This window comes from Ranitomeya imitator, chromosome 1 (genome assembly GCF_032444005.1).
Source record: "Ranitomeya imitator isolate aRanImi1 chromosome 1, aRanImi1.pri, whole genome shotgun sequence".
Lineage (NCBI taxonomy): Eukaryota > Metazoa > Chordata > Amphibia > Anura > Dendrobatidae > Ranitomeya > Ranitomeya imitator.
This window is the reverse complement of record NC_091282.1, coordinates 184,445,798-184,589,976: the sequence shown is the minus strand read 5'-3', so window position 1 is coordinate 184,589,976 and position 144,179 is coordinate 184,445,798. Positions and strand designations below refer to the sequence as shown.

Genomic DNA, 144,179 nt, shown 5'->3' with positions numbered 1-144,179 from the left:
CAGTCTATCACCCATTATGTGTCACATTAGACGGATGTTACATTATTTATAAAAAAAAATATTTTTTTTCGTCGTCTCTCCTTTGTAAAACATTTTTTGTATCGTTTTTGTGTATCATTTCTGTGTGTATATTTTGCTCTTTTTGGATGTATATTTTGCTCTTTGGACTTAGTTTGTAATATTATATGGTCATTATTTTCTTTATTTGTTTCATCTTATTTTATGTACTCCAGTCTGACGAAGGTCAAGGTTTTGACCGAAACGTTACAGCGACATTCTGGATTTCGCATGTCCAATAAAATAATTTCTTTTCAAGCATATACATTTTGAGTGCCGTTACATTTTTTATAGTATAGATATTGATGTTATGTGCATTACATATTCTTTTGAATTGTGTTGGCACCTATTGGCCCTAAATTTTGTCCCTCTGGTGTTGGTTATATTTGTTCTGTTTATACGCGTTAAATAAAGCCACTTTTTCATTGGATTACCCGTATGGACTTCTAAGGCTGCTGCCACACTAGCAGCATTTGGTCAGCATTTGACATCAGTATTTGTAGCCAAAACCAGGAGTGGAACAATTAGAGGAAAAGTATAATAGAAACATATGCACCACTTCTGTATTTATCACCCACTCCTGGTTTTGGCTACAAATACTGATGTAAAATACTGACCAAATACTGATAGTGTGACGGCAGCCTCATTCTTCAAGTGGCGCAGAGAAGAATCTACCCTTATGTCCCATTTTTTTTTACAATGGAAATATACGGGGATTCCACGTTACTGGTAGTACAAAGGCTCAGGAAAAGTGCTATGGCAGCTCCCCCACCCAAAGAAATCCAGTGAATTTTGCACTCCAAAATTTAAATGCCCCCTCCCTTCTGAGCCCCAGTGTGCCTAAACCACATTTAGCATTCACATGTTTGGCATTTTTGTAGTGATGAGAAACCATCTATTTTACGGATGCGTGACTCCAGAAGCACAAGCTGGGCATAATGTACTGAGCACTAGAACATACTGGTCACTACAATGTACTTGGCACTAAAGTAGCAGATTAGCAATTCTCACTCAGCAACATCCACTGCTGCTTGTTTCTGGAAAACACCCATGGAGTCAAAATCGTGACTACATCTGTAGATAAATTCCCAAAGGGGTCCAAAATGTGGTCACTTGGGGGGGATTCTGCTTTCCTAGCACTTAGGGCTCTGTAAATGGTATCCGCAAACTATTCTGGGAAAATCTTCACTCCAGGAGGCAAATAGCGCTCTGTCCCACCAGAATCTCGTCATATGGCTAAGCAGTACTGTAGATCCACATATGGCGTATTTCTATATTCAGCAGAAATTGTGAGACAAATGTTGGTGCCATTTTTACCCATTTCCCAGTACGAAAATGTAAAATCTGGAGCTAACACACAATCTTGGTGGTAAAACTATAATTCTTTTTTCTTCACTGCCCAATGCTATAAAATTATGTGACACATCTGTGGTGTCAATAAGATAACTGCACCCCTAGATGAATTCATTGAGAGATGTAGTTTTCAAAATGATGTCACTCAGGGGTGGGCTTCTGCTGTTCTGGCACCTCGGGGGCACTACCAATGTGACATGGCACCGTCAAACCAGTGCAGCAAAATCTGAACTGTAATATGACACTTCTTCCCTTCTAAGCTTTGCACTGTGCCTCCAAAGTAGCTTTCGACCACACATGGGGTATCAGTGTACTCAGCAGAAATTGCACAACAAATTGTATAGTGCAATGTCGCCTGTTACCCTTGTGAAAATGCAAAATGTTGGCTAAAAATAATTTTTGTGGGGAAAAATGTGATTTTTCAATATTCACAGCTCAACCCTGGGGGTCCAAGGTGCTCAATACAACTAGATAAGATCCCTGAGGGAGTCTACTTTCTAAAATAGTGTCACTTGTGGGAAATTTCCACTGTTTAGGCACATCAGAGGATCTCCAAACTGGAGTGGTTTTCCCCCCATATACTGTATGTCCATTTTCTCATTTTACCCTTGTGAAAGTAAAAAAATAAGTGTCTAAAGGAAAATTCTTGTGGAAAAAAGTTCTTTATTTTTTCTTCCACATTCCATTAATTCCTAGGACGCACCTGAAGGGTTAATAAACTTCTTGAATGTGGTTTTGAGCACCTTGGGGGTGCAGTTTTTAGAATGGTGTCACTTTTGGGTATTTTCTGTCATATAGGCCCCCACAGTCACTTCAAATGTGATGTGGTCCCTAAAAATAAATGGTGCTGTAAATTTTGTTGTAAAAATGAGAAATCGCTGGTCAACTTTAAACCCTTCTAACTTCGTAACAAAAAAAAATTATGCTTCAAAAATTGTGCTGACGTAACATAGACATGTGGGAAATGTTATTTATTAACTATTTTGTGTGACATGACTCTCTGATTTAAGCAAAAATCAAATATTAAGATTTTATTATTGATCCACTGTAGACAAAAAAATCGTTGACGTTTCGGCCAATACCTAGGCCTTCATCAGAACTATTTATCTTCAGTGTAAATGGACCGCAAAATCAAATTTTAGAGCAAGTTGTGTTGCATAGTGGTGCGCTTAAGAGAATGGCACTAACGTGCAGGAGAAGGTGGCGACACCTGCATGTGATGAAGGACTAGGTATTGGCAGAAACGGCAACGATTTTTTGTCTACAGTAGATCAATAATAAAATCTTAATCTTTGATTTTTGCATGATATTTGGGAGTGCCAAATTTTTCTTTAAATATTTGGAGTGGTATCCTATTCGTGCACCCCACTTTTTTGGAGTGCCATGCAATTTTTCTGTCTGATTTAAGGACATAAAAGTTTGAAAATTGTTCAGCACTTTGTAGTTCCCACTGTGGCTGGATGTACACAATGCACAGAGCTGCAATGATTCAGCTCCATACAGGGTGTAGTGCATGTTCTCTGATACTGCAACTCTTCCTTACGGTCATAAGTTTACAGCTGCAGTACCCAAGAACAGCCACTAGACGGAGCATGGAGCCACGTTGTTCTGGTCTTTTAGGCTATGTTTGTACATTATGGAAAATTTCCACTATGGAAGACTGCAATAAAAATCTGCATAAAGAGCGTGCTTCAGATTTGAAATCCAGACCATGCTTTCATATGTTTGGGGATTTTATTACGCAATGTGTGACTTGGATTTTGAAAGACCCATTTACTTGTATTGTAACATAGTAACATAGTAACATAGTTAGTAAGGCCGAAAAAAGACATTTGTCCATCCAGTTCAGCCTATATTCCATCATAATAAATATCCAGATCTACGTCCTTTTACAGAACCTAATAATTGTATGATACAATATTGTTCTGCTCCAGGAAGACATCCAGGCCTCTCTTGAACCCCTCGACTGAGTTCGCCATCACCACCTCCTCAGGCAAGCAATTCCAGATTCTCACTGCCCTAACAGTAAAGAATCCTCTTCTATGTTGGTGGAAAAACCTTCTCTCCTCCAGACGCAAAGAATGCCCCCTTGTGCCCGTCACCTTCCTTGGTATAAACAGATCCTCAGCGAGATATTTGTATTGTCCCCTTATATACTTATACATGGTTATTAGATCGCCCCTCATTCGTCTTTTTTCTAGACTAAATAATCCTAATTTCACTAATCTATCTGGGTATTGTAGTTCTCCCATCCCCTTTATTAATTTTGTTGCCCTCCTTTGTACTCTCTCTAGTTCCATTATATCCTTCCTGAGCACCGGTGCCCAAAACTGGACACAGTACTCCATGTGCGGTCTAACTAGGGATTTGTACAGAGGCAGTATAATGCTCTCATCATGTGTATCCAGACCTCTTTTAATGCACCCCATGATCCTGTTTGCCTTGGCAGCTGCTGCCTGGCACTGGCTGCTCCAGGTAAGTTTATCATTAACTAGGATCCCCAAGTCCTTCTCCCTGTCAGATTTACCCAGTGGTTTCCCGTTCAGTGTGTAATGGTGATATTGATTCCCTCTTCCCATGTGTATAACCTTACATTTATCATTGTTAAACCTCATCTGCCACCTTTCAGCCCAAGTTTCCAACTTATCCAGATCCATCTGTAGCAGAATACTATCTTCTCTTGTATTAACTGCTTTACATAGTTTTGTATCATCTGCAAATATCGATATTTTACTGTGTAAACCTTCTACCAGATCATTAATGAATATGTTGAAGAGAACAGGTCCCAATACTGACCCCTGCGGTACCCCACTGGTCACAGCGACCCAGTTAGAGACTATACCATTTATAACCACCCTCTGCTTTCTATCACTAAGCCAGTTACTAACCCATTTACACACAATTTCCCCCAGACCAAGCATTCTCATTTTGTGTACCAACCTCTTGTGCGGCACGGTATCAAACGCTTTGGAAAAATCGAGATATACCACGTCCAATGACTCACCGTGGTCCAGTCTATAGCTTACCTCTTCATAAAAACTGATTAGATTGGTTTGACAGGAGCGATTTCTCATAAACCCATGCTGATATGGAGTTAAACAGTTATTCTCATTGAGATAATCCAGAATAACATCCCTCAGAAACCCTTCAAATATTTTACCAACAATAGAGGTTAGACTTACTGGCCTATAATTTCCAGGTTCACTTTTAGAGCCCTTTTTGAATATTGGCACCACATTTGCTATGCGCCAATCCTGCGGAACAGACCCTGTCGCTATAGAGTCCCTAAAAATAAGAAATAATGGTTTATCTATTACATTACTTAGTTCTCTTAGTACTCGTGGGTGTATGCCATCCGGACCCGGAGATTTATCTATTTTAATCTTATATAGCCGGTTTCGCACCTCTTCTTGGGTTAGATTGGTGACCCTTAATATAGGGTTTTCATTGTTTCTTGGGATTTCACCTAGCATTTCATTTTCCACCGTGAATACCGTGGAGAAGAAGGTGTTTAATATGTTAGCTTTTTCCTCGTCATCTACAACCATTCTTTCCTCACTATTTTTTAAGGGGCCTACATTTTCAGTTTTTATTCTTTTACTATTGATATAGTTGAAGAACAGTTTGGGATTAGTTTTACTCTCCTTAGCAATGTGCTTCTCTGTTTCCTTTTTGGCAGCTTTAATTAGTTTTTTAGATAAAGTATTTTTCTCCCTATAGTTTTTTAGAGCTTCAATGGTGCCATCCTGCTTTAGTAGTGCAAATGCTTTCTTTTTACTGTTAATTGCCTGTCTTACTTCTTTGTTTAGCCACATTGGGTTTTTCCTATTTCTAGTCCTTTTATTCCCACAAGGTATAAACCGCTTACACTGCCTATTTAGGATGTTCTTAAACATTTCCCATTTATTATCTGTATTCTTATTTCTGAGGATATTGTCCCAGTCTACCAGATTAAGGGCATCTCTAAGCTGGTCAAACTTTGCCTTCCTAAAGTTCAGTGTTTTTGTGACTCCCTGACAAGTCCCCCTAGTGAAAGACAGGTGAAACTGCACAATATTGTGGTCGCTATTTCCTAGATGCCCGACCACCTGCAGATTTGTTATTCTGTCAGGTCTATTAGATAGTATTAGGTCTAAAAGTGCTGCTCCTCTGGTTGGATTCTGCACCAATTGTGAAAGATAATTTTTCTTGGTTATTAGCAGAAACCTGTTGCCTTTATGGGTTTCACAGGTTTCTGTTTCCCAGTTAATATCCGGGTAGTTAAAGTCCCCCATAACCAAGACCTCATTATGGGTTGCAGCTTCATCTATCTGCTTTAGAAGTAGACTTTCCATGCTTTCTGTTATATTTGGGGGTTTGTAACAGACCCCAATGAGAATTTTGTTACCATTTTTCCCTCCATGAATTTCAACCCATATGGACTCGACATCCTCATTTCCTTCGCTAATATCCTCCCTTAAAGTGGACTTTAGACAAGACTTTACATAGAGACAAACCCCTCCTCCTCTCCGATTTTTACGATCCTTTCTAAACAGACTGTAACCCTGTAAGTTAACTGCCCAGTCATAGCTTTCATCTAACCATGTCTCGGTTATTCCCACTATGTCAAAGTTACCTGTAGATATTTCTGCTTCTAGTTCTTCCATCTTGTTTGTCAGGCTTCTGGCGTTTGCGAGCATGCAGTTTAGAGGATTTTGTTTTGTTCCAATCTCCTCACTGTGGATTATTTTAGAAATGTTCTTACCTCCCTTCTGAGTATGTTTTCCTGGGTCGTCTTTGTTCGAGTCTAATGTTTTTCTTCCCGTCCCCTCTTCTTCTAGTTTAACGCCCTCCTGATGAGTGTAGCGAGTCTTCTGGCGAATGTGTGTTTCCCAGGTTTGTTGAGGTGTAGTCCGTCTCTGGCGAGGAGTCCATCATACCAATAATTCACACCGTGGTCCAGGAATCCAAATCCTTGTTGTCTGCACCATCGTCTTAGCCAGTTGTTTGCATCAAGGATCCTGTTCCATCTCCTGGTGCCATGCCCGTCTACTGGAAGGATAGAAGAAAAAACTACCTGTGCATCCAGTTCCTTTACTTTCTTCCCCAACTCTTCAAAGTCTTTGCAGATTGTCGGTAGGTCCTTCCTTGCCGTGTCATTGGTGCCAACATGTATCAGAAGAAATGGGTGGACGTCCTTGGAGTTGAAGAGCTTTGGTATCCTATCGGTCACATCCTTGATCATCGCACCTGGAAGGCAGCATACTTCTCTTGCAGTTATGTCCGGTCTGCAGATGGCTGCTTCTGTGCCTCTCAGTAGTGAGTCTCCCACCACCACCACTCTTCGTTGCTTCTTGGCTGTACTTTTTGCTGTCACTTGTTGCTGTGTGCCCTTTTCTTTTTTGCTTGCTGGTATTGCTTCATTCTTAGGTGTGCCATCTTCATCCTCTACAAAGATTTGATATTGGTTCTTCAGTTGTGTGGTTGGTGATTTCTCCATGGTCTTCTTGCTTCTTTTGGTCACATGCTTCCACTCATCTGCTTTTGGAGGTTCTCTGACACTTTTTGCACCTTCTGTGACCAGTAGAGATGCTTCTGTTCTGTCTAGAAAGTCTTCATTCTCTTTGATGAGTTTCAAAGTTGCTATTCTTTCTTCCAGACCCCGCACCTTTTCTTCTAAAAGGGCCACTAGTCTACACTTCTGACAGGTGAAATTGGATTCTTCTTCTGGTCGATCTGTGAACATGTAGCACATGCTGCAGCTCACCATGTAGGTTGTCACATCTGCCATGTTGCTCCTAGATCCTGCTGACTTGCTGTGTGTTTTCCTTCTTGTGTAATCTACTCAGCCAAGCTCTCTTGCAATAATGTCCTACAAGCAAAAATTCGCGCGCCGTAAGGCGCGCGGTTTGGTGATGCTTTTGAAGCAGCTGGTCCCGGCTGTACCCAACGATCTTCTAGCTTAGGGAGACTTCGCTTCTCCCAGAAGGCACCTGGAATATGCAAATTAGCCTCCTGAAGCTTGAATCCCTGGTTTGGTGATGCTTTCGAAGCAGCTGGTCCCGGCTGTAGCCAACGATCTTCTAGCTTAGGGAGACTTCGCTTCTCCCAGAAGGCACCTGGAATATGCAAATTAGCCTCCTGAAGCTTGAATCCCTGGTTTGGTGATGCTTTTGAAGCAGCTGGTCCCGGCTGTACCCAACGATCTTCTAGCTTAGGGAGACTTCGCTTCTCCCAGAAGGCACCTGGAATATGCAAATTAGCCTCCTGAAGCTTGAATCCCTGGTTTGGTGATGCTTTCGAAGCAGCTGGTCCCGGCTGTAGCCAACGATCTTCTAGCTTAGGGAGACTTCGCTTCTCCCAGAAGGCACCTGGAATATGCAAATTAGCCTCCTGAAGCTTGAATCCCTGGTTTGGTGATGCTTTTGAAGCAGCTGGTCCCGGCTGTACCCAACGATCTTCTAGCTTAGGGAGACTTCGCTTCTCCCAGAAGGCACCTGGAATATGCAAATTAGCCTCCTGAAGCTTGAATCCCTGGTTTGGTGATGCTTTCGAAGCAGCTGGTCCCGGCTGTAGCCAACGATCTTCTAGCTTAGGGAGACTTCGCTTCTCCCAGAAGGCACCTGGAATATGCAAATTAGCCTCCTGAAGCTTGAATCCCTGGTTTGGTGATGCTTTTGAAGCAGCTGGTCCCGGCTGTACCCAACGATCTTCTAGCTTAGGGAGACTTCGCTTCTCCCAGAAGGCACCTGGAATATGCAAATTAGCCTCCTGAAGCTTGAATCCCTGGTTTGGTGATGCTTTCGAAGCAGCTGGTCCCGGCTGTAGCCAACGATCTTCTAGCTTAGGGAGACTTCGCTTCTCCCAGAAGGCACCTGGAATATGCAAATTAGCCTCCTGAAGCTTGAATCCCTGGTTTGGTGATGCTTTCGAAGCAGCTGGTCCCGGCTGTAGCCAACGATCTTCTAGCTTAGGGAGACTTCGCTTCTCCCAGAAGGCACCTGGAATATGCAAATTAGCCTCCTGAAGCTTGAATCCCTGGTTTGGTGATGCTTTCGAAGCAGCTGGTCCCGGCTGTAGCCAACGATCTTCTAGCTTAGGGAGACTTCGCTTCTCCCAGAAGGCACCTGGAATATGCAAATTAGCCTCCTGAAGCTTGAATCCCTGGTTTGGTGATGCTTTCGAAGCAGCTGGTCCCGGCTGTACCCAACGATCTTCTAGCTTAGGGAGACTTCGCTTCTCCCAGAAGGCACCTGGAATATGCAAATTAGCCTCCTGAAGCTTGAATCCCTGGTTTGGTGATGCTTTCGAAGCAGCTGGTCCCGGCTGTAGCCAACGATCTTCTAGCTTAGGGAGACTTCGCTTCTCCCAGAAGGCACCTGGAATATGCAAATTAGCCTCCTGAAGCTTGAATCCCTGGTTTGGTGATGCTTTCGAAGCAGCTGGTCCCGGCTGTAGCCAACGATCTTCTAGCTTAGGGAGACTTCGCTTCTCCCAGAAGGCACCTGGAATATGCAAATTAGCCTCCTGAAGCTTGAATCCCTGGTTTGGTGATGCTTTCGAAGCAGCTGGTCCCGGCTGTAGCCAACGATCTTCTAGCTTAGGGAGACTTCGCTTCTCCCAGAAGGCACCTGGAATATGCAAATTAGCCTCCTGAAGCTTGAATCCCTGGTTTGGTGATGCTTTCGAAGCAGCTGGTCCCGGCTGTAGCCAACGATCTTCTAGCTTAGGGAGACTTCGCTTCTCCCAGAAGGCACCTGGAATATGCAAATTAGCCTCCTGAAGCTTGAATCCCTGGTTTGGTGATGCTTTTGAAGCAGCTGGTCCCGGCTGTACCCAACGATCTTCTAGCTTAGGGAGACTTCGCTTCTCCCAGAAGGCACCTGGAATATGCAAATTAGCCTCCTGAAGCTTGAATCCCTGGTTTGGTGATGCTTTCGAAGCAGCTGGTCCCGGCTGTAGCCAACGATCTTCTAGCTTAGGGAGACTTCGCTTCTCCCAGAAGGCACCTGGAATATGCAAATTAGCCTCCTGAAGCTTGAATCCCTGGTTTGGTGATGCTTTCGAAGCAGCTGGTCCCGGCTGTAGCCAACGATCTTCTAGCTTAGGGAGACTTCGCTTCTCCCAGAAGGCACCTGGAATATGCAAATTAGCCTCCTGAAGCTTGAATCCCTGGTTTGGTGATGCTTTCGAAGCAGCTGGTCCCGGCTGTAGCCAACGATCTTCTAGCTTAGGGAGACTTCGCTTCTCCCAGAAGGCACCTGGAATATGCAAATTAGCCTCCTGAAGCTTGAATCCCTGGTTTGGTGATGCTTTCGAAGCAGCTGGTCCCGGCTGTACCCAACGATCTTCTAGCTTAGGGAGACTTCGCTTCTCCCAGAAGGCACCTGGAATATGCAAATTAGCCTCCTGAAGCTTGAATCCCTGGTTTGGTGATGCTTTCGAAGCAGCTGGTCCCGGCTGTAGCCAACGATCTTCTAGCTTAGGGAGACTTCGCTTCTCCCAGAAGGCACCTGGAATATGCAAATTAGCCTCCTGAAGCTTGAATCCCTGGTTTGGTGATGCTTTCGAAGCAGCTGGTCCCGGCTGTAGCCAACGATCTTCTAGCTTAGGGAGACTTCGCTTCTCCCAGAAGGCACCTGGAATATGCAAATTAGCCTCCTGAAGCTTGAATCCCTGGTTTGGTGATGCTTTCGAAGCAGCTGGTCCCGGCTGTAGCCAACGATCTTCTAGCTTAGGGAGACTTCGCTTCTCCCAGAAGGCACCTGGAATATGCAAATTAGCCTCCTGAAGCTTGAATCCCTGGTTTGGTGATGCTTTCGAAGCAGCTGGTCCCGGCTGTACCCAACGATCTTCTAGCTTAGGGAGACTTCGCTTCTCCCAGAAGGCACCTGGAATATGCAAATTAGCCTCCTGAAGCTTGAATCCCTGGTTTGGTGATGCTTTCGAAGCAGCTGGTCCCGGCTGTAGCCAACGATCTTCTAGCTTAGGGAGACTTCGCTTCTCCCAGAAGGCACCTGGAATATGCAAATTAGCCTCCTGAAGCTTGAATCCCTGGTTTGGTGATGCTTTCGAAGCAGCTGGTCCCGGCTGTAGCCAACGATCTTCTAGCTTAGGGAGACTTCGCTTCTCCCAGAAGGCACCTGGAATATGCAAATTAGCCTCCTGAAGCTTGAATCCCTGGTTTGGTGATGCTTTCGAAGCAGCTGGTCCCGGCTGTACCCAACGATCTTCTAGCTTAGGGAGACTTCGCTTCTCCCAGAAGGCACCTGGAATATGCAAATTAGCCTCCTGAAGCTTGAATCCCTGGTTTGGTGATGCTTTCGAACCAGCTGGTCCCGGCTGTAGCCAACGATCTTCTAGCTTAGGGAGACTTCGCTTCTCCCAGAAGGCACCTGGAATATGCAAATTAGCCTCCTGAAGCTTGAATCCCTGGTTTGGTGATGCTTTCGAAGCAGCTGGTCCCGGCTGTAGCCAACGATCTTCTAGCTTAGGGAGACTTCGCTTCTCCCAGAAGGCACCTGGAATATGCAAATTAGCCTCCTGAAGCTTGAATCCCTGGTTTGGTGATGCTTTCGAAGCAGCTGGTCCCGGCTGTAGCCAACGATCTTCTAGCTTAGGGAGACTTCGCTTCTCCCAGAAGGCACCTGGAATATGCAAATTAGCCTCCTGAAGCTTGAATCCCTGGTTTGGTGATGCTTTCGAAGCAGCTGGTCCCGGCTGTACCCAACGATCTTCTAGCTTAGGGAGACTTCGCTTCTCCCAGAAGGCACCTGGAATATGCAAATTAGCCTCCTGAAGCTTGAATCCCTGGTTTGGTGATGCTTTCGAAGCAGCTGGTCCCGGCTGTAGCCAACGATCTTCTAGCTTAGGGAGACTTCGCTTCTCCCAGAAGGCACCTGGAATATGCAAATTAGCCTCCTGAAGCTTGAATCCCTGGTTTGGTGATGCTTTCGAAGCAGCTGGTCCCGGCTGTAGCCAACGATCTTCTAGCTTAGGGAGACTTCGCTTCTCCCAGAAGGCACCTGGAATATGCAAATTAGCCTCCTGAAGCTTGAATCCCTGGTTTGGTGATGCTTTCGAAGCAGCTGGTCCCGGCTGTACCCAACGATCTTCTAGCTTAGGGAGACTTCGCTTCTCCCAGAAGGCACCTGGAATATGCAAATTAGCCTCCTGAAGCTTGAATCCCTGGTTTGGTGATGCTTTCGAAGCCAGCTGGTCCCGGCTGTAGCCAACGATCTTCTAGCTTAGGGAGACTTCGCTTCTCCCAGAAGGCACCTGGAATATGCAAATTAGCCTCCTGAAGCTTGAATCCCTGGTTTGGTGATGCTTTCGAAGCAGCTGGTCCCGGCTGTACCCAACGATCTTCTAGCTTAGGGAGACTTCGCTTCTCCCAGAAGGCACCTGGAATATGCAAATTAGCCTCCTGAAGCTTGAATCCCTGGTTTGGTGATGCTTTCGAAGCAGCTGGTCCCGGCTGTAGCCAACGATCTTCTAGCTTAGGGAGACTTCGCTTCTCCCAGAAGGCACCTGGAATATGCAAATTAGCCTCCTGAAGCTTGAATCCCTGGTTTGGTGATGCTTTCGAAGCAGCTGGTCCCGGCTGTACCCAACGATCTTCTAGCTTAGGGAGACTTCGCTTCTCCCAGAAGGCACCTGGAATATGCAAATTAGCCTCCTGAAGCTTGAATCCCTGGTTTGGTGATGCTTTCGAAGCAGCTGGTCCCGGCTGTAGCCAACGATCTTCTAGCTTAGGGAGACTTCGCTTCTCCCAGAAGGCACCTGGAATATGCAAATTAGCCTCCTGAAGCTTGAATCCCTGGTTTGGTGATGCTTTCGAAGCAGCTGGTCCCGGCTGTAGCCAACGATCTTCTAGCTTAGGGAGACTTCGCTTCTCCCAGAAGGCACCTGGAATATGCAAATTAGCCTCCTGAAGCTTGAATCCCTGGTTTGGTGATGCTTTCGAAGCAGCTGGTCCCGGCTGTAGCCAACGATCTTCTAGCTTAGGGAGACTTCGCTTCTCCCAGAAGGCACCTGGAATATGCAAATTAGCCTCCTGAAGCTTGAATCCCTGGTTTGGTGATGCTTTCGAAGCAGCTGGTCCCGGCTGTACCCAACGATCTTCTAGCTTAGGGAGACTTCGCTTTCTCCCAGAAGGCACCTGGAATATGCAAATTAGCCTCCTGAAGCTTGAATCCCTGGTTTGGTGATGCTTTCGAAGCAGCTGGTCCCGGCTGTACCCAACGATCTTCTAGCTTAGGGAGACTTCGCTTCTCCCAGAAGGCACCTGGAATATGCAAATTAGCCTCCTGAAGCTTGAATCCCTGGTTTGGTGATGCTTTCGAAGCAGCTGGTCCCGGCTGTACCCAACGATCTTCTAGCTTAGGGAGACTTCGCTTCTCCCAGAAGGCACCTGGAATATGCAAATTAGCCTCCTGAAGCTTGAATCCCTGGTTTGGTGATGCTTTCGAAGCAGCTGGTCCCGGCTGTACCCAACGATCTTCTAGCTTAGGGAGACTTCGCTTCTCCCAGAAGGCACCTGGAATATGCAAATTAGCCTCCTGAAGCTTGAATCCCTGGTTTGGTGATGCTTTCGAAGCAGCTGGTCCCGGCTGTACCCAACGATCTTCTAGCTTAGGGAGACTTCGCTTCTCCCAGAAGGCACCTGGAATATGCAAATTAGCCTCCTGAAGCTTGAATCCCTGGTTTGGTGATGCTTTCGAAGCAGCTGGTCCCGGCTGTACCCAACGATCTTCTAGCTTAGGGAGACTTCGCTTCTCCCAGAAGGCACCTGGAATATGCAAATTAGCCTCCTGAAGCTTGAATCCCTGGTTTGGTGATGCTTTCGAAGCAGCTGGTCCCGGCTGTACCCAACGATCTTCTAGCTTAGGGAGACTTCGCTTCTCCCAGAAGGCACCTGGAATATGCAAATTAGCCTCCTGAAGCTTGAATCCCTGGTTTGGTGATGCTTTCGAAGCAGCTGGTCCCGGCTGTACCCAACGATCTTCTAGCTTAGGGAGACTTCGCTTCTCCCAGAAGGCACCTGGAATATGCAAATTAGCCTCCTGAAGCTTGAATCCCTGGTTTGGTGATGCTTTCGAAGCAGCTGGTCCCGGCTGTACCCAACGATCTTCTAGCTTAGGGAGACTTCGCTTCTCCCAGAAGGCACCTGGAATATGCAAATTAGCCTCCTGAAGCTTGAATCCCTGGTTTGGTGATGCTTTCGAAGCAGCTGGTCCCGGCTGTACCCAACGATCTTCTAGCTTAGGGAGACTTCGCTTCTCCCAGAAGGCACCTGGAATATGCAAATTAGCCTCCTGAAGCTTGAATCCCTGGTTTGGTGATGCTTTCGAAGCAGCTGGTCCCGGCTGTACCCAACGATCTTCTAGCTTAGGGAGACTTCGCTTCTCCCAGAAGGCACCTGGAATATGCAAATTAGCCTCCTGAAGCTTGAATCCCTGGTTTGGTGATGCTTTCGAAGCAGCTGGTCCCGGCTGTACCCAACGATCTTCTAGCTTAGGGAGACTTCGCTTCTCCCAGAAGGCACCTGGAATATGCAAATTAGCCTCCTGAAGCTTGAATCCCTGGTTTGGTGATGCTTTCGAAGCAGCTGGTCCCGGCTGTACCCAACGATCTTCTAGCTTAGGGAGACTTCGCTTCTCCCAGAAGGCACCTGGAATATGCAAATTAGCCTCCTGAAGCTTGAATCCCTGGTTTGGTGATGCTTTCGAAGCAGCTGGTCCCGGCTGTACCCAACGATCTTCTAGCTTAGGGAGACTTCGCTTCTCCCAGAAGGCACCTGGAATATGCAAATTAGCCTCCTGAAGCTTGAATCCCTGGTTTGGTGATGCTTTCGAAGCAGCTGGTCCCGGCTGTACCCAACGATCTTCTAGCTTAGGGAGACTTCGCTTCTCCCAGAAGGCACCTGGAATATGCAAATTAGCCTCCTGAAGCTTGAATCCCTGGTTTGGTGATGCTTTCGAAGCAGCTGGTCCCGGCTGTACCCAACGATCTTCTAGCTTAGGGAGACTTCGCTTCTCCCAGAAGGCACCTGGAATATGCAAATTAGCCTCCTGAAGCTTGAATCCCTGGTTTGGTGATGCTTTCGAAGCAGCTGGTCCCGGCTGTACCCAACGATCTTCTAGCTTAGGGAGACTTCGCTTCTCCCAGAAGGCACCTGGAATATGCAAATTAGCCTCCTGAAGCTTGAATCCCTGGTTTGGTGATGCTTTCGAAGCAGCTGGTCCCGGCTGTACCCAACGATCTTCTAGCTTAGGGAGACTTCGCTTCTCCCAGAAGGCACCTGGAATATGCAAATTAGCCTCCTGAAGCTTGAATCCCTGGTTTGGTGATGCTTTCGAAGCAGCTGGTCCCGGCTGTACCCAACGATCTTCTAGCTTAGGGAGACTTCGCTTCTCCCAGAAGGCACCTGGAATATGCAAATTAGCCTCCTGAAGCTTGAATCCCTGGTTTGGTGATGCTTTCGAAGCAGCTGGTCCCGGCTGTACCCAACGATCTTCTAGCTTAGGGAGACTTCGCTTCTCCCAGAAGGCACCTGGAATATGCAAATTAGCCTCCTGAAGCTTGAATCCCTGGTTTGGTGATGCTTTCGAAGCAGCTGGTCCCGGCTGTACCCAACGATCTTCTAGCTTAGGGAGACTTCGCTTCTCCCAGAAGGCACCTGGAATATGCAAATTAGCCTCCTGAAGCTTGAATCCCTGGTTTGGTGATGCTTTCGAAGCAGCTGGTCCCGGCTGTACCCAACGATCTTCTAGCTTAGGGAGACTTCGCTTCTCCCAGAAGGCACCTGGAATATGCAAATTAGCCTCCTGAAGCTTGAATCCCTGGTTTGGTGATGCTTTCGAAGCAGCTGGTCCCGGCTGTACCCAACGATCTTCTAGCTTAGGGAGACTTCGCTTCTCCCAGAAGGCACCTGGAATATGCAAATTAGCCTCCTGAAGCTTGAATCCCTGGTTTGGTGATGCTTTCGAAGCAGCTGGTCCCGGCTGTACCCAACGATCTTCTAGCTTAGGGAGACTTCGCTTCTCCCAGAAGGCACCTGGAATATGCAAATTAGCCTCCTGAAGCTTGAATCCCTGGTTTGGTGATGCTTTCGAAGCAGCTGGTCCCGGCTGTACCCAACGATCTTCTAGCTTAGGGAGACTTCGCTTCTCCCAGAAGGCACCTGGAATATGCAAATTAGCCTCCTGAAGCTTGAATCCCTGGTTTGGTGATGCTTTCGAAGCAGCTGGTCCCGGCTGTACCCAACGATCTTCTAGCTTAGGGAGACTTCGCTTCTCCCAGAAGGCACCTGGAATATGCAAATTAGCCTCCTGAAGCTTGAATCCCTGGTTTGGTGATGCTTTCGAAGCAGCTGGTCCCGGCTGTACCCAACGATCTTCTAGCTTAGGGAGACTTCGCTTCTCCCAGAAGGCACCTGGAATATGCAAATTAGCCTCCTGAAGCTTGAATCCCTGGTTTGGTGATGCTTTCGAAGCAGCTGGTCCCGGCTGTACCCAACGATCTTCTAGCTTAGGGAGACTTCGCTTCTCCCAGAAGGCACCTGGAATATGCAAATTAGCCTCCTGAAGCTTGAATCCCTGGTTTGGTGATGCTTTCGAAGCAGCTGGTCCCGGCTGTACCCAACGATCTTCTAGCTTAGGGAGACTTCGCTTCTCCCAGAAGGCACCTGGAATATGCAAATTAGCCTCCTGAAGCTTGAATCCCTGGTTTGGTGATGCTTTCGAAGCAGCTGGTCCCGGCTGTACCCAACGATCTTCTAGCTTAGGGAGACTTCGCTTCTCCCAGAAGGCACCTGGAATATGCAAATTAGCCTCCTGAAGCTTGAATCCCTGGTTTGGTGATGCTTTCGAAGCAGCTGGTCCCGGCTGTACCCAACGATCTTCTAGCTTAGGGAGACTTCGCTTCTCCCAGAAGGCACCTGGAATATGCAAATTAGCCTCCTGAAGCTTGAATCCCTGGTTTGGTGATGCTTTCGAAGCAGCTGGTCCCGGCTGTACCCAACGATCTTCTAGCTTAGGGAGACTTCGCTTCTCCCAGAAGGCACCTGGAATATGCAAATTAGCCTCCTGAAGCTTGAATCCCTGGTTTGGTGATGCTTTCGAAGCAGCTGGTCCCGGCTGTACCCAACGATCTTCTAGCTTAGGGAGACTTCGCTTCTCCCAGAAGGCACCTGGAATATGCAAATTAGCCTCCTGAAGCTTGAATCCCTGGTTTGGTGATGCTTTCGAAGCAGCTGGTCCCGGCTGTACCCAACGATCTTCTAGCTTAGGGAGACTTCGCTTCTCCCAGAAGGCACCTGGAATATGCAAATTAGCCTCCTGAAGCTTGAATCCCTGGTTTGGTGATGCTTTCGAAGCAGCTGGTCCCGGCTGTACCCAACGATCTTCTAGCTTAGGGAGACTTCGCTTCTCCCAGAAGGCACCTGGAATATGCAAATTAGCCTCCTGAAGCTTGAATCCCTGGTTTGGTGATGCTTTCGAAGCAGCTGGTCCCGGCTGTACCCAACGATCTTCTAGCTTAGGGAGACTTCGCTTCTCCCAGAAGGCACCTGGAATATGCAAATTAGCCTCCTGAAGCTTGAATCCCTGGTTTGGTGATGCTTTCGAAGCAGCTGGTCCCGGCTGTACCCAACGATCTTCTAGCTTAGGGAGACTTCGCTTCTCCCAGAAGGCACCTGGAATATGCAAATTAGCCTCCTGAAGCTTGAATCCCTGGTTTGGTGATGCTTTCGAAGCAGCTGGTCCCGGCTGTACCCAACGATCTTCTAGCTTAGGGAGACTTCGCTTCTCCCAGAAGGCACCTGGAATATGCAAATTAGCCTCCTGAAGCTTGAATCCCTGGTTTGGTGATGCTTTCGAAGCAGCTGGTCCCGGCTGTACCCAACGATCTTCTAGCTTAGGGAGACTTCGCTTCTCCCAGAAGGCACCTGGAATATGCAAATTAGCCTCCTGAAGCTTGAATCCCTGGTTTGGTGATGCTTTCGAAGCAGCTGGTCCCGGCTGTACCCAACGATCTTCTAGCTTAGGGAGACTTCGCTTCTCCCAGAAGGCACCTGGAATATGCAAATTAGCCTCCTGAAGCTTGAATCCCTGGTTTGGTGATGCTTTCGAAGCAGCTGGTCCCGGCTGTACCCAACGATCTTCTAGCTTAGGGAGACTTCGCTTCTCCCAGAAGGCACCTGGAATATGCAAATTAGCCTCCTGAAGCTTGAATCCCTGGTTTGGTGATGCTTTCGAAGCAGCTGGTCCCGGCTGTACCCAACGATCTTCTAGCTTAGGGAGACTTCGCTTCTCCCAGAAGGCACCTGGAATATGCAAATTAGCCTCCTGAAGCTTGAATCCCTGGTTTGGTGATGCTTTCGAAGCAGCTGGTCCCGGCTGTACCCAACGATCTTCTAGCTTAGGGAGACTTCGCTTCTCCCAGAAGGCACCTGGAATATGCAAATTAGCCTCCTGAAGCTTGAATCCCTGGTTTGGTGATGCTTTCGAAGCAGCTGGTCCCGGCTGTACCCAACGATCTTCTAGCTTAGGGAGACTTCGCTTCTCCCAGAAGGCACCTGGAATATGCAAATTAGCCTCCTGAAGCTTGAATCCCTGGTTTGGTGATGCTTTCGAAGCAGCTGGTCCCGGCTGTACCCAACGATCTTCTAGCTTAGGGAGACTTCGCTTCTCCCAGAAGGCACCTGGAATATGCAAATTAGCCTCCTGAAGCTTGAATCCCTGGTTTGGTGATGCTTTCGAAGCAGCTGGTCCCGGCTGTACCCAACGATCTTCTAGCTTAGGGAGACTTCGCTTCTCCCAGAAGGCACCTGGAATATGCAAATTAGCCTCCTGAAGCTTGAATCCCTGGTTTGGTGATGCTTTCGAAGCAGCTGGTCCCGGCTGTACCCAACGATCTTCTAGCTTAGGGAGACTTCGCTTCTCCCAGAAGGCACCTGGAATATGCAAATTAGCCTCCTGAAGCTTGAATCCCTGGTTTGGTGATGCTTTCGAAGCAGCTGGTCCCGGCTGTACCCAACGATCTTCTAGCTTAGGGAGACTTCGCTTCTCCCAGAAGGCACCTGGAATATGCAAATTAGCCTCCTGAAGCTTGAATCCCTGGTTTGGTGATGCTTTCGAAGCAGCTGGTCCCGGCTGTACCCAACGATCTTCTAGCTTAGGGAGACTTCGCTTCTCCCAGAAGGCACCTGGAATATGCAAATTAGCCTCCTGAAGCTTGAATCCCTGGTTTGGTGATGCTTTCGAAGCAGCTGGTCCCGGCTGTACCCAACGATCTTCTAGCTTAGGGAGACTTCGCTTCTCCCAGAAGGCACCTGGAATATGCAAATTAGCCTCCTGAAGCTTGAATCCCTGGTTTGGTGATGCTTTCGAAGCAGCTGGTCCCGGCTGTACCCAACGATCTTCTAGCTTAGGGAGACTTCGCTTCTCCCAGAAGGCACCTGGAATATGCAAATTAGCCTCCTGAAGCTTGAATCCCTGGTTTGGTGATGCTTTCGAAGCAGCTGGTCCCGGCTGTACCCAACGATCTTCTAGCTTAGGGAGACTTCGCTTCTCCCAGAAGGCACCTGGAATATGCAAATTAGCCTCCTGAAGCTTGAATCCCTGGTTTGGTGATGCTTTCGAAGCAGCTGGTCCCGGCTGTACCCAACGATCTTCTAGCTTAGGGAGACTTCGCTTCTCCCAGAAGGCACCTGGAATATGCAAATTAGCCTCCTGAAGCTTGAATCCCTGGTTTGGTGATGCTTTCGAAGCAGCTGGTCCCGGCTGTACCCAACGATCTTCTAGCTTAGGGAGACTTCGCTTCTCCCAGAAGGCACCTGGAATATGCAAATTAGCCTCCTGAAGCTTGAATCCCTGGTTTGGTGATGCTTTCGAAGCAGCTGGTCCCGGCTGTACCCAACGATCTTCTAGCTTAGGGAGACTTCGCTTCTCCCAGAAGGCACCTGGAATATGCAAATTAGCCTCCTGAAGCTTGAATCCCTGGTTTGGTGATGCTTTCGAAGCAGCTGGTCCCGGCTGTACCCAACGATCTTCTAGCTTAGGGAGACTTCGCTTCTCCCAGAAGGCACCTGGAATATGCAAATTAGCCTCCTGAAGCTTGAATCCCTGGTTTGGTGATGCTTTCGAAGCAGCTGGTCCCGGCTGTACCCAACGATCTTCTAGCTTAGGGAGACTTCGCTTCTCCCAGAAGGCACCTGGAATATGCAAATTAGCCTCCTGAAGCTTGAATCCCTGGTTTGGTGATGCTTTCGAAGCAGCTGGTCCCGGCTGTACCCAACGATCTTCTAGCTTAGGGAGACTTCGCTTCTCCCAGAAGGCACCTGGAATATGCAAATTAGCCTCCTGAAGCTTGAATCCCTGGTTTGGTGATGCTTTCGAAGCAGCTGGTCCCGGCTGTACCCAACGATCTTCTAGCTTAGGGAGACTTCGCTTCTCCCAGAAGGCACCTGGAATATGCAAATTAGCCTCCTGAAGCTTGAATCCCTGGTTTGGTGATGCTTTCGAAGCAGCTGGTCCCGGCTGTACCCAACGATCTTCTAGCTTAGGGAGACTTCGCTTCTCCCAGAAGGCACCTGGAATATGCAAATTAGCCTCCTGAAGCTTGAATCCCTGGTTTGGTGATGCTTTCGAAGCAGCTGGTCCCGGCTGTACCCAACGATCTTCTAGCTTAGGGAGACTTCGCTTCTCCCAGAAGGCACCTGGAATATGCAAATTAGCCTCCTGAAGCTTGAATCCCTGGTTTGGTGATGCTTTCGAAGCAGCTGGTCCCGGCTGTACCCAACGATCTTCTAGCTTAGGGAGACTTCGCTTCTCCCAGAAGGCACCTGGAATATGCAAATTAGCCTCCTGAAGCTTGAATCCCTGGTTTGGTGATGCTTTCGAAGCAGCTGGTCCCGGCTGTACCCAACGATCTTCTAGCTTAGGGAGACTTCGCTTCTCCCAGAAGGCACCTGGAATATGCAAATTAGCCTCCTGAAGCTTGAATCCCTGGTTTGGTGATGCTTTCGAAGCAGCTGGTCCCGGCTGTACCCAACGATCTTCTAGCTTAGGGAGACTTCGCTTCTCCCAGAAGGCACCTGGAATATGCAAATTAGCCTCCTGAAGCTTGAATCCCTGGTTTGGTGATGCTTTCGAAGCAGCTGGTCCCGGCTGTACCCAACGATCTTCTAGCTTAGGGAGACTTCGCTTCTCCCAGAAGGCACCTGGAATATGCAAATTAGCCTCCTGAAGCTTGAATCCCTGGTTTGGTGATGCTTTCGAAGCAGCTGGTCCCGGCTGTACCCAACGATCTTCTAGCTTAGGGAGACTTCGCTTCTCCCAGAAGGCACCTGGAATATGCAAATTAGCCTCCTGAAGCTTGAATCCCTGGTTTGGTGATGCTTTCGAAGCAGCTGGTCCCGGCTGTACCCAACGATCTTCTAGCTTAGGGAGACTTCGCTTCTCCCAGAAGGCACCTGGAATATGCAAATTAGCCTCCTGAAGCTTGAATCCCTGGTTTGGTGATGCTTTCGAAGCAGCTGGTCCCGGCTGTACCCAACGATCTTCTAGCTTAGGGAGACTTCGCTTCTCCCAGAAGGCACCTGGAATATGCAAATTAGCCTCCTGAAGCTTGAATCCCTGGTTTGGTGATGCTTTCGAAGCAGCTGGTCCCGGCTGTACCCAACGATCTTCTAGCTTAGGGAGACTTCGCTTCTCCCAGAAGGCACCTGGAATATGCAAATTAGCCTCCTGAAGCTTGAATCCCTGGTTTGGTGATGCTTTCGAAGCAGCTGGTCCCGGCTGTACCCAACGATCTTCTAGCTTAGGGAGACTTCGCTTCTCCCAGAAGGCACCTGGAATATGCAAATTAGCCTCCTGAAGCTTGAATCCCTGGTTTGGTGATGCTTTCGAAGCAGCTGGTCCCGGCTGTACCCAACGATCTTCTAGCTTAGGGAGACTTCGCTTCTCCCAGAAGGCACCTGGAATATGCAAATTAGCCTCCTGAAGCTTGAATCCCTGGTTTGGTGATGCTTTCGAAGCAGCTGGTCCCGGCTGTACCCAACGATCTTCTAGCTTAGGGAGACTTCGCTTCTCCCAGAAGGCACCTGGAATATGCAAATTAGCCTCCTGAAGCTTGAATCCCTGGTTTGGTGATGCTTTCGAAGCAGCTGGTCCCGGCTGTACCCAACGATCTTCTAGCTTAGGGAGACTTCGCTTCTCCCAGAAGGCACCTGGAATATGCAAATTAGCCTCCTGAAGCTTGAATCCCTGGTTTGGTGATGCTTTCGAAGCAGCTGGTCCCGGCTGTACCCAACGATCTTCTAGCTTAGGGAGACTTCGCTTCTCCCAGAAGGCACCTGGAATATGCAAATTAGCCTCCTGAAGCTTGAATCCCTGGTTTGGTGATGCTTTCGAAGCAGCTGGTCCCGGCTGTACCCAACGATCTTCTAGCTTAGGGAGACTTCGCTTCTCCCAGAAGGCACCTGGAATATGCAAATTAGCCTCCTGAAGCTTGAATCCCTGGTTTGGTGATGCTTTCGAAGCAGCTGGTCCCGGCTGTACCCAACGATCTTCTAGCTTAGGGAGACTTCGCTTCTCCCAGAAGGCACCTGGAATATGCAAATTAGCCTCCTGAAGCTTGAATCCCTGGTTTGGTGATGCTTTCGAAGCAGCTGGTCCCGGCTGTACCCAACGATCTTCTAGCTTAGGGAGACTTCGCTTCTCCCAGAAGGCACCTGGAATATGCAAATTAGCCTCCTGAAGCTTGAATCCCTGGTTTGGTGATGCTTTCGAAGCAGCTGGTCCCGGCTGTACCCAACGATCTTCTAGCTTAGGGAGACTTCGCTTCTCCCAGAAGGCACCTGGAATATGCAAATTAGCCTCCTGAAGCTTGAATCCCTGGTTTGGTGATGCTTTCGAAGCAGCTGGTCCCGGCTGTACCCAACGATCTTCTAGCTTAGGGAGACTTCGCTTCTCCCAGAAGGCACCTGGAATATGCAAATTAGCCTCCTGAAGCTTGAATCCCTGGTTTGGTGATGCTTTCGAAGCAGCTGGTCCCGGCTGTACCCAACGATCTTCTAGCTTAGGGAGACTTCGCTTCTCCCAGAAGGCACCTGGAATATGCAAATTAGCCTCCTGAAGCTTGAATCCCTGGTGTAGTAGTATACAGCACAGCCCGGGTCGTAGTATATACAGCACAACACGCGTAGTAGTATACACAGCACAGCCCACACAGTGGTATATACACAGCACAGCCCACACAGTGGTATATACACAGCACAGCCCACACAGTGGTATATACACAGCACAGCCCACACAGTGGTACATACACAGCACAGCCCACACAGTGGTATATACAGCACAACCCACATCTCATCCCCCCGATAATGGCTCCACACTCTCCTCACCTTTCATCTTGCCTGCGTTGCTCCTGTCTCGGCGGCGGCAGTCTGTCCGGGACACAGCAGGTGTGCGATATGACGTCATCGCGCACCCGCAGTGTCAGAGGCAGAGCGGGGAATGATGGGAGAGGGAGCGTCAGCGGACGCTCTCTCCTCCATCATTGCATTGAACTATACCGGCGTCATAGACGCCGGTATAGTTGAATGCGGCAGCGGCACTGGCGGGAATAGGGGGGAAAGAGTGCAGCGGCCCACTACTGGCACCGGCCCTTCTGGCATTTGCCAGAAGTGTCCGATGGCCAGTCCGGCCCTGGTCACCGCCCACACACTTCCCTCCTCCTGAACTGCAGCGATTCTCGGGCCCACATCCGCAGCAAAACTGCAGATATATTTTACATCTCAATGAAAGTCTTTGGCCGGAGTCACACTACAGCGAGATACGGCCGAGTCTCGCAGGTTAAATACAAGCTCTGGCACTGGCACTCTGGAGCGGAGCGTGCGGCTCCATGTATTGCTGTGCGGCCGCACGCTCCGCTCCAGAGTGTCGGTGCCAGAGCTTGGTTTTAACCTGCGAGACTCGGCCGTATCTCGCTGTGTGCGATCCCGGCGTAAGGGTGCAGAAACGCTGCAGTTCGGCACAAAAGAAGTGACATGCTGCGGAGAAAAAAAAAGCTGCATTTCGGTGCGGCCTTTTCTGCAGCATGTGCACAACAAGTCTGCGGCTCCCATAGACTTGCATTGGTTGTGCACAACACTGTGGATTTAATACAATTCCGTACTGCAAAAAACGCTGCGGATCTGCAATCAAATCCGCAACGTGTGCACACAGTCTTAGCATTTAGTGAACCTAGCAAAAAGGCAAGCAAAAAACAAGTGCGGGATTGCACTTTTTTTGCAATTTCATCATACTTTGAATTTTGTTCACATTTTCTACTACACGATATGGTAAAACCAATGGTGTCGTTCAAAAGTAGAACTTGTCCCGCAAAAGATAAGCCCTCACATGGCCATATTGATGGAAACATTATGGCTCTGGAAAGAGTGGGAGTGATAAACGAAAAAAGCTCCATGGATATGGACATATCTATGGAAATAGATACAGTGGGGCAAAAAAGTATTTAGTCAGTCAGCAATAGTGCAAGTTCCACCACTTAAAAAGATGAGAGGCGTCTGTAATTTACATCATAGGTAGACCTCAACTATGGGAGACAAACAGAGAAAAATAAATCCAGAAAATCACATTGTCTGTTTTTTTAACAATTTATTTGCATATTATGGTGGAAAATAAGTATTTGGTCAGAAACAAAATTTCATCTCAATACTTTGTAATATATCCTTTGTTGGCAATGACAGAGGTCAAACGTTTTCTGTAAGTCTTCACAAGGTTGCCACACACTGTTGTTGGTATGTTGGCCCATTCCTCCATGCAGATCTCCTCTAGAGCAGTGATGTTTTTGGCTTTTCGCTTGGCAACACGGACTTTCAACTCCCTCCAAACGTTTTCTATAGGGTTGAGATCTGGAGACTGGCTAGGCCACTCCAGGACCTTGAAATGCTTCTTATGAAGCCACTCCTTCGTTGCCCTGGCGGTGTGCTTTGGATCATTGTCATGTTGAAAGACCCAGCCACGTTTCATCTTCAATGCCCTTGCTGATGGAAGGAGGTTTGCACTCAAAATCTCACGATACATGGCCCCATTCATTCTTTCATGTACCCGGATCAGTCGTCCTGGCCCCTTTGCAGAGAAACAGCCCCAAAGCATGATGTTTCCACCACCATGCTTTACAGTAGGTATAGTGTTTGATGGATGCAACTCAGTATTCTTTTTCCTCCAAACACGATAAGTTGTGTTTCTACCAAACAGTTCCAGTTTGGTTTCATCAGACCATAGGACATTCTCCCAAAACTCCTCTGGATCATCCAAATGCTCTCTAGCAAACTTCAGATGGGCCCGGACATGTACTGGCTTAAGCAGTGGGACACGTCTGGCACTGCAGGATCTGAGTCCATGGTGGCATAGTGTGTTACTTATGGTAGGCCTTGTTACATTGGTCCCAGCTCTCTGCAGTTCATTCACTAGGTCCACCCACGTGGTTCTGGGATTTTTGCTCACCGTTCTTGTGATCATTCTGACCCCACGGGGTGGGATTTTGCGTGGAGCCCCAGATCGAGGGAGATAATCAGTGGTCTTGTATGTCTTCCATTTTCTAATTATTGCTCCCACTGTTGATTTCTTCACTCCAAGCTGGTTGGCTATTGCAGATTCAGTCTTCCCAGCCTGGTGCAGGGCTACAATTTTGTTTCTGGTGTCCTTTGACAGCTCTTTGGTCTTCACCATAGTGGAGTTTGGAGTCAGACTGTTTGAGGGTGTGCACAGGTGTCTTTTTATACTGATAACAAGTTTAAACAGGTGCCATTACTACAGGTAATGAGTGGAGGAAAGAGGAGACTCTTAAAGAAGAAGTTACAGGTCTGTGAGAGCCAGAAATCTTGATTGTTTGTTTCTGACCAAATACTTATTTTCCACCATAATATGCAAATAAATTGTTAAAAAAACAGACAATGTGATTTTCTGGATTTTTTTTCTCAGTTTGTCTCCCATAGTTGAGGTCTACCTATGATGTAAATAACAGACGCCTCTCATCTTTTTAAGTGGTGGAACTTGCACTATTGCTGACTGACTAAATACTTTTTTGCCCCACTGTATATAGATATATCTGTATGTATCTATCCCATATCTATCTAATTCTATCTATCTGTCTATCTATCTATCTATCTATCTATCTATCTCTCCCATATCTATCTATCTATCTATCTATCTATCTATCTATCTATCTCTCCCATATCTATCTATCTATCTATCTATCTATCTATCTATCTATCTATCTATCTATCTAATATCTATCTACCTATCTATCTGTGTGTAATGGAGTGTGGGTTGGACAAATGTAAAAGAGGAGTTGGACAGAAATGACACCACAAATCTTTTTGAAGAGAGAGGAGGGAGAGGAGAGAGAGGAGGGAGGGGTTTGGGTGTGTTTTTGGAGTGGGTGTGCTAGGTTCGGGCTTAGTGACAGTGCAAAGCATCATGGAGCTTGTAGTATTAGGGCACAATAAGGAAGTTGTCGATTAACCTCATGAGAGCTGAATCCAGCACTGAAGATGTGCTGCTACAGCATGATAACAGGTAATATTGCTAAAATAAACACAGTAGATGTTTTCAGTGGCACATAATAGCAAGATTTATGAAAAAAAACAAAAAACTTTATAGTAGTGGACAACTTCTTTAATACAAAATTTCACCCATAGATCGTGGGGCACAGTACCCCCTCAACTCCAAAATGTCTGCTCCAGTAGCGTACGTTCCAAATGTTGCCGATGAAACGCTTATAGTATGATCTTGAATTGAGCTGGCGGTCCGCAGTGAGGCTTGCTACCAGCAGTCCACTTAAAAATTTCACTCAGAGAGCATGTTTCCACATTTCCCCCACAGAAGCTGATAACAAATTTCACACCCAGACAATGGCCCACAGTACCCGCACAGGCAGGGTTGCAGAGTACACACAGGTTTAAAGGCACATTACTCCCACAGATATGGGTTAAAGAATACACAAAGCGGCTTTTGGCAAAGTACAACCACAGATTTGGGTTAAAGAACACATGAAAGAAGGAACATAAACCAGCTCACCCGCGATGCAAGAACCAAACCTCGGGAGCACGGACCCGCTGTGTCCAGGCGTACAAAGTCCAAAGAAAAGGAAGGAATGTCCAGCTTCACCGAGTCCGTAAAAAAGAGTTTTCTTTATTTACAAACTTTAAACATGGAGGATACAGACTTCAGCACAACCATATGGGTAAGAATCTCAACGCGTTTCTGGAGACTAAGCTCCCTTAATCATGACCGGTCATGATTAAGGGAGCTTAGTCTCCAGAAACGCGTTGAGATTCTTACCCATATGGTTGTGCTGAAGTCTGTATCCTCCATGTTTAAAGTTTGTAAATAAAGAAAACTCTTTTTTACGGACTCGGTGAAGCTGGACATTCCTTCCTTTATTTAAAGAACACACACAGAGGCTTTTGGCACAATACTATCACAAACATGGTTGACTAAGAGTCGAAAACTAGGTTTACACACACATTACTCTCACAGGCTCAGTTGAAGATGACAAAATCCTTTGGTTACACATAGTACTATCACAGACACGGGTGCAGAGTACACATAGAGAAGGTTTTGAAAAATTGCGCATACGCAAGACCTAGTACTTTCCCTCACTACAGCTGCATACTGCGGGACAGCTACTGACGTCAGTTTTTTTTAACTCTATCTCTACTAGCTGGAATGGCAGCATTTTAAAGGCCAGTAATTTGGAAATGCTGTCATTCAGGACCATGTCTCGTGGGTGCAAGGCTGGTATCTCATCTGTCTCTCGAGGGTTTGGGGGATCGAAAGCTGAACACATTCTTGGGATAGTGTGGAGATGCTCGGTGACACTGGCGGTGGTGGTGATGTCACATCCTCTCTTTGCAGGGAGGCAGGTGGCCCTGTTGTTTGTGAGCATGAGGAAGAAGCTGAGACTGCAGCAGAAGAGGGAGTAGGAGAAGGCTAAGATCTGTCATGCTTTTTGATGTGTGTATTCCACTGCACCCCGTGCTTGGAATTCAGATGCCTCATCATTCAGGTGGTGTTCAGGTTCAGAACATTTATACCTCACTTCAGGGTTTAGCAGCACAGAATGCAAACCAGATGTTGGTTGTCGGAAGCACATTCTTTGAAGAAATGCCACGCCACTGAGCTCTTTTGAGCTGTTTCTGGTGTGCTTTTATCAGCAGTGCAGTGTGAAGTAGTAGTCAATGTACTGGCTAAGGGGTGCCTGCTGTACCTTTGCACCCTCCTCCCTCTTTTGCTGAGCTCTTGTGGCAAAGTGACCCCCTCCCCTTCCTACAAACTGCGCACGTCACAAGAATGGCCTCTGCTCCATGTGAAATCTAGGACCTCATAATCCCCCGCATCATCTTCTACCGACTTTTGAACCCTGCTCTCCTTGCCAGTCTGCACACTGCATAAAGACGCTGTAGTTGGCAACTGAGTTTGGTCATCATCTAACGTGCTGTGGTGGTACACTGACTGTGTGCCCTAGCCCTCTCATGTACTGATTATTCAATATAACAAGTGGTTGGGCATCAGTACACCCAGTCTCTTCCACTCCTGGAGCATGGGCAGGTGGATGGGCCACAAAACCCCAGTGAGTAGTGTCATCTAAATGCAGAAGAGACTGCTGCATGACTTGGGGCTCAGACTGCTTGGCTGATTTGCAGGGGGGTAAGGTGAAAGCCGAATGACCATTGTCCTTGGGTGCCAACTGTGCACTTTCTGCACTGGACCAGGTGGAAGATAATGCGAAGCAAATGGAGCCACTCTCAGCCATCGAATCTATCATCTTTTCAAAATCTTGTGGTCTCACCATTTCTGCAGTATTGTTCGGGCGTACGAAAAGATGCATAACGTCCTGTCGCCTGCATACACCAGAGGAAGGTGTTGCATTTGGGCACGTATCATGGTACAGAACGACCACATCCTCTTCCTGCATCAGTTACTCCACCACCATCAGTGGCTACACCAGCACCACCATGTGCATGTCCCTTATTTGATGCTCTCCTCATTTTTGGTAGTTTATTTTCTAAACACTACTTGCAAAGAGATAGCAGAAGAGTAGATTTAGTTATTTGGAACAGTACTGAAAAATTAATTCTTGGACAGCAAGGTGGCTCAGTGGTTAGCACTGCAGCCTTGCAGCGCTGGAGTCCTGGTTTCAAATCCCACCAAGGACAACATCTGCAAGGAGTTTGTATGTTCTCCCCGTGTTTGTGTGGGTTTCCTCCGGGATCTCCGGTTTCCTCCCACATTCCAAAGACATACTAATATGGAATGTACTGTAGTTTGTGAGCCCTATCGGGGACAGCTAGGATAATGTGTGCAAAAAATGTAAAGCGCTGCGGAATATGTTGGCGCTATATAAATAAAGAGATTATTATTATTTGGCCTAGAAATGGCAAATGGCTGTCTGATGCCATTTATTTATTTCCCAGACTAATAAACATACACATCAGTCAAGAGAAATTATTTTTTGTGACCTAGAAATGGCAAATAAATGGCTGATTCCAATTATTTATTCCACAGACTAATAAAAAGCACACACCAGTCCAGAAAAATTATTTTTGGGGCCTAGAAATGGCAACGAGACGGCAGATGCTATATATTGATTTGCAAAACTACTAGAAAACACACAGTGGTCCTGAAATTTCTTTAGCCCACTAATGGTAATGAGATAGCTGATGCCAATTATTTACTTCTCGGACTACTATAAAACACACAGCGGCTTAAAGCAACACTGCTCCCACAGGCAGGGGGTTGCAGAGTACACACAGAAGCTTATAGGACAAAACACCCACAGATATGGGTTGCAGAATACATACAGCGGCTTTTAGCACAGTGCTATCATAGACATGGGTTGCATGGTACCCACAGCGGCTTAAAGGATATTATTCTCACAGGCAGGGGGGAGCAGAGTACACACAGAGGCTTAAAGGACAGTACTACCAAAGGCAGGGGTGTGCAGAGTACACACAGCAGCTTAAAGGACAGTACTCTCACAGGCAAGGGGTGTAGAGTACACACAGTGGCTTAAAGGACAGTACTCCCACATATATTGGTGCAGAGTACACACAGCGGCTTAAAGGACAGTACTCCCACAAACATGGGTGTGCAAAGCACACATAGCGGCTTTGAAGACAGTACTCCCACAGGCATGCAGAGTACACACAGCAGCTTAAAAGACAGTACTTCCACAGGCAATCCCCACATGTGTTGCGACTGTATGACAGCTGCAAAACATGCAGTTGCATGTACTCAAACATATTATTTGTGCATGTCCAAGATTCTAGGGTAACACCCAAATATGTTTGGATAATATGTTATCCGAGCATGTTCGCTCATCACTAATTAAAATATAAAACAAAATAAGACTGTAGCATATGTAAAAAAAACACAGAATTAAGACAGACTATAAAAACGAGGCAAAACCCAGGATTTCATTCAGCCCTTCAAGACGAACCGTGTGAACTCTCCAAATCCATCGAGCTCCCAATTGAGTGAAGGATTTGTTTGAGGTGTCCGTATCTTCGATTGAGTACCACTCGATCAATTCCAATCATTTTAAGATGTTTGGTATTACAATTGTGGGCTGTTTTAAAATGTCTGAATATAGGTTTTATTTTAATTCCATGATGTTTCCGCATTCAAGTATTTGAACTCTTAACTTCCTGGATGTTAATCCTATTTAAATAAGATTGTATGGGCAAGTGGCATAGAAGACTACACCTTCTGTATTGCATGTGATGTATTGAGTGACCTTGAATTATTTCAGTCCATTACTAGATTTGAACATTAAAGCCTTTTAATATGTTGGGGCATGGTAAGCAACTGCCACAGGGGAAAACCTCAATTTAGGTCGTAGTTCTTAAGTAGTTTCTACATACCAAATTATCCATCAAATTTTGGGCTCCTCTGTATGTGATGCTTGGTTTGCTAGTGACATGTTTCTGTAAATCAGATGTTAACATAAGACAGTATTTCCACAGACCTTCTCTCATTTGGTACCAGATGTCAATTAACGGTGAGATAAATCTCACTGGCTGTTCAGGTACTGTTTCTTTGCACATCTTAGAAGGTCATCCCTTTTCATACTGTAGGCTCTTTAAAATACCTTCCTTATTGATCTACTATATCCCCTCAAGTGGAATCTATTCAAGAGTTCTCGGCCTTGTTGTATAAAAACAGAGTCCTCTGAGAAATTTTTCCTGAGTCTTGAATTGCCCAGATGTATTTTATCCTTCAAGGGTTGTGGATGTCCCGAGATGGTATGGAGCACAAAGTTCACAGACGTTTCCTGGAAACTTTGGTCTGAAGAAAGTCTTGTTCATCCTCATAGATAAGATGATCAAGGAATTTCATTTACTTTTGGCTGTATTTACTGGTTAATTTGATGTTGTTATTGCAGAGCTGAGAAATTAATTGCAGAAGGTCACTTTCTATTCCCTGCCACATGAAAAATATATTGTCCATAAATCTAGACCACATCAATTGACCTTATCCACATGTGTGATGGGGTTAGTAAAAAAAAATCTCTTTCTAATACAGCCCCAAAAAGAGGTTTGCACAACAGGGTGCAAATGCTGCCCCCATGGCGGTGCCTTAGAGCTGCAGGTAGAACGTTTCTTTAAAAAGAAAAAAATATGAGTGAGAGAGTAATTCAAGATTTTTGTGAGGAACACAGTGTGTCTCAATTCGAGTCCACTGTTAGATAGAAAATATTCAGTGGCACGAAATCCATCCTCATATCTGATGGAGGTATATAATGTCTCAGCGTTCCGAGTTACTCACCACATGTTATTCTCAAGACAAAAGGGTTCTCAATTTTTTCCAAAGAAACAGTAAATTCCTTAAGGAAGGAGGGTAACAATTCAATCAGGGGTTTGAGATTAGAGATGAGCAAACTTGTTCGGAAAAAGTTTGCCAATCTCACATTTGGCACGAATGTTGCACATTCGGATTTGTGGTTGGATTGTTGAACATTTTCCTCAAAATCGGCAAAATTTGGACAAAGTTTGGTAAATGATTGAGTTTCCACTAATACTTTTGTTAGGACTTTTGCTAGGATAGTGGTGCTGTATGATGAGTTGGGGGATGTTTTTGATGAGGGGCGGGGGTGGGGAGAGGTCAGAGGAGTGGCGGACTGATATTTTTTTTCCACAATGGCTTGTGTCATTGGCTGCTGAAGTAACATTACCCTCTCTATATAGAGGTATAGAGGTGCTTCTCACAAAATTAGAATATCATCAAAAAGTTAATTTATTTCAGTTCTTCAATATAAAAAGTGAAACTCATATTTTATATAGAGTCATTACAGAGTGATCTATTTCAAGTGTTTATTTCTGTTAATGTTAATAATTATGGCTTACAGCCAATGAAATCCCAAAAGTCATTATCTCAGTAAATTAGAATACTTTATAACACCAGCTTGAAAAATTATTTTAAAATCAGAAATGTTGGCCCTCTGAAATGTATGTTCAGTAAATGCACTCAATACTTGGTCAGGGGCTCCTGTTGCATCAATTACTTCATAAATCTGGTGTCACATGGAGGCGATCAGCCTGTTGCACTGCTGTGGTGATATGGAAGCCCAGGTTGCTTTGATAGCAGCCTTCAGCTCATCTGCATTGTTGGGACTGGTGTCTCTCATCTTCCTCTTGACAATACCCCATAGATTCTCTATGGGGTTAAGATCAGGCATGTTTTCTGGCCAATCAAGCAGTGATACTGTTGTTTTTAAACCAGGTATTGGTACTTTTGGCAGTGTTGGCGGGTGCCAAGTCCTGTTGGAGAATTAAATTTCTATCTCCAAAAAGCTTGTTGGCAGAAGGAAGCATGAAGTGCTCTAACATTTTCTCCACTGACTTTGGTCTTGATAAAACACAGTGGACCTACACCAGCAGAGGACATGGCTCCCCAAACCATCACTGATTGTGGAAACTTCACACTAGACCTCCAGCAGCTTTGATTGTGTGCCTCTCCACTCAACCTCCAGACTCTGGGACATTTGATTTCCAAATGAAATGCAAAATTTACTTTAATCTGAAAACAACATGCTTCTGGCATTGTCTATTGGTCATGAATGGCTTGACACAAGGAATGCGACACTTGTAGCCCATGTCCTGGATACCTCTGTGTGTGGTGGCTCTTGAAGTAATGACTACAGCAGCAGTCCAACTCCTTGTGAATCTCCCTCAAATTTTTGAGTGGCCTACTATATTGAGTACTATGGGGAATGCATTATACTATATGGAGGCCTATGAGGGATGCTTTATACTTCATGGAGGCCTATGGAGTGTATTATACTATATTGAGGGCTATCTGGTGCTTTAAACTACAGTATTTGGATGCTATTTATGGGGCCATCATACAGTGTGGGGATTACAGTGAGGGAGCCATCATACAGCGCAGGAGATAATATGGGGTCTTTGTACAGTGTGGGGCCATCATACAGTGCTGGGGCCATAAAACAGTTTGAGGGCTACTAAGGGGTCATTATACTGTGTGGGGTGTACTATACAGTGAGGGGGCATTATAATATCTATAAGAGAGCATCATACTGTCGATAGGGGAGCTGTACAACAGAGAGACTGGGAACATTATTAAATGTAAAGTGGACACTTATTGTTATAGGGGAACTCAGGTCCCTGTGACTGTCAAGGGGGCACAAAGGGCATTATTACTTTCTAGTAACAAAATCTGGGCACTGTTTTCTGGGGCACTTGCACCCGGCATTACTATATTCTAGATGGTTGTTTTACCATTTAGAAGGCACACAATACCACACAGTAGGTTCAGTAATAGGGACACATACGGCAGCGGCGGCTCAGTATTGGGGTATCAGGTGCAGTAATAGGGACACATACGGCAGCAGCGGCTCAGTATTGGGGTATCAGGGGCAGTAATAGGGACACATACGGCAGCAGCGGCTCAGTATTGGGGTATCAGCAGGATGAGGAGTTTGTGCAGGTTGGGAATCGCCCCAATGGGGACGGGGCTAAAAATATGAGACGTGAAATGTGTCTTTGTTGTAATCTCTGCAGCAGAGTCCTGGCTGGAAGAAGTTGTCATGTGAGTCTGGGCCAGATGGAAAAGACGGGATAAAGTGAACGATTCCATCAGAATGCACGTCCTCTGTAAGTCACCATCTGTAACTGTGCTGTAATCTCTTATATGTTTTGTAGGACTGGTATCTACCACTGACCATATGGCGGTAATATCCATGTTGGTCTTTGTATAGAGATTATTTTCAGTAACAGCGCTGTCATCTGCTGAGGTTCTCCTACATCCATTATCAGGGTGTGTCACCCAGTTGTAATCAAGGTTACCTGGCTAGGAGTCCACTCAGAAGTCTCGCCCCACCTGAACCAAAACCCTAGCTACGCCTCTATCCCTTGTGACCCTCAAGCAAAATCTCATACAACATTCTGCAAATCCATTCTCATTTGAGGCTGTCCCTCCACATCCCCCTTCTATTCCCCCTACAGCCATGCTCCTGCAAAGCTTTTATTGGCCACTTCACACCATGTGATGGCAGCTCACTCAGCAGAGATCCTGATAGTAGTGAGCCTACATTGTACTATACAATTAAAGGGACATCACCCATGTGCACACTAATATGGGAGGTCACTGGCATCTATGCATTTCCTCTTACATAGACACAGACCATGGGAGTTAGAGGCGGTACTAGTGTATTATAACCCCCATCAGTACTACTACACTAATACATAACACACATTTATTTTCAAGGACCACATGTTTGTTATCCCTGCACATTCCTATTAATTACACAGAGGATTATAAGTTTTTTTAACCGTGTGTTTTTCTGTAAATAGTACAGTTTACTTTAACAAAAATAAAAAACAAGATTTTTTTTCCACACCCTCTGTGGGTCCAGCAGCGAGTCTCCCCCGCGGCTCCGGCTCTCTCATTGTCTGCAGCGCTGTTACTTCAATATTGCACAGCGACAAGAGTCTTGTGTCATCAATTCAGGCAGAGTTGCTGAGCAGTGAGTAGTTGCAGCAGTGCTATCAATGAGTCGTTAGTGCTGCAGACAATACCAAACATCGGGTGCAGCAGCAAGTCTCACCACTGGACCTGGGGAGGATGAGTTTAACTCATCTTAAAAAAAAAAGTACTCCAGGGGAGAGGGATTTTCTATAAGTGGAAAATCCCTTTAGGGAGAATGTGTACTGAAGGAAGCAGGGCCAATGTGAAAAGCGCCGTGTATAGTAAATGTAGACTAAGCTCCTAGCTGCCCTGGGGTGGATGCTGACAACACGACCGGCTCTCCCTAAGCTTCAGTCAGGGGAAGACACTCACCCCTGACTGCTGCTTGTCTGGAGGACTGGTGATAGGTTTATCGGGGCCCTTTTCCTGTAGGGGTTGCACTCGTGTGCTTTTTTTGTTGCACTGTTCAATATTTTTTTAAGCACAGACAGGCGCAGAGTAGGATGTATGGGAAATGTACGCGGCATATAATTATCACCTGGGGGAGCAAACACCACAATGGCTGCTCACCATTTACTGCCACTGCAATCTGCCCATAAGCAGCCACTGTAAACTACAGGATGGCTTTGGTGTTCCTCTGTGGGGTCACTGACTGCCTCTTCCTTCCCTCCCTCCTTTCTGGAACATGCACTGTCCTCCATGACTATATATTACAGGGATCTGGTCACTGACTGCACTGTCCTCCATAACTATATATTACAATGTATGCAGGAGACAGGGATCTGGTCACTGACTGCACTGTCTTCCATGACTATATACTGTATGCAGGAGACAGGGATCTGGTCACTGACTGCATTGTCTTCCATGACTATATACTGGATGCAGGAGACAGGGATCTGGTCACTGACTGCACTGTCTTCCATGACTATATATGACTAGCTATTGAACCCGTTCTACGCCCGAGTGGCGAGCATTTATATTGGTATATGGTCTCCATCCTGGTATGTGCTGCTCCATCCTGCGTCCCCATCCTGTCATGTGCTGCTCCATCCTGCATCCCCATCCTGTCATGTGCTGCTCCATCCTAGGTCCCCATCCTGTCATGAGCTGCTCCATCCTGCGCCCCCATCCTGTCATGTGCTACTCCATCCTGCGCCCCCATCCTGTCATGTGCTGCACCCATCCTGCGCCCCCATTCTGTCATGTGCTGCTCCCATCCTGTGCCCCCATTCTGACATGTGCTGCACCCATCCTGCGCCTCCATTCTCACATGTGCTGCACCCATCCTGCGCCTCCATTCTGACATGTGCTGCACCCATCCTGCGCCTCCATTCTGTCATTTGCTGCTCCCATCCTGCGCCCCCATCCTGTCATGTGCTGCTTCCATCCTGCACCCCCGTTCTGTCATGTGCTGCCCTATTCTGTTATGTGCTGCTTCCATCCTGCGCCCCCGTTCTGTCATGTGCTGCTCCCATCCTGCGCCACTGTTCTGTAATTTGCTGCTCCCATCCATATGCCCCATACGCTGCTCCATAAAGTTTGATGGCCCCATAAGATGCTCCCTAGTATATGCCTCATATGCTGCTCCATTATGGTTGATGGCCCCCATAAGATGTTCCATAGTATATGCCCCGTATGCTGCTGCATTATGGTTGATGGCCCCCATAAGATGCTCCATAGTATATGCCCCGTATGCTGCTCCATAAAGGTTTATGGCCCCCATAAGATGCTCCATAGTATATGCCCCGAACACTGCTCCATAAAGGTTTATGGCCCCCATAAGATGCTCCATAGTATATGCCCCGTACACTGCTCCATAAAGGTTTATGGCCCCCATAAGATGCTCCATAGTATATGCCCCGTACACTGCTCCATAAAGGTTTATGGCCCCCATAAGATGCTCCATAGTATATGCCCCGTACACTGCTCCATAAAGGTTTATGGCCCCCATAAGATGCTCCATAGTATATGCCCCGTACACTGCTCCATAAAGGTTGATGGCCCCCATAAGATGCTCCATACTATATGCCCCGTATACTGCTCCATAAATGTTGAAGGCCCCATAAGATGCTCCATTGTATTATATGCCCCGTATGCTGCTGCGATATATAAAAAAAAAAAAATAACATACTCACCTATCGTCGCTGGGCGCCGAGTGCTGGGGGGCCTGAGCAGGCGGGGACACCGGCATGCTGTGGGGGTCAGGTGACGGTATCGCCGCTAGCTCAGGCCCCCGAGACTTGCTATATTCACCTGTCCCATTCCAGCGCTGCGTGCCGCTCCGTGTTCCGGGTCCTCTGGCTGTGACTGTTCAGTCAGAGGGCGGCGCGCATTAAGCGTCACAGGCAGAGGACCCGGAAGAGAGCGGCACGCAGCGCTGGAACGGGACAGACAGGTGAATATAGGTTATACTCACCCTCCTGCCACGTCCCTGTCTCTCCGCTGAAGATCGCGGTGTGCGTTCAGTGCTTACGCATACCGCAATCTCCTGGGAGCGTCACTCTGTGGGGTCCAGACTGCGCCGGCGCTTGCGCTTGTGCAGTCTATAAAGGCTTCGGACAGAGTGACGCTCCCAGCCTTATATTATAGATACTGCATGGAGGAGATAGGGATCTGGTCACTACTGCACTGTCCTCCATGACTATACAGTTAGGGCCAGAAATATTTGGACAGTGACACAATTTTCGCGAGTTGGGCTCTGCATGCCACCACATTGGATTTGAAATGAAACCTCTCAACAGAATTCAAGTGCAGATTGTAACGTTTAATTTGAAGGGTTGAACAAAAATATCTGATAGAAAATGTAGGAATTATACACATTTCTTTACAAACACTCCACATTTTAGGAGGTCAAAAGTAATTGGACAAATAAACATAACCCAAACAAAATATTTTTATTTTCAATATTTTGTTGCAAATCCTTTGGAGGCAATCACTGCCTTAAGTCTGGAACCCATGGACATCACCAAACACTGGGTTTCCTCCTTCTTAATGCTTTGCCAGGCTTTTACAGCCACAGCCTTCAGGTCTTGCTTGTTTGTGGGTCTTTCCTTCTTAAGTCTGGATTTGAGCAAGTGAAATGCATGCTCAATTGGGTTTAGATCTGGAGATTGACTTTGCCATTGCAAAATGTTCCACTTTTTGGCACTCATGAACTCCTGGGTAGCTTTGGCTGCATGCTTGGGGTCATTGTCCATCTGTACTATGAAGCGCCGTCCAATCAACTTTGCAGCATTTGGCTGAATCTGGGCTGAAAGTATATCCCGGTACACTTCAGAATTCATCTGGCTACTCTTGTCTGCTCTTATGTCATCAATAAACACAAGTGACCCAGTGCCATTGAAAGCCATGCATGCCCATGCCATCACGTTGCCTCCACCATGTTTTACAGAGGATGTGGTGTGCCTTGGATCATGTGCCGTTCCCTTTCTTCTCCAAACTTTTTTCTTCCCATCATTCTGGTACAGGTTGATCTTTGTCTCATCTGTCCATAGAATACTTTTCCAGAACTGAGCTGGCTTCTTGAGGTGTTTTTCTGCAAATTTAACTCTGGCATGTCTATTTTTGGTATTGATGAATGGTTTGCATCTAGATGTGAACCCTTTGTATTTACTGTCATGGAGTCTTCTCTTTACTGTTGACTTAGAGACAGATACACCTACTTCACTGAGAGTGTTCTGGACTTCAGTTGATGTTGTGAACGGGTTCTTCTTCACCAAATTAAGTATGCGGCGATCATCCACCACTGTTGTCATCCGTGGACGCCCAGGCCTTTTTGAGTTCCCAAGCTCACCAGTCAATTCCTTTTTTCTCAGAATGTACCCAACTGTTGATTTTGCTACTCCAAGCATGTCTGCTATCTCTCTGATGGATTTTTTCTTTTTTTCAGCCTCAGGATGTTCTGCTTCACCTCAATTGAGAGTTCCTTTGACCGCATGTTGTCTGCTCACAGCAACAGCTTCCAAATGCAAAACCACACACCTGGAATCCACCCCTGACCTTTTAACTACTTCATTGATTACAGGTTAACGAGGGAGACGCCTTCAGAGTTAATTGCAGCCCTTAGAGTCCATTGTCCAATTACTTTTGGTCCCTTGAAAAAGAGGACGCTATGCATTACAGAGCTATGATTCCTAAACCCTTTCTCCGATTTGGATGTGGAAACTATCATATTGCAGCTGGGAGTGTGCACTTTCAGCCCATATTACATATATAATTGTATTTCTGAACATGTTTTTGTAAACAGCTAAAATAACAAAACTTGTGTCACTGTCCAAATATTTCTGGCCCTAACTGTATATGATACTGTATGGAGGAGACTGGGATCTGGTCACTGACTGCACTGTCCACCATGACTATATATGATACTGTATGGAGGAGACAGGGATCTAGTCACTGACAACTCATAAAGTCCCATGGCTTCCAGTACCACCTGTATGCGGATGACACTCAGATAGTTTGGAATCCCGCAGTGTCTAAAACTCAATGTAGACAAAATTGAACTCATCATCTTTCCCCCATCTCACATATCCCCCCTACCTGATCTATCTATTACGGTAAACGGCATCACACTCTCTCCTGCACCTGAAATCCGCTGCCTTGGGGTAACTCTCGACTCTGCCCTGTCCTTCAAACCGCACGTCCAAACTCTTGCCACCTCCTGTCGCCTCCAACTCAAAAATATTGCCAGAATCCATCCCTTCCTCAGCCCACAATCTACTAAAACTCTTGTCCATGCCCTCATCATCTCCCGCCTCGATTACTGCAACACCCTCCTCTGTGGCCTCCCCGCTAACTCACTTGCACCGCTCCAGTCTGTCCTGAACTCTGCTGCCCGGCTAATCCATGTCACCACCGCCAGAGCTGCCGCGTCATCAACTGCCAGAGCTGCCGTGTCACCAACTGCCAGAGCTGCCGCGTCACCACCGCCATAGCTGACGTGTCACCACCACCAGAGCTGCCGCTCCTCCGACCTTCTGTCTCCTCCCCATTATCCCGTAGAATGTAAGTCAACAAGAACAGGGTCCTCTCCCCTCTGTACTAGTCTGTCACTGTAAATTTGTTTACTGTAAACATTATCGATAACCCTGTACGTTATCCCTTTTCTCATGTACAGCACCATGGAATTAATGGTGCTATATAAATAATAATAATAATCTGGTCACTGACTGCACTGTCCTCCATAACTATAAACGTAGCATATAACAGCCCACGTAGCATATAACACAGCCCATGTAGCATATAGCACAGCCATGTAGTATATAACACAGCCACATAGCATATAGCACAACCATGTAGCAAATAACAGCCCACGTATATAGCACAGCCACGTAGTATATAACAGCCCATGTAGTATAGAGCACAGCCATGTAGCATATAACACAGCCCACATAGCATATAGCACAGCCACGTAGTATATAACACAGCCACGTAGTACATAACACAGCCACGTAGTATATAACACAGCCACATAGCATATAACACAGCCCACATAGCATATAGCACAGCCATGTAGTATATAACCCAGCCACGTAGTATATAGCACAGCCACGTAGCATATAACAGCCCATGTAGTATAGAGCACAGCTACGTAGTATATAACACAGCCAGGTAGCATATAGCACAGCCACGTAGTATATAACACAGCCCACGTAGCATATAACAGCCCACATAGTATTTAGCACAGCCACGTAGCATTTAGCACAGCCATGTAGCATATAACAGCCCACATAGTATATAGCACAGCTATGAAGCATATAACACAGCCCACGTAGCATATAGCACAGCCACGTAGCAAATAGCACAGCCATGTAGTATCTAACACAGCCCACATAGCATATAACAGCCCACGTAGTATATAGTACAGTCCACGTAGTATATAGCACAATCCTCGTAGTATATAGTACAGTCCACATAGTATATAACACAGCCATGTTGTATATAGTACAGTCCACATAGTATATCACACAGCGCACATAGTATATAGCACACTGCACGTAGTATATAGCACAATCCATGTAGTATATAGTACAGTCCTCGTAGTATATAGCACAGCCACGTAGTATATAGCACAGCCACATAGTATATATTACAGTACACGTAGTATAAAACACAGCACACGTAGCATATAGCACAGCGCACATAGTATATAGCACAATCCACGTAGTATATAGTACAGTCCACGTAGTATATAGCACAGCCACGTAGTATATAGCACAGGCACAGCCCACATAGTGTATAGCACAGCCACGTAGTATAAAGCAGCCACGTTGTATATAACGCAGCCCACGTAGTGTATAGCACAGTCCACGTAGTATATAGCACAATCCATGTAGTATATAGTACAGTCCACGTAGTATATAACACAGCCCATGTAGTATATAGCACAGCCCACATAGTATATAGCACAATCCACGTAGTATATAGCACAGTGCGCATAGTATATAGCACAGCCACGTAGTATATAGCACAGGCACATCCCACGTAGTGTATAGCACAGCCACGTAGTATATAGCAGCCACATAGTATATAGCACAGCCACGGAGTATATAACACAGCCCAAGTAGTATATAGCACAGCCAACATAGTATATAGCATAGTATGTATCTGCATAGGCAGCATCAATAGTAAAGCCTGACGCTGATTGGTCGCGGCCGGCCGGGCGCGACCAATCAGCGACGCGGGATTTCCGTTACAAACAGACGGAAATGGACCTTAGACAATTATCTATAATATAACGCTGGGAGCGTCACTCTGTCCGAAGCCTTTATAGACTGCGCAAGCGCCAGCGCAGTCTGGGCCTCACAGCGTGACGCTCCCAGGAGATCGCGGTATGCGTAAACACTGAACGCACTATATATGACTATATACTGTATGCGGGAGACAAGGATCTGGTCAGACTGCACTGTCCTCCATGACTACATAATGTATGGAGGAGACAGGGATCTGGTCACTGACTGCACTGTCCTTCATGACTACATAATGTATGGAGGAGACAGGGATCTGGTCACTGACTGCACTGTCCTCCATGACTACATAATGTATGCAGGAGACAGGGATCTGGTCACTGACTGCACTGTCCTTCATGACTACATAATGTATGGAGGAGACAGGGATCTGGTCACTGACTGCACTGTCCTTCATGACTACATAATGTATGGAGGAGACAGGGATCTGGTCACTGACTGCACTGTCCTCCATGACTATATACTGTTTGCAGGAGACAAGGATCTGGTCACTGACTACAGTCTTCCATGACTGTATGGAGGAGACAGGGATCTGGTCACTGACTGCACTGTCCTCCATGACTACTGTGAGAATCAGACTGCACTCAGATGTCATCCGAGTGCAGTCCTATTGGAATACCTGGGGTGGACCCGCAGATCCACGACAACAAACCTCCCAAGGTAGACCACCCCCTATACAGGGAGCGTTAGGGGCAGACCCAAGGGAGACTATTGCCGCAGAAGCTGGAACCCGGAGAAGGTAGTAGGAAGCACAAAATAGAGAAGCTAGGCGTAGGACGGACAGAGCGGGGTAAGATGAAGTACAGTTAGGTAAGAGCTGGGTACCGGCGAGACCAAAGGAGCTCTGCAAAGGGGAAGACACAAAGGAAGCAGGACAGGACAGAGACACCAGACTACAAGGTACGGAGAGGTCACTGGGAGGACTGGACTGGAAGAGGAAACAAGGAAGCCTGGGAGAGACTGAGAAGCTGAACTGGCTGGACAGAGTGGAGACTCAAAACAGGCAGTGCAAAGACAAAAGGTGAACCTGAGTGACAGAAGCACAAATGACAGACAGGCAAGGAGCAGAGGAAGGAATCGCCTTATATACAGGTCCTTCTCAAAAAATTAGCATATAGTGTTAAATTTCATTATTTACCATAATGTAATGATTACAATTAAACTTTCATATATTATAGATTCATTATCCACCAACTGAAATTTGTCAGGTCTTTTATTGTTTTAATACTGATGATTTTGGCATACAACTCCTGATAACCCAAAAAACCTGTCTCAATAAATTAGCATATTTCACCCATCCAATCAAATAAAAGTGTTTTTTAATAACAAACAAAAAAACCAACAAATAATAATGTTCAGTTATGCACTCAATACTTGGTCGGGAATCCTTTGGCAGAAATGACTGCTTCAATGCGGCGTGGCATGGAGGCAATCAGCCTGTGACACTGCTGAGATGTTATGGAGGCCCAGGATGCTTCAATAGCGGCCTTAAGCTCATCCAGAGTGTTGGGTCTTGCATCTCTCAACTTTCTCTTCACAATATCCCACAGATTCTCTATGGGGTTCAGGTCAGGAGAGTTGGCAGGCCAATTGAGCACAGTAATACCATGGTCAGTAAACCATTTACCAGTGGTTTTGGCACTGTGAGCAGGTGCCAGGTTGTGCTGAAAAATGAAATCTTCATCTCCATAAAGCATTTCAGCTGATGGAAGCATGAAGTGCTCCAAAATCTCCTGATAGCTAGCTGCATTGACCCTGCCCTTGATGAAACACAGTGGACCAACACCAGCAGCTGACATGGCACTCCACACCATCACTGACTGTGGGTACTTGACACTGGACTTCAGGCATTTTGGCATTTCCTTCTCCCCAGTCTTCCTCCAGACTCTGGCACCTTGATTTCCGAATGACATGCAAAATTTGCTTTCATCAGAAAAAAGTACTTGGGACCACTTAGCAACAGTCCAGTGCTGCTTCTCTGTAGCCCAGGTCAGGCGCCTCTGCCGCTGTTTATAGTTCAAAAGTGGCTTTACCTGGGGAATGCGGCACCTGTAGCCCATTTCCTGCACACGCCTGTGCACGGTGGCTCTGGATGTTTCCACACCAGACTCAGTCCACTGCTTCCTCAGGTTCCCCAAGGTCTGGAATCGGTCCTTCTCCACAATCTTCCTCAGGGTCCGGTCTCCTCTTCTCGTTGTACAGCGTTTTCTGCCACATTGTTTCCTTCCAACAGACTTACCATTGAGGTGCCTTGATACAGCACTCTGGGAACAGCCTATTTGTTGAGAAATTTCTTTCTGGGTCTTACCCTCTTGCTTGAGGGTGTCAATGATGGCCTTCTTGACATCTGTCAGGTCGCTAGTCTTACCCATGATGGGGGTTTTGAGTAATGAACCAGGCAGGGAGTTTATAAAAGCCTCAGGTATCTTTTGCATGTGTTTAGAGTTAATTAGTTGATTCAGAAGATTAGGGTAATAGGTCGTTTAGAGAACCTTTTCTTGATATGCTAATTTATTGAGACAGGTTTTTTGGGTTATCAGGAGTTGTATGCCAAAATCATCAGTATTAAAACAATAAAAGACCTGACAAATTTCAGTTGGTGGATAATGAATCTATAATATATGAAAGTTTAATTGTAATCATTACATTATGGTAAATAATGAAATTTAACACTATATGCTAATTTTTTGAGAAGGACCTGTACATGGAGGGCTGGAGGACTTCCGGGTCACGGTCCTCCAGGATCACAGAGAGGACATACAGAGCGCCTGTAAATCAGAAAGAGGAAGTGCTGGAGTGGGCGGTGCGCACGCGCACCCGACGAGAACCAGGGAGCGGAGAAGAATGAAGGAGAGGACGCGCGCCTGCAGGAGGAGCATGCCGCAGCGGGTAAGAATGAGCGGAAGGAGTGGCCGTGACAGTACCCCTCCCCTTACTCCCTCCTTTCTAAGACCAGACAGGAACCTGGATAAAATCTGAGGAGCTTGTATGTTCTCACGGGGCTCCCAAGACCTCTCATTGGGACCAAAACCCTTCCAATCAACCAAAAAGAGTTTTACTTCGAGACTTTTTCATGGCAAGAATGTCCTTAACCTCAAAGACATCTGAGTCGGAGACAGGTAAAGGAGTTTGAGCAGGAGAAACATGGAACTGATTGAAAAGGACAAGTTTTAGAAGGGAGACATGAAAACAGTTGGGGATGCGAAGTGAGGTGGGCAATTTCAATTTGTAGGCAACATCATTGATACGAGACAAAACTTCGAAAGGACCTACGTAGCGTGGACCCAGTTTAAACGAGGGGATTTTAAGACAAATAAACTTGGAAGATAACCACTCCTTATCACCAGGCTGAAATAACGGAGGATCCAGGCTTCTCTTATCAGCATGTTTCTTAGGGTACTGTCACACAGTGCAATTTTCATCGCTACGACGGTACGATCCGTGACGCTCCAGCGTCGTAACAATATCGCTCCAGCGTCGTAGACTGCTGTCACACTTTGCAATTTACGACGCTGGAGCGATAATTTCATGACGTATGTGCGATGTAGAAGCCGTTGGTTACTATGCACACATCGTATACGATATATGTTACACCATGCAATCATGCCGCCACAGCGGGACACTAGACGACGAAAGAAAGTTTCAAACGATCTGCTACGACGTACGATTCTCAGCGGGGTCCCTGATCGCAGGAGCGTGTCAGACACTGCGATCTCGTAACTATATCGCTCGAACGTCACGAATCGTGCCGTTGTAGCGATCAAAATTGCACTGTGTGACGGTACCCTTAGGCCTGTTCTAACGCGATTTTGGTCTCCCGCCAGACCCTGGAGAACTCCTCGGACAGACGATCGGTCGCCGGCACACCCGAGACAGGAAGTACCAGCAGAGGAATACCAGGATGTTGCCCGTAGACAATAAAGGAGACTTGGAAGAAGAAACATTGATATGGTTATTGTATGCGAACTCGGCCCATGGAAGCAAATCAAATCAGTCATTTTGATGACCGTTGGAAAAATGACGAAGATAAGTCATTAGAATTTGGTTTGTGCCCTCTGCTTGTCCGTTGGTCTGTGGATGGTAAGCTGTAGAGAAATCTAGAGAAACGTTCATTAGTTTGCAAAGAGCCCGCCAGAATCGAGAGGTGAACTGGACTCCTCTATCAGAAACAATGTGTAACGGGAAACCGTGAATTTGGAAGATATGAGTAATGAAGATTCTTGCCAATTCTGGAGCAGAAGGTAAGCCTGGCAAATGAACAAAATGAGCCATCTTGGAGAATCGATCTATGACCACAAATATGACTGTATGACCAGAAGACTGGGGTAAATCGGTAATGAAATCCATTGCAATATGTTGCCATGGAGCCGAAGAAACTGGAAGCGGATGCAGGAGACCGAAGGGCAGACGTCTAGGTACCTTGTTCTTTGCACACGAAGGACATGCAGCGACAAAACCTCGGACATCCGGAAGAAGAGTTGGCCACCAATAGTGGCACGAAATGAGAGCAAGTGTCTTCTTATATCCCACATGGCCTGCCAGTTTAGAGGCATGACCCCGACGTAGAACTTGAGTCCTCTCGTTCTCCTGGGCAAAGGTCTTACCAGGGGGCAAGGAAGACATGCTAACCGGAGCCACAAGAATGATTTTGCATCGATCCACGATGTGTGAAGGCTCCTCTTCCGTATCGGATGCGAGAAAAGATCTGGATAAAGCATCAGCCTTGAGGTACTTGCTCTTGTCGCCGGGACGGAAATGTAATTCAAAGTCAAAGCGAGCAAAGAATAACGACCATCTGGCTTGTCGGGGGTTAAGTCTTTGCGCTAAGCGGATATACTCCAGATTCTTGTGGTCAGTATAGATCTTGAAAGGATGAACAGCTCCTTCTAACAGATACCGCCACTCCTCCAACGCCAACTTGATGGCCAATAGTTCCTTGTCACCAATGGTGTAATTTCTTTCAGAGACGGAGAAGATCTTGGAAAAGAAACCACAGGTAGCCAGTTGTCCGGAAGATCTCTGGGAAAGTACTGCGCCGGCGCCGATGGCAGAGGCATCTACTTCTAAAATGAAGGGTTTATTGATCTCAGGTCGACGGAGTACAGGAGCCGAGGCAAAGGCTTGTTTTAGAGAGCGAAAAGCATCTTCAGCCTCCGAAGACCAAACGTGAGGGTTAGATCTTTTACGAGTCAAGGCTGAAATTGAGGCGACCAGAGAGGAAAAATGTGGGATAAACTGCCGATAATAATTTACGAATCCGAGAAAGTGTTGAATTGCCTTTACTCCCTGCGGATGTGGCCAGTTAAGCACAGCAGACACTTTATCCGGGTCCATCCGCAAACCAGAATCAGAAATGACATAGCCAAGAAACGGTAGTAAAGTTTGTTCAAAAACGAACCTTTCGAGTTCTGCGTAAAGATTTTTTCTTAGTCGAGACAGAACTTGGCGGACGTGTCTTCTGTGGGAAGCTAGATCCAAAGAAAACACAAGAATGTCGTCCAAATATACCACTACACTGGAGTAGAGTAAGTCCCGGAAAACATCATTCACAAACTCTTGAAACACCGCTGGAGCATTACACAGGCCAAAAGGCATGACTAAATATTTATAGTGGCCTTCTCGGGTGTTGAAGGCGGTTTTCCATTCATCACCAGAGCGAATACGGATGAGGTTGTAGGCTCCACGAAGATCCAGTTTAGTAAAAATACGTGCTCCCCTAAGACGATCAAACAACTCAGGAATGAGTGGAAGTGGATACTTGTTCTTGATCGTGAGGTTGTTGAGACCACGGTAGTCTATACAAGGACGGAGGGTTCCATACTTCTTCTTAACAAGGAAAAAATCTGCGCCTGCTGGAGAGGAAGATTTGCAGATAAAGCCTTTAGCTAGATTCTCCTGAACGTATTCAGATATGGCTTGTGTCTCGGTAGGAGACAACGGGTAGATTCGACCTCGAGGCGGAGTAGAGCCTGGTACAAGATCAATTGGGCAGTCATATGGTCGATGTGGAGGCAAGGTCTCTGCTTCTCTCTTATTGAAGACATCCAAAAAAGCGTGGTACGAGGAAGGTAGATTTGAGGACTCAGAAATAGGACGAGAAAGTTTTCTTGGCTGAACCGGAAGAAGACAGTTCTTCTGACAGAAGAGACCTATGAGACAAGGTAGGCAGCACATAGAAAGCGCTCTTTTCCCGATGCAGAATTCCAAATTGAAGCTCCAATTCTTCGGTAACCAAGGTAACGGACTCCCGCAGAGGTTTACCGTCGACCGACGCAATCTGTTGAGGAGTCTCCAGGGATCTCACCGGAATCCGCAATCTCTCCTAACAGCCTCGAGATGAATGAAATTCCCAGCAGCCCCAGAATCTATATAGGCAAAATCAGAAAAACTCTTATCACCCAAATGCAAAAGAACAGAAAGAGTAAGGGGTTGAGAGGGTTCAGAGACACCTAGGGAGACCTCTCTTACCTGTCCTAGGTGAAGGCGTTTCCCGGCCTGACTGGACAAGAACGCAAAAGATGTGATGCACTGCCGCAATAGAAGCAAAGACCTTGGGTTAGCCTTTCCTTCCGAAGCTGGTCTACAGGTTTTAGGCGATCCACCTGCATAGGTTCTGGAGCAGTACTAGCAGAAGTCAAATCTGAACGAGGAATAGCGGGGAGAAGATGAGGAAACCTTCTCTAGCAGTTTCCCGAGAACGTTCTTGAAAACGTAAATCGATGCGGGTCGCCAAAGAAATAAGATCCTCCAGGGAGGTCGGAGTATCACAACACGCTAACTCGGCCTTGATCCGAGGAGAAAGCCCCCGCCAGAAAGCTCCTACCAGAGCCTCATTATTCCATCCTAATTCGGATGAAAGAGTGCGAAACCGGATGGCGTATTGACCCACCGAAAGCGTACCTTGATGGAGGTTAAAAAGGGACTCATGGTAGAGGCCAAACGACCCGGTTCATCAAATACCTTGCGGAAAGTATCACGAAAGATGGAAAGTTGAGAAACGAGAGGATCATCCCGCTCCTAGAGAGGATTAACCCATGCCAAAGCCTCACCCTCCAGGTGTGAAATTACAAAGGCTACCTTAGCACGGTCAGTGGGATACTGCAGGGGAAGTAACTCAAAGTGGAGCTGGCATTGGTTTAGACACCCTCTACACAATTTGGGATCCCCACTATAGCGAGGAGGTTTAGCCAGACGAGGAGGTGGGTGAGGGACAGAGGCCGGAGGGGAAACGGGAGCAGAAGCTTGAAGAGCACGAAGGCGATCATCCACTAAAGCCATAAAATTAAGTATATCGGCTTGAGTATCTCACTGTTGAGCTAACTCCTGTTGGAGAGCAGCCAGCTGCGAAGCACTACCGGGATCAGCAGCCTGTAGCACAGAGAGACGAGACTCCATGGACTTCAAAAAAGACGTAAATCTGGACTGCTTCTCCCGTAGGAACAATAACTCCTTCTGAGTTGGAGTCGAGGTCCCAGCGGGGTCCATGGCCTGTCGGTACTGTGAGAATCAGACTGCACTCAGATGTCATCCGAGTGCAGTCCTATTGGAATACCTGGGGTGGACCCGCAGATCCACGACAATGAACCTCCCAAGGGTGAGCTGACCAGGTAGACCACCCCCTATGCAGGGAGCGTTAAGGGCAGACCCAAGGGAGACTATTGCCACAGAAGCTGGAACCCGGAGACAGGTAGTAGGAAGTACAAAATAGAGAAGCTAGACGTAGGATGGACAGAGCGGGGTAAGATGAAGTACAGTTAGGTAAGAGCTGGGTACCGGCGAGACCAAAGGAGCTCTGCGAAGGAGAAGATACAAAGGAAGCAGGACAGGACAGAGACACCAGACTACAAGGTACGGAGAGGACACTGGGAGGACTGGACTGGATGAGGAAACAAGGAAGCCTGGGAGAGACAGAGAAGCTGAACTGGCTGGACAGAATGGAGACTCAAAACAGGCAGTGCAAAGACAAAGGTGAACCTGAGTGACAGAAGCACAAATGACAGACAGGCAAGGAGCAGAGGAAGGAATCGCCTTATATACATGGAGTGCTGGAGGACTTCCGGGTCAGGGTCCTCCAGGATCACAGAGAGGAGATACAGAATGCCTGTAAATCAGAAAGAGGAAGTGCTGGAGTGGGCAGGTGCGCAAGCGCACCCGACGAGAACCAGGGAGCGGAGAATGGAGAGGATGCGCGCCTGCAGGAGGAGTGCGCCGCAGCGGGTAAGAATGAGCAGGAGTGGCCGTGACAACTACATACTGTATGCAGGAGACGGATCTGGTCACTGATTGCACTGTCTTCCATGGCTATATACTGTATGGAGGAGACAGGGATCTGGTCACTGACTGCACTGTCCTCCATGACTATATACTGTATGCAGGAGACAGGGATTTATTATTATTATTATTATTTATTGTTATAGCGCCATTTATTCCATGGCGCTTTACATGTGAAGAGGGGTATACATAATAAAAACAAGTACAATAATCTTAAACAATACAAGTCATAACTGGTACAGGAGGAATGAGGACCCTGCCCGCGAAGGCTCGGTCACTGACTGCACTGTCTTCCATGACTGTATGATGGAGGAGACAGGGATCTGGTCACTGACTGCACTGTCCTCCATGACTACCTACTGTATGCAGGAGACAGGGATCTGGTCACTAACTGCACTATCTTCTATGACTGTATGGAGGAGACGGATCTGGTCACTGACTGCACTGTCCTCCATGACTACATACTGTATACAGGAGACAGGGATCTGGTCACTGACTGCACTGTCCTCCATGACTATATGGAGGAGACAGGGATCTGGTCACTGACTGCACTGTCCTCCATGACTACATACTGTATGCAGGAGACAGGGATCTGGTCACTGACTGCACTGTCCTCCTTGACTATATACTGTATGCTGGAGACAGGGATCTGGTCACTGACTGCACTGTCCTCCATGACTACATACTGTAGGCAGGAGACAGGGATCTGGTCACTGACTGCTCTGTCCTCCATGACTGTATGCAGGAGACAGGGATCTGGTCACTGACTGCTCTGTCCTCCATGACTGTATGCAGGAGACAGGGATCTGGTCACTGACTGCACTGTCCTTCATGGCTGTATGCAGGAGACAGGGATCTGGTCACTGACTGCACTGTCCTCCATGACTGGATGCAGGAGACAGGGATCTGGTCACTGACTGCTCTGTCCTCCATGACTGTATGTAGGAGAAAAGGATCTGGTCACTGACTGCTCTGTCCTCCATGACTGTATGCAGGAGACAGGGATCTGGTCACTGACTGCACTGTCCTCCATGACTATATACTGTATGCAGGAGACAGGGATTTGGTCACTGACTGCACTGTCTTCCATGACTGTATGATGGAGGAGACTGGGATCTGGTCACTGACTGCACTGTCCTCCGACTTAGCACTGAAGCCTTGCAGCGCTGGGGTCCTGGGTTCTAATCCCACCCAGGACAACATCTGCAAAGAGTTTGTATGTTCTCTCCATGTTTGCGTGGGTTTCCTCCGGGCACTCCGGTTTCCTCCCACAATCCAAAGACATACTGATAGGGATTCTAGATTGTGAGCCCCATCGGGGACAGCGATGATAATGTGTGCAAAACTGTAAAGCGCTGCGGAATATGTTAGCGCTATATAAAAATAAAGATTATTATTATTATTATATCTTCCATGACTGTATGGAGGAGACAGGGATCTGGTCACTGACTGCACTGTCCTCCATGACTACATACTGTAGGCAGGAGACAGGGATCAGGTCACTGACTGCTCTGTCCTCCATGACTGGATACAGGAGACAGGGATCTGGTCACTGACTGCACTGTCCTCCATGACTGGATGCAGGAGACAGGGATCTGGTCACTGACTGCACTGTCCTCCATGACTGGATGCAGGAGACAGGGATCTGGTCACTGACTGCACAGTACTCCATGACTGGATGAAGGAGACAGGGATCTGGTCACTGACTGCACTGTCCTCCATGACTGGATGCAGGAGACAGGGATCTGGTCACTGACTGCACTGTCCTCCATGACTGGATGCAGGAGACAGGGATCTGGTCACTGACTGCTCTGTCCTCCATGACTGGATGCAGGAGACAGGGATCTGGTCACTGACTGCACTGTCCTCCATGACTGGATGCAGGAGACAGGGATCTGGTCACTGACTGCACTGTCCTCCATGACTGGATGCAGGAGACAGGGATCTGGTCACTGACTGCACTGTCCTCCATGACTGGATGCAGGAGACAGGGATCTGGTCACTGACTGCACTATCCTCCATGACTGGATGCAGGAGACAGGGATCTGGTCACTGACTGCACTGTCCTCCATGACTGGATGCAGGAGACAGGGATCTGGTCACTGACTGCACTGTCCTCCATGACTGGATGCAGGAGACAGGGATCTGGTCACTGACTGCACTATCCTCCATGACTGGATGCAGGAGACAGGGATCTGGTCACTGACTGCTCTGTCCTCCATGACTGGATGCAGGAGACAGGGATCTGGTCACTGACTGCACTGTCCTCCATGACTGGATGCAGGAGACAGGGATCTGGTCACTGACTGCACTGTCCTCCATGACTGGATGCAGGAGACAGGGATCTGGTCACTGACTGCTCTGTCCTCCATGACTGGATGCAGGAGACAGGGATCTGGTCACTGACTGCACTGTCCTCCATGACTGGATGCAGGAGACAGGGATCTGGTCACTGACTGCACTGTCCTCCATGACTGGATGCAGGAGACAGGGATCTGGTCACTGACTGCACTGTCCTCCATGACTGGATGCAGGAGACAGGGATCTGGTCACTGACTGCTCTGTCCTCCATGACTGGATACAGGAGACAGGGATCTGGTCACTGACTGCTCTGTCCTCCATGACTGGATGCAGGAGACAGGGATCTGGTCACTGACTGCACTGTCCTCCATGACTGGATGCAGGAGACAGGGATCTGGTCACTGACTGCACTATCCTCCATGACTGGATGCAGGAGACAGGGATCTGGTCACTGACTGCTCTGTCCTCCATGACTGGATGCAGGAGACAGGGATCTGGTCACTGACTGCACTGTCCTCCATGACTGGATGCAGGAGACAGGGATCTGGTCACTGACTGCACTGTCCTCCATGACTGGATGCAGGAGACAGGGATCTGGTCACTGACTGCTCTGTCCTCCATGACTGGATGCAGGAGACAGGGATCTGGTCACTGACTGCACTGTCCTCCATGACTGGATGCAGGAGACAGGGATCTGGTCACTGACTGCACTGTCCTCCATGACTGGATGCAGGAGACAGGGATCTGGTCACTGACTGCACTGTCCTCCATGACTGGATGCAGGAGACAGGGATCTGGTCACTGACTGCTCTGTCCTCCATGACTGGATACAGGAGACAGGGATCTGGTCACTGACTGCACTGTCCTCCATGACTGGATGCAGGAGACAGGGATCTGGTCACTGACTGCACTGTCCTCCATGACTGGATGCAGGAGACAGGGATCTGGTCACTGACTGCACTGTCCTCCATGACAGGATGCAGGAGACAGGGATCTGGTCACTGACTGCACTGTCCTCCATGACTGGATGCAGGAGACAGGGATCTGGTCACTGACTGCACTGTACTCCATGACTGGATGAAGGAGACAGGGATCTGGTCACTGACTGCACTGTCCTCCATGACTGGATGCAGGAGACAGGGATCTGGTCACTGACTGCACTGTCCTCCATGACTGGATGCAGGAGACAGGGATCTGGTCACTGACTGCACTGTCCTCCATGACTGGATGCAGGAGACAGGGATCTGGTCACTGACTGCTCTGTCCTCTATGACTGGATGCAGGAGACAGGGATCTGGTCACTGACTGCACTGTCCTCCATGTCTGGATGCAGGAGACAGGGATCTGTTCACTGACTGCTCTGTCCTCCATGACTGGATGCAGGAGACAGGGATCTGGTCACTGACTGCACTGTCCTCCATAAACTGGATGCAGGAGACAGGGATCTGGTCACTGACTGCACTGTCCTCCATGACTGGATGCAGGTGACAGGGATCTGGTCACTGACTGCACTGTCCTCCATGACTGGATGCAGGAGACAGGGATCTGGTCACTGACTGCACTGTCCTCCATGACTGAATGCAGGAGACAGGGATCTGGTCACTGACTGCACTGTCCTCCTTGACTACATACTGTATGCAGGAGACAGGCTTAAACTTAGGAGAGGAAACCTTCATAGGAACATAACGAGACGACAACCAAACTAAATCCCCAACACAAAGTCGGTGACCCACACAGCGCCGGCGGTTAGCGAAACGTTGAGCCTTCTCCTGGGACAATGTCAAATTGTCCACCACATGAGTCCAAATCTGCTGCAACCTATCCACCACAGTATCTACACCAGGACAGTCCGAAGACTCAACCTGCCCTGAAGAGAAACGAGGATGGAAACCAGAATTGCAGAAAAACGGCGAAACCAAAGTAGCCGAGCTGGCCCGATTATTAAGGGCGAACTCAGCCAACGGCAAAAAGGACACCCAATCATCCTGATCAGCAGAAACAAAGCATCTCAGATATGTTTCCAAAGTTTGATTAGTTCGTTCGGTTTGGCCATTTGTCTGAGGATGGAAAGCCGAGGAAAAAGACAAATCAATGCCCATCCTAGCACAAAAGGATCGCCAAAACCTCGAAACAAACTGGGAAACTCTGTCAGAAACAATGTTCTCCGGGATACCATGTAAACGAACCACATGCTGGAAAAATAATGGCACCAAATCAGAGGAGGAAGGCAATTTAGACAAAGGTACCAAATGGACCATCTTAGAAAAGCGATCACAAACCACCCAAATGACCGACATCTTTTGAGAGACGGGGAGATCCGAAATAAAATCCATAGAAATATGCGTCCAGGGCCTCTTCGGGACCGGCAAGGGCAAAAGCAACCAACTGGCTCGAGAACAGCAGGGCTTAGCCCGAGCACAAGTCCCACAGGACTGCACAAAAGAACGCACATCCCGTGACAAAGACGGCCACCAAAAGGATCTAGCCACCAAATATCTGGTACCAAAGATTCCAGGATGCCCAGCCAACACTGAACAATGAATCTCAGAGATAACTCTACTAGTCCATTTATCAGGGACAAACAGTTTCTCCGCTGGGCAACGGTCAGGTCTATCAGCCTGAAATTTTTTGCAGCACCCGCCACAAATCAAGGGAGATGGCAGACAAAATTACCCCCTCTTTGAGAATACCCGCCGGCTCAGGAACACCCAGAGAGTCAGGCACAAAACTCCTTGACAGGGCATCAGCCTTCACATTCTTAGAGCCCGGAAGGTACGAAACCACAAAATCAAAACGGGAGAAAAATAACGACCATCGAGCCTGTCTCGGATTCAACCGTTTGGCAGACTCAAGATAAGTCAAATTCTTGTGATCTGTCAAGACCACCACGCGATGCTTGGCTCCTTCAAGCCAATGACACCACTCCTCGAATGCCCACTTCATGGTCAACAACTCACGATTACCAACATCATAATTACGCTCAGCAGGCGAAAACTTTCTAGAAAAGAAAGCACATGGCTTCATCACCGAGCCATCAGAACTTCTTTGCGACAAAACAGCCCCTGCTCCAATCTCAGAAGCATCAACCTCAACCTGAAACGGGAGTGAAACATCTGGCTGGCACAACACAGGGGCAGAAGAAAAACGACGCTTCAACTCCTGAAAAGCCTCCACAGCTGCAGAAGACCAATTGACCACATCAGCACCCTTCTTGGTCAAATCAGTCAACGGTTTAACAACAGTAGAAAAATTAGCGATGAAGCGCCGATAAAAATTAGCAAAGCCCAGGAACTTTTACAGGCTCTTCACAGATGTCGGCTGAGTCCAATCGTAAATGGCCTGGACTTTAACAGGGTCCATCTCGATAGTAGAAGGGGAAAAAATGAACCCCAAAAATGAAACCTACTGAACTCCTAAGAGAGACTCTTTGACCCCTTCACAAACAAGGAATTCGCACGAATGACCTGGAACACCATTCTGACCTGCTTCACATGAGACTCCCAATCATCCGAAAAGACCAAAATATCATCCAAATACACAATCAGGAATTTATCCAGGTACTCTCGGAAGATGTCATGCATAAAGGACTGAAATACTGATGGAGCATTGGAAAGCCCGAATGGCATAACCAGGTACTCAAAATGGCCCTCGGGCGTATTAAATGCTGTTTTCCATTCATCGCCTTGTTTAATACGCACAAGATTATACGCCCCTCGAAGATCTATCTTGGTGAACCAACTAGCCCCTTTAATACGAGCAAACAAATCAGACAGCAACGGCAAAGGATACTGAAATTTGACTGTAATTTTATTAAGAAGGCGGTAATCAATACAAGGTCTCAAAGAACCATCCTTCTTGGCCACAAAAAAGAACCCTGCTCCTAACGGTGATGACGACGGGCGAATATGGCCTTTCTCCAAGGATTCCTTTATATAACTCCGCATAGCGGCGTGTTCTGGCACAGATAAATTGAACAATCGGCCCTTAGGAAACTTACTACCAGGAATCAAATTAATTGCACAATCGCAATCCCTATGAGGAGGAAGGGCACTGGCTTTGGGCTCATCAAATACATCCCGATAATCCGACAAAAACTCTGGAACTTCAGAAGGAGTGGAAGACGAAATAGACAAAAATGGAACATCACCATGTACCCCCTGGCAACCCCAGCTGGACACAGACATAGATTTCCAGTCCAATACTGGATTATGAACCTGTAGCCATGGCAACCCCAAAACGACCACATCATGCAGATTATGCAACACCAGAAAGCGGATATCCTCCTGATGTGCAGGAGCCATGCACATGGTCAATTGGGTCCAGTACTGAGGCTTATTCTTGGCCAAAGGCGTAGCATCAATTCCTCTCAATGGAATAGGATACTGCAAGGGCTCCAAGATAAAACCACAGCACCTAGCATACTCCAAGTCCATCAAATTCAGGGCAGCGCCTGAATCCACAAATGCCATAACAGAATAGGATGACAAAGAGCAAATCAGAGTAACGGACAATAGAAATTTAGACTGTACCGTACCAATGGTGGCAGACCTAGCGAACCGCTTAGTGCGCTTAGGACAATCGGAGATAGCATGAGTGGAATCACCACAGTAAAAACATAGCCCATTCCGACGTCTGTGTTCTTGCCGTTCAGCTCTGGTCAAAGTCCTATCACATTGCATAGGCTCAGGCCCATGCTCAGATAGTACCGCCAAATGGTGCACAGCTTTACGCTCACGCAAGCGTCGATCGATCTGAATGGCCAAGGACATAGACTCATTCAGACCAGCAGGCATGGGAAATCCCACCATGACATCCTTAAGGGCTTCAGAGAGACCCTTTCTGAAGATTGCTGCCAGGGCACATTCATTCCACTGAGTGAGCACAGACCACTTTCTGAACTTCTGACAATATATCCCTGCTTCATCCTGACCCTGACACAGAGCCAGCAAGATTTTCTCTGCCTGATCCACTGAATTAGGTTCGTCATAAAGCAATCCAAGCGCCAGGAAAAACGCATCAACATCACGCAATGCCGGATCTCCTGGCGCAAGGGAAAATGCCCAGTCTTGAGGGTCACCACGTATAACAAAGAAATAATGATCTTTACCTGTAGGGTCACCTGAGGAGCGAGGTTTCAAGGCAAGAAACAATTTACAATTATTTTTGAAATTCAAGAACTTAGATCTATCACCAAAAAACAAATCAGGAATTGGAATCCTAGGCTCTGACATCGGATTCTGAACCACAAAATCTTGAATGTTTTGTACCCTTGTAGTGAGATTATCCGTCCAAGAGGACAGACCTTGAATGTCCATGTTTACACCTGTGTCCTGAACCACCCAGAGGTAAAGGGGAAAAGAGAGACAAAACACACTGCAAAGAAAAAAAAATGGTCTCAGAACTTCTCTTATCCCTTTATTGAGATGCATTAGTACTTTGGGCCACCTGTACTGTTGTGACCTGGTGGTCAGGACAATAATGGACCTGGTGGTTAAGAGCACACGGAATGACCTGATAGTTACTGATAATAAAGGACGAGCTCTGGGACGTGGGAACTCTGCTCACCGCAATCCCTAATCCTATCAAACACACTAGAAATAGCCGTGGATTGCGCCTAACGCTCCCTATGCAACTGGGCACAGCCTAAGGAACTAGCTAGCCCTGAAGATAGAAAAATAAAGCCTACCTTGCCTCAGAGAAATTCCCCAAAGGAAAAGGCAGCCCCCCACATATAATGACTGTGAGTAAAGATGAAAATACAAACACAGAGATGAAATAGATTTAGCAACACGCAGAGGGCGCAAAAAAGACCCTCCGCACCGACTCACGGTGCGGAGGCGCTCCCTCTGCGTCCCAGAGCTTCCAGCAAGCAAGACAACAATAAAAATAGCAAGCTGGACAGAAAAATAGCAAACCAAAGAAATACAAGCTGGAACTTAGCTTCTGCTGGGAAGACAGGTCACAAGAACGATCCAGGAGTGAACTAGACCAATACTGGAACATTGACAGGTGGCATGGAGCAAAGATCTAAGTGGAGTTAAATAGAGCAGCTAGCTAACGAATTAACCTCGTCACCTGTGGAAGGAAACTCAGAAACACCCACCAGAGGAAGTCCATGGACAGAACCAGCCGAAGTACCATTCATGACCACAGGAGGGAGCCCGACAACAGAATTCACAACACTGCTCTGTCCTCCATGACTGGATGCAGGAGACAGGGATCTGGTCACTGACTGCACTGTCTTCCATGACTGGATGCAGGAGACAGGGATCTGGTCACTGACTGCACTGTCCTCCATGACTATATACTGTATGCAGGAGACAGGGATTTGGTCACTGACTGCTCTGTCCTCCATGACTGGATGCAGGAGACAGGGATCTGGTCACTGACTGCACTGTCCTCCATGACTGGATGCAGATGACAGGGATCTGGTCACTGACTGCACTGTCCTCCATGACTGGATGCAGGAGACAGGGATCTGGTCACTGACTGCACTGTCCTCCATGACTGGATGCAGGAGACAGGGATCTGGTCACTGACTGCACTGTCCTCCATGACTGGATGCAGGAGACAGGGATCTGGTCACTGACTGCACTGTCCTCCATGACTGGATGCAGGAGACAGGGATCTGGTCACTGACTGCACTGTCCTTCATGACTGGATGCAGGAGACATGGATCTGGTCACTGACTGCACTGTCCTCCATGGCTGGATGCAGGAGACGGATCTGGTCACTGACTGCTCTGTCCTCCATGACTGCATGCAGGAAACAGGGATCTGGTCACTGACTGCACTGTCCTCCATGGCTGGATGCAGGTGACAGGGATCTGGTCACTGACTGCACTGTCCTCCATGATTGGATGCAGGAGACAGGGATCTGGTCACTGACTGCACTGTCCTCCATGACTGGATGCAGGAGACAGGGATCTGGTCACTGACTGCACTGTCCTCCATGACTGGATGCAGGAGACAGGGATCTGGTCACTGACTGCACTGTCCTCCATGACTGGATGCAGATGACAGGGATCTGGTCACTGACTGCACTGTCCTCCATGACTGGATGCAGGAGACAGGGATCTGGTCACTGACTGCACTGTCCTCCATGACTGGATGCAGGAGACAGGGATCTGGTCACTGACTGCACTGTCCTCCATGACTGGATGCAGGAGACAGGGATCTGGTCACTGACTGCACTGTCCTCCATGACTGGATGCAGGAGACAGGGATCTGGTCACTGACTGCACTGTCCTCCATGACTGGATGCAGGAGACAGGGATCTGGTCACTGACTGCACTGTCCTCCATGGCTGGATGCAGGAGACAGGGATCTGGTCACTGACTGCACTGTCCTCCATGGCTGGATGCAGGAGACAGGGATCTGGTCACTGACTGCACTGTCCTCCATGGCTGGATGCAGGAGACAGGGATCTGGTCACTGACTGCACTGTCCTCCATGACTGGATGCAGGAGACAGGGATCTGGTCACTGACTGCACTGTCCTCCATGACTGGATGCAGGAGACAGGGATCTGGTCACTGACTGCACTGTCCTCCATGACTGGATGCAGGAGACAGGGATCTGGTCACTGACTGCACTGTCCTCCATGACTGGATGCAGGAGGCAGGGATCTGGTCACTGACTGCACTGTCCTCCATGACTGGATGCAGGAGACAGGGATCTGGTCACTGACTGCACTGTCCTCCATGACTGGATGCAGGAGACAGGGATCTGGTCACTGACTGCACTGTCCTCCATGATTGGATGCAGGAGACAGGGATCTGGTCACTGACTGCACTGTCCTCCATGACTGGATGCAGGAGACAGGGATCTGGTCACTGACTGCACTGTCCTCCATGACTGGATGCAGGAGACAGGGATCTGGTCACTGACTGCTCTGTCCTCCATGACTGGATGCTGGAGACAGGGATCTGGTCACTGACTGCACTGTCCTCCATGACTGGATGCAGGAGACAGGGATCTGGTCACTGACTGCTCTGTCCTCCATGACTGGATGCTGGAGACAGGGATCTGGTCACTGACTGCACTGTCCTCCATGACTGGATGCTGGAGACAGGGATCTGGTCACTGACTGCACTGTCCTCCATGGCTGGATGCAGGAGACAGGGATCTGGTCACTGACTGCACTGTCCTCCATGACTGGATGCAGGAGACAGGGATCTGGTCTCTGACTGCACTGTCCTCCATGACTGGATGCAGGAGACAGGGATCTGGTCTCTGACTGCACTGTCCTCCATGACTGGATGCAGGAGACAGGGATCTGGTCACTGACTGCACTGTCCTCCATGACTGGATGCAGGAGACAGGGATCTGGTCACTGACTGCACTGTCCTCCATGACTGGATGCAGGAGACAGGGATCTGGTCACTGACTGCACTGTCCTCCATGACTGGATGCAGGAGACAGGGATCTGGTCACTGACTGCACTGTCCTCCATGACTGGATGCAGGAGACAGGGATCTGGTCACTGACTGCACTGTCCTCCATGACTGGATGCAGGAGACAGGGATCTGGTCACTGACTGCACTGTCCTCCATGACTGGATGCAGGAGACAGGGATCTGGTCACTGACTGCACTGTCCTCCATGACTGGATGCAGGAGACAGGGATCTGGTCACTGACTGCACTGTCCTCCATGACTGGATGCAGGAGACAGGGATCTGGTCACTGACTGCACTGTCCTCCATGACTGGATGCAGGAGACAGGGATCTGGTCACTGACTGCACTGTCCTCCATGACTGGATGCAGGAGACAGGGATCTGGTCACTGACTGCACTGTCCTCCATGACTGGATGCAGGAGACAGGGATCTGGTCACTGACTGCACTGTCCTCCATGACTGGATGCAGGAGACAGGGATCTGGTCACTGACTGCACTGTCCTCCATGATTGGATGCAGGAGACAGGGATCTGGTCACTGACTGCACTGTCCTCCATGACTGGATGCAGGAGACAGGGATCTGGTCACTGACTGCACTGTCCTCCATGACTGGATGCAGGAGACAGGGATCTGGTCACTGACTGCTCTGTCCTCCATGACTGGATGCTGGAGACAGGGATCTGGTCACTGACTGCACTGTCCTCCATGACTGGATGCAGGAGACAGGGATCTGGTCACTGACTGCTCTGTCCTCCATGACTGGATGCTGGAGACAGGGATCTGGTCACTGACTGCACTGTCCTCCATGACTGGATGCTGGAGACAGGGATCTGGTCACTGACTGCACTGTCCTCCATGGCTGGATGCAGGAGACAGGGATCTGGTCACTGACTGCACTGTCCTCCATGACTGGATGCAGGAGACAGGGATCTGGTCTCTGACTGCACTGTCCTCCATGACTGGATGCAGGAGACAGGGATCTGGTCTCTGACTGCACTGTCCTCCATGACTGGATGCAGGAGACAGGGATCTGGTCACTGACTGCACTGTCCTCCATGACTGGATGCAGGAGACAGGGATCTGGTCACTGACTGCACTGTCCTCCATGACTGGATGCAGGAGACAGGGATCTGGTCACTGACTGCACTGTCCTCCATGACTGGATGCAGGAGACAGGGATCTGGTCACTGACTGCACTGTCCTCCATGACTGGATGCAGGAGACAGGGATCTGGTCACTGACTGCACTGTCCTCCATGACTGGATGCAGGAGACAGGGATCTGGTCACTGACTGCACTGTCCTCCATGACTGGATGCAGGAGACAGGGATCTGGTCACTGACTGCACTGTCCTCCATGACTGGATGCAGGAGACAGGGATCTGGTCACTGACTGCACTGTCCTCCATGACTGGATGCAGGAGACAGGGATCTGGTCACTGACTGCACTGTCCTCCATGACTGGATGCAGGAGACAGGGATCTGGTCACTGACTGCACTGTCCTCCATGACTGGATGCAGGAGACAGGGATCTGGTCACTGACTGCACTGTCCTCCATGACTGGATGCAGGAGACAGGGATCTGGTCACTGACTGCACTGTCCTCCATGACTGGATGCAGGAGACAGGGATCTGGTCACTGACTGCACTGTCCTCCATGACTGGATGCAGGAGACAGGGATCTGGTCACTGACTGCACTGTCCTCCATGACTGGATGCAGGAGACAGGGATCTGGTCACTGACTGCACTGTCCTCCATGATTGGATGCAGGAGACAGGGATCTGGTCACTGACTGCACTGTCCTCCATGACTGGATGCAGGAGACAGGGATCTGGTCACTGACTGCACTGTCCTCCATGACTGGATGCAGGAGACAGGGATCTGGTCACTGACTGCTCTGTCCTCCATGACTGGATGCTGGAGACAGGGATCTGGTCACTGACTGCACTGTCCTCCATGACTGGATGCAGGAGACAGGGATCTGGTCACTGACTGCTCTGTCCTCCATGACTGGATGCTGGAGACAGGGATCTGGTCACTGACTGCACTGTCCTCCATGACTGGATGCTGGAGACAGGGATCTGGTCACTGACTGCACTGTCCTCCATGGCTGGATGCAGGAGACAGGGATCTGGTCACTGACTGCACTGTCCTCCATGACTGGATGCAGGAGACAGGGATCTGGTCTCTGACTGCACTGTCCTCCATGACTGGATGCAGGAGACAGGGATCTGGTCTCTGACTGCACTGTCCTCCATGACTGGATGCAGGAGACAGGGATCTGGTCACTGACTGCACTGTCCTCCATGACTGGATGCAGGAGACAGGGATCTGGTCACTGACTGCACTGTCCTCCATGACTGGATGCAGGAGACAGGGATCTGGTCACTGACTGCACTGTCCTCCATGACTGGATGCAGGAGACAGGGATCTGGTCACTGACTGCACTGTCCTCCATGACTGGATGCAGGAGACAGGGATCTGGTCACTGACTGCACTGTCCTCCATGACTGGATGCAGGAGACAGGGATCTGGTCTCTGACTGCACTGTCCTCCATGACTGGATGCAGGAGACAGGGATCTGGTCACTGACTGCACTGTCCTCCATGACTGGATGCAGGAGACAGGGATCTGGTCACTGACTGCACTGTCCTCCATGACTGGATGCAGGAGACAGGGATCTGGTCACTGACTGCACTGTCCTCCATGACTGGATGCAGGAGACAGGGATCTGGTCACTGACTGCACTGTCCTCCATGACTGGATGCAGGAGACAGGGATCTGGTCACTGACTGCACTGTCCTCCATGGCTGGATGCAGGAGACAGGGATCTGGTCACTGACTGCACTGTCCTCCATGACTGGATGCAGGAGACAGGGATCTGGTCACTGACTGCACTGTCCTCCATGGCTGGATGCAGGTGACAGGGATCTGGTTACTGACTGCACTGTCCTCCATGGCTGGATGCAGGTGACAGGGATCTGGTCACTGACTGCACTGTCCTCCATGGCTGGATGCAGGAGACAGGGATCTGGTCACTGACTGCTCTGTGCTCCATGACTGGATGCAGGAGACAGGGATCTGGTCACTGACTGCACTGTCCTCCATGGCTGGATGCAGGTGACAGGGATCTGGTCACTGACTGCATTGTCCTCCATGACTGGATGCAGGAGACAGGGATCTGGTCACTGACTGCACTGTCCTCCATGACTGGATGCAGATGACAGGGATCTGGTCACTGACTGCACTGTCCTCCATGACTGGATGCAGGAGACAGGGATCTGGTCACTGACTGCACTGTCCTCCATGACTGTATGCAGGAGACAGGGATCTGGCCACTGACTGCACTGTCCTCCATGACTGGATGCAAGAGACAGGGATCTGGTCACTGACTGCACTGTCCTCCATGACTGGATGCAGAAGACAGGGATCTGGTCACTGACTGCACTGTCCTCCATGGCTGGATGCAGGAGACAGGGATCTGGTCACTGACTGCTCTGTCCTCCATGACTGGATGCAGGAAACAAGGATCTGGTCACTGACTGCACTGTCCTCCATGGCTGGATGCAGAAGACAGGGATGTGGTCACTGACTGCACTGTCCTCCATGACTGGATGCAGGAGACAGGGATCTGGTCACTGACTGCACTGTCCTCCATGACTGGATGCAGGAGACAGGGATCTGGTCACTGACTGCACTGTCCTCCATGGCTGGATGCAGGTGACAGGGATCTGGTCACTGACTGCACTGTCCTCCATGGCTGGATGCAGGTGACAGGGATCTGGTCACTGACTGCACTGTCCTCCATGGCTGGATGCAGGTGACAGGGATCTGGTCACTGACTGCACTGTCCTCCATGGCTGGATGCAGGTGACAGGGATCTGGTCACTGACTGCACTGTCCTCCATGACTGGATGCAGGAGACAGGGATCTGGTCACTGACTGCACTGTCCTCCATGGCTGGATGCAGGAGACAGGGATCTGGTCACGGACTGCACTGTCCTCCATGGCTGGATGCAGGAGACAGGGATCTGGTCACTGACTGCACTGTCCTTCATGGCTGGATGCAGGAGACAGGGATCTGGTCACTGACTGCACTGTCCTCCATGGCTGGATGCAGGAGACAGGGATCTGGTCACTGACTGCTCTGTCCTCCATGGCTGGATGCAGGAGACAGGGATCTGGTCACTGACTGCACTGTCCTCCATGACTGGATGCAGGAGACAGGGATCTGGTCACTGACTGCACTGTCCTCCATGACTGGATGCAGGAGACAGGGATCTGGTCACTGACTGCACTGTCCTCCATGACTGGATGCAGGAGACAGGGATCTGGTCACTGACTGCACTGTCCTCCATGACTGGATGCAGGAGACAGGGATCTGGTCACTGACTGCACTGTCCTCCATGATTGGATGCAGGAGACAGGGATCTGGTCACTGACTGCACTGTCCTCCATGACTGGATGCAGGAGACAGGGATCTGGTCACTGACTGCACTGTCCTCCATGACTGGATGCAGGAGACAGGGATCTGGTCACTGACTGCTCTGTCCTCCATGACTGGATGCTGGAGACAGGGATCTGGTCACTGACTGCACTGTCCTCCATGACTGGATGCAGGAGACAGGGATCTGGTCACTGACTGCTCTGTCCTCCATGGCTGGATGCTGGAGACAGGGATCTGGTCACTGACTGCACTGTCCTCCATGGCTGGATGCTGGAGACAGGGATCTGGTCACTGACTGCACTGTCCTCCATGGCTGGATGCAGGAGACAGGGATCTGGTCACTGACTGCACTGTCCTCCATGACTGGATGCAGGAGACAGGGATCTGGTCTCTGACTGCACTGTCCTCCATGACTGGATGCAGGAGACAGGGATCTGGTCTCTGACTGCACTGTCCTCCATGACTGGATGCAGGAGACAGGGATCTGGTCACTGACTGCACTGTCCTCCATGACTGGATGCAGGAGACAGGGATCTGGTCACTGACTGCACTGTCCTCCATGACTGGATGCAGGAGACAGGGATCTGGTCACTGACTGCACTGTCCTCCATGACTGGATGCAGGAGACAGGGATCTGGTCACTGACTGCACTGTCCTCCATGACTGGATGCAGGAGACAGGGATCTGGTCACTGACTGCACTGTCCTCCATGACTGGATGCAGGAGACAGGGATCTGGTCACTGACTGCACTGTCCTCCATGACTGGATGCAGGAGACAGGGATCTGGTCACTGACTGCACTGTCCTCCATGACTGGATGCAGGAGACAGGGATCTGGTCACTGACTGCACTGTCCTCCATGACTGGATGCAGGAGACAGGGATCTGGTCACTGACTGCACTGTCCTCCATGACTGGATGCAGGAGACAGGGATCTGGTCACTGACTGCACTGTCCTCCATGATTGGATGCAGGAGACAGGGATCTGGTCACTGACTGCACTGTCCTCCATGACTGGATGCAGGAGACAGGGATCTGGTCACTGACTGCACTGTCCTCCATGACTGGATGCAGGAGACAGGGATCTGGTCACTGACTGCTCTGTCCTCCATGACTGGATGCTGGAGACAGGGATCTGGTCACTGACTGCACTGTCCTCCATGACTGGATGCAGGAGACAGGGATCTGGTCACTGACTGCTCTGTCCTCCATGACTGGATGCTGGAGACAGGGATCTGGTCACTGACTGCACTGTCCTCCATGGCTGGATGCTGGAGACAGGGATCTGGTCACTGACTGCACTGTCCTCCATGGCTGGATGCAGGAGACAGGGATCTGGTCACTGACTGCACTGTCCTCCATGACTGGATGCAGGAGACAGGGATCTGGTCTCTGACTGCACTGTCCTCCATGACTGGATGCAGGAGACAGGGATCTGGTCTCTGACTGCACTGTCCTCCATGACTGGATGCAGGAGACAGGGATCTGGTCACTGACTGCACTGTCCTCCATGACTGGATGCAGGAGACAGGGATCTGGTCACTGACTGCACTGTCCTCCATGACTGGATGCAGGAGACAGGGATCTGGTCACTGACTGCACTGTCCTCCATGACTGGATGCAGGAGACAGGGATCTGGTCACTGACTGCACTGTCCTCCATGACTGGATGCAGGAGACAGGGATCTGGTCACTGACTGCACTGTCCTCCATGACTGGATGCAGGAGACAGGGATCTGGTCTCTGACTGCACTGTCCTCCATGACTGGATGCAGGAGACAGGGATCTGGTCACTGACTGCACTGTCCTCCATGACTGGATGCAGGAGACAGGGATCTGGTCACTGACTGCACTGTCCTCCATGACTGGATGCAGGAGACAGGGATCTGGTCACTGACTGCACTGTCCTCCATGACTGGATGCAGGAGACAGGGATCTGGTCACTGACTGCACTGTCCTCCATGACTGGATGCAGGAGACAGGGATCTGGTCACTGACTGCACTGTCCTCCATGACTGGATGCAGGAGACAGGGATCTGGTCACTGACTGCACTGTCCTCCATGACTGGATGCAGGAGACAGGGATCTGGTCACTGACTGCACTGTCCTCCATGGCTGGATGCAGGTGACAGGGATCTGGTTACTGACTGCACTGTCCTCCATGGCTGGATGCAGGTGACAGGGATCTGGTCACTGACTGCACTGTCCTCCATGGCTGGATGCAGGAGACAGGGATCTGGTCACTGACTGCTCTGTGCTCCATGACTGGATGCAGGAGACAGGGATCTGGTCACTGACTGCACTGTCCTCCATGGCTGGATGCAGGTGACAGGGATCTGGTCACTGACTGCATTGTCCTCCATGACTGGATGCAGGAGACAGGGATCTGGTCACTGACTGCACTGTCCTCCATGACTGGATGCAGATGACAGGGATCTGGTCACTGACTGCACTGTCCTCCATGACTGGATGCAGGAGACAGGGATCTGGTCACTGACTGCACTGTCCTCCATGACTGTATGCAGGAGACAGGGATCTGGCCACTGACTGCACTGTCCTCCATGACTGGATGCAAGAGACAGGGATCTGGTCACTGACTGCACTGTCCTCCATGACTGGATGCAGAAGACAGGGATCTGGTCACTGACTGCACCGTCCTTCATGACTGGATGCAGGAGACAGGGATCTGGTCACTGACTGCACTGTCCTCCATGGCTGGATGCAGGAGACAGGGATCTGGTCACTGACTGCTCTGTCCTCCATGACTGGATGCAGGAAACAGGGATCTGGTCACTGACTGCACTGTCCTCCATGGCTGGATGCAGAAGACAGGGATGTGGTCACTGACTGCACTGTCCTCCATGACTGGATGCAGGAGACAGGGATCTGGTCACTGACTGCACTGTCCTCCATGACTGGATGCAGGAGACAGGGATCTGGTCACTGACTGCACTGTCCTCCATGGCTGGATGCAGGTGACAGGGATCTGGTCACTGACTGCACTGTCCTCCATGGCTGGATGCAGGTGACAGGGATCTGGTCACTGACTGCACTGTCCTCCATGGCTGGATGCAGGTGACAGGGATCTGGTCACTGACTGCACTGTCCTCCATGGCTGGATGCAGGTGACAGGGATCTGGTCACTGACTGCACTGTCCTCCATGACTGGATGCAGGAGACAGGGATCTGGTCACTGACTGCACTGTCCTCCATGACTGGATGCAGGAGACAGGGATCTGGTCACGGACTGCACTGTCCTCCATGACTGGATGCAGGAGACAGGGATCTGGTCACTGACTGCACTGTCCTCCATGACTGGATGCAGGAGACAGGGATCTGGTCACTGACTGCACTGTCCTCCATGACTGGATGCAGGAGACAGGGATCTGGTCACTGACTGCACTGTCCTCCATGACTGGATGCAGGAGACAGGGATCTGGTCACTGACTGCACTGTCCTCCATGACTGGATGCAGGAGACAGGGATCTGGTCACTGACTGCACTGTCCTCCATGACTGGATGCAGGAGACAGGGATCTGGTCACTGACTGCACTGTCCTCCATGACTGGATGCAGGAGACAGGGATCTGGTCACTGACTGCACTGTCCTCCATGATTGGATGCAGGAGACAGGGATCTGGTCACTGACTGCACTGTCCTCCATGACTGGATGCAGGAGACAGGGATCTGGTCACTGACTGCACTGTCCTCCATGACTGGATGCAGGAGACAGGGATCTGGTCACTGACTGCTCTGTCCTCCATGACTGGATGCTGGAGACAGGGATCTGGTCACTGACTGCACTGTCCTCCATGACTGGATGCAGGAGACAGGGATCTGGTCACTGACTGCTCTGTCCTCCATGACTGGATGCTGGAGACAGGGATCTGGTCACTGACTGCACTGTCCTCCATGACTGGATGCAGGAGACAGGGATCTGGTCACTGACTGCACTGTCCTCCATGGCTGGATGCAGGAGACAGGGATCTGGTCACTGACTGCACTGTCCTCCATGACTGGATGCAGGAGACAGGGATCTGGTCTCTGACTGCACTGTCCTCCATGACTGGATGCAGGAGACAGGGATCTGGTCACTGACTGCACTGTCCTCAATGACTGGATGCAGGAGACAGGGATCTGGTCACTGACTGCACTGTCCTCCATGACTGGATGCAGGAGACAGGGATCTGGTCACTGACTGCACTGTCCTCCATGACTGGATGCAGGAGACAGGGATCTGGTCACTGACTGCACTGTCCTCCATGACTGGATGCAGGAGACAGGGATCTGGTCACTGACTGCACTGTCCTCCATGACTGGATGCAGGAGACAGGGATCTGGTCACTGACTGCACTGTCCTCCATGACTGGATGCAGGAGACAGGGATCTGGTCACTGACTGCACTGTCCTCCATGACTGGATGCAGGAGACAGGGATCTGGTCACTGACTGCACTGTCCTCCATGACTGGATGCAGGAGACAGGGATCTGGTCACTGACTGCACTGTCCTCCATGACTGGATGCAGGAGACAGGGATCTGGTCACTGACTGCACTGTCCTCCATGACTGGATGCAGGAGACAGGGATCTGGTCACTGACTGCACTGTCCTCCATGACTGGATGCAGGAGACAGGGATCTGGTCACTGACTGCTCTGTCCTCCATGACTGGATGCTGGAGACAGGGATCTGGTCACTGACTGCACTGTCCTCCATGACTGGATGCAGGAGACAGGGATCTGGTCACTGACTGCTCTGTCCTCCATGACTGGATGCAGGAGACAGGGATCTGGTCACTGACTGCTCTGTCCTCCATGACTACATACTGTATGCAGGAGACAGGGATCTGGTCACTGACTGCTCTGTCCTCCATGACTGGATGCAGGAGACAGGGATCTGGTCACTGACTGCTCTGTCCTCCATGACTGGATGCAGGAGACAGGGATCTGGTCACTGACTGCTCTGTCCTCCATGACTGGATGCAGGAGACAGGGATCTGGTCACTGACTGCTCTGTCCTCCATGACTGGATGCAGGAGAAAGGGATCTGGTCACTGACTGCTCTGTCCTCCGTGACTGGATGCAGGAGACAGGGATCTGGTCACTGACTGCTCTGTCCTCCATGACTGGATGCAGGAGAAAGGGATCTGGTCACTGACTGCTCTGTCCTCCGTGACTGGATGCAGGAGACAGGGATCTGGTCACTGACTGCTCTGTCCTCCATGACTGGATGCAGGAGACAGGGATCTGGTCACTGACTGCACTGTCCTCCATGACTGGATGCAGGAGACAGGGATCTGGTCACTGACTGCACTGTCCTCCATGACTGGATGCAGGAGACAGGGATCTGGTCACTGACTGCACTGTCCTCCATGACTGGATGCAGGAGACAGGGATCTGGTCACTGACTGCACTGTCCTCCATGACTGGATGCAGGAGACAGGGATCTGGTCACTGACTGCACTGTCCTCCATGACTGGATGCAGGAGACAGGGATCTGGTCACTGACTGCACTGTCCTCCATGACTGGATGCAGGAGACAGGGATCTGGTCACTGACTGCACTGTCCTCCATGACTGGATGCAGGAGACAGGGATCTGGTCACTGACTGCTCTGTCCTCCATGACTGGATGCTGGAGACAGGGATCTGGTCACTGACTGCACTGTCCTCCATGACTGGATGCAGGAGACAGGGATCTGGTCACTGACTGCTCTGTCCTCCATGACTGGATGCAGGAGACAGGGATCTGGTCACTGACTGCTCTGTCCTCCATGACTACATACTGTATGCAGGAGACAGGGATCTGGTCACTGACTGCTCTGTCCTCCATGACTGGATGCAGGAGACAGGGATCTGGTCACTGACTGCTCTGTCCTCCATGACTGGATGCAGGAGACAGGGATCTGGTCACTGACTGCTCTGTCCTCCATGACTGGATGCAGGAGACAGGGATCTGGTCACTGACTGCTCTGTCCTCCATGACTGGATGCAGGAGAAAGGGATCTGGTCACTGACTGCTCTGTCCTCCGTGACTGGATGCAGGAGACAGGGATCTGGTCACTGACTGCTCTGTCCTCCATGACTGGATGCAGGAGACAGGGATCTGGTCACTGACTGCACTGTCCTTCATGACTGGATGCAGGAGAAAGGGATCTGGTCACTGACTGCTCTGTCCTCCGTGACTGGATGCAGGAGACAGGGATCTGGTCACTGACTGCTCTGTCCTCCATGACTGGATGCAGGAGACAGGGATCTGGTCACTGACTGCTCTGTCCTCCATGACTGGATGCAGGAGACTGGGCTTTGGTGCTGACAGCAGTCTCTTTGAGCACCATGTCCTCCTCACCACAGACATGCACAAAAAAGGGCAGGCGGCAGCAGCGCACGTCCCCGTCGCCTCACACGACCTCTGCTGCAGGTTTCTGATTACAGTATGCCCCCTCCCTCGCCTGGCAGTCAGCCACGTCTGTGCAGCAGCCTGGCGAGGGTTCATGGCTGGCTCCTGACCAATGTCTTCTCCGGGAGCGTGCGGCAGCCTCCTGTACCGATAACTGACGCTCCCGGGCGCCAATCACTGTATGTACCGACTGGAGGACGCTCCCTGTCTGCAGCACGGGGATCATGCGAGGACTGAGCTCGGAGAGTGGAGGGGGCTGCTGCACGCTGGAGGAGGGGCTGCGCCCCGGGAAAGGCCGGCCTGCAGGCGGCGCCACTGAGCACCATTGGCTGCAGACACTGGGGGACTCTGAGTGCACATTATTGCAGACTAAGCAGTCTGGCTCTGCAGCAGCAGCACAAGCCGGGGCGCTGGGAAGCCGGCCAGGGACAATCACAGGCTCTGAGGCGAGGAGGGCTCCTCCGGGTCCTTTCTGTGCCTCTTCCTCGAAGTCCCTGCACTTCTCCGTACAGCGGCAGCAGTATGCCCCCGGAGCGGCCACCTCTCTGCTAACTATGGACAAGTGAGGGCTGAGCGGAGCCGTCTGCCTGTGAGTATCCCGCTGTCCCGTGCCGGTCCTGCCTCTACACGGCAGCGCGGTGCCGGCGGCGGCAGCAGGGAAAATGGCTTTACCGGCTGCTACTAGTTGCAGAATAGCAGGATGACGTCACCGGCGGGGAGATGGGAGAAGTGCACTGTGTGGTGCTGTGCCCCCACTGCTGCGGGTCCTGGGGGCACCGGCTGCGCCCTGCTGCCGGCAGATAGCTGCACACAGCATATATATATATAGTTATATAGATACAGGAACAGAGACTATAGCTTCACACAGCATATATAGAAAGAGCATATAGCGATACACAGAGAATATATATATATATAAATACAGAGCATATAGCTATACAGTAACGGCATATATCTATACAGAGCATACAGCTATACACAGCATATTGCTATACAGTAAAACTAACAGTGCATATATCTTTACAGATCATATCTATACAGAGCATATAGCTATACAGTAACAGAGCATCTATAGAGAGAGAAAGAGCCTATATCCATACAGCGCATATATCTATAGAGTGCATATGTGTACACATGGCATACAGCTATACATAGCATATATCTACACAGATCATACATCTACACAGCATACATCTATACAGAGCATTTATCTATACATAGTATATACATCATACAGAGCATATCCATGTATACAGAGCATAAATCTATACATGGCATATATCTGCACAGAGCATGTACATCTATACAGAGCATATACATTTATGCAGAGCATATACATCTATAGAACATTTATCTATGCAGAGCATACATCTATACATAGCATATACATCATACATAGCATATATCTATACAGAGCATATATCTGTACAGCGCATATACATGTATACAGAGTATACATCTATACATAGCTTATACATCTATATAGAGCATATACATCTATACAGAGCATATGTCTATACTGAGCATACATCTATACAGAGCATACATCTATACACAGCCTATATATACAGAGCATATACATCTATACATAGCCTATATATCTATACATAGCCTATATATCTATACAGAGCATATACATCTATACAGAGCATATACATCTATACATAGCCTATATATCTATACATAGCATATACAACTATACAGAGCATACATCTATACATAGCCTATATATCTATACAGAGCATATGTCTATACTGAGCATACATCTATACAGAGCATACATCTATACACAGCCTATATATACAGAGCATATACATCTATACATAGCCTATATATCTATACATAGCCTATATATCTATACAGAGCATATACATCTATACAGAGCATATACATCTATACATAGCCTATATATCTATACAGAGCATATACAACTATACAGAGCATACATCTATACATAGCCTATATATCTATACAGAGCATATGTCTATACTGAGCATACATCTATACAGAGCATACATCTATACACAGCCTATATATACAGAGCATATACATCTATACAGAGCATATACATCTATATATAGCCTATATATCTATACAGAGCATATACAACTATACAGAGCATACATCTATACATAGCCTATATATCTATACAGAGCATACATCTATCCATGGCATATACCTACACAGAGCATATATCTACACAGAGCATATATCTACACAGAGCATATGTCTATACAGACCATACATCTATACAGACCATACATCTATACAGACCATACATCTATACAGAGCATACATCTATCCATGGCATATACCTACATTATATAGGATCAGAATGTCTGCCAGGATCATTCAGGATTAGATAGTAATGTTACATTTCATTATGATTGAGCTGAGTATATATATAATATACATGCACTATATTCATACATGTAGCATGGTTATAAATGGAGCACAACTTTCGCCCCAGACAATAAAGCAGGCTTTGTTCCTTGTGCTTCATGGATTCCGTTTAATGAAAGTTTGCTAAGTAACGGCTTTGCTTGGCACAAACCATGCACATTTGGTGTCTGCCATCAGAATGCCCAGTAGGGCCGGCTAAATGCTGGTGATATTCCTTGACGGTTCAGATCCGTATCATTGGCACATAGACGTTATGCAGCCTGACATTTCCCAAAATAACGTGAAGGAGGATCGGCTTATTGTTCTGCCGTTGACAGCTCATAGGCAATGTCTGGGGGTGATGTAGGATGGGCATCGTGGGGAGACTGAATAGTGATTTTCGGCTGATTCAGCCTGTGAATCACTGGATTCACTTCAAAGTTGTGAACAGGGCTATTAATAGAGCGGCTCTACAGGGACATGCCGCCTGTGGTGGGGGGCGAGAGACAGATCCCCCCCACTGATCATAGGAATGCAAGTCATAGAAGTCTACTTCTGTATTCACGCTCTGTCGCTGAATGATCCATGCATTTATCCTTGCAGGTTGGATGATGGAATAATTCCCACAATTGACACGTGTTCCTTTTCTTTCTGCAGATTGTTCTCCTTGTGGTAATGGCCATAATGCAGCCTCCACACTGCTGCCAGGTTGTTAGCGTGGTAAGATGACTGAGATCTATTTGTATTACATTATTGTGTTCGGATGAATAAACATTGGATTTTCTTTCTGTTTAACACTTTATTAGACGTTGTAAAATCTCTAACATGAAAACCACAAAAAGAGGAAAAAATCCTCCAATTTTCAAGAAAAAAAAATTTGCATTGGTGTACCACACGGCCAATCCCTGATTGAAGGCTGGCTGTTTCATTTGGTATTGCACCTGTGCAGTTGCCATTTTACTTGGGTCCGCTGCACCCTGGTAGTGCAATTGTATTGTGGCCCGTTTAGACAGGTAAGCACCTCTGCACGTTGTAAAATCTCCCATTTAGCTTCCCATTGGTGCAGAATGTGGTCCAGCTCCGCCTGCATCAGGTGCTGGTTCCTTCAGAGACAATAGCTGCTCGCAGTCTTCAGCCAGATTGATGCAATGTTTATTTTATGATCACAAAGAAGAATAGGGGAGAATATCACAACCTAGCTTGTCATTCTTCAGGATTAGGTCAACAGTGCAGAATGAAAGCGGTATGTGTCATTAGCTGCACTACACTGGTGTGTACACACACAAGTCATTACTGGAATCCCCGCGGTAATTTCACACTAGACTCCTAAGTCACACACAGGAACAATGGCTTGGCTGCATCAGACACTCGCGCCTTGAAACGGAATTAATACCTGTTATTTCAAGTGCCCATAAAGATAGATTCAACTTATAAAATGACTGTCAAATATTGGGGACATTGTTGGCACAACATTTAGGATGGAAATGCTACAGATATCGTGGGTTAAAATCGGATTAGAGTACCAGCCGTGTAGATAAGATCTCATTCGCAACATGTCTAGGTCTGTTGTGGATTTTCATGTAGATTTCTTCCCTTTCAATGGAAAGTCGTCACTTATTTTTCTTCTATATGTGGTCAAATTTGTGTGCAACGGTCCAAGTGAAGATCGTCACTCACCCACTGGTCTTCTGACCCAATTGGACAGCCTCATATATAACCTATTAACCTATGAGGCTGTTGGGTTCAGGACGGTAGACTTGTGGTCAGTCTGTGCGTCAATGGCCATGACACACACACGTGTAATTGCAGCCTAAGGATAGCAGACTTACAGCATCATTCATTTAGAGATACAGTTAAATGTCTGACAGATGTGGGAGTCAAACTAATGTCAAGAACGGTGGTCCCGATGCCTGTCTCATGAAGTGAAGCTGTATTGGGGTGGTCCACTGCTCGGACAACCACTTCTCAAGCCACATGTTTCCCTCCAGTAAAATAAGAACACCTATCCTCATCTCTGGTTCTTGCGCCATTCCAGCGGTGTCAGCACTGGCTCTCCCGGAGCTTGCGCAACATTGAAATGAGCGTGAAGCCTGGGGCCAATCAGTGATGGCTTCACTCTACTGCCCCTACTTTGGACAAACCAGACATCTGAAAAGGAAGTGAGAGAGCAGCCGCAGTGACCATGTCACATGAGCCCCGCGACAGCCACTGCCAACACCGCTTGAATGGCGCCGGCACCAGAGGTGAGTATAGGTGTTATTATTTTACTGGGGGGGAATATAGGGATTCAGAAGGGGTTGGCCGCGAAATGGATAACCCATTTGTGCTTCATTCTGGTGGAGAGTGCACATATTACCATGGAAGCAAATGTGCTGACTGCTGCCTCAACAGACGGAATGGAGGTCAGGAGATTGGCATCCACCAGACATTCATGGTCCCGTGGATGGGAATACCCCTCTTAGGGAATAATTTATTAATGAATAGTTTTTATGGAAAACATAGTTTACTTTTAATTTTAACTGCCCACAATACTCTCCCATAAAAGTCAAGGAGTCAACTGCAGGCACCAGCTTCATATAACTGCATACCTCTGAGTAATATTAGTGCAGAAGTATAGGCAAAAATGACACCATTCTCCTCTGCCAGATAATAGAAACAAAATGGACCAATGCGTTTTTAAAAAAAACACTCCCATAAAAGTTTTTATTTGCTAAACCTGTATCAATGTATATGTAAGGTAGGTGCATTAATATACTCACCGCAGAAGACCCTTAAAGAGAACCTGTCACCAGGTTTGTCCCATACCAGGTAAGGCCAGTACCTGTATTCCTTGATATACTGCAGTCTAGTATGCTATATATAAGCACCCACTGCGGCCTTCAAGACAAGAAAAAGACCTCTTCTTATACTCAGCTTTGGGGCTGTCCGGTCCAATGGTCATCGCTGGTCTTGATCCGGCGCCTCTACTTTTCTTGCGATCGCCGTCCTCCTTCCCTGCTTCATGTGGATGATGTGTCCTATGTCATCCACCTAGTGTCCAGCCTTGCGCTCCTGCTCAGGCATACTTCTATTTGCCCTGGCATGCGCAGAGTAATGTACTTTAGTGCGCATTCACCGGTGCTCTTTAGCCTTTTCCTGCGCATATGCACTACACTACTTTGCTGGCAGAGAGAAGTACGCCTGCGCAGGAACGCAATGCTAGACACTGTGGATTACATAGGATGCTTCATCCACACGAAGCAAGAAGAGAGGAAGACGGCGATCACAAGAAGAGAGGAGGTGCCGGATCAAGACCAACGACGCCAATGGGACTGGATCGCATTTTAGGTGAGTTTAATATAAGGTCTTTTTCTTGTCTTGGGGCTGGATTGGGGGCATATACAGTATGCAGCATGTTAGAATGTTGTATATGAGGGCTTAAAGTTCCTGGCCTTACCTCATATGGGACAAACCTGGTGACAGATTCCTTTAAAGTCTTAATGTGTAGCAGAACGAGGCTCCGCAGGCTTACATTGTAAAAACGAGTTCCGACAAGATGACGGTCACAGCAATGGAAACCATGGAAGACTGATCAATGAGTACATTAATGCACCTATGCCAAATTACATATACATTTACACCAGTTTCAGGAATACAAAGTTTCATAGAAGTACTTTTTTAAATAGTAGAAAAGGAAGGACAACACTGTGAAAGGGTTATTTCCAGAAACAGAATGGGGTAATAATAACCCCTTCATGACCCAGCCTATTTTGACCTTAAAGACCTTGCCGTTTTTTGCAATTCTGACCAGTGTCCCTTTATGAGGTAATAACTCAGGAACGCTTCAACGGATCCTAGCGGTTCTGAGATTGTTTTTTCGTGACATATTGGGCTTCATGTTAGTGGTAAATTTAGGTCAATAAATTCTGCGTTTATTTGTGATAAAAACGGAAATTTGGCGAAAATTTTGAAAATTTCGCAATTTTCACATTTTGAATTTTTATTCTGTTAAACCAGAGAGATATGTGACACAAAATAGTTAATAAATAACATTTCCCACATGTTTACTTTACATCAGCACAATTTTGGAAACAAAATTTTTTTTTGTTAGGAAGTTATAAGGGTTAAAATTTGACCAGCGATTTGTCATTTTTACAACGAAATTTACAAAACCATTTTTTTTAGGGACCACCTCACATTTGAAGTCAGTTTGAGGGGTCTATATGGCTGAAAATACCCAAAAGTGACACCATTCTAAAAACTGCACCCCTCAAGGTATTCAAAACCACATTCAAGAAGTTTATTAACCCTTCAGGTGCTTCACAGCAGCAGAAGCAACATGGAAGGAAAAAATGAACATTTAACTTTTTAGTCACAAAAATTATCTTTTAGCAACAATTTTTTTATTTTCCCAATGGTAAAAGGAGAAACTGAACCACGAAAGTTGTTGTCCAATTTGTCCTGAGTACGCTGATACCTCATATGTGGGGGTAAACCACTGTTTGGGTGCACGGCAGGGCTTGGAAGGGAAGGAGCGCCATTTGACTTTTTGAATCAAAAATTGGCTCCACTCTTTAGCGGACACCATGTCACGTTTGGAGAGCCCCCGTGTGCCTAAAAATTGGAGCTCCCCCACAAGTGACCCCATTTTGGAAACTAGACGCCCCAAGGAACTTATCTAGATGCATAGTGAGCACTTTGAACCCCCAGGTGCTTCTCATATTGATCCGTAAAAATGAAAAAGTACTTTTTTTTCACAAAAAATTTCTTTTAGCCTCAATTTTTTCATTTTCACATGGGCAACAGGATAAATTGGATCCTAAAATGTGTTGGGCAATTTCTCCTGAGTACACCGATACCTCACATGTGGGGGTAAACCACTGTTTGGGCACATGGTAAGGCTCGGAAGGGAAGGAGCGCCATTTGACTTTTTGAATGAAAAATTATTTCCATCGTTAGCGGACACCATGTCGCGTTTGGATAGCTCCTGTGTGCCTAAACATTGGCGCTCCCCCACAAGTGACCCCATTTTGGAAACTAGACCCCCCAAGCAACTTATTTAGATGCCTAGTGAGCACTTTAAACCCTCAGGTGCTTCACAAATTGATCTGTAAAAATGAAAAAGTACATTTTTATTTCACAAAAAAATTCTTTTCGCCTCAATTTTTTCATTTTCACATGGGCAGTAGGATAAAATGGATCATAAAATTTGTTGGGCAATTTCTCCCGAGTACGTCGATACCTCATATGTGGAGGTAAACCACTGTTTGGGCACTCGGCAGGGCTCGGAAGGGAAGGCGTGCCATTTGACTTTTTGAATGGAAAATTAGCTCCAATTGTTAGCGGACACCATGTCGCGTTTGGAGAGCCCCTGTGTGCCTAAACATTGGAGCTCCCCTACAAGTGACCCCATTTTGGAAACTAGACCCCCCAAGGAACTTATCTAGATGCATATTGAGCACTTTAAACCCCCAGGTGCTTCACAGAAGTTTATAACGCAGAGCCATGAAAATAAAAAATAATTTTTCTTTCCTCAAAAATGATTTTTTAGCCTGGAATTTCCTATTTTGCCAAGGATAATAGGAGAAATTGGACCCCAAATATTGTTGTCCAGTTTGTCCTGAGTACGCTGATACCCCATATGTGGGGGTAAACCACTGTTTGGGCGCACGGCAGGGCTCGGAAGGGATGGCACGCCATTTGGCTTTTTAAATGGAAAATTAGCTCCAATCATTAGCGGACACCATGTCACGTTTGGAGAGCCCCTGTGTGCCTAAACATTGGAGATCCCCCAGAAATGACATCATTTTGGAAACTAGACCCCCAAAGGAACTAATCTAGATGTGTGGTGAGGACTTTGAACCCCCAAGTGCTTCACAGAAGTTTATAACGCAGAGCCATGAAAAAAAAAGAAAAAAATTATTTTCTCAAAAATGATCTTTTAGCCTGCAATTTTTTATTTTCCCAAGGGTAACAGGAGAAATTTGACCCCAAAAGTTGTTGTCCAGTTTCTCCTGAGTACGCTGATACCCCATATGTGGGGGTAAATCACTGTTTGGGCACATGCCGGGGCTCGGAAGTGAAGTAGTGACGTTTTGAAATGCAGACTTTGATGGAATGCTCTGTGGGCGTCACGTTGCGTTTGCAGAGCCCCTGATGTGGCTTAACAGTAGAAACCCCCCACAAGTGACCCCATTTTGGAAACTAGACCCCCAAAGGAACTTATCTAGATGTGTGGTGAGCACTTTGAACCCCCAAGTGCTTCATAGAAGTTAATAATGCAGAGCCGTGAAAATAATAAATACGTTTTCTTTCCTCAAAAATAATTATTTAGTCCAGAATTTTTTATTTTCCCAAGGGTTACAGGAGAAATTGGACCCCAAAAGTTGTTGTCCAGTTTCTCCTGAGTACGCTGATACCCCATGAGTGGGGGTAAACCACTGTTTGGGCACACGTCGGGGCTCAGAAGGGAAGTAGTGACTTTTGAAATGCAGACTTTGATGGAATGGTCTGCGGGTGTCACGTTGCGTTTGCAGAGCCCCTGGTGTGCCTAAACAGTAGAAACCCCCACAAGTGACCCCATTTTAGAAACTAGACCCCCCAAGGAACTTATCTAGATGTGTGGTGAGCACTTTGAACCCCCAAGTGCTTCACAGACGTTTACAACGCAGAGCCGTGAAAATAAAAAATCATTTTTCTTTCCTCAAAAATTATGTTTTAGCAAGCATTTTTTTAGATTCACAAGGGTAACAGGAGAAATTGGACCCCAGTAATTGTTGCGCAGTTTGTCCTGAGTATGCTGGTACCCCATATGGGGGGGTAAACCACTGTTTGGGCACACGTCGGGGCTCGGAAGTGAGGGAGCACCATTTGACTTTTTGAATACGAGATTGGCTGGAATCAATGGTGGCGCCATGTTGCGTTTGGAGACCCCTGATGTGCCTAAACAGTGGTAACCCCTCAATTCTACCTCCAACACTAACCCCAACACACCCCTAACCCTAATCCCAACTGTAGCCATAACCCTAATCACAACCCTAACCACAACCCTAATTCCAACCCTAACCCTAAGGATATGTGTCCACGTTGCGGATTCGTGTGAGATATTTCCGCACCATTTTTGAAAAATCCGCGGGTAAAAGGCACTGCGTTTTACCTGCGGATTTTCCGCGGATTTCCAGTGTTTTTTGTGCGGATTTCACCTGCGGATTCCTATTGAGGAACAGGTGTAAAACGCTGCGGAATCCGCACAAAGAATTGACATGCTGCGGAAAATACAACGCAGCGTTTCCGCGCGGTATTTTCCGCACCATGGGCACAGCGGATTTGGTTTTTCATATGTTTACATGGTACTGTAAACCTGATGGAATATTGCTGCGAATCCGCAGCGGCCAATCCGCAGCCAAATCCGCACAGTGTGCACATAGCCTAATTCTAAAGGTATGTGCACACGCTGCGGAAAACGCTGCGGATCCGCAGCAGTTTCCCATGAGTTTACAGTTCAATGTAAACCTACGGGAAACAAAAATCGCTGTACACATGCTGCGGAAAAACTGCACGGAAACGCAGCGGTTTACATTCCGCAGCATGTCACTTCTTTGTGCGGATTCCGCAGCGGTTTTACAACTGCTCCAATAGAAAATTGCAGTTGTAAAACCGCAGTGAAATGCGCAGAAAAAACCGCGGTAAATCCGCCATAAATCCGCAGCGGTTTAGCACTGCGGATTTATCAAATCCGCAGCGGAAAAATCCGCAGAGGACCAGAATACGTGTGCACATACCGAAGCCCTAACCCTACCCCTAACCCTACCCCTAACCCCACCCCTAACCCTAACCCTACCCCTAACCCTAACCCTATTCTAACATTAGTGGAAAAAAAAAAATTTCTTTATTTTTTTATTGTCCCTACATATGGGGGTGACAAAGGGGGGGGGGGGGGGGGTCATTTATTATTTTTTTTATTTTGATCACTGAGATATAATCTATCTCAGTGATCAAAATGCACTTTGGAACGAATCTGCCGGCGGGCAGATTCGGCGGGCGCACTGCGCATGCGCCCGCCATTTTGGAAGATGGCGGCGCCCAGGGAGAAGACGGACGGGACCCCGGCTGGATCGGTAAGTATGATGGGGTGGGGGGGGACCACGGGGGGGGAATCGGAGCGCGGGAGGGGTGGAACGGAGCACGGGGGCGTGGAACGGAGCACGGGGGGGCTGGAATGGAGCACGGGGGGGTGGAACGGAGCACCGGGGGGGGGGGGGGGGTGGATCGGAGTGCAGGGGGGGTGATTGGAGCACGGGGGGGTGATTGGAGCCCGGGGGTGCGGACAAGAGCACGGGGGGGAGCGGAGCACTGGACGGAGGGGAGCCGGAGCAGTGTACCGGCCAGGTAGGGGGGCGATGGGTGGGGTGGGGGCACATTAGTATTTCCAGCCATGGCCGATGATATTTCAGCATCGGCCATGGCTGGATTGTAATATTTCACCAGTTATAATAGGTGAAATATTACAAATCGCTCTGATTGGCAGTTTCACTTTCAACAGCCAATCAGAGCGATCGTAGCCACGAGGGGGTGAAGCCACCCCCCTGGGCTAAACTACCACTCCCCCTGTCCCTGCAGATCGGGTGAAATGGGAGTTAACCCTTTCACCCGATCTGCAGGGACGCGATCTTTCCATGACGCCACATAGGCGTCATGGGTCGGATTGGCACCGACTTTCATGACGCCTACGTGGCGTCATGGGTCGGGAAGGGGTTAATGTACACATTTATTTATTTGCGCCAATATAAGTCAGTTTTAACTCTACCTCCCAAAGGATGCTACTCAGGCTCTATTTACCTTTTAGTTCAGAGGTCCCCAACTCCAGTCCTCAAGGCCCACCAACAGGTCATGTTTTCAGGATTTCCTTTGCATTGCACAGGTGATGCAATTATTACCTGGGCAAGACTAAGGAAATCCTGAAAACATGACATGTTGGTGGGCCTTGAGGACTGGAGTTGGGGACCTCTGTTTTAGTTGACACTGGAACCGTCCTGTAGTAGTTCCAGTGTTCCTGGTTGGTCATGCACAGCGCAGTCTCCGACAGATCCCAAAGCATAGCTCTGCTCTGGGACCTGTCTGGAAATGAGCTGTTCCTGCGAGGGATGATATCATATGAGCGGTTATTGACGCTGCAGATCCGCAGCAGTTTTCCATGCGGGGTACAGTACAATGTTAACCTATGGAAAACAAAAACCGCTGTGCACATGCTGCAGAAAAAAACGCGCGGAAACGCTGCGGTTTATTTTCCGCAGCATGTCAATTCTTTGTGCAGAATCCGCAGTGGTTTGGCACCTGCTCCATGTTAAAAATCCGCAGGTGTCTAAAACTGCAGTGGAAACCGCACAAAAAACTGCGATAAATCTGCAGTACTTTTGGCACTGCGGATTTAATCAAATCCGCTGCGGAAAATTCCACAACGGAATCCGCAGCGTGTGCACATGGTTAAACAGCGGTGTTCATGTGTACGGGTAATTAAGAGGAACAGTGTACTGTAGGATGGGACTGTCTATAGAGGGGTTCCATGGAGAGATATACTTCAGGATGAAGATGCATATAGAGGGCTTAGGGAAGTGATATACTGCATGATGGTTCTGATAGGAGTAATATACTGAAAGATGGGGCTGTGTATAGAAGGGCTGACAGTTGTTGAACTGTGTTTGTTGCCTGCTGCTCATAAATTTGTGATGTGAAACGCCAAATACTGCTCTGTTGATGCATTAGACAGAAGATAATCATCTGCCATATGCATCAACAGAGAATCATTTGCCGTTTCAGATCACTGATCTCTTAGCAGCAGCCAGCAAACACAGCTCAGCCAAGCTGAACTTTGAGAGAACTGAGCTAGCAATGATGTAAAAACACATAGACAGCTATGCTGATGTAAATAACATAGGATTAAATTGGCTAGACGGGGTACTGCACCAGAGCAGTGAGTGCACAGAAGAATAAGGTGAATTCTACACTTAGATTAGCTGTATGATACGTTAGTGGTTGTCAGGAGCACACACAGGATTGGGAGGGAGTGATCTGCAGCACTGAGGAGAAGCAATTGCTGCTGCGAAATGTAGTTTGAGCAGTGTAAGAATAGTACTAACGAGTCAGCGATGTAAAGCTGGATGCACGAAGATGGAGATGACAAAATACAGAAAGGTACACAAAATAAATGTTGTGTTGTGTTTAGTCTGTATATTAACAATAAGCATGGATTTACTATGCTTTGTGAAAATTAATGCGACTGTGAGAATAAACCTTTAAGAAAACCCACCTAAACTACAGTAGTCGGTAAATAGCTTAAAATATTCTGAATCAGTCATTTTTCTAATCCTACTCGCTCGCAATTCCCTCACAGTGTGCCTGTAAGTGGGCCATGTGCTGCATGCTGATGCAGAGAGAGGACTCCTAAGTGGGAGCATATGATGGAGCCGGCTCCTAGAGTTCTTTCATCTGCATTCAGCTCAGGGGTCTCTTTGCTAATGTAGAGTGGAGCAATGCAGATGTGTGAAAAGCTAAAAATGTTAAATTTGGAACCATCGTTTTTGAGACGTAATCTAAAGGGCTGTCATGACAGCTCAAGGCGCAATCACTATCTGAGGCCTTCATTGGTAGACCAGAAGCACAGGGCAGAGGTAGAAAAAATGAAATTCCCTGAAACATCTCAGGGGTATTATGGGATACCTCCAGCTTAACATAACATAAGGTTACTGTTGATAACAGAATTCCAGAACATAATATTTCATTTGCCACCTGGAGTTCATCTTCTGCTCTTCATGGCATACTTTGTACTGCATTTGGAAGGTGGCCAATGTACAGTATAACCGGCTATACATTATAAAACCAAGCCAACTGTCTTACACTGATAGAATCTGATATACTGTATTTTAAGGTCTCTGTGTGATGACTTGTCTATTTTACATTTAGTTAATTATCTTATCAAGGTACATCCTAAATCAAAAATCATTATCAATATATGTTTACAACTCCTACATGTATCCGAGTCTCCATAGTAACAGACTACAAACAAACTCCATCGTCTGGTTCAGCAGTCATGCTCTGCTCTGTTTGTCCCTCTCATCATACTGATCTGTCAAATGTATGTTTGGGCTTAGACAAGAGAAAGTAAGACTGCAGGATCAGAATATACAGTGGGTACGGAAAGTATTCAGACCCCTTTACATTTTTCACTCTTTGTTTCATTGCAGCCACTTGGTAAATTCAAAAAGTTAATTTTTTCACATTAATGTACACTCTGCACCCCATCTTGACTGAAAAAAACAGAAATTTAGCAATTTTTAAAAATTTTAATAAAAAAGAAAAAGTGAAATATCACATGGTCATAAGTATTCAGACCCTTTGCTCAGATACACATATTTAAGTCACATGCTGTGTATTTCCTTGTGATCCTCCTTTAGATGGCTCTACTCCTTCATTGAAGTCCAGCTGTGTTTAATTAAACTGATAGGACTTGATTTGGAAAGGCACACACCTGTCTATATAAGACCTCACAGCTCACAGTGCATGCCACACCAAATAAGAATCATGAGGTCAAAGGAACTGGCCAAGGAGCTCAGAGACAGAATTCTGTCAAGGCACAGATCTGGCCAAGGTTACAACAGAATTTCTGCCGTACTCATGTGTGGAGAAAACAACGCACTGCTCATCACCTGCCCAATACAATCCCAACAGTGAAATGTGGTGGTGGCAGCATCATGCTATGGGGGTGTTTTTCAGCTGCAGGAACAGGACAACTGGTTGTCATTGAAAGAAACATGAATTCAACCAAATACAGAGATAAACTGGATGAAAACCTCTTCCAGAGTGCTCTGGACCTCAGACTTGTCCGAAGGTTCACCTTCCAACAAAACAATGACCCTAAGCACACAGCTAAAATAACAAAAGAGTGGCTTCAGAACAACTCTGTGACCATTCTTGATTGGTCCAGCCAGTGCCCTGACCTAAACCCAATTGAGCATCTCTGGAGAGACCTGAAAATGGCTGTCCACCAACGTTCACCATCCAAGCTGACGGAACTGGAGAGGATCTGCAAGGAAGAATGGCAGAGAATCCCCAAAACTAGGTGTGAAAAACTTGTTACATCATTCCCAAAAAGACTCATGGCTGTACTAGCTCAAAAGGGTGCTTCTACTCAGAATGAATATTAATGAGAAAAAATGAACTTTTTTGAATTTACAAAATGGCTGCAATGAAACAAAGAGTGAAAAATGTAAAGGGGTTTGAATACTTTCTGTACCCACTGTACAAGGGTTGTTTGCATGCATCACGGTCTGCCTAGGCAAAGGAGCTGTAATAACTAAATATTGAGGGGAAAAAAATGAATGTACTGTAATCAAGACCTGTTTAACAAGTAGTTGCTTGTTTTGTAATTTTAGGTACACAAAGAAATTAAATGTACCATAATTTGGTTATCAGGGTATACAAAGTAGAAGGGGCGCCAAGAGCTAACAGGAATTGTCAGCATGATTGGAATTAAGGCAGAAGATGGATGGCATTTAGACATACCCACCCTCAAGGTTTTCACATTTCAATTATACATTGGGCCCTTTTTTTTATGCCCGCTAGTTTAACTTTTTAGCAACCGACTGTAGGTAGTGTTGTTATATAAAGAGGACTTATCACCAAATTTTTTATGTTGAATGGGACACGCAATGTAATAGTGGCTGCAAAACAGAATAAAATGCTTTTTTTTTTACTTCTTCTTTGTAAAGATGTTGGCAATCAAATATTTGGCACCTAACGAGTTACCTTTTTAAAGTCGATGTAGGTGTTATCAGACCTTTCACTGGGGGTGAGTACTTTTTGCACATGTAGGTGCTGACCAATCATAAGCTGGCAGCCACACTTGAAAGAAGAGCATGGGCCCCACCATAAATTAGAGCAGATTTCACAGTGTGTGAGATGTAATGATACAGTCCTGATCTCCTGGTTTAACCTCCTGCATAATTAGAAGCATAGATAACCAACACCTTTCAGGTAAGTTTATTATGGGGGATAGCACAGTTTAATTTAGGAGTTTCACATTATAACCTCTTTTATCGTCTCTCCTAGCACTGTCAGATCTGCTGTACTGCTCCTTCTCCCACACTGTCTGTCTGGAGATGAGAACCCAAAATGTCAGTATCACACTTATGGCTATTGTGCTCAACTTCTAATCACTCTGCAGTGAGATCAAAGCAGAGTGTCATTATAGCCTACTCAGGAGTAGTTCAGAAAAGGCAGATTATTCCTGTGTAAGATGCAATGACATCCCTGATCTCTACACAGAATTACAGGTTGCTTGAGCACAGCAGAAATAAGTGTTATTACTGATACAGTCAATAATCAGGAGAGCTGATAGAAGACTTTGTAATGTGACACAGCTAAATTCAGCTGCACTGGCCTTCATCTCATGTAGGAAGTTAGACCAGGAGACCAAAACTGTATCATTGCAGTGCACACACCTGAGAAACCAGCATGGTGGGGGCATGTTCTTCTTTCCTTTGATCATTGCTGCCTGTTTATTATTGGTTTGCATCATAAAGGGAGAATAAGTACCGTACTCGCCCACAGTCAAAACTCTGTGATAGCAGCAATTAGGTACCAAATATTTTGAGTGCTACTATCTCCACAATGGAAATGTGATATTTAAAAAAAAAGTTTTACTTTGCTATGTGTCCACTATTAAATCATGAATTCAGTTCAACAAGAAAAAAATGATGAAAGGTCTTTAAACCACCACTATGGTTTTTTTTTAAATTTCATCCTTAGTCTGGTATCGATAATGTATATTTCCTGCCTGTACTAAAATACATACCGGTCGCTATCTTCTACTGTACTTGACGCTGCTTGGGTCCTTTTCTGCTAGTTGTGACCTCCTGGATCGCTCCAATGTCACGTCTCAGTGTAAGTCTCTTGAGAACCTGAACAAGACTGTCACAGACTTACATTGAGATCCTCTGATCCCTACCTTTGACTTCGGGTCAATCGAGAGCTGCGGTCACAAGATGTTGAAATGGGATCAGAGCGGTGGCGAGAACTGAAGACAGTGGCTGGTAAGTGTGCTTTAACGTACACCTTTGTGTTCAGCAAAAAAAAAAAGACTTTTACGTGTTACATGCATAAACCAAAACCATAACTTCATACATATTGAAATGTTATGTATAAGCCCCAGTGTATGGTATTTTATTTATTTGCAGTCTGCAATATTTAATAGGGCTCCAATTCCATGTTAAAACTACTTCTCATGTATCTTCTTGCTTCGTTTTACAGCTCCTTGCGTAGTCTCAAGGTAAAATACTGAAGGCAAAACTGATACTGAAATGAGATATGTCTACTGGAGGGCACAGGGAGTTGTGTTATCCTTGATGTTCTTTGAATCCCTCAGTTCCTGCACTAGGCATAAGAAAGTGTATTAGTTTTTAACTACATCAAGTTTTTTTTTCAAATTTTTCAAATTGCGTGGCCTGAGACAAGAACTGCAGCCAGTCAGTCCTATGCTTGTAAATGCTGAAACTACAGGCTGGTAATGATCAATGGCTGACATATATTCAGGCTTAGGCTACACAGTAATATTTGGTTGTATGTGACTTGCAGTAAAATTGTGGGATTACCATAATGTCGGCTCCTTTTAGGCTCCACTTATACACAGCACATAAAAGGTTTCCCTGCTAGAGTCGGCTTGACATAACTATAGATGAGCAAATCAGAACTGTAAAGTTTGGGGTTTGTACATGATACCTAGTCTCCGGTGCTTGAACTCGGAGCATGGACTTCTGGAAGTTACAGTTCGGGGACGAGAGGGAGATCTAAAGTTCGGCTCCCCATTGACTTCTGTGGGGTTTAGATTCAATTCGGGTACAGTTCTGGTACACGAGCCATACTTTGGACTAAAGTTCGGACGAATCCGAACATCCACGGGTCCATTTATCCCTAGATATAACACCGCAGAAGGGGCACATGGCCCGGGCTGTTGGATGGACATGTACAATCTGAGTGCCGATATAATGTCAGGAGGGCAAAGATAGGGTTTGCTTGTTTTTAATATATACAGTATGTAATTCAATATGATAGCCAATGAAATATCAACGGTATAAAAGTAATAAAAATATAATAAAAAATGTTCTCGTGAATGGCATTTTTTATACAGTAGTCTAAAGTAGAAAAATCCAGGTTTGACTTCATTGAACCACAGTCCCATCAATGCTCCAAATTACAATCAGGTTTCATTGGAGCCTCACACTGGAAAGCGACAATTACTGCGTCTTGTGACAAAAGTATAAAGGAAATGTATGTTTGAATTCTTGTCTATAGTGAGAGAGAATCCCGACCTATCAGTATAGCTGGCCATACACGAGCTACCTGCTGGCCCGGATGTTTATCTTTCAGAAAGCTCCCAACTCCCCCATACACATGAACGCCGAGGGAGGGGAGAAAGCTGCTGTCAGAAAGTTGTGAAATCAAAAAGTTCAGGTATTTAAAGTTCAAAGTGACTTCATCTATTAGGGGGGAGTTGGGAGCCCACCATACACGTGTGATGTCTATAAGGGTCTTTAAAAATGCGTGTGATTGGGCTTATATAGCTGTAATATCTGAATTCTAAGAGTTAGGGTTAAGCTTAAAGGGGTTAGCTACTACTTTTTTTTATGTCCTATCCAAGAACACTTGAAAGGCTGGAAAATAATACGCATTAGTAAGTTATTCCATATTGAAAATACATGCACACTCCACCAACCCAATTGTGCATCTTTTGGGGAAGTTGGGATGAAAAGCTGTTGGAACGATGGTCTGCCTGAACCCAATTGCAATCATAAAGGGTCCTTACGATAATAGTACGCATTTAACTACATATGATTATCACGGCGTGCAAAAGAAACGGTTGAGTAAGAAATTCAACTCTGCTACTGTCTCTGAATTAATCAAGCTTTAGCCACGTTTTGAACTTTGTAAAGGGATTTTTCAGTCCTGGAAAAGAATAACTTTTAATCCTCTTGTTTTAATCTTGAAAACATAAAATCCCTTGAGTTTTTTATCAAAGTATTTACATGTAGATAAAGTAGATATTGTTCTAGTGAATGTTCTCAACACCAGTTCAAGCAAATCCACATATTCTAGAACACACTGTAATCATTCTCTGTATCTCAGCTCTCATTCAAAATATGTACAGCGGCATGTAAAAGTTTGGACATCTCTGGTCAAAATTACTGTTATTGTGAACAGTTAAGCAAGTTGAAGATGAAATGGTCTCTAAAAGGCCTAAAGTTAAAGATGACACATTTCCTTTGTATTTTAGGTAAATATATATATATATATATATATATATATACCGTATATACTCGAGTATAAGCCGACCCGAGTATAAGCCGACCCCCCTAATTTTGCCACAAAAAACTGGGAAAACTTATTGACTCGAGTATAAGCCTAGGGTAGAAAATGCAGCAGCTACCGGTGAATTTCAAAAATAAAAATAGATGCTCCATACCGTTCATTATTGCCCCATAGATGCTCCATATACAACTGTGCTATATAGAATGCTCTGCACCGTTCATTATTGCCCCATAGAATCTCCTTATAATGCTGTGCCATATATAATGCTCTGCACCTTTGATTATGGCCCCATAGATGCTCCTTATAATGCTGTGCCATATATGCTCTGCACCTTTGATTATGGCCCCATAGGTGCTCCTTATAATGCTGTGCCATATATGCTCTGCACCTTTGATTATGGCCCCATAAATGCTCCTTATAATGATGTGCCATATATGCTCTGCACCTTTGATTATGGCCCCATAGGTGCTCCTTATAATGCTGTGCCATATATGCTCTGCACCTTTGATTATGGCCCCATAGGTGCTCCTTATAATGCTGTGCCATATATGCTCTGCACCTTTGATTATGGCCCCATAAATTCTCCTTATAATGTTGTGCCATATATGCTCTGCACCTTTGATTATGGCCCCATAAATGCTCCTTATAATGCTGTGCCATATATGCTCTGCACCTTTGATTATGGCCCCATAGATGCTCCTTATAATGCTGTGCCATATATGCTCTGCACCTTTGATTATGGCCCCATAAATGCTCCTTATAATGCTGTGCCATATATGTTCTGCACCTTTGATTATGGCCCCATAAATGCTCCTTATAATGCTGTGCCATATATGCTCTGCACCTTTGATTATGGCCCCATAAATGCTCCTTATAATGCTGTGCCATTTATGCTCTGCACCTTTGATTATGGCCCCATAGGTGCTCCTTATAATGCTGTGCCATATATGCTCTGCACCTTTGATTATGGCCCCATAAATGCTCCTTATAATGCTGTGCCATTTATGCTCTGCACCTTTGATTATGGCCCCATAGATGCTCCTTATAATGTTGTGCCATATATGCTCTGCACCTTTGATTATGGCCCCATAGGTGCTCATTATAATGCTGTGCCATATATGTTCTGCACCTTTGATTATGGCCCCATAAATGCTCCTTATAATGCTGTGCCATATATGCTCTGCACCTTTGATTATGGCCCCATAGGTGCTCCTTATAATGCTGTGCCATATATGCTCTGCACCTTTGATTATGGCCCCATAGGTGCTCCTTATAATGCTGTGCCATATATGCTCTGCACCTTTGATTATGGCCCCATAGATGCTCCTTATAATGTTGTGCCATATATGCTCTGCACCTTTGATTATGGCCCCATAGGTGCTCCTTATAATGCTGTGCCATATATGCTCTGCACCTTTGATTATGGCCCCATAGATGCTCCTTATAATGTTGTGCCATATATGCTCTGCACCTTTGATTATGGCCCCATAGGTGCTCCTTATAATGTTGTGCCACATATGCTCTGCACCTTTGATTATGGCCCCATAAATGCCCCTTATAATGCTGTGCCATATATGCTCTGCACCTTTGATTATGGCCCCATAGTTGCTCCTTATAATGTTGTGCCATATATGCTCTGCACCTTTGATTATGGCCCCATAGATGCTCCTTATAATGCTGTGCCATATATGCTCTGCACCTTTGATTATGGCCCCATAGATGCTCCTTATAATGCTGTGCCATATATGCTCTGCACCTTTGATTATGGCCCCATAGTTGCTCCTTATAATGCTGTGCCATATATATTGCTCTGCACCTTTGATTATGGCCCCATAGATGCTCCTTATAATGCTGTGCCATATATGTTCTGCACCTTTGATTATGGCCCCATAAATGCTCCTTATAATGCTGTGCCATATATGCTCTGCACCTTTGATTATGGCCCCATAAATGCTCCTTATAATGCTGTGCCATATATGCTCTGCACCTTTGATTATGGCCCCATAGTTGCTCCTTATAATGTTGTGCCATATATGCTCTGCACCTTTGATTATGGCCCCATAAATGCTCCTTATAATGCTGTGCCATATATGCTCTACACCTTTGATTATGGCCCCATAGATGCTCCTTATAATGTTGTGCCATATATGCTCTGCACCTTTGATTATGGCCCCATAGATGCTCCTTATAATGCTGTGCCATATATGCTCTGCACCTTTGATTATGGCCCCATAAATGCTCCTTATAATGCTGTGCCATATATGCTCTGCACCTTTGATTATGGCCCCATAGGTGCTCCTTATAATGCTGTGCCATTTATGCTCTGCACCTTTGATTATGGCCCCATAGTTGCTCCTTATAATGCTGTGCCATATATATTGCTCTGCACCTTTGATTATGGCCCCATAGGTGCCCCTTATAATGTTGTGCCATATATGCTCTGCACCTTTGATTATGGCCCCATAAATGCTCCTTATAATGCTGTGCCATATATGCTCTGCACCTTTGATTATGGCCCCATAAATGCTCCTTATAATGTTGTGCCATATATGCTCTGCACCTTTGATTATGGCCCCATAGATGCTCCTTATAATGTTGTGCCATATATGTTCTGCACCTTTGATTATGGCCCCATAAATGCTCCTTATAATGCTGTGCCATATATGCTCTGCACCTTTGATTATGGCCCCATAAATGCTCCTTATAATGTTGTGCCATATATGCTCTGCACCTTTGATTATGGCCCCATAGATGCTCCTTATAATGTTGTGCCATATATGCTCTGCACCTTTGATTATGGCCCCATAGATGCTCCTTATAATGCTGTGCCATATATGTTCTGCACCTTTGATTATGGCCCCATAAATGCTCCTTATAATGCTGTGCCATATATGCTCTGCACCTTTGATTATGGCCCCATAAATGCTCCTTATAATGCTGTGCCATTTATGCTCTGCACCTTTGATTATGGCCCCATAGGTGCTCCTTATAATGCTGTGCCATATATGCTCTGCACCTTTGATTATGGCCCCATAGTTGCTCCTTATAATGCTGTGCCATATATATTGCTCTGCACCTTTGATTATGGCCCCATAGGTGCCCCTTATAATGTTGTGCCATATATGCTCTGCACCTTTGATTATGGCCCCATAGATGCTCCTTATAATGTTGTGCCATATATGTTCTGCACCTTTGATTATGGCCCCATAAATGCTCCTTATAATGCTGTGCCATATATTATTATTATTATTATTTATTATTATAGCGCCATTTATTCCATGGCGCTTTACATGTGAGGAGGGGTATACATAATAAAACAAGTACAATAATCTTGAAAAATACAAGTCACAACTGGTACAGGAGGAGAGAGGACCCTGCCCGCGAGGGCTCACAATCTACAAGGGATGGGTGAGGATACAGTAGGTGAGGGTAGAGCTGGCCGTGCAGCGGTTTGGTCAATCGGTGGTTACTGCAGGTTGTAGGCTTGTCGGAAGAGGTGGGTCTTCAGGTTCTTATTGAAGGTTTCGATGGTAGGCGAGAGTCTGATATGTTGTGGTAGAGCATTCCAGAGTAGGGGGGATGCACGAGAGAAATCTTGTATGCGATTGTGGGAAGAGGAGATAATAGGGGAGTAGAGAAGGAGATCTTGTGAGGATCGGAGGTTGCGTGCAGGAAAGTACCGGGAGACGAGGTCACAGATGTATGGAGGAGACAGGTTGTGGATGGCTTTATATGTCATGGTTAGTCTTTTGTACTGGAGTCTCTGGGTGATGGGGAGCCAGTGCAGGGATTGACAGAGGGGAGAGGCCGGGGAATAGCGGGGGGACAGGTGGATTAGTCGGGCAGCAGAGTTTAGAATAGATTGGAGGGGTGCAAGAGTGTTAGAGGGGAGGCCACAGAGCAGGAGGTTACAGTAGTCAAGGCGGGAGATGATGAGGGCATGGACTAGGGTTTTTGCAGATTCTTTGTTTAGGAATGTGCGGATCCGTGAAATATTTTTGAGTTGGAGGCGGCAGGAAGTGGAAAGGGTTTGGATATGTGGTTTAAAGGAGAGATCAGTGTCAAGGATTACCCCAAGACAGCGGGCTTGTGGGACTGGGGAGAGTGGGCAGCCGTTTACTGTAATGGATAGGTTCGTTGGGGAGATCGCGTGAGATGGGGGAAAGATGATGAATTCTGTTTTGTCCATGTTAAGTTTTAGAAATCTAGTGGAGAAGAAGGATGAAATAGCAGACAGACATTGAGGGATTCTGGTTAGTAGGGAGGTGATATCTGGTCCAGAGATGTAGATCTGTGTGTCGTCAGCATAGAGATGATACTGAAAGCCGTGAGATTCTATGAGCTGTCCCAGGCCAAAGGTGTAGATGGAGAAGAGCAGTGGTCCTAGAACTGAACCTTGCGGGACTCCGACAGATAGGGGGCGAGGTGAGGAGGTGGTGTGTGAGTGGGAGACGCTGAATGTACGGTCAGTTAGGTATGATGAGATCCAGGATAGGGCCAATTCTGTGATGCCAAGGGATGAGAGGGTCTGCAGCAGCAGGGAATGGTCCACTGTGTCAAAGGCAGAGGACAGGTTAAGGAGGAGGAGGACAGAGTAGTGTCGCTTGCTCTTGGCGGTTAATAGGTCATTGGTGACCTTAGTTAGGGCAGTTTCAGTGGAGTGGTGTGACCGGAAGCCTGATTGAAAGCGGTCGAAGAAGGAGCAGGAAGATAGATGGGAGGACAGTTCAATATGGACATGTTGTTCCAGTAGTTTTGAGGCAAAGGGGAGAAGTGATATAGGGCGATAGCTAGATACAGAGGATGGGTCAAGAGAGGGCTTTTTGAGGATAGGTGTGATTGTGGCATGTTTAAAGCTTGAGGGGAAAATGCCAGTTGTTAGTGATAGGTTGAATAGATGGGTTAGGGTTGGGATGAAGACTGTGGTGAGGTTTGGGATGAAGTGGGATGGGAGTGGGTCAAGTGCACAGGTGGTGAGATGCGATCTTGAGAGTAGAGTGGAGAGTCCGTCTTCTGTAATGGTGGAGAAGTTGGTTTTGGAGGTGGAGGGCTGGGTAGTTGGGAGGAAGGGTTCTGGGGGTTGTTTACTAAAATTGTCTCTGATGTTCTCAATTTTCTGCTTGAAAAATGAGGCGAAGTCTTCAGCTGAGATGAGTGGGGAGGGAGGAGGTGCTGGGGGACGGAGGAGAGAGTTGAAGGTGTTGAATAACTGTTTGGGGTTGTGAGACAGGGAGGATATGAGAGATGAGAAGTAGGTTTGTTTTGCTGTGGCGAGCATGGTTTTGAAAGCAGTGAGGGACTGTTTGAATGCGATGAAGTGCTCGATGGAGTGGGATCTTTTCCATCTGCGCTCAGCAGCTCTGGAAGCTCGCCTCAGTTCTTTTGTCATGCTGGTGTGCCAGGGTTGTCTGTTGATTTTGCGAGCTTTGGTATGTGTGAGAGGGGCAAGAGATTCCAAAGCTGCAGCTATTGTGGTGTTATATAGAGTGGCAGCATCATCCGCATTGTGTAGGGAGCTTATGTCTGTGAGAGGGAGGAGGGATTCAGAGAGTGAGTGAAGATCAAGGTGTTTAAGATTTCTGCGAGGGTGTGAGAGTTTGTGGGGTGGGGGTTGTAGACAAGGAGTGGAAAGGGAAGAGAATGTAAGTAGGTTGTGGTCAGAAAGAGGAAGAGGTGAGTTTGAGAGGTTAGATAGGGAGCAGAGGCGGGTGAGAATGAGGTCCAGTGTGTGACCATCTTTGTGGGTGGCTGTAGAAGACCATTGAGTGAGGCCAAAGGAGGAAGTGAGAGATTGAAGTTTAGTGGCAGCTGAGAGGGAAGTGTCAATGGGGATGTTGAAGTCGCCCATGATGATAGTGGGGATGTCAGCGGCGAGGAAGTGGAGTAGCCAGGTGGTGAAGTGGTCGAAGAAGGTGGTGGCTGGTCCTGGGGGACGGTAGATGACAGCCAGTTGGAGGTTGGAGGGGGAGTAGATGCGCACAGAGTGCACCTCAAAGGAAGGGAGGATAACAGAGGGTGGCAGTGGGATTGGGGTGAAGGAGCAGTTATCTGACAGGAGAAAACCAACTCCTCCGCCATGCTTGCTGCTGGGGCGGGGTGTGTGAGAAAGGTGGAAGCCACCGTAAGAGAGTGCCGCAGGGGAGGCTGTGTCAGAAGGGGTGAGCCAGGTTTCAGTGATGCCGAGGAAGGAGAGTTTGTTATTGATAAAGAGGTCATGGATAAATGGAAGTTTATTGCAGACAGAGCGTGCGTTCCATAGTGCTCCAGATAGGGAAATTGGGGGAGTGGGGGCAGGATGAATGGGTATGAGGTTACTGTGGTTGCGAGGACGTGTAGAGGATCGTGGCAGGGGATTAGAAATGAGTGTGGGGATGTGATGAGGAGGGCCAGGATTTGGGGATATGTCGCCAGCAATGAGGAGCAGCAGACAGAGCGTTAGAAGGTGTGAGCTGGATAGGTCATGATGTGGCCGTGTGTGCCTGGCGAGAAAGGATTGTATGTGGAGGAATAGTTCTGTGGAGGAGGTGAGATGACTGGGGAGGATGGAGGGAGAAATGACTAGTTCTTTACTGGGTGGAGGGACTACAGGAGATAGGAAGAAATAGAGTAGTATGGGGGTGAATGTTAAAAGAAACCGAAACATTATAGTGGTTTTCTATTCCTTTACCTTCCAGTCAATTCCAGTCCAATTCTAGTCTAATTCATAGCAATTAAAAAACTGCAATTTAAAAATGCAATTTCTAAGATGGTCAGACACGTCTGGTCAGACTCATGGCTATGAATTTATGGGCACCTAAGGGCTCACAGCTGAGAGGGAGGATGTGGGCGTGTGTGTCCATATATGCTCTGCACCTTTGATTATGGCCCCATAAATGCTCCTTATAATGCTGTGCCATATATGCTCTGCACCTTTGATTATGGCCCCATAGATGCTCCTTATAATGTTGTGCCATATATGCTCTGCACCTTTGATTATGGCCCCATAGGTGCTCCTTATAATGCTGTGCCATATATGCTCTGCACCTTTGATTATGGCCCCATAGGTGCTCCTTATAATGTTGTGCCATATATGCTCTGCACCTTTGATTATGGCCCCATAGGTGCTCCTTATAATGCTGTGCCATATATGCTCTGCACCTTTGATTATGGCCCCATAGATGCTCCTTATAATGTTGTGCCATATATGCTCTGCACCTTTGATTATAGCCCCATAGGTGCTCCTTATAATGCTGTGCCATATATGCTCTGCACCTTTGATTATGGCCCCATAGGTGCTCCTTATAATTCTGTGCCATATATGCTCTGCACCTTTGATTATGGCCCCATAGATGCTCCTTATAATGCTGTGCCATATATGCTCTGCACCTTTGATTATGGCCCCATAGATGCTCCTTATAATGTTGTGCCATATATGTTCTGCACCTTTGATTATGGCCCCATAAATGCTCCTTATAATGCTGTGCCATATACGCTCTGCACCTTTGATTATGGCCCCATAAATGCTCCTTATAATGCTGTGCCATATATGCTCTGCACCTTTGATTATGGCCCCATAGATGCCCCTTATAATGTTGTGCCATATATGTTCTGCACCTTTGATTATGGCCCCATAAATGCTCCTTATAATGCTGTGCCATATATGCTCTGCACCTTTGATTATGGCCCCATAAATGCTCCTTATAATGCTGTGCCATATATGCTCTGCACCTTTGATTATGGCCCCATAGATGCTCCTTATAATGTTGTGCCATATATGCTCTGCACCTTTGATTATGGCCCCATAGATGCTCCTTATAATGCTGTGCCATATATGCTCTGCACCTTTGATTATGGCCCCATAAATGCTCCTTATAATGCTGTGCCATATATGCTCTGCACCTTTGATTATGGCCCCATAGGTGCTCCTTATAATGCTGTGCCATATATGCTCTGCACCTTTGATTATGGCCCCATAGGTGCTCCTTATAATGTTGTGCCATATATGCTCTGCACCTTTGATTATGGCCCCATAGATGCTCCTTATAATGCTGTGCCATATATGCTCTGCACCTTTGATTATGGCCCCATAGGTGCTCCTTATAATGCTGTGCCATATATGCTCTGCACCTTTGATTATGGCCCCATAAATGCTCCTTATAATGCTGTGCCATATATGCTCTGCACCTTTGATTATGGCCCCATAGATGCTCCTTATAATGCTGTGCCATATATGCTCTGCACCTTTGATTATGGCCCCATAGGTGCTCCTTATAATGCTGTGCCATATATGCTCTGCACCTTTGATTATGGCCCCATAGGTGCTCCTTATAAAGCTGTGCCATATATGCTCTGCACCTTTGATTATGGCCCCATAGGTGCTCCTTATAATTCTGTGCCATATATGCTCTGCACCTTTGATTATGGCCCCATAGATGCTCCTTATAATGATGTGCCATATATGCTCTGCACCTTTGATTATGGCCCCATAGGTGCTCCTTATAATGCTGTGCCATATATGCTCTGCACCTTTGATTATGGCCCCATAGATGCTCCTTATAATGTTGTGCCATATATGTTCTGCACCTTTGATTATGGCCCCATAAATGCTCCTTATAATGCTGTGCCATATATGCTCTGCACCTTTGATTATGGCCCCATAGATGCTCCTTATAATGTTGTGCCATATATGCTCTGCACCTTTGATTATGGCCCCATAAATGCTCCTTATAATGATGTGCCATATATGCTCTGCACCTTTGATTATGGCCCCATAGGTGCTCCTTATAATGCTGTGCCATATATGCTCTGCACCTTTGATTATGGCCCCATAGATGCTCCTTATAATGTTGTGCCATATATGTTCTGCACCTTTGATTATGGCCCCATAAATGCTCCTTATAATGCTGTGCCATATACGCTCTGCACCTTTGATTATGGCCCCATAAATGCTCCTTATAATGCTGTGCCATATATGCTCTGCACCTTTGATTATGGCCCCATAGATGCCCCTTATAATGTTGTGCCATATATGTTCTGCACCTTTGATTATGGCCCCATAAATGCTCCTTATAATGCTGTGCCATATATGCTCTGCACCTTTGATTATGGCCCCATAAATGCTCCTTATAATGCTGTGCCATATATGCTCTGCACCTTTGATTATGGCCCCATAGATGCCCCTTATAATGTTGTGCCATATATGTTCTGCACCTTTGATTATGGCCCCATAAATGCTCCTTATAATGCTGTGCCATATATGCTCTGCACCTTTGATTATGGCCCCATAAATGCTCCTTATAATGCTGTGCCATATATGCTCTGCACCTTTGATTATGGCCCCATAGATGCTCCTTATAATGTTGTGCCATATATGCTCTGCACCTTTGATTATGGCCCCATAGATGCTCCTTATAATGCTGTGCCATATATGCTCTGCACCTTTGATTATGGCCCCATAAATGCTCCTTATAATGCTGTGCCATATATGCTCTGCACCTTTGATTATGGCCCCATAGATGCTCCTTATAATGTTGTGCCATATATGCTCTGCACCTTTGATTATGGCCCCATAGATGCTCCTTATAATGCTGTGCCATATATGCTCTGCACCTTTGATTATGGCCCCATAGGTGCTCCTTATAATGCTGTGCCATATATGCTCTGCACCTTTGATTATGGCCCCATAAATGCTCCTTATAATGCTGTGCCATATATGCTCTGCACCTTTATGGCCCCATAGATGCTCCTTATAATGCTGTGCCATATATGCTCTGCACCTTTATGGCCCCATAGGTGCTCCTTATAATTCTGTGCCATGTATGCTCTGCACCTTTGATTATGGCCCCATAAATGCCCCTTATAATGCTGTGCCATATATGCTCTGCACCTTTGATTATGGCCCCATAGATGCTCCTTATAATGCTGTGCCATATATGCTCTGCACCTTTGATTATGGCCCCATAGGTGCTCCTTATAATGCTGTGCCATATATGCTCTGCACCTTTGATTATGGCCCCATAGGTGCTCCTTATAATGTTGTGCCATATATGCTCTGCACCTTTGATTATGGCCCCATAGGTGCTCCTTATAATGTTGTGCCATATATGCTCTGCACCTTTGATTATGGCCCCATAGATGCTCCTTATAATGCTGTGCCATATATGCTCTGCACCTTTGATTATGGCCCCATAGTTGCTCCTTATAATGCTGTGCCATATATGCTCTGCACCTTTGATTATGGCCCCATAGATGCTCCTTATAAAGCTGTGCCATATATGCTCTGCACCTTTGATTATGGCCCCATAGATGCTCCTTATAATGCTGTGCCATATAGAATGCGGGTGCAATAAAAAAAAAAATCACATACTCACCTCTCTTCTCAGGACGCCGGCGCTTTCAATAATTACCTGCTCCTCTGCGGCTCCGTCTCCAGCACTGACGCTCAGCAGAGGGCGCGCACTGACTACGTCACAGCGCCCTCTAACCTGAGCGTCACTGCTAGAGGACGCTGCAGACGGAGCCGCACCGGAGCGAGGAGCAGGTAATTATAGCGCTGCGCACCCCTTACCTGCTGCGGCGCGGTCCCTGCAGTCCCTGGCTTCTCCGGCGCTGCGGCTTCTTCCTGTAATTGAGCGGTCACATGGCACCGATCATTTACAGCAATGAATATGCGGCTCCTCCCCTATGGGGGTGGAGCCGCCTATTCATTTCTGTAATGAGCGGTGCCATGTGACCGCTCAGTACAGGAAGAATCTGCCGACACCCGGGTATATGACTCGAGTATAAGCCGAGAGGGGGACTTTCAGCCCAAAAAAGTGGGCTGAAAATCTCGGCTTGTACTCCAGTATATACGGTATATATATATTTTTTTTTCTTCCTTTTTTACATTTAATATATTACAAAAAGGAAAACGGGCTGATGAAAAAGTTTCAGTGCCCTGCATGGTTAGTACCTAATAGCACCCCCTTTTGAAAGTATCACAGCTTGTAAACACTTTTTGCAGCCAGACAAGAGTCTTTCAATTCTTGTTTGATTGATTTTCGTCCATTCTTCCTTGGAAAATTATTTGAGTTCTGTGAGATTCTTGCGTCTTCTTGCATGCTTTGCTATTTTGAGGTCTAGACACAGATTTTCAATGATGTTTAGATCAGGGGAATGTGATGGCCATTGGAAAACCTTTAGCTTGCGCCTTTAAGGTAGTATATTGTGGGTTTTGACGTGTGTTTAGGATCATTATCCATTTGTAGAAGCCATCCTCTTTGTAACTTCAGCTTTTTCACAGATGGTGTTATGTTTGCATCACAAATTTGCTGAAAATTTAATTGAATCCATTCTTTCCTCTACCTATGAAATGTTCCCCATGCTATTGGCGCAACACAAAACCAAAGCATGGTTGATCCACCCCCATGCTTAATGGTTGGTGAGATGTTCTTTTCCTGAAATTCTGTGCCTTTTTTCTCCACACATAACCTTGATCATTGTGGCCAAAGAGTTCTATTTTAACCTCATTTATCCACAGAACTTGTTTCCAAAATGCATCAGGCTTGTTTAGAAGTTACATTAGTTAGGACTGCTCTGATAAGGGTATACCGTGAAGATTGGTAGAGCAGCTTAGTATACATTTTTTGCAAAAAACGTATCAACCAAATACCCTGTTTTTTACATCTTTTACTAGCACTTGCGGATTACTGCAACATTTTTTCAAACTGAGTGTTTTTGGTTTTACTATTCTCTTTTGTGTCTTCAGGTTTCTTGGTGGTGTGTGAACATGATCATACAGACTTGTTCACTGTGCAAGTAGCCCATGTGTTCCTGTTTCCATAATTGTTCTCTTGTGTCTACAAGACTGGGGAGTTCCACCACTCCTCTTGGGCTATCTGCACAAAAGCTGTTCTACCCTGTATGCACACATGGATTTTTCCTCTCTGAACCCTGTTCACACAGGTTATATACAGATGATCAGGTTTTTAAATACATCAGATAGGGATTGCATACATTAGTTAGGACTGCTCTGATAAGGGTATACCGTGAAGATTGGTAGAGCAGCTTAGTATACATTTTTTGCAAAAAACGTATCAACCAAATACCCTGTTTTTTACATCTTTTACTAGCACTTGCGGATTACTGCAACATTTTTTCAAACTGAGTGTTTTTGGTTTTACTATTCTCTTTTGTGTCTTCTTGTTTAGAAGTTCTGTTGCATACTTCTGACTCAGAATTTTATGGTGAGGACGCAGGAGAGGTTTTCTCTTCCATGAAGGCCATATTTTTGCAGGAGTCTCTGAACAGTAGAAACATGTGCCAAAACTCCAGAGTCTGCCAAGTCTTTCTGAAGGTCTTTTCCAACCAAGAGGGGGTTCTGATTTACATCTCTAGCAATCCTGTGAGCAGATTTCACTGAAATTTTTCTTGGTCTTCCAGACCTTATCTTAACCTCTAGTGCTGCTGATAAATGCTATTTCTTAATTACATTTCAGACTGAGGAAAGGGCAACTTGAAAACGCTTTGCTAGCTTCTTGTAGCCTTCTCCTGCGTTTGCCTCCACTATTTTAATTTTCAGAGGGCTAAGCAGCTGTAAAAGAACCCATTGCCGCTGTTTTTTGGTACAAGGTTAGAGGGGACTGAGTTTTTATAAAGCTTTGAAATTTGCATCACCTGGCCTTTCCTAACAATGATGGTGAACAAGAATAACCCTAACAGGCTAATTAAGGTCTGAAACCTTTGTCAGTTACTTGAGCATACAAATCTGCCCATTTTCCTTTCTGTAATTTTTAAAATGAAAAAATTACTTAACTGTTCACAATAACTGTGATGTTGACTAGGATGCCCAAACTTTTCCATGCCGAGGTATATATTTATAGTTGCTAGGGTTGTGCAAACTTTTCTTTTCATGAGCGCACTGCTTCTGTACCTCCCAGCTTCCTGTTAACCGGGGGAAGGTGGGCTCCTGAAAATTGACAGTTCAGATCAGTGGCATACCCACGTAACTGGTCTACATACACTGTGCACCCTCCCATGCAGCTAGCCAGAGGCAGCTTTGTTGTATCTGTATAGTATTCTAGGAAGATGTGGGGCCAGACATAACAACTCTACTGAACTGTGAGACGGTAATGAGGTCAGTAGGGCAATTATAATTAGTAGTAACGGGGTATTCTTTGTTTGTGAGACAGAAACCCTTAAAAGGGTTGTGCTGAGTTCTTATTTATTTTTGCCACTAGGGAAATTTAAGATTTATATTATTTGATGAATGTTTCCTGTTTAGTTAACAAAATGTTGATAAAGGTTGCATGTTTCTCTTTTAACTTTGTTTTTTTCATCATCATCATTATGGTTCACTTTGTAACAAATACTGTCTTTTTCAGCAGCATGCCATATATTTCACAGGTCATTTACACACCAGAATTGATGTACTAAATAAATGCACATCACAATCCACACAATTAAATCTTAGTATTGCATATATAGTGCTAAGATACTTACAGTCTTACTACAGTTTATGAGAAAACAGCGGGGTCTAGGGATGAAGCATTGTCTCATCATTTGCATCAGTTGTTAGCTTTTTTGTTCAACAATCTGTATTACTTATAAATGAGATATGCTTTCTTACTGAATTCTTTCATCCAGATCAAATCTTCCAATTTCCATTGCAAGACTGTATTTCCCAACTCATCCCTGAGTTTGAATGCTGAAGTTGCAAATATGTGAAGAGCAAGTAATGTACTTCAGTAATTAGAATCAGTAAATGATATGTCATTTATTGAAAAGCCATGTGAAAGTGTTTATGACACTACCACAGGATATTCACAGCATGTACAGGTGGGACCCCCGGCAATTAATTCCCCCTGTAATGCTACGTTCCCACAATGAGTTTTTGGTGAGTTTTTAGACGTTGCAGGTTTCCTGCAGCATTTCTGCACCCTTTTGGTTACTTGCAATTTTCAGTGCATTTTTTGTTTCTTTCTTTGCATGCATGTATGCATTTTTGTCATATTTTTGACCCTGCATTTTTTGTCTCTTTGAATATCATGTTATAAATAAACTGCCTTGTTTTTGATACTTCCTGGTACTTTATTGATCCAGTCATGTGTGGATCTAATACATTTTTAGTGTGTTTCTGAAGCGCAAACGCACTAAAAACACAAATCTAATGCACTTCTTTGGGGAAAATCCGCACATAAAACTCCGCATACTCACAGGAGAAATTGACGCTGGGAAGGGAGGGAGTCCGACACTGGCGTACTATTATGCTCGATGTCGGAAAGGGGTACAAAAAAGGGGCACAGGGGACATGAGGAGGCACCCACTTTGCTAGAACTGTTAGAAGATGTGTTTTAAATGTAATCTGTCATCAGGTTTTTGCTATGTAATCTGAATAAAGCACACTGTAGGGATTAAAACCAGGGCTGTGGAGTCAGTCTGTGTCCATTTTGGTGGCGTGGGTATAAAATGCACCGACTCAGACTCCTAAAATATATAATACATTGGGTACAGTAGGACAATGCAGGATGTGCTGTAAATGTTTCATAATTTGGGAAAGTTATGAAATGTCTGTTCTGTTCCTGATCTAAGGATCTGGGCCTTGAGTGGAGATGAGTCTGTGCTGCACTTTATGTACATGCTCAGTAGTTATCAGTGCTGTGGAGTCAGAACTCATGGAAATTGAGGAGTCGGAGGTTTGACTTAGGCTACTTTCACACTAGCGTCGGAATCTCCCCATCGCAATGCGTCGGGCAGAGATTCCGACGCTAGCGTTTGACGCACTGCACAACGGGTGCAGCGGATGCATTTCTCCAGCGCATCCGCTGCCCCATTGTGAGGTGCGGGGAGGTGGGGGTGGAGTTCCGGCCGCGCATGTAACGTTTTTTGCTCCCGGCGGTCCGCCACAACACGGCGCAACCGTCGCACGACGGTTGTGACGTGTGGCAAAGCATCGCAATGCGTCGCTAATGTTAATCTATGGGGCAAAAACGCATCCTGCAAACAACTTTGCAGGATGCGTTTTTTGCCATAAACGACGCATTGCGACGTCTGGCAAAAAACGCCAGTGTGAAAGTAGCCTTACTGACTCCACAGCCCTGGTTAAAACACCTATTTCAACAATGCCTCTCATCAAATTCCAGGTTTTGTTTACTTGCAATGATTGTTTTAGCACCTGTAGCTTATCATTGCTCAGACACAGAAGTGCCTCCTCATCTGACTTGCCTTATGTGATAAGCAGCTCACTATCTATAGACATTGTACATACAGAGCCCAAAAATTCTGATTGTGTCAAAACCAAAGCTTTAGTCACACTAAACGACTTACCAACGATCACGACCAGCGATACGACCTGGCCGTGATTGTTGGTAAGTCGTTTTGTGGTCGCTGGGGAGCTGTCACACAGACAGCTCTCTCCAGTGACCAACGATCAGGGGAACGACTTCGGCATCGTTGAAACTGTCTTCAACGATGCCGAAGTCCCCCTGCAGCACCAGGGTAAACATCGGGTTACTAAGTGCAGGGCATATTTACCCTGGTTACCATTGTAAAAGTAAAAAAAAAATCACTACATACTCACATTCTGATGTCTGTCACGTCCCCCGCCAGCGTCCACAGGGTTAAAACTGCTTTCGGCAGGAGCGCTGCTAATGCATGCGCTGCTGCCGAGAGCTTCTCTGCACTGACTGTGTCAGCGCCGGCAGTAACAGCGTGTGCTCTGCTTTACGGCCGGCGCTGACACAGTCAGTGCAGGGAAGCTCCCGGCCGGAGCGCGTGCATTAGCAGCGCTCCTGCCGAAAGCAGTTTTAACCCTGTGGACGTCGGGGGACTTTGCAGACATCAGAATGTGAGTATGCAGTGGGTTTTTTTTTTTTACTTTTACAATGGTAACCAGGGTAAATATCGGGTTACTAAGTGCGGCCCTGCGCATAGTAACCCGATATTTACCCTGGTTACAAGTGAACACATCGCTGGATCGGCGTCACAGACGCCGATCCAGCGATGACAGCGTGTGATCAGCGACCAAAAAATGGTCCTGATCATTCCCCAACGACCAACGATCTCCCAGCAGGGGCCTGATCGTTGGTCGCTGTCACACATAACGAGATCATTAGCGGCATCGTTGCTACATCACGAAAAGCGTGACGTTGCAACGATATCGTTAACGATATCGTTATGTGTGACGGTACCTTTAGTGATACATCATGGATTCAGGGTCTCTTTTCCTACATTATGCTGCTCTTTGATGTGGTAGCAAAAACCTGCTGACAGATTCCCTTTAACTGCTTCCTGACCCCCTACGGTAGATAAACATCGTTTATAAGTGGTCAGTGGTCTGGCAGCACTCAGGACTCCCGGGGTCCTGCACGTGCTGCAATTCCAGAGCAGAGCAGTAGCTCTGACAGGTGACAGCATTGGGACCTGATTGGATCAGGTCCCAATGATGTTAACCCTTTTCTATCTTCTAGATCGCAGCATTGAAAAGATGGCAGAGGGAGACCACTGCTATACTCACCTCTCCGACGCCCCCCGTGATGAGATCTAATCACATCACTGGGATCCCACGTTGTCCCAGCAGCTGGAGGTCACATTCTGAGCACCTGAAGGGTTAATAAACTTCCTGAATGTGGTTTTGTGTGACATAACTCTCTGGTTTAAGGGCATAAAGATTAAAAATTTGAAAATTGTGAAATTTTCCAAAGTTTTGCCAAATTTCCGTTATTTTCAGGAATAAACGCAAGTCATATTGAAAAAAAATTACCACTATCATGAAGTACAATACGTCAGAAAAAACACAATCTCAGAATCAGTGGGATCCGTTGTTGAAGCGTTGCAGAGTTATTACCTCAAAAAGTGGCATTGTTCAGAATTGTAAAAATTTGCCAGGTCACAAAGGCAAAAACAGGCTGTGGCGCGAAAGGCTTAAGTGCATTGTGGTAATTTTGGGGAATTTTTGGTCTTTACCAACAGGGCAGAGCTCACCGGATTCTCTTGGGGGTGTTTTTAACCTGTTATGCTAATTTTTGCTCACAGGATAATTATGCAGATTAGTTGCACTAAATAAAAGGGTCCACATTTCATGATCTATGTCGTCCATTAAAAAAAGCAAAACCAAAAAATCTATAAATCTATATTCAGGGGATGATCAGGAATAAAATTAGAGCAAATAGCAACTTTTGCCCTAATAACAGGTCCTCTTTTCATTTTTATATTACCCTATTTATATTTTAATGTACATATATGTGATCACCAATTCCTTAATTAGAAATGCTTGTAATTCCATCAAATGACGCTGGTATTTATGCAAGATAATTGTCATTGCAGGTGTACCATCCACATATAGCAATCTTTGGCACTGAAGACCCATGTGAAACCAAACTGATAGACGGAAGATTTCTCGAGGTAACTTAATTGTATGTTTGCAGTTTATTTGCAGCGGAGAGTTAGAATACCTGAGTCCCGTAACTTGTCAATTAATTTAGTTATGTGTAATAATGAGAAATGACACGGGAAAAAGTATTGAACACATTTTTGAAAATGTATTTAATACTTTGTACAAAATCCTTTGTTGGTGATGACAGCTTCAAGACAACTGCATTATGGAGAAACTAGTTGCCTGCATTGCTCAGTTGTGATGTTGGCCCATTCTTACACACGCTTTTCAAATCCAGAAGCTTCGTGGACTCCTTCTATGAACTCTGAGCTTAAGTTCCTTCCATAAATTTTTTATTGAATTTTCTATTGGTGACATGTTCAATACTTACTTCCCCCACTGTAATGGAGAAGATTCATTCACTGTACTTGTGCATGAATATGCTGCAGTATGGAAAAAAACCAGATCACACCTGCCAATAGAACATGAGCAGTACATAGGCATATACACACTTTTTCCAACTTATTTTTTATATTTCAAAAATGTATTTCAAATTTTTTTAAATATGGTATCCTGCTTCATAAAAACAATGATGTACCGTATTTTTTGGATTCTAAGACGCACTTTTTTCCCCCAAACTTGGGAAAATGGGGTTGCGTCTTATAATGCGGATACACCTTACCTGCCACGGTGGAGCAGGGTCACTGCTGGGAGAGGCAAGAGTGGAGTGTTGCTGCAGGCTGGGATGAGGGTGTGTTCGAATGTGCGCCGCTGTGGGTTTTTGGTGGTGCGAGGGGGGGGGGGGGGGGCTCCACTGACAATTTGTGAAATCCCAGAGCCCCCGCACTTACATGGTTTACTATGCAGTGAACTCCGGGTAAATGGCTGCCGGGGGCGGCACATGCGCAGATGGAGATCTCGGCACCAAGATCTCAGGAGAAGAGCAGCATACATCTGAACACCCCCTCATCCCAGCCTGTTGCTTGCAGCAATGGTAAACTCTTGCCTCCTCCAGCAGCGACCCTGGGACCCCGCTTCACCCCAGCTACCACCCCCAGTGGATTGTAAGAAACACCATCATTTTATTTCAAAAAACATTTTTTTGCCTATTTTTCTCCTCAAAATTTGGCGTGCGTATTATAATCCGGTGCGTCTTATAATCTGCAAAATACGGTATTTACTCTTGTATTTAGTGGGAGGTGAGAGTACCGAGGGATCTAATTTTTTTCATTATAATGGGTTATTATGGGAGACAAAGGTGTAAAAATAATCTAGAGTAACTGAAGTAACATTAGAAATGGAAGTTTTCACAACAAGAGCAACAATACATATCTATATATAGTGGATTAGAAGTAAATGAATTTGTTGAGGGTTTTAGTGACAGATCTGAGTAACTTTTGTCCTCAAGAGTCTGGTTGTAGGATGACTCATCTTGGCTTTTAGTAATTCTGGAAGATTATCTGGCAGATATTTCAAAATGTGACTAAACCAAACAGAATGTTTTTCTCTTTTTTTCCTTTTAGTGGTCTGGGCGAATTACTAACCAGGCTGTCAGTTTATGATATTGAAAGCAAATTACTAAATGTAAAACCGTGTGTGAGCTCTTTTGGTCTTTTTTCTATTTACTTAAGAGTGTTTGTAAATTGAATTAATCTGGACTTAGGGTACCGTCACACAGTGCCATTTTGATCGCTACGACGGTACGATTCGTGACGTTCCAGCGATATCCATACGATATCGCTGTGTCTGACACGCAGCAGCGATCAGGGACCCTGCTGAGAATCGTACGTCGTAGCAGATCGTTTGGAACATTCTTTCGTCGCTGGATCTCCCGCTGTCATCGCTGGATCGGTGTGTGTGACACCGATCCAGCGATGCGTTCGCTTGTAACCAGGGTAAACATCGGGTTACTAAGCGCAGGGCCGCGCTTAGTAACCCGATGTTTATCCTGGTTACCATCGTAAATGTAAAAAAAAACAAACAGTACATACTTACATTCCGGTGTCCGTCAGGTCCCTAGCCGTCTGCTTCCCGCACTGACTGACTGCCGGCCGTAAAGTGAAAGCAGAGCACAGCGCGCTGTGCTGTGCTTTAACTTTACGGCCGGCAGTCAGTGAGTGCGGGAAGCAGACGGCAAGGGACAGACACCGGAATGTAAGTATGTAGTGTTTGTTTGTTTTTACGCTGGTAACCAGGGTAAACATCGGGTTACTAAGCGTGGCCCTGCGCTTAGTAACCCGATGTTTACCCTGGTTACCCGGGGACCTCGGCATCGTTGGTCGCTGGAGAGCTGTCTGTGTGACAGCTCTCCAGCGACCACACAACGACTTACCAACGATCACGGCCAGGTCGTATCGCTGGTCGTGATCGTTGGTAAATCGTATAGTGTAACGGTACCCTTAATGTCTTCACATTAAGGTTGGATGTTCAGTTCCAGATTTGTTTTATATAGTTTTGAAGGCAAAGTCAGGAGTGGATCATGAATGGAAAACACCTGTAAAGAGAAGACTGAGAATTGTCTTTTTTTCTTCAATCCTCGTTTGGATGGTCTTCAAAAACATTGTTAAAAAACTGAACATGGATACCAATTGATATGTCCTTGGTGGCAACAATCTGCAACTCTTTGATCTGTCTACCCTTAAATATTTACAGGTCCTTCTCAAAAAATTAGCATATAGTGTTAAATTTCATTATTTACCATAATGTAATGATTACAATAAAACTTTCATATATTATAGATTCATTATCCACCAACTGAAATTTGTCAGGTCTTTTATTGTTTTAATACTGATGATTTTGGCATACAACTCCTGATAACCCAAAAAACCTGTCTCAATAAATTAGCATATTTCACCCATCCAATCAAATAAAAGTGTTTTTTAATAACAAACAAAAAAACCATCAAATAATAATGTTCAGTTATGCACTCAATACTTGGTCGGGAATCCTTTGGCAGAAATGACTGCTTCAATGCGGCGTGGCATGGAGGCAATCAGCCTGTGACACTGCTGAGATGTTATGGAGGCCCAGGATGCTTCAATAGCGGCCTTAAGCTCATCCAGAGTGTTGGGTCTTGCGTCTCTCAACTTTCTCTTCACAATATCCCACAGATTCTCTATGGGGTTCAGGTCAGGAGAGTTGGCAGGCCAATTGAGCACAGTAATACCATGGTCAGTAAACCATTTACCAGTGGTTTTGGCACTGTGAGCAGGTGCCAGGTCGTGCTGAAGAATGAAATCTTCATCTCCATAAAGCATTTCAGCCGATGGAAGCATGAAGTGCTCCAAAATCTCCTGATAGCTAGCTGCATTGACCCTGCCCTTGATGAAACACAGTGGACCAACACCAGCAGCTGACATGGCACCCCACACCATCACTGACTGTGGGTACTTGACACTGGACTTCAGGCATTTTGGCATTTCCTTCTCCCCAGTCTTCCTCCAGACTCTGGCACCTTGATTTCCGAATGACATGCAAAATTTGCTTTCATCAGAAAAAAGTACTTGGGACCACTTAGCAACAGTCCAGTGCTGCTTCTCTGTAGCCCAGGTCAGGCGCCTCTGCCGCTGTTTATGGTTCAAAAGTGGCTTTACCTGGGGAATGCGGCACCTGTAGCCCATTTCCTGCACACGCCTGTGCACGGTGGCTCTGGATGTTTCCACACCAGACTCAGTCCACTGCTTCCTCAGGTTCCCCAAGGTCTGGAATCGGTCCTTCTCCACAATCTTCCTCAGGGTCCGGTCTCCTCTTCTCGTTGTACAGCGTTTTCTGCCACATTGTTTCCTTCCAACAGACTTACCATTGAGGTGCCTTGATACAGCACTCTGGGAACAGCCTATTTGTTGAGAAATTTCTTTCTGGGTCTTACCCTCTTGCTTGAGGGTGTCAATGATGGCCTTCTTGACATCTGTCAGGTCGCTAGTCTTACCCATGATGGGGGTTTTGAGTAATGAACCAGGCAGGGAGTTTATAAAAGCCTCAGGTATCTTTTGCATGTGTTTAGAGTTAATTAGTTGATTCAGAAGATTAGGGTAATAGGTCGTTTACAGAACCTTTTCTTGATATGCTAATTTATTGAGACAGGTTTTTTGGGTTATCAGGAGTTGTATGCCAAAATCATCAGTATTAAAACAATAAAAGACCTGACAAATTTCAGTTGGTGGATAATGAATCTATAATATATGAAAGTTTAATTGTAATCATTACATTATGGTAAATAATGAAATTTAACACTATATGCTAATTTTTTTAGAAGGACCTGTAGATGGTCATAAACATGTGTCAGGAAAAAATAAAGGTCCAAACAGTTGCATGTCAACGTTTTTTTATTGGGCTTTAAGTGGTTTTCCAATGCTATGTTCTGACATATTTCTAGGATATACTGTTCCATAAAGTCCAGACATATGGTGGTGGAACCCGGACCTGATACTGAGAACCTGGGCCAATAGCCCTTTTAACAGGCAATTGCTTAATACAAGCTTACCCACTAAACTAAACAGAAGTTAATGGGAAATATTTTTTAGGTTTTTTTAGAACAAATTTATATTTTATTATTTACATCTTCTTCCTCACTTATCATCTGCAAATTGCAGCTTCTCAAGGTCTGTTTAGGTGCTAACTGTACCATGGTATCATAACTTGAGGCCTCCATAACTTTAGATAAGACACTATAATAATAATCTTTAATAATAATAATCTTTATTTTTATATAGCGCTAACATATTCCGCAGCGATTTACAGTTTGCACACATTTTCATCGCTGTCCCCGTTGGGGCTGACAATCTAAATTCCCTATCTATATGCAGTATGTTTGCTGTTATCCCTAGCTACAACTGACTCAGTCTTTATAAAAGAAATTTTGCTACTATACAATATTAATCAATTAAAAATGTTATATTTTAAATGTAAAAATTGTTAAAACACAAAAGTACAAATTGATTGTGCTAATATCTGGCACATTATGAAAATATATAATTTAACTGCAAGAAGTTTACACTGAATATAGTTACAAATGATAAAAGTCAGAGGACTGGATCATGAGGTTGCTACAAATTGACTGAATCACATAGGAACTACTCTGGAACTTTTCTCCTAGATCTTCATTATTTTCTTGGCCCATAGATCTTTAAAAATCCTGGTACTAGATTTTCCGTCATGTCAGGCTGATACAAATCCACTAAATATTTTCTAAATGACATACATTTTACAGTTTGCCACCTTTAAGTGAAGCATTATCTTTTTTCTTGTCCTAAGTACAGTTACTTCAATGGTCCTTGAAAACCGTGCACTAATGGATTTTTCATATTTAAGGCATCATTGAAATGAGTTCTGTAATTTTCCAAAGACTGCAGAAAATAGATTGAACTGTTCTTTTCAGTATTGGACACTTACACATTCACTATGTCACTTACCCCATGTGCAGGGCATTGTAATAGCTTAGGTATCCATGGTTACGACCACTTAAATAGTGACAGTTAGCTAGCTGCTGGTGGTTGTAACCCTGGATGACTAAGCTATTGCAATGCCCTGCACATAGGGTAAGAGACAAAGCGAATCAGAAGAACTACACTACACTTCTAATTGAAGGTATTTGCTAATATTATTATTGTTACACCTACTACATATTGGAATACATTATACGTAGACTCCCATTATGAACCAAAGAATCAGTCTGTGTGTGGGCAGCTTCTTTAATAGACTGACCATCTTAATAGCTGGACAATGTTCATGCACTTAGAGTGTTTACATCCTGTTTTTAAGTGAGCTGGTGGAAATCGCTGAAACATCACGTTTCCTCTTAAGTTTCAAAAGAGGAAAAACGTTTCATGTGTAAACATGAGTTGTCTCATGGTTAATCAGCATCGGACACATTCATATTATTGAATATATCTCATGTCGATTAGTCATTGATTGTTATTGTTCTAGCGTTTAGGAACATATTACTTTATTATAGGAAAAACATTACAACTTTTAGTTTGGAAAGGGCCCATCACATTTGAGAAAACGATTACCTTTCATCTCCCTAAATATTTTTACAGCTGAGAGGAACTGCCCCGCACAATACTTTGGGAACTTTTCCCAGACTGCAGTCTGTATGCAGTTGAGGTTTTGTTGCTGCCACCCACATCCTGCAGCACAGCCGAGCTGGATGACAAACACCCTGTGCTCTTAAAAGTCTATTTTTTGACAAGAAAGACAGCTCTGTTGATGTAATCATTTTTTAATGAGAAATACATATTAATGTACTCCTTATGTCTAATTTGGATGACAAATTCTAATCAGTATAAACATGAACTGTTAAAAGATTATTTACTTGACACAACATGGATCTGGGCTCTGGATGCTGTTTTAGGAGTAGAGCTGGTCCTGTTTTATAGATTAGAATTGTCTCTCAATCTACTGTGATTGAAAACCGGTATGATTGGTCATATCGAGTTTGAACATGCTCCATCCCAAGTTCTCTGATAGCGCCATGAATAGAGGAATAAGACGGTATCAGTATGGTCATCTGTTAGCTGTTTAATGTTGCACTAGTGATTTTAGTTAATTGAAACAACAAATTTAGGCCGGGTTCAAATGAGCGTTTGGAAAATCGTCCAGAACAGACGGACACTCTTCATCCGTATTCCGTCCATGTGCTATCGCTGTGTTACCTTTGTGCCATTTTTTATGTCCATGTGGCATCTTTATTTATATAGCAACAGTTTAAAATGTGCATGATCAAAAGCAGTCTGTTCAATCGCATCGGTCAGTGTGCTATCCGATTGTTAGCTCCGACTGCCCTTACAGTATTAGCATTGGTCGGTAGGAGCTAATTGAAGGATGATAATTGTCAGCACTGGGCTGTTCATTCTGCTGGCCAGCACAAAACAGTATTTGGCACATTAGCTTTCTTAACGAGGCTTTTGCCACTAAATACACTTGTCATGTATCCACAGTATAGGTGATCATTGTAGGATTGCTGACCTCTGGAATCCCCTTGGGTCCCAAAGTCCTCTGTGTGAATAGAACAATGGTGCTCAGACACTATTCACTTCTATGGAGATAGTGAGAAAAAAAACACTTTAACGAAAAGTATGTTATAAAGCCTATCAGTGAGGTCCAAAAAACAAATCCAAAATTGTTATGTATACCAGAAGAAATGACAAAGAAACAATGTGTGATATGGCTACAAATTATTTTATTTATGGTAGATGGTGAATGACAAATGGTTTTAGTACTAGAAGGTTACAACTATAAACATGAGTGTACAGCTACTTATTCGGGAAATCAAGTTTTTAAAGGCAACTTGTTGGCTTATCATTCTGCCTGAACCATGGGCAGCATTAATCAGAGACCTTCTCCTGTATACTAAACACTTATGATTCACTGTGAAACGCTCCAACATTGTTGGAAGTTCACTGCTCCCGTAAATTGGCTGTGAAGATCCTCAACATGGAAGGTAAAAAGCTTGGGATGAAACGAAGGTATCCAGCCATTTGGGTATACAACGTCACCGATTTATTAGTACAGCTTGAAAGGTTCCAAATACATAAAAAATATTGCATCAGGGTAAGACCTGTTTCAGACATAGGGCTCTCCTGTGGCCGGTGATGAGATGAGTAGTCCAAGAGCCAGGTCCCCACTGACTTCTCCCTACCCGCTCAGCTAGACTGACCAGTCTCTCCCTATACACATACATATGCTGAGACGTGTCAGTCTAGGTGAGCTGCGGGAGAAGCCGGCAGGGACCTGACTCTTGGATTAGTTATCTTGTCTCCAACGGCGCTTCCAACTGTGTTATTCTCAGAAATGGCGCAGCCTTTCAGAGTAAGATGTGGTCAGAATAGGAGGTAGTCTCTGATTCATGTTGCCCATGTTTCGGATATTATGAGTCAGGTTGCAGAATCCCTTTAAGGCAAAGCTGAATAATGTAAAAATATGGTGCACATTATTTGGTTAAGAAATCAGTTTTCTATTCTGTATGTCTGGAAATTGACTAGGAGACAGTAGTGAGTGTCGTATGTCATACACCAGGACGCTTCCATGCCTTTCTATCCAAATGCTGAATTATCTGTGTCATGTTCTAATATATCATTCATTAATCCACATAAGACATCTTCCTGGCTATGTCACCAATAGAGATTTTTTTTCTATTACAATGAGCGTTAGGGTTTTGCAGTATTTGTCACGTAAAAGTAATAATCGCTCTTTTTTGTCATTATCAGGAGACTCTCCATCTACCCAGAGGGGTCGACCACAAAGAGAACAATGGGGCAGACAGTCTCCTGACTCCAGAAAATGGTTGCGGACTTCATTTCACTGAAATTAATTACCTCTTCCTTTTTTAACTGTATCTCTTCCATGTGTAGTGCATTTGGTTTATGGTTGTCGACACACTCATGATGTCATATATTGGGAATTGTTCCTGTGTATATCATCAAGTGTAAGAATATATGGGACTCTGAGCCTTGCTTTCGAGAATTACCACAGGTAGAGTTGTACCATAACTCGTTTTTTACGGTCTTGATCAGGTGAATCTCTTCACACTGTGAATCCATGTTTACACACAGTACAGGTGGGCCTTGTGGCCTGTTTCTACCACAACAACGTCTTCCTCTTCTCAAACACCTCTGTTCACAATAAACCAGTAACTAAAAGCCTTCAATATCTTCAGTACCGGTTTGTCACAGTTTTGTACCTGTTGTTTACACACAGTGGAGGCGGCCATTTTGTGAGCTGGGATAACATTGATGGGAAAGTAAACTATGAATTTCCTAAGAACTTATGACAAGACTTAAAGAGTTATTCCCATCTCCAAGATCCTATCCCAATGTGTAGTAGGTGTAATAATATTAGTGAATACCTCCAGTTAGAAATATAGTATAGTTCTCCAGATTCACTACGTCGCTTACCTCATGATAAGGCATTGCAGTAGCTTAGAGATCCTTGGTTACGACCACTCATTTAGTGACACTTAGCTAGTTAGACAGCTCTTGGGCTACGTTCACATTAGCGTTTTGCGTGTTTGCGTCGGGCGACGCATGCGTCATGCGCCCCTATATTTAACATGGGGGACGCATGGACATGCGTTGTGCGACGCATGCGTTCTTTTTGCCGCAAGCGTCGGGCGCAGAAAACGCAACAAGTTGCATTTTTCTTGCGTCCAAATTTCGGCAAAAAATGACGCATGCGTCGCAAAACGCAGCGTTTTTGCGTGCGTTTTGGTGCGTTTTTATTTGCGTTGTGCTTTGCGTCGCCGACGCAGCGGCGCACAACGCAAATGTGAACGTAGCCTTAGTGGTTGTAACCATGGATACCTAAGCTACTGCAATGCCCTACATGAGGTAAGTGACAGGTTATCAGAAGAACTATACTACATTTCTAATGAAAGGTATTTGCTAATATTATTATTATTACACCTCCTACTTATTGGGATATGATCTTGGAGATGGGAGTACCCCTTTAATGTCATACACATGTTGTCAAGTTCTTAAATGACGTTAGTCCCTAGTGAAGTGATAGGCCATATTTTCATGAAGTGTATAATGTCCGCCACCTCTGTGTGTAAATGAAGGATGCAGATTGACACTTAACTACCCTCTCTGAGGCTGAGAGTCCCCCTTATATCATTTATTACTTTCACCTAGATGTAGCATACTCGCTTCCTTTCTTTTCGTCCATTGTCTGTATATCTCTATATTTTATCCATGTACACTTTTTAATGTATAGAAATAGTTGTTTGAAACACATTGTTTCCTTGTGGTAAGTGACAGAGAAGCTGCCACAGGACATAAGACACTGATGAATGGTGCTATTTTGGACTTTTAAACATGCTCCTTGGCAAGGTAACACTGATGGGAGTTTTTTTTTTTTCTTGTTCTAAGAAGGTGTTGGTATTTTTTCCTGATTGTTGTTCTATAGGCAGGACTGGCTCTTTCTTGTCTTCAGTGTGGCTTTTTCTAGGGCAAATAATTGCTAACAGGGCAAGTCAGACAAGTTTTTATTTTTGTTCTCTATTATTTTTTTTTACAATTCAGGGTAGATGCACCAACATACAGCTGATCTAGTGGGAGCAATCACAAAACTGTAATTTATCTAATCTTGAGATTCCAAGCCCCCCGAACCTACATTTGAAAAATAAAGCAATAATAATTCACAAACGTTGTAGAAATATTCTTATTTTTCTGTTTCAGAAGGAGTATGTATGAGAAAAGGGCATGTTTTTGTAAATGTCCTAGGGGTCTGTGGGTCTGTGGCAGGTATTAATTTTAGGAACGAGGCAGCTAATAATTTTGCATACTTTTCCTTGTTATGTTGCAAAATTCAAAAAAAAAATGTTACTGATTTTTATTTTTTTATTTTACACTTTTGTTCTTGCTCTCAATAACAAATAAAGTAACCTACTCTTGAAATGCTGTTGTGTTAGACACAATCTGGAAGCCCACCTTAACATTTTTGTTAGTTTTTTTTTTGTCTCTTAGGTATAACACAGTCTTTAGCGCTTCCTCCACAGTACAGACTATGCTCTGAACTGTTTTAGCTTTTGACTGTTACTAGATGATGCATGCTTAGTCTATGATTTTTCTATTCTTGTAATTTTTTTTTTTGCTTTTATTTTGGGTATACTATTGTACGAGTAGAAGATATCAGCTATGCTGTATATAATAGAGCAATTTAATCGATATTAAGCAGTTGTGGCATATATGTATGGTTGCAGTTGTGTATTGATAAAAGGCAAGCTTTTGTAATAATGTGATCTCTAATAATGCACTTCAAGTACCCAGTGTATTTTAACTATTTTAGTAGAATTTGTTCAATAAACATGTTAGCTCTAAAAGTTTCAAGATGTCTTCTCATTTGTCTTGGAATGGTCCTAGAATAGACTTAGGTACAAGTGGAGCTATAAAACATTAAAGGATTTGTCACATGCAGATAAGCACTGTCTTCACTATTCACTGGCAATCGGCAATAAGTAGAGATGAGCGAACCTAAACTTAAAAGTTCGGTGTTCGTAGCGGACAGTAAGAGTCTGGGGCTAAACGCCGAAAACAGACTTCTGGTGGAAGTCCATTGCAATGTGTGGAGCTCCAAGAGAAGTCCGGGAGGACAGAGACAATTTTTCAGCTCACTCCATGAAACACTGGAGCGATCCATCAGGTCACAAACTGCCAGATACCAATGGGGCGGCGGCGGCAGAAGGGGAAGACGATGGCAGGTACTGTAAGTATGAGACTAAGTGCAGGGGCCTTAGATCTAAAGCACCACCATGAACATTCATATTTGGCACTTTAAGACTGACAAAACCAGAGCCGTAGATGGTTTACATAGCTGGACATCGCTTTTTTCTTCCTTTAACCTTTTTACCACCTTGGACATATCCATATGTCCCTGTGGCCTGGTACTTACCGACCTGGGATGAATGGATACGTCATGGTGATCGCCTGTGCACAGGGGCTGTGCACGTGCGATCGCCGCCAGGTGTTCATTGATTTTGACAGCTGATACCTGGCACTCAGTCCCGCACCGTTCCCAGCACTTTAACCCCCTAAATGCTGCAATCAAACTCAATCACAGCATTTCAGGAGCAGGCTGAGGGAAGAAAGCCCCTCTACCCTTGGATCGGAGACCCCGCAATTAAAAATGTAATGTGCTCAAAATGGTACCAATAAAAGCATCAAGCTCCCAAATTACTCTGTCAGCCGAAATATAGAAAAATTATATCTCCAAAATATGGCGTTGAAAAAACTAGTTTTTAACATAAAAAGCATCTTTTAGGCTGCCGTCACACTAGCAGTATTTGGTCAGTATTTTACATCAGTATTTGTAAGCCAAAAACAGGATTGGAACAATTAGGCTATGTGCACACGCTGCGGATTTTGCTGCGGATCCACAGCGTTTCAGCAGCTGTGGGTCCGCAGCAGTTTCCCATGCGTTTACAGTACAATATAAACCTATGGGAAACGCAATCCGCAGTGCACATGCTGCAGAAAAAAACATGCGGAAACACAGTGGTTTACATTCCGCAGCATGTCAATTCTTTGTGCGGAATCCGCAGCGGTTTTACAACTGCCCCATAATAGAAAACCGCAGGTGTAAAACCGCAGTGGAAATCACACAGAATCCACGGTAAAACCGCAATAAATCCGCAGTAAAAAAGAAGTGCTTTTGCACTGCGAATTTATCAAATCCGCTGCGGAAAAATCCGCGGTGGACCACTTCTACGTGCGCACATACCCTTAGAGGAAAAGTATGATAGAAACATATGCACCCCTTCTGGATTTATCACCCACTCCTGGTTTTGGCTTACAAATACTGATGTAAAATACTGAACAAATACTGCTAGTGTGACGGCAGCCTTAGTGTGTGACAGAAGTAAAACATAAAACCCAACATACTGTAAATCTGATATCGCTGTAATCGTACCGAATAGCAGAATAAAGTCGTCTAATCACTTATACCGCACAAGGAACAGTGTATAAAATAAAACCCATTCTTCAAACATCGCAGTAAGGTTTGACGCACGTTTATTCTGTGCTCTACGCTGAGCGGTTACACTGGAGTTTCCGTGCAAATCTCTGAAATACGTGATTTAGATGGAACCCCCGGTGAAAGATTCTCTATAATAAGGCAGATGGAGGCACTGTGGACGCTATCTGGCCTATGATCCGGGGGTGTCTGTCTTTTTAGGCGTGCATACAATTGCAGTCGGCCACAGTTTTGAGAACTTCTGAAAAGAAGGACAATGCTGAACAGAGGCCAGAGTAACTCTGCTGCCTCATTATAGTAAATGAACCCTCTGGCGTTTCATCTGAATCACGTCACTCGAAGATTTAGATGGAACCCCAATGTAAGTGCTCATTGTAGAGCACCGGATAAATGTGATCCCAAACGTTATGCAAAATGTTCCCAATAAAAGCTTCAACTCAGTCCACAAACAAAAGCCCCCGCTCCACTCAATTAACAGATGGGAGCACATAACTGGTAGTACAAAGACTCTGGAAACGCAAAATTGCTCCTCACTCTTCAAAAGAAATTCATCAAACTCTGTGCTCCCAAATCCAGATGCCCCCCTCTTCTGAGCCCCACAGTGTGCCTAAACCACATATAGCGTCCACATGCTTGGCATTTCCAATGTAAGTGCTCAGCGCAGATCGCCGGATAAATGTGATCCCAAACGTTGTGCAAAATGTTCCCAATAAAAGCTTCAACCAAATCCTCAAAAAAAGCCCCCACTCAGGTCCGTCATCTTGTAACGAAAATATAGGAGACTTCCACATAATTGGTAGTCCAAAGGCTCTGAAAAAGCGAAATTGGAAGCAACATGCTGCACATGGGGAGGCTATGGGGCCAACGTGCTGCACATGAGGCTATGGGGGTGACATGCTGCACAAGGGGAGGCTATGGGGGCGACATGCTGCACATAGGTTGGCTATGGGGGCGACTAGCAGTGTATATAGGTAGGCTGTGGAGTTCATGCAGTGTATAAAGGGAGGCTTGTTGGGGCTCATACAGTGCACATAGAGAGGCTGTGAAGCTCATGCAGTGTATATAGGGAGGCTGTGTGGGGCTCAGCTCATGCAGTCTATATAGGGAGACTGTGTGAGGCTCATGCAGTGTATATAGGGAGGCTTGTTGGGGCTCATACAGTGCACATAGAGAGGCTGTGAAGCTCATGCAGTGCATATACGGAGGCTGTGTGGGGCTCAGCTCATGCAGTCTATATAGGGAGACTGTGTGAGGCTCATGCAGTGTATATAGGGAGGCAGTGTGGTGCTCATGCCGCATATGGGGGAGGCTCTGTGGGGCTCGTGCCGCATAAGGGGAGGCTATGGGGGCGACATGCAGTTTATATAGGGTTGCTGTGTGGGGTTCATGCAGTGTATATAGGAAGGCTTGTTGGGGCTCATGCAGTGCATATAGAGAGGTGTGGGGCTCATGCAGTGTATATAGGGAGGCTGTGTGGGGCTCATGCAGTATATGGATAGGCTGTGTGGGGATCATGCAGTATATAGGGAGGCTGTATGGGGCTCATGCAGTGTACATAGGGAGGCTGTGTGTGGCCCATATCATATATGGGGGAGGCTGTGTGGCGCTCATGCCGCATATGGGGGAGGCTGTGGGGCTCATGCCACATATGGGGGAGGCTGTGTGGGGCTCATGATGCATATGGGGAGTCTATGGGGGCGAAATGCTGCACATAGGGAGGCTATGGGGGTGACATGCAGTGTATATAGGGAGGCTTGTTGGGGCTCATGAAGTGTATATAGGGAGGCTGTGTGGGGCTCATGCCGCGTATGGGGGAGGCTGTGTGGGGCTCATGATGTATATGGGGAGGCTGTGTGGGGCTCATGATGTATATGGGGAGGCTATGTGGGGCTCATACGATATACAGAAGGGGCTGTGCTCGGGTTCAAATGATATATAGGGGATGTCAGCATACTTAATTCTGCTCAATATACAATTCTGATACAAGTAATATTAATACAATTATTAATATTATAATAATTATAAGATATCGATATTAATATTGAGCAGAATTAATTTTGGCCTATTGGTTTAGCCCTCCACAACAGTTACGGCCTCTCATGTGGCCCCTCGGGAAAATGAATTGCCCACCCCTGCTCTATATATATTCTAGTTTAGTGAGAAGCGCTTGTATTTTTTTTGTATTTTGTGTGCTTCTCACAAAAAAGTGAAACTCATATATAGAGTTATTACAGACAGAGTGATCTATTTCAAGTGTTTATTTCTCTTAATGTTGATTATGGCTTACAGCCAATGAAAACCCAAAAGTCGTTATCTCAGTAAATTAGAATACTTTATAACACGAGTTTGAAAATTATTTTAAAATCTGAAATGTTGGCCTACTGAAATATATGTTCAGTAAATGCCCTCAATACTTGGTTGGGGCTCCTTTGCATCAACTAATGCATCAATACTTTGTGGCATGGAGGCGATCAGCCTGTAGCACTGCTGAGATGTTATGGAATCCCAGGTTGCTTTGATAGCAGCCTTCAGCTCGTCTACACTGTTGGGTCTAGTGTCATCTTCCTCTTGACAATATCCCATAGATTCTCTACAGCGTTAAGGTCAGGCACGTTTGCTGGCCAATCAAACACAGTGATAGTGTTGTTTTATACCAGGGTAGAGGTTTGTACTCAGCTACTCTTGAGGTAGGCACAGGAGGCAGTTTTCATGCAATAGTCCAGCCAAGTTTATTTAACTTCATAAACCGCTCCAGGTGGCAAAACAAAACAGGCTTTTTTGGCACAAAGTGAAATCAAACTGAAAATAAATAGTCCATATGGTATTGCGGGTCTGCCCACTCAGGTCACCGCCTTTAACAACACACACTGAATGTAAATACGACCTGCAGGTAAGTAGTCCATATAGCCCTACGGGTCTGCCCGATCAGGTCAGTATCTTTAACAACACACACTGGAGGTCTCCACACCACCAGCCACAGACCCTGACTGAGAGACTCAGCCTCCATTTTATCTGCCAAACCATGGGACATTCTCACCCATCTCTTATGACCGCTCATAAAACCAGGCTTTGGAATGGCCAAATAACTCTCTCAGCACTATATGTGCTGAAGCATGCTTCCAAGCTCACATCACCGCAGCTAACAGCCGTGAGGACACATATTTCCCCTCAAGGAATCGCTTGGCGGCCATCTTACACTAGGTATTGGTACTTTCAGCAGTGTGGACAGGTGCCAAGTTCTGCTGGAGAATAATAATAATAATTTTATTTATATAGCGCCAACATATTCCGGAGCGCTTTACAAATTATAGAGGGGATTTGTACAGACAATAGGCATTACTGCATAACAAAATTCACAGTTCAAAATAGATACCAAGAGGAGTGAGGGCCCTGCTCGCAAGCTTACAATCTATGAGGAAAAAGGGAAGACAGGAGAGGTGGTTGGTAACAATTGCTTTCAATGTTCGGACCAGCCATAATGTAAGGATCAGGTGTTCATGTAACACTGCATGAACCAGTTAACAGCCTAAGTATGTAACAGTACAGACACAGAGGGCTATTAACTGCATAAAGTGTATGAGAACAAGGTGCGAGGAACCTGATTATGGTTTAAGTTTTTCTTTCCTTTTTTGAATGGGCCACATAGGGAAAGTTAGGTTAATGCGTTGAGGCGGTAAGCCAGTCTGAACAAATGTGTTTTTAGGGCACGCTTAAAACTGTGGGGATTAATCGTATTAACCTGGGTAGTGCATTAAAAGGGATTGGCGAAGCACGTGAAAAGTCTTGGAAACGGGAGTGGGAGGTTCTGAATATTGAGGATGCTAACCTCAGGTTATTAGCAGAACGGAAAGCACGGGTAGGGTGGTAGACTGAGACCATAGAAGAGATGTAGGGTGGTGCTGAGCCATGGAGTGGTTTGTGGATGAGGGTAATAGTTTTGTACTGGATTCTGGAGTGGATGGGTAACCAATGTAATGACTGGCACAGGGTAGAGGCATCGGTGTAACGGTTGGTGAGGAATATAATCCTGGCAGCAGCATTCAGGACAAATTGGAGCGGGGAGAGTTTGGGAAGATTGGAGGCCGATTAGTAGAGAGTTACAAGAGTCCAGACGAGAATGAATGAGTGAAACAGTAAGTTTTTGCAGAGTCGAAAGTAAGAAAAGGGCGAATTCTAGAAATGTTTTTGAGATGCAGATAAGAGGAGCGAGTCAGTGATCGGATGTGGGGGGTGAAGGAATGCTCAGAATCAAGTATGACCCAAAAGCAGCGGGCATGTTGCTTGGGAGTAATGGTGGAACCACACACGGAGATGGCAATGTCAGGCAAAGGTAGGTTAGTAGAGGGAGAGAACACAAGAAGTTCAGTTTTTGACAGGCTCAGTTTCAGATAGAGGGAGGACATGATGTTAGAGACAGCGGTAAGACAATCACTGGTGTTTTCTAAAAAGGTTGGCGTAATAACAGGAGAAGAAGTGTATAATTGGGTGTCGTCAGCATAGAGATGGTACTGGAAACCAAATCTACTGATTGTTTGTCCAATCGGGGCAGTATACAAAGAGAAGAGAAGGGGGCCTAGGACTGATCCTTGAGGAACCCCAACAGTAAGGGGAAGGTGAGAGGAGGAGGAACCAGCAAAAGATACAGTGAAGAAGCGGTCAGAGATATAGGAGGAGAACCAGGAGAGAACGGTGTCCTTGAGGCCGATGGAGTGTAGCATAGTGAGGAGGAGCTGATGATGCACAGTATCGAATGCTGCGGAGAGATCCAAGAGAATTAGCATGGAGTAGTGACCATTAGATTTAGATGTAGATCATTAGAGACTTTAGTGAGGGCAGTTTCAGTAGAGTGTAAAGAGAGGAAACCAAACCAGATTGAAGAGGATTGAGAAGAGAGTTATCTGAGAGATAACAGATAAGACGGGAGTGGACCAAGCATTCGAGGAGTTTAGAGATGAAGGGAAGATTGGAGACAGGTCTATAATTAGCGGCACAGTTTTGATCGAGGGATGGTTTTTAAGTAATGGATGTATGATGGCATGCTGAAATGAGGAGGGAAAAATACTGGAAGAGAGAGAAAGGTTGAATATTTTTGTTAGGTGAGAGGTGACAGCCGAGGAAAGGGACTGGAGGAAATGTGAGAGAATGGGGTCACTGGTGCAAGTAGTCGGGCGAGAAGATGCAAGGAGCCTGATTACTTCTTCTGTAACTGGTTCAAAGTCAGAGAGTGAACTAGATGCAGTGGGGTAGGGAGGACGGTGCTTGGTATGAAGGGATTGGGAGATAATTTCCTGTCGGATGTGGTCAATTTTCTCTTTGAAGTAATTGGCCAGATCGTCAGAGTGGAGATCCGTGGTTTGGGCCTGCACTCTTGGGTTGAATAGGGAATGGAAAGTGTCAAAGAGACGTTTAGGGTTATTGGACAGTGATGTGATGAGGGTGTTAAAATAAGTTTGTTTGGAGAGGTGAAAGGCAAAGTTGTATGTTTTAAGAATGAACTTATAATGGATGAAATCTTTAGGTAGATTAGATTTTCTCCACAGATGTTCGGCGCACCTGGAGCACCGCTGCAGGAAACGTGTTTGCAGCGTGTGCCACGGTTGTCGTTGTCTGTGTGAGTTGTTCTATGGATAGGAGGTGCAATTTCATCCAGGGCACTTTGCAGGGTTTCATTGTAATGCTTCAGTTCAGAATCAGGAAATGAGATGGAGGAGATAGGGGCCAATGAGGACTGCAAGTTCTTCATAAGTTTCTGGGTTTTAATGGCCTGTATGTTTCTATAAGTGTGGAAAGTGGGGGTGACCTGAGTGGGATGGCAGTTCTTGATAGAGAATGAAAGTAGGTTGTGGTCAGAGAGCGGGAGAGGGGAGTTTGTGAAATCGTCCACTGAGCAAAGCCGGGAGAAGACCAAGTTAAGGGAGTTTCTGTCTTCATGCGTTGGAGAGTTAGTATGCTGCAAGAGGCCAAAAGAGAAGGTTAGAGATAAAAGGTGAGAAGCAGATGGGGAAAGGGGAAAAACAATGGGGATGTTGAAATCACGCATGATGAGGGTGGGGATGTCACAGGAGAGAAAGTGTGGAAGCCAGATGGCAAAGTGATCTAGGAACTGATGAGAGGGGACGGGAGGACGATACACCACTGTCACTTGCATGGAGAAGGGGATGTAGAGTCTGACAGCATGGACTTCAAAGGGAAGACAAGTGAGGGTACTTGAGGGATAACCTGGAAAGTACATTTGGGTGATAGGAGCAGACCAACGCCTCCACCTGCTCTGTTTTCTGATCTTGGGGTATGAGAAAAGTGAAGTCCACCATATGAAAGAACAGCAGCGGTGGTGTCTGACTGCTGGATCCAGATTTCAGAAAGAGCCAGGATGTTAAGAGAATTAGAAAGGAAGAAGTCATGGATGAAAGGGACTTTATTACACACAAAGCGAGAATTCCAAAGGGCACAATTGAAAGAGGCAGAAGGCATACATGGAATATTAACCCATTACTTGCCAAATTAAAGTACGGGTTTTTCAGAAAAGGGAGTCCCAATATTCAATTAAAAATGACAATGACATGATTTCCTATTTTGACAACATTCAATTTACAAACACAACACAAAAAATTGGACCTAATTATAAAAATTATAAAATCTTAGTTGCTAGAAGCTAAAGATTAGGCGTCCCAAAAAAAGGACATTGGTAGATAATTGGTTAATAAGGTTAGAGGGGGTTCTGAGTGTAGCAGTTGGGAGGTTTGACTGGCTATAACATGTGGATCGGGGTTGGGAGAGATGTCTCCAGCGACAAGGAGAAGGAGGATAGAAAGAGTGAGCAGATGGTTAAGTGATTTGTGAGAGCATCTCCTGTGTTGGATGTTGGGACTGAATGGATCTGTGCTGTTAAGCAATGTGAACAGAGCGTGAGTGCTATACATAGGAGCAGAGGTGCCGATGTGGATGGAGTGTATAGAGTTAATGCTAGGGTGGTGAATATGAGTGAATGCAGCAGCCAGGATATAGATTATACAAATGCATATGGTGAATATTTGTTCTGTTCCAAATGAACAGGGAATAGATTTATTTGATTGTCTGACCTGTCTCCTGTCTCCTGTCTCATGTCTGTTACCTGTCTCCTCCATGTTTTAACTGCCAGTACTTTGATACATGTACAGTACAGACCAAAGGTTTGGACACACCTTCTCATTTAAAGATTTTTCTGTATTTTCATGACTATGAAAATTGTACATTCACACTGAAGGCATCAAAACTATGAATTAACACATGTGGAATTTTTAGCGACGCGATCGGCATACACAGTCTGATCCTTAATGGATCGGTTTGGGGATGACCGAAGTTTATGGGGTTGGTACAAGTTCCGTTTGTCGACTTAGTCCATCGGCGTTACCGTTTTATTTGCCGGGTCTGTAGTGGATGGTGAAGTCCAGAGGTTGTAGGGCTAAACTCCACCGCAGCAATTAAGCCAGACTAGGGGATTATAGTCCGTTAGGAGGGAAAACTGTCGTCCATACAAATATGATTGCAACTTTTTGAGTGCCCATACTACCGCCAGGCACTCCTTCTCGATGGCCGCATAGCTTTCTTCACGGGGCAGTAGTTTCCGACTCAGGTAAGCTACCGGATGTTCTTGGCCGTCCGGCCTGACTTGGCTCAGTACTGCCCCCAATCCAAACATAGAAGCATCTGTTTGAACAAGGAAACATTTAGTTGGATTGGGTGCGGCCAATACAGGTGTATTGGTGAGGGCGTACTTTAGTTGGCGGAAGGCTTCCTCACACTCTGAGGTCCAGGTTACCTGGCGGGGTTGGTTCTTACGGGTCAGATCAGTGAGGGGCTTGGCTACGCTGCTGTAATTGGGAACGAATTTCCTGCAATACCCCGCTGTCCCTAGAAACGCCATGACCTGGCTTTTAGTGTGTGGGGTGGGCCATTTGACTATGGCCTCAATCTTGGCTGGTTCTGGTCGCTGTTTCCCACTTCCCACCCAATGCCCTAAATACTGAACCTCTGCTTTGCCCATGTGACACGTGTTTGGGTTCAGTGTGATTCTGGCCTTGTGGATCCTGTCCAATACTGTCTCTAGGTGATTTAGATGCTCTTCTCATGTCGCACTGTAGATGGCGATGTCGTCCAGGTAGGCACAAGCATAGTCCTGGAGACCATCCAGAAGCCGGTCAGCCAGCCTCTGGAAGGTCGCCGGGGCATTCTTCATCACGAATGGCATAACTCGAAACTGCAATAAGCCAAACGGGGTGACAAATGCCAACTTGGGAGTAGCATCAGGACTACGGGGAATCTGCCAGTAGCCTTTGCATAGATCGATGGTGGTCAAATACTTTGCCCCTGCCAGCCGGTCTAACAACTCATCCACACGCGGCATGGGATATGCATCCGTCACTGTTTTCTCATTGAGCTTACGATAGTCTACACAAAATCGTGTAGTCCCATCCATCTTGGGCACTAACACTACGGGGGATGCCCAGGGACTATCTGACTCTTCAATGACCCCTAAACACAACATCTCTTGTATCTCTTGTTGCATCCCCTATCGTACAGACTCAGGGACGCGGAAGGGATTTTGTCGCAGGAGGGTCTGATCCTGGGTCTCAACCTTGTGTTGTGCCAGGCGAGTGTACCCTGGTCTCCCCGAAAACATCCTCTGTCACTGCCTCAACAACTCCTCCGCCTGCTGTCTCTCCCGGGGGCCTAGGTCTTCACCCAAGTGTACCTGGTCCCATGTTTTAGACTGAGTCCTTTCCCCTAAGACGTCCAGCAAGGGAAGTCCGGCTAAATCCTCTGCTTCAGGTGCACAGATGGCCACTACCTCTTCAGGGCGCTCCCGGTAGGGCTTCAGCATATTCACGTGGAACATGCAGATAACCCTGGGGTCGTCACAATCGGCGACATTATAGGTTGTGTTGGCTATTTTCCCCACTACCTGGTAGGGCTCCTGCCATGCAGCTTGGAACTTGTTCTGCCTAACACCAAAACCTTCTGTCCTATTTCCAAGGTGCGCTCTCTGGCCCTCCGATCATACCATACGCGCTGGCGCCGCTGGGTCACCTGCATGTTCTCACGTACAGCCTGGGTCAGCTCCTGTAGGCGGTCCCAGAATTCCAACACATAGGGTACAATAGGTACCCCTTCTATGAGGCCCTCCCCTTCCCAGTGTTCTAGTACTAAGTCTAGGGGTCCCCTTACCCATCTCCCGTATACCAGCTTGAACGGGGAGAACCCTGTGGATTCTTGGGGCACCTCCAGATAAGCAAACAGGAGGTGTGGCAAGAATTTCTCCCAGTCCCTGTAGGTCCTGGTAAAAGTCTCAATGAGTTGTTTTAACGTCCCGTTAAAGCGTTCACACAACCCATTGGTTTGTGGGTGGTATGGGGTGCTTCTAATGGACTTTACGTCGCACAGCTTCCACAGTTGGTTGGTCACCTCTGCTGTAAACTGGGTACCCTGGTCCGAGATAACCTCCCAGGGAAATCCAACCTGTGAGAAAACCTGGAGCAGGGCGGCCGCCACAGTCTCTGCCAGTATGTTAGGTGTTGTGAATTCTGTTGTCGAGCTCCCTCCTGTGGTCGTGAATGGTACTTCGGTGAGTTCTGTCCGTGGGCTCCCTCTGGTGGCTGTGAGTGGAGCTGCTGCTTCTGAGGTTCCTTACACAGGTGACGGGGTTTATCCTTTGGTTTGCTGCTCTATTTAACTCCACTTAGATCATTACTCCATGCCAGCTGTCAATGTTTCTGCATTGCTTCAGTTCGCTCTTGGATCTTTCTGAGACCTGTCTCTTCCTGCAAGAAGCTAAGTCCCCGTTTGTTATTTTCTGTTCATGGTTTTCTAGTCCAGCTTGCTTTCATTATTTTGCCTTGCTAGCTGGAAGCTCTGGGATGCAGGGTGGCGCCTCCGCACCGTGAGTCGGTGCGGGGGTCTTTTTGCACACTCTGCGTGGTCTTTTGTAGTTTTTGTGTTGACCGCAAAGATACCTTTCCTATCCTCTGTCTATTTAGTTAGTCTGGCCTCCCTGTGCTAAAACCTGTTTCATTTCTGTGTTTGTGACTTTCATCTTTACTCACAGTTAATATATGTGGGGGGCTGCCTTTTCCTTTGGGGAATTTCTCTGAGGCAAGGTAGGCTTTACTTTCTATCTCTAGAGCTAGCTAGTTCTTAGGCTGTGACGAGGCGCCTAGGGAGCGTCAGGAGCGCTCCACGGCTATTTCTAGTGTGTGTGATAGGATTAGGGATTGCGGTCAGCAGAGCTCCTACATCCCAGAGCTTGTCCTGTTTGAGGTTTAACTATCAGGTCATTCCTGGTGCTCCTAACCACCAGGTCATAACAGTACAGCTGGCCCAAAGTATTAATGCATCTCAATAGAGGGATAAGAGAAGCTCTGAGACCATTTTTTTTTTCTTTGCACTGTGTTTTGTCTTTCTTTTCCCCTAGACCTTTGGGTGGTTCAGGACACAGGTGTAGAGATGGACATTCAAGGTCTGTCCTCTTGTGTGGATCATCTCACTGCAAGGGTACAAAACATTCAAGATTTTGTGGTTCAGAATCCTATGTTAGAGCCTAGAATTCCTATTCCTGATTTATTTTCTGGGAATAGAGCTAAGTTTCTGAATTTCAAAAATAATTGTAAACTGTTTCTAGCTTTGAAACCCCGCTCCTCTGGTGACCCCGTTCAACAAGTAAAAATCATTATTTCTTTGTTGCGTGGTGACCCTCCCTTGCGCCAGGAGATCCTGCATTGCGTGATGTTGATGCGTTTTTTCTGGCGCTTGGATTGCTTTATGATGAACCTAATTCCGTGGATCAGGCATAGAAAATCTTGCTGGCATTGTGTCAGGGTCAGGATGAAGCGGAGGTGTACTGTCAGAAGTTTAGAAAGTGGTCTGTGCTTACTCAGTGGAATGAATGTGCCCTGGCGGCAATTTTCAGAAAGGGTCTTTCTGAAGCCCTTAAGGATGTCATGGTGGGATTTCCCACGCCTGCTGGTCTGAATAAGTCTATGTCCTTGGCCATTCAGATCGATCGGCGCTTGCGTGAGCGCAAAGCTGTGCACCATTTGGCGGTGTTCTCTGAGAATAGGCCTGAGCCTATGCAGTGTGATAGGACTTTGACCAGAGCTGAATGGCAAGAACACAGACGTCGGAATAGACTGTGTTTTTACTGTGGTGAATCCACTCATGCTATCTCCAATTGTCCTAAGCGCACTAAGCGGTTCGCTAGGTCTGCCACCATTGGTACAGTACAGTCTAAATTTCTTTTGTCCGTTACTCTGATTTGCTCTCTGTCGTCCTATTCTGTTATGGCATTTGTGGATTCAGGCGCTGCCCTGAATTTGATGGACTTAGAGTTTGCCAGGCGCTGTGGTTTTTCCTTGGAGTCCTTGCAGTATCCTATTCCATTGAGAGGAATTGATGCTACACCTTTGGCCAAGAATAAACCTCAATACTGGACTCAATTGACCATGTGCATGGCTCCTGCACATCAGGAGGATATTCGCTTTTTGGTGTTGCATAATCTGCATGATGTGGTTGTTTTGGGGTTGCCATGGCTACAGGCCCATAATCCAGTATTGGATTGGAAATCTATGTCTGTGTCCGGCTGGGGTTGTCAAGGGGTACATGGTGATGTTCTATTGTTGTCAATTTCGCCTTCCACCCCTTCTGAAGTCCCTGAGTTTTTATCAGATTACCGGGATGTATTTGAGGAGCCCAAATCCGGTGCCCTACCTCCTCATAGGGATTGCGATTGTGCTATTAATTTGATTCCCGGTAGTAAGTTTCCTAAGGGCCGACAGTTTATCTGTGCCAGAGCACGCTGCTATGCGGAGTTATATAAAGGAATCCTTGGAGAAGGGTCATATTCGCCCGTCGTCGTCACCATTGGGAGCAGGGTTCTTTTTTGTGGCCAAGAAGGATGGCTCTTTAAGACCTTGTATTGATTACCGCCTTCTTAATAAGATCACAGTCAAATTTCAGTATCCTTTGCCGCTGATGTCTGATCTGTTTGCTCGGATTAAGGGGGCTAGTTGGTTCACCAAGATAGATCTTCGAGGGGCGTATAATCTTGTGCGAATTAAACAGGGCGATGAATGGAAAACAGCATTTAATACGCCCGAGGGCCATTTTGAGTACCTGGTTATGCCATTCGGGCTTTCTAATGAAACTGTGTTTCAGTCCTTTATGCATGACATCTTCCGAGAGTACCTGGATAGATTCATGATTGTATATTTGGATGACATTTTGGTCTTTTCGGGTGATTGGGAGTCTCATGTGAAGCAGGTCAGAATGGTGTTCCAGGTCCTTCGTGCGAATTCCTTGTTTGTGAAGGGGTCTAAGTGTCTCTTTGGAGTTCAGAAGGTTTCGTTTTTGGGTTTCATTTTTTCCCCTTCTACTATCGAGATGGACCCTGTTAAGGTCCAGGCCATTTATGATTGGACTCAGCCGACATCGGTGAAGAGCCTACAGAAGTTCCTGGGCTTTGCTAATTTTTACCGTCGCTTCATCGCTAATTTTTCTAGTGTTGCTAAACCGTTGACTGATTTGACCAAGAAAGGTGCTGATGTGGTCAATTGGTCCTCTGCGGCTGTAGAGGCTTTTCAGGAGTTGAAGCGTCGTTTTTCTTCTGCCCCTGTGCTGTGCCAGCCAGATGTTTCGCTCCCGTTTTGATTTTGTGGTTTCATACCTTCCGGGATCTAAGAATGTGAAGGCTGATGCCCTGTCAAGGAGTTTTGTGCCTGACTCTCCGGGTGTTCCGGAGCCGGCGGGTATTCTTAAAGAGGGGGTAATTTTGTCTGCCATCTCCCCTGATTTGCGGCGCGTGCTGCAGAAGTTTCAGGCTGATTGACCTGACCGTTGTCCAACGGAGAAACTGTTTGTCCCTGATAGATGGACTAGTAGAGTTATCTCTGAGGTTCATTGTTCGGTGTTGGCTGGTCATCCTGGAATCTTTGGTTCCAGAGATTTGGTGGCTAGATCCTTTTGGTGGCCTTCTTTGTCACGGGATGTGCGTTCTTTTGTGCAGTCCTGTGGGACTTGTGCTCTGGCTAAGCCCTGCTGTTCTCGTGCCAGTGGGTTGCTTTTGCCCTTGCCGGTCCCAAAGAGGCCCTGGACGCATATTTCTATGGATTTTATTTCTGATCTCCCTGTTTTTCAAAGGATGTCGGTCATTTGGGTGGTTTGTGATCGCTTCTCTAAGATGGTCCATTTGGTACCCTTGTCTAAATTACCTTCCTCCTCTGATTTGGTGCCATTGTTATTCCAGCATGTGGTTAGTTTGCATGGCATTCCGGAGAACATCGTCTCGGACAGAGGTTCCCAGTTTGTTTCAAGGTTTTGGCGGTCCTTTTGTGCTAAGATGGGCATTGATTTGTCTTTTTCTTCGGCCTTCCATCCTCAGACTAATGGCCAAACCGAACGAACTAATCAGACTTTGGAAACATATCTGAGATGCTTTGTTTCTGCTGATCAGGATGATTGGGTGTCCTTCTTGCCTTTGGCTGAGTTCGCCCTTAATAATCGGGCCAGCTCGGCTACTTTGGTTTCTCCTTTTTTCTGCAATTCTGGTTTCCATCCTCGTTTCTCTTCAGGGCAGGTTGAGCCTTCGGACTGTCCTGGTGTGGATACTGTGGTGGACAGGTTGCAGCAGATTTGGACTCATGTGGTGGACAATTTGACATTGTCCCAGGAGAAGGCTCAACGTTTCGCTAACCTCCGGCGCTGTGTTGGTCCCCGACTTCGGGTTAGGGATTTGGTTTGGTTGTCATCTCGTCATGTTCCTATGAAGGTTTCCTCTCCTAAGTTTAAGCCTCGTTTCATTGGGCCATATAAGATTTCTGAAATTCTTAATCCTGTGTCATTTCTTTTGGACCTTCCAGCTTCTTTTGCCATCCATAATGTGTTCCATAGGTCGTTGTTGCGGAGATACGTGGCGCCTATGGTTCCCTCCGTTGATCCTCCTGCCCCGGTGTTGGTCGAGGGGGAGTTGGAGTATGTGGTGGAGAAGATTTTGGATTCTCGTGTTTCAAGACGGAAACTCCAGTACCTGGTCAAGTGGAAGGGTTATGGTCAGGAGGATAATTCCTGGGTTTTTGCCTCTGATGTTCATGCTGCCGATCTGGTCCGTGCCTTTCATTTGGCTCATCCTGATCGGCCTGGGGGCTCTGGTGAGGGTTCGGTGACCCCTCCTCAAGGGGGGGGTACTGTTGTGAATTCTGCTGTCGAGCTCCCTCCTGTGGTTGTGAATGGTACTTCGGTGAGTTCTGTCCATGGGCTCCCTCTGGTGGCTGTGAGTGGAGCTGCTGCTTCTGAGGTTCCTTACACAGGTGACGGGGTTTATCCTTTGGTTTGCTGCTCTATTTAACTCCACTTAGATCGTTACTCCATGCCAGCTGTCAATGTTTCTGCATTTCTTCAGTTCGCTCTTGGATCTTTCTGAGACCTGTCTCTTCCTGCAAGAAGCTAAGTCCCCGTTTGTTATTTTCTGTTCATGGTTTTCTAGTCCAGCTTGCTTTCATTACTTTGTCTTGCTAGCTGGAAGCTCTGGGATGCAGGGTGGCGCCTCCGCACCGTGAGTCGGTGCGGGGGTCTTTTTGCACACTCTGCGTGGTCTTTTGTAGTTTTTGTGTTGACCGCAAAGATACCTTTCCTATCCTCTGTCTATTTAGTTAGTCTGGCCTCCCTGTGCTAAAACCTGTTTCATTTCTGTGTTTGTGACTTTCATCTTTACTCACAGTTAATATATGTGGGGTGCTGCCTTTTCCTTTGGGGAATTTCTCTGAGGCAAGGTAGGCTTTACTTTCTATCTCTAGGGCTAGCTAGTTCTTAGGCTGTGACGAGGCGCCTAGGGAGCGTCCGGAGCGCTCCACGGCTATTTCTAGTGTGTGTGATAGGATTAGGGATTGCGGTCAGCAGAGCTCCCACATCCCAGAGCTTGTCCTGTTTGAGGTTTAACTATCAGGTCATTCCTGGTGCTCCTAACCACCAGGTCATAACAGTTAGGTAATGCAACCGCCTCTGGATACCATGTGGCATAATCTACCACTGTCAATATATACCTTTTCCCTGACAGACTGGGTTTGGCTAACGGCCCTATCAGATCGACCGCTACTCGGCTAAATGGTTCCTCCACAATGGGAAGGGGGCATAATTTGGCCTTGCATCGATCTCCCCTCTTGCCAATGCGCTGGCAACTGTCACCGGTCTGGCAGTACTGACGAACATCATAGGTTACCGCCAGCCAAACGAAGTTTTGTGTCAGACGATGCCTGGTGCGACTAATGTCGAAGTGTCCGGCCAAGGGTATGTCATGAGAGATTCGCAGTAACTCCTGCCTATACTTCTTGGGAACTACCAGCTGTCATTTTATAGTGGGGCTCGTCCCCGTGTGGTGCTGCTCTGTGATCCGGTAGAGGAGTCCCTGCTTCCATACAAACTGTTCCCCTTCCAGTACCCCTCTCCCCTCCTGTGCCTTCCCGCGATATCCCTCCAATGAATGATCCTCAAGTAACTCCCTCTTAAATTCATCTGGGGTGGCACAAGAAATGTGTCTGGCTATGGGAATACGTGTAGGGCTGGGATGTCTTACCTGGGCCTCCTCTGAGTGTGATTCCGCCTCCGCAGCTCGAGCTTGTCTCCGGGTGGTCACAGGATATGTCTCAGCCAGAGGGGCAAGCAAGAAGGCAGACAACATGGGCCCCAAGTCATTTCCCAGCAAGACATCTGCAGGCAAATCCTCCATCAAGCCGACCTCAACAAGGCCATCCCCGACTCCCCACTTCAGGTGAATCCTGGCAGTGGGCAGTTGATGTATAGCTCCCCCTGATACACGGACTGCCACTGTCCGGTCCATCTTCTCTTGGTCCCGGACGAGATGAGGCTTCACAAGGGTCAAAGTTGCCCCGGAATCTCTTAGTCCCTGCATACGTTTCCCATTAACCCACACGACCTGTCGATGCTGTTGTCGATTATCCGGGCTGCCTGCATGGGGTCTACTTCATGCAGCACTTCCTCCATCTCTTCCACCCCTTGGTTAGTTGTAGCCCCCAATGCCGGGTCAGCTTCGCCTTGGTAGCAGTGTACAGCAGCCCGGCTGAAGTTAGCTGTTCCCACCTTTGGCCACTGGGTATGCTGAGTCCGGTTGGGACATTGTCTTTGCAGGTGGCCCAGCTGATGGTAGGTGTGGCATCGCGCCCCAGGGGGACTGTGGTAGGCCGGGTTTCTAGCTGGTCCCCCTACAATCTTCAGTGGTTTGGGGCCCTCAAGGTCCATGGGTGGACCCCTAGTGACCATTTTTGATCCGGACAACTGAGGCCTCCTGGCATCATGATGTTCATCGGCCAGACGAGCGGCTTCCTCAAGAGTCGTTGGCCGCCTGTCCTAAAGCAATTCTGTGTCTCGGGGGTTAGTCCATTAAAGAATCGTTCTAACAAGAAGAGCTGGAGGACGTCCTCCTTAGTGGTTGCTTGGCTACCTTGTACCCACTGTAGCAGTGACTGCCGTAATTTACAGGCCCATTCAGTGTGGGTATCGGTTACGCGTTTTATAAGTGCTCGGAACTTTTGGCGGTATGCCTCTAGTGTCAGCGTATACCGGGCCAAGATCACTTCTTTGTTCCGCTCATAGTCCATACAGTCCTCATCAGGTACCGTGCGATAGGCGTCCGCTGCCCGGCCTGTCAGCTTGCTGGCCAGAATCTGAACCCGTTCCTCCGGCTTCACTTGATGAAGGGCACATTGCCGCTCAAAGTCCTGCAGAAAGCCATTAATGTCTTTCTCTGCCTCCCCCAACTGTCGGAAGTAGGGTTGAGCGAAACGGGTCGTTCATTTTCAAAAGTCGCCGACTTTTGGCAAAGTCGGGTTTCATGAAACCCGATCCGACCCCTGTGCGGGGTCGGCCATGCGGTACGCGACTTTCGCGCCAAAGTCGCGTTTCAATGACGCGAAAAGCGCCATTTCTCAGCCAATGAAGGTAAACGCAGAGTGTGGGCAGCGTGATGACATAGGTCCTGGTCCCCACCATCTTAGAGAAGGGCATTGCAGTGATTGGCTTGCTGTCTGCGGCGTCACAGGGGCTATAAAAGGGAGTTCCCGCCGACCGCCATGTTACTGCTGCTGATCTGAGCTTAGGGAGAGGTTGCTGCCGCTTCGTCAGAAGCAGGGATAGCGTTAGGCAGGGTCCATTAACCACCAAACCGCTTGTGCTGTAGCGATTTCCACTGCCCAACACCACCTTCGGTGTGCAGGGACAGTGGAAGCTACATTTTTTTTTTTTTTCCCCCTCAGCGCTGTAGCTCATGGGCTGCCCTAGAAGGCTCCCTGATAGCTGCATTGCTGTGTGTACGCCGCTGTGCAAACCAACTGCTTTTTTCAAAGCACAAATCCTCTTGTTCCTTCCTTTCTGCACAGCTATCTTTTTTGTTTGTACACACTTTTTATTTAATTTGTGCATCGGTCCACTCCTTATTGCTGCCTGCCATACCTGGCTGAGATTACTGCAGGGAGATAGTAATTGAAGGACACTCCCTGTTTTTTTTTTTTTTTTTGTGGGAGATTAAGATTGACATTTCTGCTAGAGTGCCATCCCTGTCTGTGTCATCTCTCACTCAGTGGGCCATAGAAAGCCTATTTATTTTTTTGCTTGATTTGGGTTATAAAATCTACCTGAAAAAATCACTACATCAATCAGTGGGAGAAAAATATTGGCCTCAGGGCTTGTGTGCCACTCTTGACTCCTGTGTGTGCCATCTCTCAGTCAGTGGGCCATAGAAAGCCTATTTATTTTTTTGCTTGATTTTGGTTCTAAAATCTACCTGAAAAAATCACTACATCAATCAGTAGGAGAAAAATATTGGCCTCAGGGCTTGTGTGCCACTCCTGACTCCTGTGTGCATCATCACTCACTCAGTGGGCCATAGAAAGCCCTTTTTTTTTTTTTTGCTTTATTTGGGTTCTAAATTCTACCTGAAAAAATCAATAAATCAATCAGTGGGAGATTAATATTGGCCTTTGGGCTTGTGTGCCAGTCCTAAGCGTGCCATCTCTCTCTCTCTCAGATAGTGGGCCATAGAAAGCCTATTTATTTTTTTTTTTATTGGGTTTATAAATTTTCCCTGGAACCAAAAAAAAAAAAGTGGGAGATTAATATTGGCCTCTGGGCTTGTGTGCCAGTCCTGAGCGTGCCATCTCTCTCACAAATAGTGGGCCATAGAAAGCCTATTTATTTTTTTGCTTGATTTGGGTTCTAAAATGTACCTGAAAAAATCACTACATCAATCAGTGGGAGAAAAATATTGGCCTCAGGGCTTGTGTGCCACTCCTGACTCCTGTGTGCATCATCACTCACTCAGTGGGCCATAGAAAGCCCATTTTTTTTTTTTTTTGCTTTATTTGGGTTCTAAATTCTACCTGAAAAAATCAATAAATCAATCAGTGGGAGATTAATATTGGCCTTTGGGCTTTTGTGCCAGTCCTAAGCGTGCCATCTCTCTCTCTCAGATAGTGGGCCATAGAAAGCCTATTTATTTATTTATTTTTTTATTGGGTTTATAAATTTTCCCTGGAAAAAAAAAAAAAGTGGGAGATTAATATTGGCCTCTGGGCTTGTGTGCCAGTCCTGAGCGTGCCATCTCTCTCACAAATAGTGGGCCATAGAAAGCCTATTTATTTATTTTTTTTTTGTTTTATAAATTCTCCCTTAAAAAAAAAAGGGAGATTAATATTGGCCTTTGGGCTTGTGTGCCAGTCCTAAGCGTGCCATCTCTCTCTGTCTCTCAGATAGTGGACCATAGAAAGCCTATTTATTATTTTTTTTATTGGTTTTATAAATTCTCCCTTAAAAAAAAAAAGGGAGATAAATATTGGCCTCTGGGCTTGTGTGCCACTCCTGACTCCTGTGTGCGTCATCTCTCACTCAGTGGGCCATAGAAAGCCTTTTTATGTTTTATTTGTTTTCTAAACTCTCCCTGAAAAAATCATTTTATTTTATTTGGTTTCTAAATTCTTCCTGAAAAAATCATTTTATTCTATTATTTTTTTTTCCTAAAGTCTCCCTGAAAAAAAAAAAAAAAATCAGTGGGAGATTAATATTGCCCTTTCTGCTTGTGTGCCAGTCTTGACTCCTGGGTGTGCCATCTCTCTCTGTCTCTCCAATTGTGGGCCGTAGAAAGCCTATTATTTTTTTAGCTTGATTTGGGTTCCAAAATCTACCTGAAAAAAATCACTACATCAATACATATTGGCCTCTGGGCTTGTGTGCCACTCCTGACTCCTGTGTGCGTCATCTCTCACTCAGTGGGCCATAGAAAGCCTTTTTTTGTTTTATTTGTTTTCTAAATTCTCCCTGAAAAAATCATTTTATTTTATTTGGTTTCTAAATTCTTCCTGAAAAAATCATTTTATTCTATTATTTTTTTTTCCTAAAGTCTCCCTGAAAAAAAAAAAAAAAAAATCAGTGGGAGATTAATATTGCCCTTTCTGCTTGTGTGCCAGTCTTGACTCCTGGGTGTGCCATCTCTCTCTCTCTCTCCAATTGTGGGCCATAGAAAGCCTATTATTTTTTTAGCTTGATTTGGGTTCCAAAATCTACCTGAAAAAATCACTACATCAATCAGTGGGAGATAAATATTGGCCTCTGGGCTTGTGTGCCACTCCTGACTCCTGTGTGCGTCATCTCTCACTCAGTGGGCCATAGAAAGCCTTTTTTTGTTTTATTTGTTTTCTAAATTCTCCCTGAAAAAATCATTTTATTTTATTTGGTTTCTAAATTCTTCCTGAAAAAATCATTTTATTCTATTATTTTTTTTTCCTAAAGTCTCCCTGAAAAAAAAAAAAAATCAGTGGGAGATTAATATTGCCCTTTCTGCTTGTGTGCCAGTCTTGACTCCTGGGTGTGCCATCTCTCTCTCTCTCCAATTGTGGGCCATAGAAAGCCTATTATTTTTTTAGCTTGATTTGGGTTCCAAAATCTACCTGAAAAAATCACTACATCAATCAGTGGGAGATAAATATTGGCCTCTGGGCTTGTGTGCCACTCCTGACTTCTGCGTGCGTCATCTCTCACTCAGTGGGCCATAGAAAGCCTTTTTTTGTTTTATTTGTTTTCTAAATTCTCCCTGAAAAAATCATTTTATTTTATTTGGTTTCTAAATTCTTCCTGAAAAAATCATTTTATTCTATTATTTTTTTTTCCTAAAGTCTCCCTGAAAAAAAAAAAAAAATCAGTGGGAGATTAATATTTACATTTGTGCTTCAGTGACAGTCCTGCGTGTGTGGCATCTCTCTCATTTGTTGCCACCAACAACAGAGTGTGTAACATTGTGCCTGATTTTCGTTGTGGTCTCACTCACCTGTAAAGGGGTAGCTAAATCATACTGAAGTTATAGCTCACCGTGTAATTTGTGTGACAGCAACAAATACCGTTAGTTTGTTTACGTTTTTAAAACAATGAGGAAGTATGGTGGAAGAGGTCGTGGCCGGGGGCGTTCATTGTCAGCTGGTAATGAGGGTAGTGGTAGTGGTGGAGCATCAGCTGGTCGTGGGAAAAAAAATATTGCACCTAAGTCTGGAGCTGTGGAGCCAGGTTCGTCGTCAGGCTACACAAGGCCTCGAACGCTCCCTTTTCTGGGAGTAGGAAAACCGCTTTTAAAGCCGGAGCAGCAAGAGCAAGTTTTGGCTTATCTTGCTGACTCAGCCTCTAGCTCTTTTGCCTCCTCTCGTGAAACTGGTAAATGTCAAAGCAGCGCGTCGTTAGTGGATGTTCACGGTCAGGGACAAGTCGCTTCCTTGTCCTCTTCAGCAAAAACAACAACAGAGAAGAATGCAGCAGGCGACACAACGGGTTACTCCATGGAGCTCTTTACACATACCGTCCCTGGCTTAGAAAGTAAAGCAGTTAACAGTCCATGCCCATTACAAGTTGAATCTGACATGGAGTGCACTGATGCACAGCCACAGCCAGACTACTATGCTGATCCTTTGACTCAGACCACAAGATTGCCCTCGCAGGGTAATGATCAAGAATCAGACCCTGATGAGACTATGTTGCCCCATCACGAACGCTATACCACCGACCAACACGGTGACACAGACGAAGTTGCACACGAGCTACAAGAAGAGGTAATAGATGACCCAGTTCTTGACCCCGATTGGCAGCCATTGGGGGAACAGGGTGCAGGCGGCAGCAGTTCTGAAGCGGAGGAGGAGGGGCCGCAGCAGGCATCAACATCGCAACAGGTTCCATCTGCCGGGCCCGTATCTTGCCCAAAACGCGTGGCAAAGCCAAAACCTGTTGGAGGACAGCGTGGCCATCCGGTTAAAGTTCAGTCTGCAATGCCTGAAAAGGTATCCGATGCTAGAAAGAGTGCAGTCTGGCATTTTTTTAAACAACATCCAATTGATCAGCGCAAAGTCATCTGTCAAAAATGTTCAACTACCTTAAGCAGAGGACAGAATCTGAAAAGTCTCAATACAAGTTGCATGCATAGACATTTAACCACCATGCATTTGCAAGCCTGGACTAACTACCAAACGTCCCTTAAGGTTGTAGCACCCTCGGCCAATGAAGCTAGTCAGCAACGCAACATCCCTTCCGGCAGTGTAGGGCCACCATTTTCCGCACCACCTGCAGTATCTGTTCAGGTTTCTTTGCCAGGCCAAAGCAGTCAGGGTCAGGGAATCACCAGTTTCGTAGTAGGAAACACTGCCTCTAGGGCACCGGCGGCAACAATACCATCTCCCACCGTCTCTCAGTCTGCCATGTCCACCGGCACCCCCGCTAGTTCCACGATCTCCAGCTCTCCAGTCCAGCTCACCCTACATGAGACTATGGTTAGAAAAAGGAAGTACTTAGCCTCGCATCCGCGTACACAGGGTTTGAACGCACACATAGCTAGACTAATCTCGTTAGAGATGATGCCCTACCGGTTAGTTGAAAGCGAAGCTTTCAAAGCCCTGATGGACTACGCTGTACCACGCTACGAGCTACCCAGTCGACACTTTTTTTTTCCAGAAAAGCCATCCCAGCCCTCCACCAGCATGTTAAAGAGCGCATCGTCCATGCACTCAGGCAATCTGTGAGCACAAAGGTGCACCTGACAACAGATGCATGGACCAGTAGGCATGGCCAGGGACGTTACGTGTCCATCACGGCACACTGGGTAAATGTGGTGGATGCAGGGTCCACAGGGGACAGCAAGTTTGGGACAGTTCTGCCTAGCCCACGGTCTAGGAAACAATTGGCTGTAGCCGTTCGCACCCCCTCCTCCTCCTCTTCGTCCTCCTGCAGAAGCGAGAGCTCGTCCACAGACCGCAGTCGCACAACCACTCCATCCGCAGCTGCCACTGTTGCACACCAGGTCTCCCATTATGGGGCAGCTACTGGCAAACGTCAGCAGGCTGTATTGGCTATGAAGTGTTTGGGCGACAACAGACACACCGTGGAAGTTCTGTCCGAGTTCTTGCAGAAAGAAACGCAGTCGTGGCTGGGCACTGTAGATCTTGAGGCAGGCAAGGTAGTGAGTGATAACGGAAGGAATTTCATGGCTGCCATCTCCCTTTCCCAACTGAAACACATTCCTTGCCTGGCTCACACCTTAAACCCGGTGGTGCAGTGCTTCCTGAAAAGTTATCCGGGGTTATCCGACCTGCTCCTCAAAGTGCGTGGACTTTGCTCACATATCCGCCGTTCGCCCGTACACTCCAGCCGTATGCAGACCTATCAGCGTTCTTTGAACCTTCCCCAGCATCGCCTAATCATAGACGTTGCAACAAGGTGGAACTCAACACTGCACATGCTTCAGAGACTGTGCGAACAGAGGCGGGCTGTTATGTTTTTGTGGGAGGATACACATACACGGGCAGGCAGTAGGATGGCAGACATGGAGTTGTCAGGTGTGCAGTGGTCGAAGATTCAAGACATGTGTCAAGTCCTTCAGTGTTTTGAGGAATGCACACGGCTGGTTAGTGCAGACAACGCCATAATAAGCATGAGCATCCCCCTAATGCGTCTGCTGATGCAAAGTTTGACGCACATAAAGGATCAGGCGTCTGCAGCTGAGGAAGAGGAAAGCCTTGATGACAGTCAGCCATTGTCTGGCCAGGGCAGTGTACAGGACGAGTTAGCGGGCGAAGAGGAGGAGGAGGACGAGGAGGATGATGGGGATGATTATATTTTTAATGAGGAAGCTTTTCCGGGGCCACTGGAAATTGGTGGCGCGGCAAGGCCGGGTTCTGGTTTTTGGAGGGACACAAGTGACGTGGATTTGCCTGAAACTGCCCCTCAACCAAGCACAACCGCAGATTTGAGAACTGGAACTTTGGCCCACATGGCGGATTATGCCTTACGTATCCTCAAAAGGGACACACGCATAACTAAAATGATGAATGATGACGATTACTGGTTGGCCTGCCTCCTTGATCCTCGCTATAAAGGCAAATTGCAAAATATAATGCCACATGAGAACTTGGAACTAATATTAGCAACCAAACAATCAACTCTTGTTGACCGTTTGCTTCTGACATTCCCTGCACACAGCGCCCGTGATCGTTCTCACACGAGCTGCAGGGGCCAGCAGACCAGAGGAGTTAGAGGGGCAGAAATCAGAAGTGGCGTTGGCCAGAGGGGTTTTCTGACCAGGTTGTGGAGTGATTTTGCTATGACCGCAGACAGGACAGGTACTGCAGCATCAATTCAAAGTGACAGGAGACAACATTTGTCCAGTATGGTTACAAACTATTTTTCATCCCTTATCGATGTTCTCCCTCAACCGTCATTCCCATTTGATTACTGGTCATCAAAATTAGACACCTGGCCAGAATTGGCAGAATATGCATTGCAGGAGCTTGCTTGCCCGGCAGCTAGTGTCCTATCAGAAAGAGTATTCAGTGCTGCAGGTTCAATACTAACAGAAAAAAGGACTCGTCTGGCTACCCAAAATGTAGATGATCTAACCTTCATTAAAATGAACCACAACTGGATTTCGAAATCTTTTGCCCCACCTTGCCCGGCTGACACCTAGCTTTCCTATGAAAAGGTCTTGCCTGTGGACTATTCTGAATGCCTTTTCCAATCTCGTAATTTTCTGCACCTGATTGTCCAGCATACGACATGTTTACACCTCACTAAATGGCCAAACTCCCCACACGGGGCCGTGGTATCGACACTTGGCGACAGCACCCGTGAGAGTGCAGTTTGTCTGAAGAGGTGGGTGTGCCCGCTTTTGGTCGACGGCACTGCCACTGGGTCCCTCATAGTACAATAAAGTGTCTCTGGCGGTGGTGGTGCGCACCCAACGTCAGACACACCGTTGTAATATGAGGGGCCCTGGGCCTGTACCGCTGGCCACAAGACAGTTCCCCCCCCAGCTCAAACAGTGCTCTACCACTTGCAAAATTATCTCACAGCTCCACCAATGTTTAGTCTATGCGCTGACATCCTTCAATGCCTGCCACTGACAATACCATTGTATGGACATTTTTGTTATGTTAGGCCTTCGATGCCTGTCTGTGGTCACTCCTTCCACTAGGCCTCCACTGACCACACCACTGCTGCCCGTGTACCCCTGTAACCAATTTAAAATTGCCTACAGCCATGTGTTATTATTTTAGGCCTTCGATGCCTGTCTGCGGTCACTCCTTCCACTAGGCCTCCACTGACCACACCACTGCTGCCCGTGTACCCCTGGAACCAATTTAAAATTGCCTACAGCCATGTGT

The 144,179-nt window shown here is 46.5% G+C and overlaps 1 long non-coding RNA gene across 1 annotated transcript; it reads left to right on the top strand.

Moving 5' to 3' along the window:
• Positions 1-70,817: 70,817 nt before the first annotated feature.
• Positions 70,818-117,814, top strand: LOC138665337 (uncharacterized). The gene is made up of 4 exons (XR_011318450.1): positions 70,818-71,532; positions 73,983-74,045; positions 106,944-107,021; positions 115,200-117,814. It is a non-coding gene; the product is annotated as an uncharacterized lncRNA (long non-coding RNA).
• The last annotated feature ends 26,365 nt before the right edge of the window (positions 117,815-144,179 follow it).